General features: G+C 30.1%; 3 protein-coding genes across 4 annotated transcripts; 2 read left to right on the forward strand and 1 right to left on the reverse strand.

The window, feature by feature from the left end:
• The first annotated feature begins 34381 nt into the window (after positions 1–34381).
• On the forward strand, positions 34382–63298 carry eIF3e (eukaryotic translation initiation factor 3 subunit e). Of its 2 annotated transcripts, XR_012756721.1 has the most exons (8): positions 34382–34600; positions 40042–40182; positions 41813–41974; positions 48626–48748; positions 53572–54134; positions 57885–58119; positions 62850–62962; positions 63166–63298. XR_012756721.1 is itself a non-coding variant. In XM_075368466.1 (7 exons), exons 1-7 carry the CDS (start codon positions 34511–34513, stop codon positions 63187–63189), a joined length of 1338 nt encoding a protein of 445 aa, XP_075224581.1. In that variant the 5' UTR covers positions 34382–34510; the 3' UTR covers positions 63190–63298. The 2 variants fall into 2 exon arrangements, 1 of the variants encoding a protein (XP_075224581.1); XM_075368466.1 differs by lacking the exon at positions 62850–62962.
• Positions 63299–64679: 1381 nt separating this feature from the next.
• Positions 64680–92116, reverse strand: LOC142326818 (chymotrypsinogen A-like). Its single transcript, XM_075369531.1, has 7 exons — positions 91983–92116; positions 80372–80475; positions 76552–76702; positions 74585–74679; positions 73279–73547; positions 68869–69020; positions 64680–66581 (listed from the first exon to the last, which is right to left on the reverse strand). Exons 1-7 carry the CDS (start codon positions 91995–91997, stop codon positions 66399–66401), a joined length of 969 nt encoding a protein of 322 aa, XP_075225646.1. The 5' UTR covers positions 91998–92116; the 3' UTR covers positions 64680–66398.
• A 13182-nt stretch (positions 92117–105298) lies between these two features.
• NdufA3 (NADH:ubiquinone oxidoreductase subunit A3) lies at positions 105299–113364 on the forward strand. Its single transcript, XM_075369544.1, has 3 exons — positions 105299–105440; positions 110537–110689; positions 113220–113364. Exons 1-3 carry the CDS (start codon positions 105395–105397, stop codon positions 113261–113263), a joined length of 243 nt encoding a protein of 80 aa, XP_075225659.1. The 5' UTR covers positions 105299–105394; the 3' UTR covers positions 113264–113364.
• The last annotated feature ends 3398 nt before the right edge of the window (positions 113365–116762 follow it).

Below are 116762 nucleotides of genomic sequence, written 5' to 3' on the forward strand. Positions count from 1 at the left end.
ATACATAACCGAATTGACATAGCCTATTAATATAATAAAATCTAATTAGTATGAGAATGTGATGTAAGTCTAAAAAAAAAGGGAAAAATATATTTTGTCGCCTTCCTGTACCGGTGTTTGTGTAAGACTAAATACCGTCAGAAAGTACCGAATCCGTTTAAGAGGCTCTAAATTACGTGGATAAGAGATAAATATCAAAAATTACAACAAAAAAAACTGCCAAAAAAACCGTTGCAGACAAACACATTGCTCTTTAATACAGAATAATTACTAATATAGGATAATTAAAGAGCATGCGGGTGAAAATTTTGTTTGTAGTACTTGAGTTGCTACGTGGAACAAACATACTGTCGCGTGTTTTGAAGGCTCGATCTGGATATTGAGAGGTTGACAATTTAAAATGTTTACATAATTACAGTTTATTGGTTTAAAATGTTCATAATTACAACCAGACAAATTAATAATAATAACAATGGTGATAAATACAATAATAATAATAATAATAATAACAAGTGACAGTGAAAACAGTTAATAAAAAATAGTAAATACACAAATATTGATATAGTAATTACAACCATAATAATATAGTACTAGTAATAGTAGTAAACGATATTAATAGAACATGTCAATAACAACACATCAAATAATTAATACATAATATGGTACATGACATAATAGATAATATAATCAAAGTAAATATGACATAAAAACAGAGCGTAATCAACAAAGAATAACAATCAAGACATTACACATCAAATAGTGATAAATGTCATTAGTAAATAATAAATGAAGATTACACACAAGACAGAGTTAAAAATAAATAATCGTTCAGAATTTATTCCGCGTAGATAAATATTAAACTAGACCCATTAACAAAAAAAAACCGCTAATTTTAACCCTTTCTAACCACTAGTCTTGTATTAACAAAAACGTATGGTGTTCACTTGCAAATACCTTTGCTATCTACCCTAATAGTTTATGAATGAAATCTATTACATTATTTCTTTCACTTTTACACTGATAGTTTTACTGCAATTCACCGATAGTATTTATTTTTACTGAAATTATTAGTGACGTCATCTTACTCGTATCGAACTGGATTCAATACTCTCCTCGCTGGACTGACGTCTCGCACTCTTGTCTCTTAGACTCATACTCGTGACGCTTCTCGCTGGACCTTCGTTGTAACGTCTCGCTGGAGTGGTTCGCAGAACTCCGCCGAACCCACATAACTCGCAGCCTTTCCTCGTAGAACTGCCCTTGCGCGACCGACGCCTATCGTCTCACAGACTGGTTCTAATAGAACTCCGCTGAACCTACACAACTCGCAGCCTCTCCTCGCTGGACTGACGTAGTAACGTCTCACAGAACAGAACTGATTTTTAGCTGGTCTTTCAGAGCGATTTATACTGCTAGCCTCTTCACCTGTCGGACCGGACCCAAGTCGAAGCGTGAGAACAGTTGACCGAGGCTTTTGTTTCCATGAATTCCACCTGGGCTCTTCTCACCGTATAACAGATGTTTATTATTTGTCAGCAGGCAGTATAACAAAAGACGATTGTAAAACGGACCTACTCTTTACAAAGGGTTCTCCTTTTAGTCCCTTTCTGGATTCCTTCAATAGTTATATTAATACTTTCATTACGTTCATATTAATTGATAGGAATCTGTTACTCAGGCCCGGTGTACCGGACTTGTTACAATACATAAAATATATACGTACCCCCTAAATACATTACACTCCTTTTTTGGGAAACAAATATTTCAAGAATACATGGAGTTTTATTAATGTCATTAACAAAATGAAAATATACAGATCACATTAATAAATGAAAATCGGAAGATTGGTTGCGAAAATATAACAACATTCCCGAATAAGTGTACCTGATGCATACAAAAGTTAGCTTTCACCTGCTAACAAATACCCCGTTTGAATTTTGAAAATTGGATAATTATTTGCAAAAATATTATAAAAGCACTCCATTGCTCCTCCCGAAACGGCACCGCAGCGGCAACCCGTTTGTTACGAGTTGATGTGATGATTGGTATCACCTCACACGAGTTGTTTGCATCACCTCACCGCTCTATTCTCACAGTCCCCGCAGGAAGCCCATTATTATTATTAAACAGAACTTTTTTTAAATTTATTTTGTTTCATTTAACGTAAATTTAATACTATTATTATTGTAATATTAGTCATTCGATTGATTCGAATCATTCAGTTCAAACCCAGCTCACACAGTGACATAGGCTCACAGTTCATTAATCCAAAATTTATTAAAGGTTGTGCTTCAACCGGCAAATCTCCACTAATATACATATACATACCTATTTATATAGCCTATGACACTCCTGTTAATGTAAGGATTCCAACGGGTCATACCCGTGGAATTATATCTAAATGGTTCAGTCGTTGAGCTGCTACGGTGGAACATTCATACTCGTACACTCTAAATACATTAACACTTCTTTATGGGCAGTCGTGTAATAAAAAATTAACGCGAGGTACAGGACCCATGAGGGTTATATCTCCATGCTCCCTTAATAAATTTTGACAAAAATTAAATCATATTAATTTATATAAGTAATCGTGCCTATCTCATTGAAATTAGTCCACCCAGAATGGAGATATCAATAAAAAAACAGGCCAGGAATTTTTCAGTACTAAAGTTGTGTTTTCTGGTTATAGGGTTCATGAAACGTCAAGATCTGAAAAAAAATAATTGAATAATTGATTCGATTATGTACTTTCCTTTATATAATTTGTAGCTGTACAATGTAACTACATCTAGCCGGGAAAATAAAGATAAGTCAAATTTATAAAACTTATGTTTTACAGGGCGTACGTATTCGTACCTAACCTAACCCCTTCAGAACGATATTTGTCCCTTGAAAAAAAAATAAATAGGTAAGATGGCAAAACAAAAAATAAATTTGTAGGATATATTTTTTTTAAAGTTGGGATGCAACTTTAAAAACATTTAATTATTCACTGATTCAGTAAAATAAATAACATTCCTTATTTAGTTTATATTTCATAATATTTTATTATAATCTTTAAGTTTCTATTTTATGCATATGACGTTGTTGTATTAATTATACATTGATATTATGAAACATCGTGAGTCTCTGATGGCTGGTACTAGCTGAACAATAGAAAATTAGATGCATTGTTTTATATAAAATATTAGCTGTTATCAGAGCCACCTGAATATAGACAAATTCAATTAATTTATAATGAATTAGAAGACTAGATAGTTGTAGTTCTATTTTATTTTTACAACATAGAAGGAGAAAAGGAAGTATGAATCTTAACATTATCCTTCAAATCTCTGATAAGTCTTTAAATTTCCTCCAACCCCTGATCGATCCGTATGATGTGACTGATTATCTTGTGCAGCTTTGTTGTTGCAAGTCGGGAAAAGACTTGCATCGTAAGTCGGTGCTATTGTTCCAGAACTAAGTATATGCAAATATTTTCATCCCTAAATAATCAGATCTAGATGTATCTTTACTTAGAACCTAATAACATTACAATAACTAAGAGACAGCGTTTAGAAGCCGTTAGCATTCCAACTGTTAATCCTTCGTACGGGAAGTCAAGTGTCGATCTTCAACAATATATTGACACGTTTTGTCATCCGACACGATTTGTTTAGAAGAAAAATAATAAATAATCAACGCCAGCAAATACTACTGAAGATAAATTAGCAAATATTACCGAAGATAAGTTCTTCGGTGAAAGTGCACAGTAATAAAGTATTTTTTTGAAATTCCGAGAATTATGGTTAAAATGGATTTCATAAGAAAGCTACCTATATATATTTACTTTCTTGTGGACACGATAACTGCCGTAATTTTGCGCCAATCACTTTCAAATTGATACATAAAATATAACGACCCAAAATCTAGGTGGCGTTCGTTAATGGGAAAAATAGGACCATGGGGGTGGAAATGGGGTGGCTTTTTCGAAAAAACAAAATATCGCTATAATCTTCTTATTCAGTAAAGTACCGAGTTTGTTTCTTTCAGTAAAGTTCCTACTATTCTATGGATAAGGGCCTAAAACGTAGGTAAATAGTTTTTTGATATCACTATTGACCTAAGGGGTGAAAATATGAGGTTTCGAAGACAAAAAAAAAATCATACCTCCCTTAATAGGTACAATATAGAATCGGTTTAAAGTGTACGTAAAGGAATGACCAAAATGTAAGAAGATGGAATTGTAAGATGGAGCTTGTCGTATGCTAAACATGTGAAACATTTTTTCACATACAATCACTTCGTATTGTGTAAATTTGAAGTTTTTCTTAACTTTACGATGGAAATCTTTTTTATCCACTACTTAGCACCGCTGAAATCTACCTTCCGGGATGCCGAAAAGGGGTTTTTTAAATTCGGCCTTGAAAGGAATGAAGAAAGATGAAAATTTTTTAACAATGATTGCAAATTTTCTCCATTTTCAACTACACTAAACGAGATATTTACTAGATTTAGGCTTGCAAACACTCTTCAAATAAATATCTAAAAACACCATTTTTAGGTTTTTGAATTTCGTTTTTTTAAGGTGTGCGACACTGTATGGCGCGGTAGCTTAACCAATACAGCCACTGCCACAGTAACTGCTTGTGCGACGCGACTGGCTGAACCTGCCTCCGGTTACAAACTAAAAAAAAAAAACATAAAATAAAATATAAAATTGACCGCAATGTATACCATATATATTTATCATGGAATCAATTATAACAGGAATTTTTTTTAATGAAACTGGTTGATCCCTAATTTTGTTATACTATTCGTTTCTTCTTTTCTTTACCATTTAAGAAAAAAATGATGTGAACACCACATGACTTCCATGTCAGCCTACTAAATTACATATACATAGTTTTTGCTGCACTTCATTTAAACTTATTAATGAATCTCTAACAAATTATCTTACATTTAAATTTTAATTGTTTAAACTATAAACGTACGTAGAATTTTAAAATATTTTCCTTAAATCTTTTTAAATACCAGAATTTGATTTAATTTCTTAACGAAATTATTAAACGTTGATATTGAACTAGCGTGAAAACGTATCTTTTTAAAATTATTTCCCGTAATTCCTATAATTGATTCCGGTTGTTGCTAAATGACGGTTTAGCAATGGAAAAAATATACAATCTATTTTAGATGTAGGAGAAAATAATATAGAAATAATTTTGAAGGTTGACACAATATAAAAACACCCCTTCTTAGTCGTAGTAAATTAGTCCTCATTTGTCAACCAATTTATTAGTTACTTCTCTACAAATAAATTTGACATTTGACCTGAGGTCTACTGCCGCCTTACATAACTTATAATAAATAGCTTTACTGAATTTTTTTTTGCTCTTATAACATCTTATTTTTCTAGGTGTTAATTTTCAAACATTTACTTAATTGAAAGTAATATATCACGAACAAAATGTTATTTTCAACAAATATTTTTCTAGATATAACCATTTTTTTTTTTTAATGTAACAGAAATTACGTACACTGAGCTGTCATAACTATAATTTATTTAAATGTTTTTTCGAATGAAAAAAGAAGATGAATTCAAAAATAAAATTCGTCCCATAGATGAAATATGTAATTTTTTTGTGCGTTTTAAATTTTGCTTCTACAGCTGTAGAAGAAAAATCAAAAAAGTCTGAGTATATTTATTAATTGAGTTTATTTGAAATGACATATTTTTATTCCACTTCTATGCGTAATAATTAAGATTTCAAGACATCGACCCTCCTCCCAATTTTACCCCCAAGATTATATCACAATCATACATGCTTGTGTTTATGAATGTGCAATCTCGTCATAAAGAATGGCCAGTTATCGTAAAAAAAATATAAAAAAAAACAATATCCATTTTATCAAACAAGACAACAGGATTCTTTTCGTATAACAACATAGTATTTTACCTTATGCAAAAGGGTCGATTATGCTTCTGTTCCGTATAAATACGAGGGTTTCATCACTTTGAGCCGCAATCCAAACTTCCAGTTGTAAAATTGAAACGTCCGACTAAAGAAAAATTCAAAATCTACGCATCAGCCGATATAATGATGTTTTTGGACCACTACAAAGGTATGGAAATTATTTAGAAGAACAACGTACAACCAACAGCTACTGTTATTGTGATTCTTCTGCATGATAACGCCCGCTCATACAGCTCGACTTCACGGGAAGCTATTCATAAATCGGGTCTGGAGGTGTTGCCGCATCCGCCTTACACGTCCTGGTACTTTTTCGTTTCTCCTCCCTCAAAATAGAAGGATATATTAATAACCAGGTAGGTGAAATAACTGCTAATCCGATATAACTATTTGAATTACCATTTTTATAACCATTTATATTTATTTATTTTATAAATATAATCTAACCAAACTTAACTAACGCTCGCTTCGTTCGTTAACCTTGACCAATTAACCTTTTAAGTATTTAAACAATAAATTCAGTAATTATTGCGATTATTTAAATAATCAAAACAGTACTGTTAGTTGAAGGTAGCGAGCGTACGTTACGTTTGGTTAACTTAATCTATAATTATAAGCAATAATGGTTAGATTTTTAATGTTAAATATGTTACGGAGAATGTTTAAAATTACCGGTATAAAACAGTATGTTGGTGTGTTATTGGGTTAATTTTCCAACCTGGTTATTTTTAATATCAATATTGAGTTATTTCCAGGAGGAAAACTTGCAAACTTTTGGGTTATTGTTAATATCAATATTTCCTGCTATTTGGAGTTTGGTAGCTTGGTAATGGTTATATCGGGTTATTGGGTTATTGCACCGACCTGGTTATTGTTAATATCAGTATTTCCTGCTATTTTGACTTATTTTCAGGTGAAAAACTTGCAAACATTTGGGTGGGGAGAAACGAAAAATTACCCAGGTTTGATCTCGCACCATAGATTTTCTCTTTTTTTGGTCCTTTAAAAAGTTTGTTATGTGGCACCAGCTTTGGCAACAATGAACCGATTAAGAATGCAGAATAAGAATCTATCAGACACTTGACATGAATAGTTCTTTCTTTACTACTGGAATATGAAAGCTCATAAGAAAATGTTTAAATTCAGCTGGGAATTATGTCGAAAAATAATGTTAGTTTTATTGGCATTGAATAAATAATAATTTGCGTAGTCATTAATCACTTGTCCCTTTAATTATCGAATGACCTTGTACAATTAAAAAGATATTCTTTTGAAAAATTGTTTAAATTTAAACTAAGATGATTATATTCAGCCCTAAGGCGACATCATGTATTGTATGTACAATGAGCATTATTAATCTCGGAGAAAACAATTCAGACACTTCTACCTTGGATTATCTATATGCATAACTCAAGAAAAAATGTGATGCATTCAATGGAAGTACTTTTCTATGGAAAAACAATGTATTATAATACTGTTTCCGTTGAGTAAGAGAAATATTGTCTATCAATTCCTTTTTTAAAATTGCTCATTATTCACTTTTCGAGACATCAATTTCATTCATTTCAATTTCAGCATCATTCAGTATTTATTAGTTAAATTATTTACTTATTTATTGCTTATATTTCTCATGTAATATTGTAACAAATATTTATATATTGTCAAATTATTACTGTTCATAAAAAGCAACTACAAATTTTTGTTTGTAATGGTAATACTGATATATGGAAATCATATAATATCCAAACAAAAAAAATTAAATCATCAGAAGTATATAAAAAAATATATGTAATAGTAAAAACAATTAATTGATAAATTAAAGACATAAAACAAAATAAAATAGATCATATTTATTTAGAAAAATTATTCTAAAATAATCAGCAATTTTACTCTATATAAAATAAAAACATAATACAGATAATTATAAGGGATATTCATTAAAATAAAACAGACAGTAAAACGTTTTTTTTTTCAAAAATGAAAGATTAAAGATTATGTACATAATGATGTTTCTGTTTTTATATTGATTTAAAATAATAAATTTCTTGTATAATGAAAAAAAGTTTCAAGTTAATGGCTTAATGAGATCTTGCTTCAGTTTTGGAATTTTAATTGGTTTCAAATCACAACTGAAATCACCTGAATTTTCAATAGTACTGAAAAAAAAAAACTTATTTTCTTTAGTAATGAAAGTTATGCTAAGAAATATGTATAGTTAGTCATTTCAAATTAGGAAGCCTGGAAAATTTGAACTTACAAGGGAAATAACTAAAATATTATACTCGGCTATATAAAAATCTAACCTCACTATAAACTTGTAAGATATTATATATATATATATATATATATATATATATATATATATATATATATATATATATATATATATATATATGTGTGTGTATATTTTTTTTTTAATGAGGAAGAGTAGAAATTTTCAGCCAATCTGATGATACTTGGAATGGTGTATAATTTATGTAAGAATTTGGTGGACCCTAAAATATATTATTGCGCATAATATTATTTATATGTTATTAAGCAAAATATTGTTTATACATTATTATACAGCTCGGTTCCATAACCTAACTGATTTCATGAAACACAAGTTGTTCAAGAATAATGATTCTCAAAAATAACAAGAATCCAGTGCCAGGCATACTGGGGAAAATGAAGTGATTGCCTTTTTCATATTGTTAATTTTGTTATTGTTGCACATCAAAATTGTAAACTCTCTAAAATGACATGATACACCTTACAAGCAGTACACTTATTCTTTTTATGACGAGGACTGATAGTATAATGTATATAATTTTTAATAGAGCAAACAACTAACACTAGTATTCTATTTTAATGATTTACACCCATCACAACCATAAGTAAGACTTTAAATTATATAGTTAAACAAACATACTTATTAACAACAAAGTCAAACTCACTAAAATATATTGGCACAGTTATGTTGATGACACCATATTATTTTACCCAAGTGATGCAGGAAAATATGAAAAGTTATTAAGATCCATATATAAAATAAACTGAAATTAAATTTTACAAATGTAAACAAAGTTGACAGTTAATTTTTTCTTTTTATCAATAAAAAACCCCCAAAATCACATTTTCAAATTATACAAAACCAACAATAATGAATGCACTTGTTTACAAACATTAAATCTCTTAACTTTACATAAAGTATTGCTTTGGAGGTATGATCCATAGACTATTTACACATCCTTATCCTGAAGATCACACCTAACAAATGGATTAGTTGTATTCATTTAATCAGTTTTACACAAAACAAAGAAAATTCATCATACTAACATACACAAATAAAGGCTCAGAGAAAATAGCTCACAAATTTAAACAGCTGGATATAGTGTTGTCAGAAAAAAAAGAAGAAATGAAACAAATCATTACATAGAAAACAGTATGACAAACAAGCATAATGGACCTTGAGTATGTAAACTGAACTATTATAGTTGCATAGAGTTCTACAATGGACAAATAAGATGTAATTTGATCAAAAATATAATGAATGTTTAAAAGTTCTCAAAAGAAATAAAGGTATCATTTGCCAACTGTTTGATAAAAGCTAATTATACATATTTATCCATAACAACCACTTGACACTCAACACATATTCAAACAATCTTTGGCAAAAAGAATAGCCACTTATTTACTTATTGTTATTAATAATTGGTTAATGATACTAAACAATAACTACATACACCTATTTCAAACAAGAGAACAGAACTATTTTACATTAACTCAACATAGGGCAATGCGTCTATTGTCATTTTTAGCAAATTTTTGAACCATTTAAAAAATCTTCCAATCAATTTATTTAAAATACAGTAAAAAATATTTTCTTTTACACAACAATATAAAGTCTGACAATGAATATTTAAATAACACTAATTAAAAAAAAAGAAATCCCTGAAGTTTCTAATCACTGTTCAACATATATATTAAATTGTGTTCAAATAATTTTCATTAATATCAATAATTTTCATTTACATTAGTATTGTAATATTAGTTTCGTAATTATATGTTATATTTAGTATGCTCAAATACTGATATTATTTCATGTATTTTTATTTTAAATACAAATAATTAATGTGGACATTAAATCACATCTATTTTTTATTTTATAATTGTTTATTATTTTATGATACTCCGATCAACATTTTATAACAGCCTCCTTTGATCTATCCAGGCAAATATTGGGGCAGTTCTTTTTTTATGCATATATGAAGATAAATTGATGAAAATTTGTAAAAATGTTCTTCTTATGGTGTAAGTGCACACTAAGAAAGGATTTTTTGAAATTCTGAGTTTAAAGGGTTTAAATGGAGTAACAATGAAATTTACTGGTTTTGAATTTCCTCATTTAAAAATGTAGATACCAATCTGATTTTTCACAAAGATCGGAAGGTATGAAAAAGTACTGGGAGGGCCACAAGGCCCAAACAGTCCCATTGAAGAGACTTGGATAATGGACTACTAAAGTGACCCTATGCAGTCATAAAAGATAATAATAATAATAGTAATAATAGATAAATCAAGAATGAGTAAGTAAATGGAATGCTACTTCATGAATCAGCATCACAAAATATGCAATTAATTATGAAATAGAAAATAGAGTTGGCTTATCTCTTACTCATATTTGCATGAAACCAGCAATGGTAGGAGGTACCTGCTTACATATGATTTTATCACACAAAAAAGGAAATATAATGCAGACATCTCAGTTTGACTGTTATAATGCAACTTATCTTCTTAAACGATGATATGTCATAGATGTCAAATTTCAAAATATTAATAAAAACTGAAATTGTGACTAATTTTTATTTGGTGAACAAATTTAGAGATTTGAATGATGAAATAATGATTGTTTTAGATAAGTAATTAAATCTGTATTTGAAATAAATGTGTTGAAGTTAATTGTATGAATACATGAAAGGATAACAAAACATACCTATTAGCTTTACGTCCTCTCTTTTGTGGTGTAGAATTAAATTTAGTATTCTTTCCATTTGGTTCTAAATATCGTTGACTTTCAAATGTAAAAAGTGAGTTTGGAAATGCTTGATTAAAAAGTGAAGTCGATGATAAACATTGCTGATATGGGTCGTATACAGATGATGCTTCAAAAAGTGTTCCAGAATTTTCTTGTAATTGATAAAGCGAACCATTCATATCTACTATTGGCTCTGATAAATTAATAAATGCTGCTGCTGGATCAATCATTCGATTAAATCTTTCAGTTTCCTTAAGTGATGTTGAATACAAATTAAAATTTTCATTGTTAATAATAAATTTATTATTACAATTATCTTCATATAAATTTTTAATACTTTCAAGTTCATCTTTTAAAAAGAAATTTACTAATTGTTTAACAATTATTTTTTTACTAGGTTTTTGTGTAAAAATATCACTAACAATCGGTGTTATTTCTGAATGGGGTTCTAAAATATAATCATAGCCTAATAATTTTCCAGTTAATAAATTGACAACATTTCTAAAAGCACCCAAATTTTCTTTATCATCATAGTTTTCATCACCAAGAAGTTTTAAAGAAATGCCAGACATTATTTCATCACTGAATAACTTTACACTGTATATTGTTTCTTTATCGATGTATGTTTTTATAAAATCCTTCAGTTTATTCAAAAAAGGTAATGACCTTTTTAAATATTCATATTGTCTAAAGCAAATATCAGCTGTTGATAATCGTACAAATAATTCTCCAGTGATCTGAAATTAAAATGAACTGTTAATTTAATAACAAATAATTTCATTTTAAAAAATACAATTAAAATTTAATCTGCATAGAGTATAACTTTTAAATTTCTGTTTTTATTTCTTTTTATGTATGGGTTTGACTTTAGTTTTCAAGACGGAACATATCCGTCTTGAAAATCTTGAGTGCAGTTCCTTCAAAACTTAGTAACAGAGTCTTTTAGTTTCTTGATACTCACAAATTCATGCATTTTAAAATAAAAAATGTTTAATAGCACACTAGTACAGAATTGCTTTAAACAATATCTTCAGCTTAATGAAAATAAGTTTTTTCTCTAACTGTAGGTTTTTAAAGGGTATTTTATATCCGTACACATTGCAAGACATAACAAGCTACAGATATAAATGGATAATATGCAGATCTGTAATTTGGTATGTTTTTTTCTTTTTTAGTAGTACTGACTGCTTTGTTCATTATGCCACTAATAACAGCAACAGCATGTATAGAGAAACATTTAACTGTGATAAATTTTTAACTTTGGAACTGGTAATATTTAGTTTATTTAGTCAATTTTAACTTTTGTTCACACTTTCAACTTTGAAAATGCTAGTCTCCTAGACTTTATAATATGGTACAGTCACCACATCATTAAGAGATACTGTTTTCTCTGTTATCCAGAATCCTTTGATTATTTTGATATGTTTCAATGAGATTGTTAAAAAATGTTGACTATAGAAAGTTTTTATGGTTATCCTTGTTTAACATTACATCTTATTTTTTTAATGTAGAATTTTATTAAGTCAGAACATTTCAGTTTTAATAAGTCAGAAGATGACAGTATAAATTGAAGATCACAGTTAAAAGTGCTTTGATGATAGTAAAAGTATTGCATTTATAAAGCTTAAATTCTTTTATTTTATACTAAAAGAAATTAATAATTTTATATAATCTTCACCTATGAATGGCAACAAGACAAACTTTTTTTAAAAATATTTTTACAAGTAAGGACGTCCCAGAGATTTGACTGCATACTAGTCAGAAAGGGATTTTTCATATAATGCAAGATATTCATTTTATATTCCCACTTACAAGCTTAAAGCTTAAAAAAATTGAAGTATCATTTAATTTAGTATCTTTACTTTTCATGAACCAATAATGGTTCAAGTTTAAGATCAAATAGCAGCCAACAACAATTGCTTAACTCATGTTTCTGAATGAAAGGGGGGGGAAAGACTACTGGTATTTTGTTGCAATATCATTATATTTTCTATAAATTATTATGAGTTTAATGATATGTTAATTAATAGCAAAATAATAAAAAGAATGAGCGTTTGCGTTATTATAAAAAGTTGATTAAAGTCTATGGTAGAAAATATAGGAGGGGAAAGGTGCCGGCCAATGTAGGTAGATAAGAAAGTCGTAACATCATTTGATATTCCAAAATTGTCATGTTTATAGAACTACACAAGAACATATGAACAGAGTTCTATTTCACTTTCCATAAAGTATTTTTTTTTGTCTTCAGTCATTTGACTGGTTTGATGTAGCTCTCCAACATTCCCTATCTAGTACTAGTCGTTTCATTTCGGTATACCCCCTACATCCTACATCCCTAACAATTTTTTTTACATATTCTAAACGTTGCTTGCCTATACAATGGTTTCCTTCTACCTGTCCCTCCAATATTAAAGCGACTATTCCAGGATGCGTTAATATGTGGCCTATAAGTCTCTCTTCTTTTAGCTATATTTTTCCAAATGCTTCTTTCTTCATCTATTTGCCGCAACACTTCTTCATTTGTCACTTTATCCACCCATCTGATTTTTTACATTCTCCTGTAACACCACATTTCAAAAGCTTCTATCTTTTCTTCTCAGGTACTCCAATCGTCCATATAAAGCGATGCTCCAAACATATACTTTCAAAAATTTTTCCTGACATTTAAATTAATTTTTGATGTAAACAAATTATATTTCTTACTGAAGGCTCGTTTCGCTTGTGCTATTCGGCATTTTATATCGCTCCTGCTTCGTCCATCTTTAGTAATTCTACTTCCCAAATAACAAAATTCTTCTACCTCCATAATCTTTTCTCCTCCTATTTTCACATTCAGTCATCCATCTTTGTTATTTCTACTACATTTCATTACTTTTGTTTTGTTCTTGTTTATTTTCATGCGGTAGTTCTTGCGTAGGATTTCATCCATGTCATTCATTGTTTCTTCTAAATCCTTTTTACTCTCAGCTAGAATTACTATATCATCAGCAAATCGTTACGTCTTTATCTTTTCACCTTGTACTGTTACTCCAAATCTAAATTGTTCTTTAACATCATTAACTGCTAGTTCTATGTAAAGATTAAAAAGTAACAGAGATAGGGAACATCCTTGTTGGACTCCCTTTCTTATTATGGCTTCTTTCTTATGTTCTTCAATTATTACTGTTGCTGTTTGGTTGCAGTAAATGTTAGCAATTGTTCTTCTATCTTTGTATTTGAACCCTAATTCTTTTAAAATGCTGAACATTTTATTCCAGTCTACGTTATCGAATGCCTTTTCTAGGTGTATAAATGCCAAATATGTTGGTTTGTTTTTCTTTAGGGCTCAAATGTGCCCAGCTCCAATATGTCCTTTGATATCCAAGGTACCAGTTCTCTTTGTTCCGCCTAAGTTCGCTTCTGCTGATCTAAGAATTTCCTTTTTAACATTCTCCCATTCTTCTTCTACATTTTCTACTTTATCTTTTTTATTCAGACCTCTTGCGATGTCCTCCTCAAAAATCTTCTTTACCTCCTCTTCATCAAGCTTCTCTAAATTCCACCGATTTCTCTGACACCTTTTCTTCGGGTTTTTAAACACCAATCAACATTTCATTATCATTAAATTATGGTCGCTATCAATATCTGCTCCAGGGTAAGTTTTGCAATCGACGAATTGATTTCTAAATCTTTGCTTAACCATGATATAATCTATCTGATACCTTGCAGTATCGCCTGGCTTTTTCCAAGTGTATATTCTTCTATTATGATTTTTAAATTGGGTGTTGGCAATTACTTAATTGTACTTCGTGCAAAACTCTATAAGTTGGTCCCTTCTTTCATTCCTTTTGCCCAGCACGTATTCACCCATTATATATCTTTTGCCTTTTCCAATGCTTGCATTCCAATCTCCAACTATTATTAAATTTTCATCTCCTATAATGTGTTTAATTACTTCATCAATTTCTTCATATACACACTCTACCTCATCGTCATCATGGGCGCTTGTAGGCATATAGACGTTAACAATCATTGTTGGTTTAGGTTTTGATTTTATCCTTATTACAATGATTCTATCGCTACGCATTTTGAAATGCTCTGCTCTCTTCCCTTCTCTTCTTGTTCATTACGAAACCTACTCCTGCCTGCTCATTATTTGAAGCTGAGTTAATTATTCTAAAATCACCTGACAAAAAGTCATTTTCCTCTTCCCACCGAACCTTGCTAATTCCTACTACATCTACATTTATCCTATCCATTTCCCTCTTTAAATTTTCTAACCTAGCAACCTTTTTTAGACTTCTAACATTCCATGCTCTGACTTGTAGAATGTTATGTTTTAATTTTCTGGTGACCCCTTCCTTAGTAGTCCCTACCTGGAGATCCGAACGGGGGACTAGTTTACCTCTGGAATATTTTACCAAGGAAGGCGCTTCCATCATTGCTATATGAAAATGTAGAGAGCTACATTTCTTGGAAAAAAAGCAGCTGTAGTTTTCCATTACTTTCAGCTGCGCAGTGATGTTGATATGGCCGTTTGTCATCCTGACTTACGCCCTTAACAACTACTGAAAAAGCTGCTGCCTTCTTTCAGGAATCATTCCTTAGTCTGGCTCTCAACAGATACCTCTCCGATATGGTTGCACCTTCAGTCCAGCTACTCTGTATCACTGAGCACTCAAGCCCCTCACCAACGGCAAGGTCTCATGATTCATAGAGGGAGCCATAAAGTATATATCTACCTAAACTAGTATAAAAAAAATCTGATGTGGACACCAGATGACTTCCTTGTATGCCTATTAAATTACATTTACACATTATTTTTAAATGAAAAGTACATAAAATTTTATTTCATTAATAACTTCTGATATTTTTTAATTTTTTTTATTGTTATTATTGAATAATTATTTATTGTAAAAGTTTTTTTACAATTAGAAGTTAATAATTGTTAATAGATCAATATATTTAAATTAAAAAAAAAGTTAAAAAAAAGAGATGAAGTCAAAATTTGAGCCTTCCCCTTATAAGATCTATATTTCATTAATTAACATTTTATTTGGCTCTAACTCTGGAATCAATGAAAATAAGTACCACTTATGATATATCGTTAAAAAACTCTGAACGAGGACTTATTACTGCACTTAAGAAAAGGTCCAAAATCCAAAGTTTTTGTATTTTGGGCTTTTTTGGACACTTTTGGTCCAATCAAGTGTAATCAAAAGGGGAGGTGCACAAGTAGATGTTACAGCAGTCCTAAATGCAAAATTTCAACGTCCTACGGCTAATTGTTTTTGAGTTATGCAAGATACATACGTACATACAGACATCATGCTGAAACTAGTCAAATGGATTCAGGGATGGTCAAAATGGATATTTCTGTTGAAATCTTTTGTGATCATAATACTTTCTTTAATTCATACAAGGTAGTAAAAGTTTATCAAATAAAACAGATCTGTAGTTTCATCAACTAATTCCATTTCACACTCAGTCTATTTTCTTTCTGACCACCTAGTGCTAGCAATTGTGTGAACTGCTAATTCTGTATCCTGCCTTTTGAATTGAAAATCCCTTATTTAAAATGTGTGAAGAATAGCAAATATCTATTACATATATTTAGAGTACATGAAATTTAGGCAATTCAAGTTTAACATAGCTGTAAAACTAGCATAAATCAAAGACGTACAATTCACTAGTTACAGAAAATTTTCTTTTTAAGGCAGTGTGATGAAAAAGTATCAGATTTTTTCAAAGAATCTGACACAAGACTGGTTGAATAAAAAACAATTACACTAATCAATATTAGTACACTAATCAATATCACTACACAATCTAGCTGCATCATAAAACTATCAGTATTTAAGATCTTTTATAATTAGTATCAGTTCACCTTCTGATTTTTGTTAACTATGAAATAAGTTTTGATGACTATTACGTAAGCTGAATGGTCCTAAAGTTCACTGAACATCATATTGATCAGTTTTTCCTTCACTAGTGTTTTTTAAAGGATAATATATAAGTATGCTAACTTTGCTTTAAAACTTGGAAGATTTAAGATATTGAGTATTCAGAACAACTAAAAAAATTAATGTTCAGATGTTTTTCAGAAGAAATTGATTTATTATTTTCATACCTTGCCATGAAATTTGGAAAGAGCATATTTAACTTCTTTAACTGATTGAGTTATCAACATTGTCATTTTTGGTGTTGTGAGATTTTATTTATTATGTAAATAATTTTTTTTTCATTTGCATCTCTTTTTCCTCAAACCTTTGCTACAACTAACATTAATCTACAAAAAATTTATGAGTTTAAATTACCTCATTGTACATGGAATAAAAAAGTGTAGTACAGGATGGATGGCAGATGGTTTGTGCTATTGACATACTCGCTTTTTCAATATTATTTTGTAATAACTGTATATAAACTGATAAAGGTAGTCCTGGAAAATATAATAATCATTATTAGATTAAATAAAATGATCAGTATTTTTATCTGTATTAATAAAATTGAAGTTTCTCTCTGTAAATTATTATTTTAGAGATAAATTTTAAAGGTTTTCTTTCATGATCATATAACAAAAATAATTTTTATCATTTTTAGAATTTTTATTTCTTTTTATATTAGTTACTCCACAACTTAACAAAATTTAGTTTTAATAGAATTTAGAATCATTTGCTTGTTATATATGTATGATGACATTATCTTTCTATACAGTAAAAATTGAGTGTGAACTACTCCTCACATTTACTAACAAAATTGAAAGAAATATAACCTTCACCAATGAAAATTAAAAAAAAAAACAGAACAACCATAAATTCCTTGATTCGATCATAAAAATTATCAAGCCACATATCCAAAATCTATTGAAAACCTTCCAAAACTGATGCTTATATACAACATTTTTAATTATTTCTACAACATAAACTTCCAAACATTTGGAACTATGTAACCCAGGCTACACATCATTGATTTCATTATATGCAAAGACTATCAGAATGAGGTAAACACATTAAATAAATTGCTGAGTTCAATGGTCGTAACAGAACAATTTTTAATTGCTTTACAACTACAGAGAAAAATAACAGAATAAGAAAAATATCAAAAACTCATGATACTTACATTGTCAACCAACTGCAAAATTGCCCAAAATTAAAAAAAAAAAAACATACTAACATTGCATATAAAATACTAAAAAACAAAAATATATAAACTATCAGACAACCCATACAGTCAGCCAGACAATTTATCTGAAGATTAATAAATTTAATTGATCAAACTGTAATCAATTCTATATATAGGATCAAGGAGAGCACAGATTTTCACAACAAAATCACACTATTAAAATTGTTTCATTCCACTACTGAATCCATTTTCATAAATCACTCATTCAATCAAGTCACAAATGAATGGCTACAACAATAACATGAAAAATTTATAAACGCTTAATTCAAAATATACAAATGCACAAAAACAACATACTGAATTTAAATCACCTACAGTCTTTGAATAGATCACAAACAGAAAGATCCTTTATATACCAAAAAAACATAACCCAAACACAAATTTCACATGCAATCCCAAGAAAACATTTAGCACCCTCAGCAGTAATTTTTGAAAAAGCTTCATTTTGAACAAACGCTAGCTCATTCTCTGGTAAAGTTTTATCATTTTCACCTTAAATTAAAGATAACTTTTCCTTTTTCCTGTTTACCCTTTGGGAATTACCATTCAGGTATTACTTCAGAGGATGAACGAGGATGATATGAATAAATATAAATGAACTGTAATCTTGTACAGCCTCAGTTCAACCATTCCTGAGATGTGTGATTAATTGAAACCCAACCACCAAAGAACACCGGTATCCACGATCTAATATTCAAATCCATATAAAAGTAACTGCCTTTACTACAAATAAAAGTAACTCTCGACATCCAAATCAGCTGATTTGGGAAGACGCATTCACCATTAGACCAACCCAGTGAGTTAAATTAAAGAGAACTGCAATCAAATTAAAATCTTTTTCATTTTTTGAATATGATATTCATATACGAGGTGCTACGCAAAAGTTCGGGGAATTTTAATTTCGCGCGCGAACCACTGCTGGTACGACCTGCTTTCACTAGATGTGGCTAACAGTAGTCTTTGTGAATCAGTGTTCCAACAGCTGTGAGGGTGAGAGGCTGCATTGTTGACTTTCGTGCGGTTGCGTAACGCTGTGTTTTACTGCTTCGGTGAAGTTCTAAATGGCAGATTTTAAAGAGCAAAGAACCTGCATCAAATTTTGTTTCATGCTTAAAAAAACGGGTGCAGAAACCCATCGCATGCTTGTAGAAGCATTTGGTGACAACGCTATGAGTAAACTTAAAACTTTTTGTGGTACAAACGATTCAAAGATGGACGAACGACAGTCTATGACGATGAGCGTTCAGGAAGACCATCAACAAACGCAACAGGAAAACATCGTGAAAGTGCGAGAGGCTATTGTTACAGATCGTAGACAAACAATCCATGACGTTTGTGCAATCGTACAAATGTCATATGGGTCTGTGCAACGCATCTTGTCGGACAATTTGAACATGAGACGCATTTCTGCAAAATTCGTACAGAGACTGTACCAGAAACAAAATCGTGTAGCTATCTCTAGTGAATTGAATACTTCAGCAAGAGATGACCCTAATTTCATCTCCAACATCATAACCGGTGACGAGACATGGGTGTACGACCCTGAAACTAAGCAGCAGTCATCGCAGTGGAAGTCGTCAAGTTCACCGCGGTCAAAAAAGACACGCCAAGTTCGCAGCAACGTGAAGTCCATGATGATTGTTTTTTCGACATCAAAGGCATTATACATAAGGAATTTTTTCCTCTTGGTCAAACTGTCAATGGGATGTTCTACTGTGAAGTTTTGAAGCGGTTATGTGAAAGCATTAGGCGCAAACATTCAGATCAGGGAGTAACAACAGCTGGGTTCTGCACCATCACAACGCGCCCGCGCACACATCGATAGCCGTTCGGACTTTCTTGGCTTCTAAAAAGACGGTAGTGATTCCCCACCCACCCTATTCGCCTGACCTTGCCCGTGCGACTTTTTTCTCTTTCCGAAAATAAAATTTCAATTGAAAGGTCGTCGTTTTAACACAATTGAGGAGATTCAGGAAGAAACGCAGAACGTGCTTCAAACACTTACACCTGCAGACTTCCAGGGATGCACGGAATCATGGGAACTGGGATCACTGTATCAATGTCCAAGAGGATTACTTTGAAGGAGACAGTGGAAATTAGGTGTTATGGTAAGCTATTTTATTTTTATGGTAAAATTCCCCGAACTTTTGGGTAGCACCTCGTATATACCAAAATTCAAATTTATAATAATTATTACTCCTAAGTCTACGAATAGTAAACCTCAGATTCAGTTTAATATTTAAAGAAGTAGTTAATCAGTAGAAATATTATTACAAAAAAAATTCTTCTATGCATATTTTATTAGTCCACCAAGCTGGTCTAGTGGTCAAGTGGTCATCACAAATCAGCTGATTTTGAAGTCGAGAGTTCTAAGTTTCAAATCCTAGTAAAGGCAGTTACTTTTATAAGGATTCAAATACTAGATTGTGGGTGCTGGTGTTCTTAGGTGGTTGGGTTTCAATTAACTACATATATCAGGAATGGTCGACCTGAGACTGTACAACACTACACTTCATTTACATCCATACATATCATCCTCTGAAGTAATACCTTGTGGTGGTTCTGGAGGCTAAACAGAAAAAATTATACATATTAATTAAAGGCAAAAAACCACTGGGCGGCTATTACCAATTCCCAAAACCAAAACAAAGACCAGCAACAAAATCTCATTCTTCAGTGAATTATGGAAAAACATTCTAAAAAATTAAAGACAAGTTACAAAAACTTAAGACAAACCAAACCAATTTTTTCAAGTTTTGCTTACTTCCTAGTTAATAAAGTGTAAGTGTTAGCTGGATGCACAAAGAAAGATTTATCGGCCAGTTTGAATGATAATTCAATTGAAGTGATTAATTATAAATGTAAATCTTTCTCTTTGTGTTAATTGAGTGATTACAAATATGATTCATAATTTGTTGATCAATAATTTGGTACAATTGATCAGTCAGACTGTACACACACATGGAGTGACAAATCTTAAAGATTTTATAAAACAATAATTTCACCCACTGTTTTGTGATTCTCAAAAACATTATTTGTTGTTTTATTCTGAATTCACTTTAATTTTACATTTCTTCATTTATAGAAATATTAATAATTATACTTACATATAAGGATAACATTAATTTCTCTTATCTTTATATATTTTTCTTCCGGTACTTAAAATTGCAACTTATTTGTGGAATTAAAAATCCAGTAGTTTGTCAAGCAATTCCTACTGAAAAGCAAAAACAATGTTGTAATATAGACCGGAGATTTAATTTACCAGTGATTTAATGTTGCTGTTACACGCTCTTCAGATGGTATTGTTTTACATAAATGGATATCTTTTTTTTACAGCTTCTCTTTTACCAAAGTTGACAAATATTTAAATTGGTATTGGCTAAATATAAATGGTTTTTAAGATCATCAGGATAATCATTTGTAACTGTCACAGATAAATTGTCATAAAAATCATTCTTAACAATACATTCATCTAAATTGATTGATTTAATAAATTGTCTTAAAATATTTATTATTTTGTTAATATGTAATAAAAAATTTATCTACTGGATTTTTCATTAACATTGCCCAAAAAATCTTTGAGTGTACATCCAGCTAATGGAGGCTGTAAGTAATGTTGTCTAGTTGTTATACATACAACAAAATTTCATTTTATTTTCCACATTTCAGTGAGTGAACACTTTTAAATGTTTAACATCAGTTGCTACTTCTGGTTTATAATGATATTTAAAAAACTACCTTCTACGCTGCTTATGTACTGAATTTTTTTCTGTGCTTGTCCCAATTTATCTGCACCAGACTGCCAGACAGATGTAACATAATCGATAAATTCATCAATAATTGCTTTCTCATTTGTTAAATCATAAATTTCATCACGCAGTACTTTGTCGTATAAATTTGCCAACATAAATTCAAATTCTTGTTTTGAAGCATAGAATTCATCTAATTTTTTATTACACTCTTCTTCTAGTAGACTTAGCTTTTCAACTTCTTGTTGTAATATCGCCGTCTAAAAAAAGATTAAATTTATTTAGCTCTAATTATCTCTTTAGTTATTAGCAAATCTTATTCTACTAAAATCATAATAAAAGATAAAATGAAAACTCATAACTACATGAATCATACCTTTATACAATTCATTTTGGAATGTGTCTGATCCCGCTCTATCTCTCATTGGCAGAAGAACTTGTTTTATGTGAATGGTGTTTGTACTGTATTCCACAATAATTGTTCTTTAAATGTATTCCATGTATTGTATTGTAAATGTATAATGTTCTTTAATTATTTTCATTAAAAGTTTATGGTTGAATGAATAATTCATGTAATCTTTATTAACCCTTTCATAAATAAAATAACATTATCAGTGAAAATATAGATTTTATTTTGTTCATTTATGCTGTTTTAACTATTTTAATTAAATGCAACCAGGATAATTAATTTAAAAATATAAATATCAAAAAGAAATTTTCCCCCTTCATCCAGTAAATATTTATGTAAAAAGTTAGTATATATCCGAATCATTATTATTTCCTGCTACAATTTTTGTTAAAATTAATTTGTTTTTCTCTATTGAGCATTAATTTAATCGATATAAGAGTAATTAGAACGTTACAGTTGTTTATTTATTTTTAATTGAAGAAGGCCTGTAGTGGAGTTGCAAAGGTCTGAATCTGTTTAACACCATTGAGTTTTTTCTATTTTTGTCTGAAGGAAGGATGTGTTTTAAAAAACAATATCTTGAATAGGTATTTCAGTTTTTTAATGAAGGGATTCAGGGGGCCTTGGTATAAGGGTAAAAAAGGATCTTAAATCTCACCTATACATCAAAGTTCTTTACTGATCTCAAGCAGCAGATCAAATGTCCAGCTTGAATATCTCAGTGCTTTATCACAATATTTCAATTTTTATTTATTCAAGGAACCTTTGAGGTTATGTGTTAAAGAGAGCAATGGTGTACAAAAAATTGATTTTTGCTGGCTCCTTGTGGGAGCCAGCAAAAACCAGATAATATCAGGGTTCATAAAAAACCTAATTATGAAATTTAAAACAAATAAAACTACTCAAAAATAATTTATAAACAATTTTTTTTTAATCTAAAGTTATATTCTGGCACAAATTGTAGGTTTTAAGTTATATTCATCTGTGTGAGATATAAAATTAACAAGAACAAATTTTGTCCTAAAATATCAAATATGAAAATCTTAGTTTTTAAGCAAGAAACTTAGGAAATCTAAAAAATAGGATCTCTTAGGTGTAATACCTTTTCACTAGTTTATGAATTGTTTTAAGTGGGTGAGTAGTATCTTCATTGTATCTAATAGTATCTTCATTGTATTTTTTTTATTTACCCTTAATATAAAATGTTTTAAAAGTGAATTTTGTTGAGAGATTGCAACTGGCTAGAGAGTATAAGAAGACGAGGTGGCTTTAACCCCTTTGACTCCATGAACGTTTTTAGTTGTTCTTCAAGACAGAATGTATTGTGAAAAAATTATTGTTAAGGGATAGCCAAATTGTCTAGGGTATATAGAGATTAAGTAAGGAAGCTCAAACTTTATGCAAACATAGGTGTTTTTACTTGTCTCCAAAAACAGAATAGCTTTTATTAAAAAAAGTATGCTTTAAGTATTGCAATATTCAATTTTTATTTGATTGGAGTGGGACTAAGGTCCATGGGGAAAAATCTCTATCATGGGTTGAATCTGTTTGGATTTTTATTTGTTTCTGAAGGCAGAAAGCATTTGTAAATGGTTTCCGCTAATAATCATGGGTTGGAGGATTGTGGGATATCAAATCCTTACCAAACCTGATGATGTTCGCTTTTGTGGGCTTGAAAAATCTTATCAGAATTTAGTGGACCTAAGATAAATTATGATCATCAGCTAGCTATTTGATCTCATCTGTCATGTTATGTGGCACCCAAAGGGTAGAGAATTTTCTAACTTGAAGCTGATCTCACAGAATAGCATGAACAGAAAGAAGTTCATGTACTTTAATGACCAAGGACACCTCTATTTGGTGGTAGGTCACATGCCTGTCTCAAGAATTTTTTTTACTGCAACATGTTTCCCTCACAGACAAAGGCAAACAATCTGACCTTGGGGCATCTCCGATGCCAAAATTCCCTCTTCAAACTTTTGGGACTAAATATTATTGTACAATAAGCACATGTACAATAAGTCCTCTCCAAGACAAGTATAATTTGCTGTAAAAACTGGTCAATGCTTAACCCAAGTGCAAAATTACCCAATATTCAGTTATTGATCATGATGAATCTATCTCTTTTCACCAACACAGCTAAAAACCAGAGACATAGACATTGATTAAGGTGGCTACAGAGCAGGTTAGAACTTGTTTAAAAACACGCGTGCACGTGCAGTCGCACATGCAGACACATACCTTTTATGATATGTTCCATCATATTGCAAAACTTTCTTAGTGCCCTTTGTATATATTATTTACAGTGTTATATTTAATATATATATATATTATATGTATTAAGGCATTTTTTTTTTATATATCTCTGGTTTATTTAATCTTTTATTTTTGTTGTCAGTCATTTGACTGGTTTGATGCAGCTCTCCAAGATTCCCTATCTACTGCTAGTTGTTTCATTTCAGTATACCTCGTATATCCTATATCCCTAACAATTTGTTTTATATATTCCAAATGTTACCTGCCTGCACAATCTTTCCCTTCTACCTGTACCTCCAATATTAAAGTGACTATTCCAGGATGCCTTAATATGTGGCCTATAAGTCTGCCTCTTCTTTTAACTATAATTTTCAAATGCTTCTTTCTTCATCAATTTGCCACCTCTTCATTTGTCACTTTATCTACCATCTGATTTTTAACATTTTCCTATAGCACCACATCTCAAAAGCTTCTAATCTTTTCTTCTAAGGTACTCCGATCATCTAAATTTCACTTCCTTATAAAGCTACGCTCCAAACATACTTTCAAAAATGTTTTCCTGATGTTTAAATTAATTTTTGATGTATACAAATTATAGTTCTGAATGAAGGCTCGTTTTGCCTGTGCTATTCGACATTTTATATCCCTCCTGCTTCATCTATCTTTAGTAATTCTACTTCCCAAAAAACAAAATTCTTCTACCTGCGTAATCTTTTCTGCTCCTATTTTTATATTCAGTAGTTCATCTACATTATTTCTACTACATTTCATTACTTTCGTTTTGTTTTTGTTTATTTTCATGCGATAGTTCTTACGTAGGACTTCATCTATGCCAATCATTGTTTCTTCTAAATCCTTTTTACTTTCGGCTAGAATTACTATGTTTCATGAGCCGAAACTCGCTAACAAACCGTTCTCTGACTTGTTTATGTGAATGTGAATTTTTTTTTTTTTTTTTTGCACTCTATCCAACGAACAATATTTTTTGTAGCTTTCTGTATTTCGGTTTGTTTTGTGTCAGTTACACCGCATTTAGAATCTAACACTTCACTTTTGTTACACTTAAGCTGATACATTGATGAATTCAAGTGGCCCACAATCCAGAGTTGTCCAGAGGGGTGTTAAGTTACATTATCTTAGAGGCCAGTTGATAATTATTAAAATTTGTCAGTTAATGAGTTATTTATAAGTTATTTTACGCCAAACATAAAATAGTATGTTTTTCGATCCCAATTTTTTGACTACCTACATATTTCTAGATAATTACTTAAAATACAGTTCTGGAATATATTTTATTCAATTTCTCACACACACGTACTTTGTGTGTGTGTTGTGTGTTGTGTGGTGTGTGGTGTGTGGTGTGTGGTGTATGGTATGTGTTGTGTGTTGTGTGGTGTGTGGTGTGTTGTTATGTGTTGTGTATGTGTGTGCGAACAAATGAACATTTACATTTTTATTTATATAGATAATTTATATTTATGCATTGTTTAGACAGTTTCTAAGCAACTGTTATTTAATTTTTAATTCAGTTCTATTAGAATTTCTGATACAATTACACGTATTGAATCTCTGCTGCTCGTTTGACATTATATAAAAGCTACATCAAAAGAAATATATAAAAGAAAAAAAAGAAAAAGTTCACTGATAAAGAGAGCATTGAAATAACACCAAAAAATCCACTGCAATTTAAAATAAAGGGGAATACCAACAACAAAAAGAAATCCTAATCGAAATAACATAAACTCAAGAAAAAAAAGAATCATTAAAGATAACAACAAAGAAATAGAATAAGGAATAATAATAAAAGGTATTTATATAAAAGTTAGATAACTTCAAAAAATAATAAGAGTAAACATGGTTGAACCATAACAATAATGGTGGGGTGGGATTAAGTGAGGTGGGGTGGTGGGCCCCCATCTCAATTTTTTGTTAGTTTTGAAGATATTAAGATGAAGGATAAAATAAAGTGCTTCGGTTATTATTAACTGATAATTCGTTAATGATTAACAACGAAAAATTAAACCATGCCATATATCGGCCAATTTCATAAAGTCTGAATAAAAATTTACAAAATGACCTATCTATAAACTATATATAATATACATTATAAGAAGAAAGAAGAAAGGAAATGTTACCTATCTATTTTGGAAAAAGATTGATTCATTATAAATTATGAATATGATTTTAAGAGGTTACGAAGAAAATCATGGTTGGACTATCACTTTTTTGATATAAATATTTATAAACCTATCATTCAAAGTGTATTAAAATAAAAAAAACAATTAATGTTGATTATAAACAACTAACTATTTCTGTAATTTCTTGTACAAAATTATATTAAAACTATGATGATGATATTAGTGTTTTCAAAATCATTAAAATATACCTAATAAATTTTTATTTTTGCAAATTTTAAAATAGTTATTGTATAAATATTTTAATATTAAATGACTAATTAAATACAAAGTTATACTTAACCCTGACGGCTTCAAGCCTATTTTGTAAGTACTAGTTAAAAGCCTCAAGCACGTTTTTCAGAAAAAGTAGATGTTTGGTAGAAATGCCACAGAAATAACAATATACACGATAAAATGATGAAAAAAATTTTAATTACTCAGTAAGTATGTAGATTGTGGTGCTGCGATCCAAAATGGTGCTACACCCTTGATTAATTATTTAAAAAATAAAATTCTACAAAAAAAAATTAGTAATTTGTTTGAAAAATATCCTTGCTATTTATATCTAATCTATTTCTGTTTATAAAAAAAAAAAAAATAATGGGAATGAAGCCGGATTAATTTTACCCAAGACGTAGAATTCACGAAGAAATCATTCGCCAGCCGACACTCGTTAACAAAAGAATTCCGAAACCTATGTTTATATGATATAAAGGTTTCTTTATTTCAGGTATACAACACGTCCTAAAATATTTATTACATTTTTCGTGAATAACTCTTTATAAGTTAAATAAACTAATTATTACCAGGATGTTTATTTATTCTATAAATTGTTTCTAGGTATATAATAAATACTATAGCTATATATTATATATATATATATATATATATATATATATTGCAACTCTCCAAGATTCCCTATCTAGTGCTAGTCGTTTCATTTCGGTATACCTCCTATATCCTACATCACTCACAATTTCTTTTACATATTCCAGACGTGGCCTGCCTACACGATTTTTTCCTTCTACCTGTCCTTCCAATATTAAAGCGACTATTCCAGGATGCCTTAGTATGTGGCCTATAAGTCTGTCTCTTTTTTTAACTATATTTTTCCAAATGTTTCTTTCTTCATCTATTTGCCGCAATACCTCTTTATTTGTCACTTTATCCATACATCTGATTTTTAACATTCTCCTATAGCAGCTTCAAAAGCTTCTGATCTTTTTTTCTCAGATATACCGATTGTCCAAGTTTCACTTCCATATAAAGCGACACTCGAAACATATACTTTCAAAAATCTTTACCTGACATTTAAATTAATTTTTAACGTAATCAAATTATATTTCTGACTGAAGGCTCGTTTCGCTTGTGCTATTCAGTATTTTATATCGCTTTTGCTTTGTCCATCTTTAGTAATTCCTTCCCAAATAACAAAATTCTTCTACCTCCTTAGACTTTTTTCTTCCTATTTTCACATTCAGTGGTTCATCTTTGTTATTTCGAATACATTTCTTTTGTTTTGTGCTTGTTTATTTTCATGCGATAGTACTTGCATAGGACTTCATCTATGACATTCATTGTTTCTTCTAAATCCTTTTTACTCTCGGCTAGAATTACTATATCATCAGCAAATCGTAGCATCTTTATCTTTTCACCTTGTACTGTTACTCCGAATCTAAATTGTTCTTTAACATCATTAACTGCTAGTTCCATGTAAAGATTAAAAAGTAACGGAGATAGGGAACATCCTTGTTGAACTCTCTCTCTTATTACGGCTTCTTTCTTATGTTCTTCAATTATTACTGTTGCTGTTTGGTTCCTGTACATGTTAGCAATTGTTTTTCTATCTCTGTATTTGAACCCTAATTTTTTTAAAATGCTGACCATTTTATTCCAGTCTACGTTATCGAATGCCTTTTCTAGGTCTATAAACGCCAAGTATGTTGGTTTGTTTTCTTTAATCTTCCTTCTACTATTAATCTGAGGCCTAAAATTGCTTCCCTTGTCCCTATACTTTTCCTGAAACCAAATTGGTCTTCTCCTAACACTTCTTCCACTCTCCTCTCAATTCTTCTGTATAGAATTCTAGTTAAGATTTTTGATGCATGACTAGTTTAATTTTTTAATTAGTTTAACTAATTGTTCTGTATTCTTCACATTTATCTGTCCCTGCTTTCTTTGGTATCATGAGTATAACTCTTTTTTTGAAGTCTGACGGGACTTCCCCTTTTTCATAAATATACTCACCAGTTTGTATAATCTATCAATCACTTCCTCACCTGCTCTGCACAATAATTCTACAGGTATACCATCTATTCCAGGAGCCTTTCTGCCATTTAAATCTTTTAATGCTCTCTTAAATTCAGATCTCAGTATTGTTTCTCCCATTTCATCCTCCTCAAGTTCCTCTTCTTCCTCTGTAACACCATTTTCTAATTCATTTCCTCCGTATAACTCTTCAATATATTCCACCCAGCTATCTATATAATAAATATATATTAAATATATTATAATATATTATATAATATTATATTATATTGTATAATATATTAAATCGGTGTACCATCTTTGTTTTACACATTATTTGGTTTTAAGTTGTGTACCCCAAAATTTTCCTTAACTCTTCTCCTCTATGCTCCGTCTATTTTACCAATGTTCATTTCTCTTTCCACTTCTGAACACGTTTCTTTAATCCACTCTTCTTTCAGTAGTTTTCACTTCCTGTTTATAGTATTTCTTAGTTGATATATTGCAATCAGCTGCAATATATCCTCTGATATCCAAGGTTTTCTATGTGTTCTCTTTGTTCCGCCTAAGTTCGCTTCTGCTGATTTAAGAATTTCCTTTTTTACATTCTCCCATTCTTCTTCTACATTTCTACCTTATCTTTTTTACTCAGATCTCTTGCGATGTCCTCTTCAAAAATCTTCTTTACCTCCTCTTCCTCAAGCTTCTCTAAATTCCACTGATTCATCTGACACCTTTTCTTCAGGTTTTTAAATCCCAATCTACATTTCCATTTCATTAATACTAAATTATGGTCACTATCAATGTTTGCTCCAGGATAAGTTTTGCAGTCTACGAGTTGATTTCTAAATCTTTGCTTAACCATGATAAAATCTATCTGATACCTTGCAGTATCACCTGGCTTTTTCCATATGTATATTCTTCTATTATGATTTTTAAATTGGGTGTTGGCAATTACTAAATTATACTTTGTGCAAAACTCTATAAGTCTGTCCCCTCTTTCATTCCTTTTGCCCAGCCCATATTCACCCACAATATTCCCTTTAATTTAATCATGTATATTTATATATATATATATAAATGAATGTTTGTTTTGTTCTGTATGCATTCCTACACCAGTTATTCATCCAATGGTGATGAAACTTTGGTGAGTTGTTGAGCGCACGCCTGTGAAGGTTTTTGAATCAGTTTGGACCAGCTAGCTGCAGTGGGGTAAAGATATTTCAAAAAATTGTATTTATAGTCTGATTTGGTTCATATTCCAAATATATGGGGGACATTCAATAATTAAAGATATAAATTGATGTAGAAATGAAACAGTTTGTAGGAGGAATTTTGTACTTTCATGACTTTAGGTTGGCATCACTGGGATGAGCTGAGAACAGTTGATAGATAAAAATTGTTTTGTTTACAATCTCGATATTGCATTTAACGATGGCGTGTCTACTTGAAGTTTCCATATTAGTTGAACAACATTCAGTGATTGTTTTTTGCTTTCTGAAGGTTAAAAACCGGCTAAAATCTTTACTCGAATGATTTTCAGTATGGTGAAAGTTGCTTGAGTCACAGAAATTTTTATAAGTGGTAGAACAGTTCAAAAATGGTTGAATCTCAATGATTGACAAGCAATGTCCTGGCCAGCCAGTTGAAGTGTCAACTCCTTTGCTTGAAACCCACATAACGACATTATTCGTAAAGACTGACTTATTATAGTTGAACTTATATCAAAAACATTTGCAGTATGTGTTGGCACAGTTCATAACATTATCAGTAACAAGCTCAAGTACAGCAAAACAAATGCAAGGTGGATCCCGAAAGAGTTAACGCAACAAACAAGGAAACACGACTCAAAGTGTGTTCAGAATTGAAAGAACACTATGAAAGGAAAGGTGACCCTTTTCTAAACAAGATTTTAATTTGTAAACCAGAGTCCAAAAGACAAAGCATGCAATGGAAGCACACCAGCTCACCTGTCCAAAAGAAATTCAGAACGCAAGCATCAGCGGGAAAAGTCATGTTGACTATCTTTTGGGATGCCCAAGATCTAGTCTTTTGTGATTATTTGAATAATTAGAGTACAATAAATAGACATGTTGATGAAAATAAATAAAATAAAATAAAAAATATATATAATAAATAATAATGAATAAAGCCTGCACTGGGAGAAACATGTCGCAGATCTCAAAGAAAAGGTGTGATATTATTACATGACAATGCTCGCTCTCAACTGCCCAACTGACCAAAGAAACCATTGGAAAAATGGGTTGGGTGATACCACCACATCCCCCCTACAATCCAGAATTGGTTCCCTCAGATTTTCATTTGTTTGATTCACTCAAGGAGGCATTACATGGAAAAAAAGTTCAGCAACAAGGACAAAGAATTTGTGGGAAAATGGCTCAAACAAGACAAAGACTTCTTTGCATCAGGTATAAAAAAACTAGTTCATCGTTAGGACAAGTGTATTAATATTGGTGGGGGTTATGTTGAAAAGTAGTAAAAGTTTCATTTTGTAAAAATACACAGGTTTTTTCTACATCAATTTGTGTCTTTAATTATTGAATGTCCCTCATGTATTACTAACATGAAAAGAAATATTTTTGCAAAAAAGAGGACCCGCTAGGTGGCACTGGGGTCGAGATATTTAGAAAATTTGCATGAAATGCAAATTTTCATGCAATTTTCGGGTTCTGCATATGAACCCGATTTGGTTCATATACAGAATATGTATTAGTAATGTGAAAAGAAGAATTTTCCAAAACTATAATTTTCCAAAAATCTGAAAATCTCAAAATTATAATTTTCCAAAAACTATACCAGCTAGGTGGTGTTGGTGTCGAGATATTTACGTAAAAAACAAATATACAAACAGACTTTCTTCTTCTATATATATAAAAGGCATTGTTCATATGTATATCTACTATAGACTAAAAAACTACTGGACCAATTTATGCGCGGGGAAAAAAGGAAAATTGGAAAAGGGGAAATAGATAGAAAGGGAAAAGATAAAAGGGATAAAGTGAAATATTAAATTTTGTGACATTTCGTAATGTTCAGTTTTTAATGTTTTATCAAACTTTTAATTATGTTTATATATATATATATATATATATACTCAAATCTAACAATAGCGAAGCATTGCTGGGTCTGCTAGTTATATTATATATAATATAATTTAGTATATACATTAAAAATTTATGTCATAAAATAAGTTTGAAATATTCTGTGAGCCTCTTGACATTTTTTGTTTATTTTGTGTTGACCATCCCTATAATTTTTTACTTTGGGATGAAACCTTTGATGTAATTATGAATACCCAACCCTTACATCTTACTCAATGTTTTAAATTTTGTAAATTATGGTATTTTCTTCATCATGTATTACTGAATAATTGTCCAATAATCTTGTATTATTTTTAAAAATAGCTGGAGGAATTAATATAATACTGAACATCCCTTGATTGGTGAACAGTACTAGGAAAACTGAAAGTTGATATTTTCCTTCTTCCTTCTTCACTGAAAGAAATATTATGTTGAACACCATAATGGTTGTTGTACACCATTACGGTTTGAAGGCAGTGTTTTATAATTAAATATACATTCCTAACAATTTCAGATTTTTATAATGGTTTCTTCATCATTTCTGGTTTCACTTTATTTCTTGAAATTATATTTTAAGTAATTTTTGTGTTCTATTTGACTGAATTAACATCATCTTTAAAAGTCAGATTAGTTGATGGCGTGACAGATATATTCCATTAAATAAAAACAGATTATTTTTTTACAACTTCAGCATTTTTATGTCTAACAAAAAAATTAAAAATTATTACTCATTGATTGCATTTGCAACCATTCATAAAATTTAAATAAGCAGAGTTTAGAAAATCAAAACATTTTATTGTTTGGAAAATTAAAACTATACTATAAGGTCTGCATTATGTTATAAGTAAATGATAAAATGTTTAATTATGATAAAATGTTTAATTGTGACAAAAAATTGGAAGAAATTACTTACTTTATTGAAATACAACTAAAAACAAAAACAAAACAAAAAGAAAGTGTTTATTATTAATTCATGATAAAATGTTTAATTATGACAAAAAAATAGGAAGAAATTACTTACTTCTTTGACTGTCCACACATAATACCAACACTGAACACAGTATGTAAAGAAATACCATATAACCAAAGTAAAAGTATACACACACACACACACATATGTATATATATATATATAGTTACATTCTATTTTTCAAACAGCTGCCTCATAGATAAATAGTTTCCAAATAAATAAAAGATTTACTGAAAAGTTACTATATTAATTTTCTATCTTGTGATTTATTAAGAAAAATGTACCAAGCAAAATGAGAAGAACAGCTATGTTTTTGTTCACAACAGTAGGGAATAGAGATTATTTTAAACTAAGAAACCTTGAAAACAGCAAACTGAAACAAAATTTACAAATAAAATGTTACTTTTAATAATATTAAATAATTTCAAATCATTTTCAGTTACCTGTGTGATGATCAGTAGTAATTGCAGTAATATCTGTCCTTAAATAATATTGTTTTGGTATTTATTGGTATTATATAGCTGTAGCTTATGCATTCAAATGAACATTTCTTTCAGAGGTATGCAGAGTATGTGTTCAAAATATATATGTGCTATAATCTTTTGTTTTGTTATACAACTGGACTAATATTTAAAAATATAACACATTTCAGAATTCCAGTAATTTGTGCATGCATGCATGCATTAGTGTCCAATTATCATTATTAATGAGATTTTGGGGTATTAAAACAAATAAATTATAGGAATAATTGTTTATGTAAAGAATACCTTAAGAGCATCAATGTCATTCAATTTAGCAATGAAGATTGTTCTCTTCTTTTTTATTAACAGTCTTGTTTTTTTAAATACTTTGTGTTAAAAAAATTTAGTTGCAATAGTAAAAAAATCATTCTAAACTAACAACTTCATAAACTGATTAGAAATAAACTTTCTACTTACATCATTTTTCGTTCTTGAAATAATTACACAACAGAAATTAGTTGGTACTATATATTGCATATATTCCATTCTACAGAAAACAGTATCTACTTTTTTATTCTTTTACAAAATATTTATATCATAAACTTTACGAAACATTTAAAAAATACACATCTATTGAACTATACCTTTCCAACATTTATGTAATTTCATATAGAATATCTAATGTAATCACATGTATTTCAAATCTGGCGCACATGATTATTTCATGATGTACTTGGAATTGCAAATAAAATAGAATAAGGCATAAAAAAAATATTTCTCTTAAAAGGATTATATAAAATTTATAATGTAACACACAAAATTTGTTTGGGAAAACTCTTCTCGTATTTTGTTAAACTGCAATAATAATATGTAACAGCCATTTCCGGTTGTGAATGGTGAGTTGTGTTCAGGGTTTCGTTTCGGCGTGTTATGGTTAGGAGGAATCTTATGATAACTTGAAAGTTTTAGTGTTTTTGCTATTTTAGAAAGCACTGATAGACTGTGAAAATGGCCAATTTTGATTTAACGTCGAAAATGGTTCCATATTTGGATAGACATTTAGTTTTAACTCTTCTGGAATATCTTACAGCTAACAAGGTTAGACGAATGATATTTGCATATGCTGGATGATAATTGTGGTAAAAAAAAAAAATTAATCTCATGTCAAATCATGCGACAGTTAATTAAAATTTTACTTGTTAATTTTTTTTTTGCCACTTTCATTTAATATATTCGATTATGCGTGATACTTATAATTCTCACGTTGACAGAGTGGTCAACATGGTTAGTTTAGAATAACATAATTTTTAGGTTTTATTAACTGCTGTGACCATTACTAGTAACAAAGTGCTAGTATACAACATTGTTGATGTTTGTAAAATCTGTAATTTTCACTAGTTCTAAGAACATTGTAGAATCACTTTAGAGACTATTTATAAGAAAATTTAATTTAGATTGTTGCACAACATACGCTTATTTTGAATTACTTAAGTTGATGCTATCTAAAAATGTAAGCAAATGTTCAAATTATCCTACTAATAGGTATCATTTATTGATGTACATTTCAAATTTACAATTATGTTTTATTTCTTTTTTAATTAGCAAGAAGTATTGTTATTTGTTACTTCACGCACTACTGAGTTAGTATTTGATAATGCATTTAATTATTTTATAAATATTTGCCCTTTAGCTTTTTATTATGAAATAATAGGCAGCAGTATGGAAACAAATAGAACTGTTTTGAGTTTCTATAAATGTTACGTTAGTAAGTACTACAGATTTAAATCGGTCAAAAGGTATTTACAGGATCTATAACTTATTTAGGAAATAACTTAGTATCAATCTTAACAGTGTATTATTAATGCTGCTAGGTTTAAACTGCAGATTACTTATAAAATCCACGTAGCCAGTTAGGACTGGTATGAGGAATAATTAAATTAATTTTTGTTACTTTTATAATTTAGATTTTGCCTTTCAGAATTTGCTATTTCTTTTCCTTAGTACTTTACTGTTACTTTCTCACCATTCAGTTTTAATAGAACTTTTTTTTTACCAGGTTCATATTTAAGTAGTAAATAAAAAGAAACTATGTACTTGGTGAGCTTATTTTTATGCAAGGTAATTTTATTTAGGCATGGTAAAATTGGTAAATAATGCTTTTGAGTTTTCATTTGTTTCCAGTTTGAAAGTATAGTCTATATTGGTTATGAACTAAGAGCTGTTGGCAATTTTGAATTATATTTTTAATTTATAAACTAGTTGAGAGCTACATTATATGATATTACAATTTTATTTACCAGTGTAAATGATAGATTACATAAAATTTGCTCTGTCCAAATTAATAAAACTAATATTCAAGTAATCGGATAGAAATTATTCATTGATCAGTATAGTGACTAATAACACTTTTCAAGAGATTTAAAATTACACTTCTAAGTGCTTGCGTTTGGTATTGTCAGAAGATCTTATCAGGTCTGTGTTGTGTGAAGTAACAGATGGCATGCATTAATGGTACCAATCTAGAGACTGATATGTAGCAGTTTTATAGCCATTTGAAAATTCATGTCTTCAAGGATAATAGGAACTATGTAATACTTCAAAAGATCTTCAAGAAGAATAATTATCTTAGAAATAAAATGACAGGTAGTGCTATCATAATAGACAAAAACCCAGTGTTTTTTTCTGTATTTTTGTTTAACCTGTGTATGTGGGCTACTGATAACTCTGAAAAATTCTACTCTGGAAATATCATTGCTGGACTAAGTATAAAATTTTATAAAAAAAAATTATTATTACTTGGATTAGAAGTGAAATTTGGGCATTTACTTCTTTGAATAGATGCTATAATAATTATTTATTATTACTTGTTTAACATTACTGATAATTTCTGGGATTAAATTAATTTTTCATAAAAATTTTGATTGTAGTAGTATTTCATTTGATTTTTCAATTGAATACGTTTTTTCATGTAATTTTTTTTTTGTCTTCAGTCATTTGACTGGTTTGATGCAGCTCTCCAAGATTCCCTATCTAGTGCTAGTCGTTTCATTTCAGTATACCCTCTACATCCTACATCCCTAACAATTTGTTTTACATATTCCAAACGTGGCCTGCCTACACAATTTTTCCCTCCTACCTGTCCTTCCAATATTAAAGCGACTATTCCAGGATGCCTTAGTATGTGGCCTTATAAGTCTGTCTCTTCTTTTAACTATATTTTTCCAAATGCTTCTTTCTTCATCTATTGCCGCAATACCTCTTCATTTGTCACTTTATCCACCCATCTGATTTTTATCATTCTCCTATAGCACCATATTTCAAAAGCTTCTAATCTTTTCTTCTCAGATACTCTGATTGTCCAAGCTTCACTTCCATATAAAGCGACACTCCAAACATATACTTTCAAAAATTGTTCCTGACATTAAATTAAATTTTGATGTAAACAAATTATATTTCTTACTGAAGGCTTGTTTCGCTTGTGCTATTCGGCATTTTATATCGCTCCTTCTTCGTCTATCTTTAGTAATTCTACTTCCCAAATAACAAAATTCTTCTACCTCCATAATCTTTTCTCCTCCTATTTTCACATTCCTCCTATTTTCTCCTATTATGGTCTATCTTTGTTATTTCTACTACATTTCATTACTTTTGTTTTGTTCTTGTTTATTTTCATGCGGTAGTTCTTGCGTAGGACTTCATCCATGCCGTTCATTGTTTCTTCTAAATCCTTTTTACTCTCGGCTAGAATCATCAGCAAATCGTAGCATCTTTATCTTTTCACCTTGTACTGTTACTCCGAATCTAAATTGTTCTTTAACATCATTAACTGCTAGTTCCATGTAAAGATTAAAAAGTAACGGAGATAGGGAACATCTTTGTCGGACTCCCTTTCTTATTAGGGCTTCTTTCTTATGTTCTTCAATTGTTATTGTTGCTGTTTGGTTCCTGTACATGTTAGCAATTGTTCTTCTATCTCTGTATTTGAACCCTAATTTTTTTAAAATGCTGAACATTTTATTCCAGTCTACGTTATCGAATGCCTTTTCTAGGTCTATAAACCGCCAAGTATGCTGGTTTGTTTTCTTTAATCTTCCTTCTACTATTAATCTGAGGCCTAAAATTGCTTCCCTTGTCCCTATACTTTTCCTGAAACCAAATTGGTCTTCTCCTAACACTTCTTCCACTCTCCTCTCAATTCTTCTGTATAGAATTCTAGTTAAGATTTTTGATGCATGACTAGTTTAATTTTTTAATTAGTTTAACTAATTGTTCTGTATTCTTCACATTTATCTGTCCCTGCTTTCTTTGGTATCATGAGTATAACTCTTTTTTTTGAAAGGGACTTCCTCTTTCTCATAAATATACTCACCAGTTTGTATAATCTATCAATCGCTTCCTCACCTGCTCTGCGCAATAATTCTACAGGTATACCATCTATTCCAGGAGCCTTTCTGCCATTTAAATCTTTTAATGCTCTCTTAAATGCAGATCTCAGTATTGTTTCTCCCATTTCATCCTCCTCAACTTCCTCTTCTTCCTCTGTAACACCATTTTCTAATTCATTTCCTCCGTATAACTCTTCGATATATTCCACCCATCTATCGACTTTACCTTTCGTATTATATATTAGTGTACCATCTTTGTTTAACACATCATTAGATTTTAATTTATGTACCCCAAAATTTTCCTTAACTTTCTTGTATGCACCGTCTATTTTACCAATGTTCATTTCTCTTTCCACTTCTGAACACTTTTCTTTAATCCACTCTTCTTTCGCTAGTTTGTACTTCCTGTTTATAGCATTTTTTAATTGTCGATAGTTCCTTTTACTTTCTTCATCACTAGCATTCTTATATTTTCTACATTCATCCATCAGCTGCAATATATCGTCTGAAATCCAAGGTTTTCTACCAGTTCTCTTTGTTCCGCCTAAGTTCGCTTCTGCTGATTTAAGAATTTCCTTTTTAACATTCTCCCATTCTTCTTCTACATTTTCTACCTTATCTTTTTTACTCAGACCTCTTACGATGTCCTCCTCAAATATCTTCTTTACCTCCTCTTCCTCAAGCTTCTCTAAATTCCACAGATTCATCTGACACCTTTTCTTCAGGTTTTTAAACCCCAATCTACATTTCATTATCACCAAATTATGGTCGCTATCAATGTCTGCTCCAGGGTAAGTTTTGCAGTCAAAAAATTGATTTCTAAATCTTTGCTTAACCATGATATAATCTATGTGATACCTTGCAGTATCGCCTGGCTTTTTCCAAGTGTATATTCTTCTATTATGATTTTTAAATTGGGTGTTGGCAATTACTAAATTATACTTCGTGCAAAGCTCTATAAGTCTGTCCCCTCTTTCATTCCTTTTGCCCAGCCCGTATTCACCCTTTATATTTCCTTTTTTACCTTTTCCAATGCTTACATTCTAATCTCCAACTATTATTAAATTTTCATCTCCTTTTACGTGTTTAATTGCTTCACTAATCTCTTCGTATACACACTCTACCTCATCATCATCATGGGTGCTTGTAGGCATATAGACGTTAACAATCATTGTCTGTTTAGGTTTTGATTTTATTGTTATTACAATGATTCTATCGCTATGCGTTTTGAAATACTCTACTCTCTTCCCTATGAGTAGGTTTCATTATGAAACTACTCCTTCCTTCCCATTATTTGAAGCCGAGTTTATTATTATAAAATCACCTGACCAAAAGTCGCCTTCCTCTTCCTACCGAACCTCACTAATTCCTATTACATCTACATTTATCCTATCCATTTCCCTTTTTAAATTTTCTAGCCTACCAACCTTTTTTTAATTTTCTGGTGACCCCTTCCTTAGTAGTCCCCACCCGGAGATCCGAACGGGGGACTAGTTTACCTCCGGAATATTTTACCAAGGAAGGCGCCTCCATCATTGCTATATGAAAATGCAAAGAGACACATTTTCTTGGGAAAAAAAGCAGCTGTAGTTTTCCATTGCTTTCAGCTGTGTAGTACTCAGAGGACTGAGTGATATTGATATGGCCGTTTAAGTCGTCCTGACTCACGCTTCTAACAACTACTGAAAGAGCTGCTGCCCTCTTTCAGGAATCATTCTTTAGTCTGGCTCTCAACAGATACCTCTCCAATATGGTTGCACCTTCGGTCCAGCTACTCTGTATCACTGAGCACTCAAGCCCCCTCACCAACGGCAAGGTCTCATGATTCATAGAGGAGAGTTTTTTCTGCTTAGTTACATGAAATGTAATTAAGGAGAAAAACTTATTTGTTTCAGACACAACAAACATTATATGCTTAAATTTGTGTATTCTTCATTATTTTGTTTCTCTTTCATAAACTAATAGATAAACAATATATTTTATAAAATAGACTGTAGGTTTTTTCATTTTTTCCACTTTTGCTTTCTGTTGTTTCAATGTATTTTTCTTGTTATTTTCTGTGAAGTGTTTGAATGAATAATTTTTTTGTTCATAAGATGATATTAACTTTTTTTATTTCTCATTGTATATGTTATATGCACTTTTATTTTACAGATTTATGATAAAAATGAATTGCTGCATATAAAACTTGAAGTTCTTGATAAGACAAATCTTATTGATTATGCAATAGATATTTATAAGGCATTGCACAATAAAGATAGTGAACCAAGTCCTGAAGCAGTTGCCATGCAGCAGGTAAATGTTGAAAATTGTACATTGTATATTAATTTATGGTAAGTCGGCTTGCTTGTTTCTCTATTAACAGATTTGAAGTATTTTTATTATGTTAATAATTTGTGATTTGCCTGCAAAAGTTGTAATATAATAAGAATATTTTACATTAAAAGAAAGGGGTGCATTAGGATGCATTTTAATTAAATACTTCTCTTAACTTGTGTGGTTTTTAGGGGGTTTTTGCTGGATTATTTTCCTTATACCTTGAGCATAGCATTCCTACCATACTCATGATTGTACTTTTTCATTTATTTTAAAATAATTGTATTTTTTCCTTGAATTGTTTTACTCTTTATCAGTTTTTCTAAAAAAAATTGGTATTGCTTCTTGGATCCGCAATTAAAAAGAAGCAAATTTAAAATGAATAAAAACAAATTGAACAATTTTAGTGATTATTATAATTTTTTTTATAGACCTTAAAAATACAAATTGTCTCCTTGTAATTGCCCCCGCACAGAAAAATGCTGTTTCATATAAGAATAAAAATAACTGTAATAGAAAGTCAATTTATTATTGTGCTTGTAATTTGTATTTTCATCTGAAAGTAGAGTGTAACTTTTTTAATACAATAATTTAATCCATCTCAAGATGACTACTATTCTGTATATCCAAAAAATGAGATTCTTTTGTTTATTGATGATAAACATGATGACCAAAGAACATTTTTAAGTATTTTCAAAAAAATGATGTATACTTTTGTCCAAATTGTAGTTGCTTTTGATGTTTTATTATCCCTTTACTCCCTACTTCTTTATTTATAGTTTGTGTACATTATGTTAATATTTATAAATAATACATGAAATCCTGCAGCAGAATGTAGATAAATATTATATGTAACTCTTTTCCAGTGGGTGAATTTAACCATACATAAATTGACAAACAGCTTCTTTTTAAATATAGTAGAAGAATTACGACATTCTTTCTCGAAGGAATTTAGAACTAATTGGCTGTCTTAAATAATCTTAAATATTAAATAATCTGTTCTAAATAATCTTTTCTTTTCTGAACAACAACAATCATTTTCAAATCTTAATTGTTTATTTATTTTGCTATCATTAATATTTTTTATCACAAGATGAATTTTTTTCATAAGTTTAGGTTTCTAAAGTTGTTTTATTTTTAAAATGATTCTGTACGGTTTGATTTTTGTTCATGGTGTTTATATGCCTCCAGTTTCCTGATATTGTGTTTTAGTGATGAAACAAAATTTATGTTATGTTATCTCCTGAAAATAGCAAAACCATTCTTCAGAATTACCAATATCTTCTGTAAAACTTACTGGAGAAAAGTTGGGTTTCCCCATTGACGTCTTCACTGAGCTCAATATGTTTTATATTAGCGTGACAATTCCAGTTAATTGCTGATGATGAGCCTTATCAGTTAAAATTTTTACTCTGTTCAGCTCGATGATTGATTAATCATTTAACTGATTCCTCTTGTTCCTTAAGAGTTGAATTTTTTTTTACATATGCTGCACTCATTAGAGAAATGGAGGCAATATAAAACATAAAATAATGTGCTCCATTCTTATTGTATTCCCTATTTTTATGAAAGTTACTAATTGAATGTCATTTTGATTTTTCTTTTTTAGTCGTTTCTAGAAAGAAGACAGCAAGTTTTAAACCATTTACAAGTTCTGCAGAGTGAAGTTACTGTTATATTAAACTTATTGAGAGATGAAAATGTTCATAAGTCTATGGAAACTATGCGAGATGCTAAAGCTTTTTCTAATTATTTAATAAAATCCTTTGATGTAAGTACTAGTATCATTTCTGACTGCTGTATTTATATCCAATTAAGTATTTTAAGTAGTGTCATGTATTTATAATATATTTAAAATGGAAAATCTATTATTTTTATTTGAGAGATTTATATTTATGAATGTACACAATGTCCCCAAATTAGAGATATCAACTTTGGTCCAAAATAGTTGCGCAATATTAATATCAAGCAGATGTTTTAGGCGTTTTGTCAAAATCTGGTTATTTTTGACAAGGGTATTAATATCTGACAGTATTTTAGGAACAAGCTGTTATATATATCATACATTTTTATACATTGAAAAGTTTGAGTTGACTGTGTTAAAGAAATTTTTTTTCTAGAGGAACATATTTTTTAAATTTCCTATTTTTTTTGTTTTTAGTTTGTTTATTATGCTATGGCACATAATGTCCCCAGAGTTGTTGTGATCTCAACTTTGGTCCAAATAGTGTGCAATATTAATACAAGCAGATATTTTAGGCGTTCTTGTCAAAATTTTATTGTTTTAGATGAGGGTATTAATATCTGACAGTATTTTAGGAACAAGCTGTTTATATATATTATTTTTTATCCATTGAAAACTTTGAGTTGACCGTGTTCTAGAGAAACATTCTGTTTTAAAATTTCCTATTTCTTTAGTATGTTTATTATGCTATGGCACATAATGTCCCCAGAGTTGTTGTGATCTCAACTTTGGTCCAAAATAGTGTGCAATATTAATACAAGCAGATGTTTTAGGCGTTCTTGTCAAAATTTTATTGTTTTAGATGAGGGTATTAATATCTGACAGTATTTTAGGAACAAGCTGTTTATATATATTATTTTTTATCCATTGAAAACTTTGAGTTGACCGTGTTTCAGAAGTTTTTTTCTAGAGAAACATTCTGGTTTTTAAATTTCTTATTTTTTTTAGTTTGTTTATTATGCTATGGCACATAATGTCCCCAGAGTTGTTGTGATCTCAACTTTGGTCCAAAGTAGTGTGCAATATTAATACAAGCAGATGTTTTAGGCGTTCTTGTCAAAATTTTATTGTTTTAGATGAGGGTATTAATATCTGACAGTATTTTAGGAACAAGCTGTTTATATATATTATTTTTTATCCATTGAAAACTTTGAGTTGACCGTGTTTCAGAAGTTTTTTTCTAGAGAAACATTCTGGTTTTTAAATTTCTTATTTTTTTTAGTTTGTTTATTATGCTATGGCACATAATGTCCCCAGAGTTGTTGTGATCTCAACTTTGGTCCAAAGTAGTGTGCAATATTAATACAAGCAGATGTTTTAGGCGTTCTTGTCAAAATTTTATTGTTTTAGATGAGGGTATTAATATCTGACAGTATTTTAGGAACAAGCTGTTTATATATATTATTTTTTATCCATTGAAAACTTTGAGTTGACCGTGTTTCAGAAGTTTTTTTCTAGAGAAACATTCTGTTTTTAAATTTCCTATTTTTTTAGTATGTTTATTATGCTATGGCACATAATGTCCCCAGAGTTGTTGTGATCTCAACTTTGGTCCAAAATAGTGTGCAATATTAATACAAGCAGATGTTTTAGGCGTTCTTGTCAAAATTTTATTGTTTTAGATGAGGGTATTAATATCTGACAGTATTTTAGGAACAAGCTGTTTATATATATTATTTTTTATCCATTGAAAACTTTGAGTTGACCGTGTTCTAGAGAAACATTCTGTTTTAAAATTTCCTATTTCTTTAGTATGTTTATTATGCTATGGCACATAATGTCCCCAGAGTTGTTGTGATCTCAACTTTGGTCCAAAATAGTGTGCAATATTAATACAAGCAGATGTTTTAGGCGTTCTTGTCAAAATTTTATTGTTTTAGATGAGGGTATTAATATCTGACAGTATTTTAGGAACAAGCTGTTTATATATATTATTTTTTATCCATTGAAAACTTTGAGTTGACCGTGTTTCAGAAGTTTTTTTCTAGAGAAACATTCTGGTTTTTAAATTTCTTATTTTTTTAGTTTGTTTATTATGCTATGGCACATAATGTCCCCAGAGTTGTTGTGATCTCAACTTTGGTCCAAAGTAGTGTGCAATATTAATACAAGCAGATGTTTTTGGCGTTCTTGTCAAAATTTTATTGTTTTTGATGAGGGTATTAATATCTGACAGTATTTTAGGAACAAGCTGATTATATATATTATTTTTTATCCATTGAAAACTTTGAGTTGACCGTGTTTCAGAAGTTTTTTTCTAGAGAAACATTCTGTTTTTAAATTTCCTATTTTTTTAGTATGTTTATTATGCTATGGCACATAATGTCCCCAGAGTTGTTGTGATCTCAACTTTGGTCCAAAATAGTGTGCAATATTAATACAAGCAGATGTTTTAGGCGTTCTTGTCAAAATTTTATTGTTTTAGATGAGGGTATTAATATCTGACAGTATTTTAGAACAAGCTTTTTATATATATTATTTTTTATCCATTGAAAACTTTGAGTGGACCGTGTTTCAGAAGTTTTTTCTAGAGAAACATTTTGGTTTTTAAATTTCTTATTTTTTTAGTTTGTTTATCATGCTATGGCACATAATGTCCCCAGAGTTATTGTGATCTCAACTTTGGTCCAAAGTAGTGTGCAATATTAATACAAGCAGATGTTTTAGGCGTTCTTGTCAAAATTTTATTGTTTTAGATGAGGGTATTAATATCTGACACTATTTTAGTAACATGCTTTGTATGTCATCAAGTGTGATCTATTGAAAATTTTATGTTAAAAATGTTTCATAAGTGTTTTTGCTCTTTGCTATTTATTTATAATACAGCACGTTGTTGTGATATTAACTTTGGTCCAGATAGTTGTGTAATATTGACATCAGATGACTCAAGCATTTTTGTTTTAAATGTCCATGTTTTGGACAAGGGTATTGAAATCTGACAGTATTTCAGTATAATCCTATGTATATATCATTAATTGTTGGCTATTGGAAAATTATGTGTTGAACATGTTTTACGAGTTTTGCTCTATAATTTTAAAGAATTCTGATTTCAAATTTCTTTAGTTATAAAATTTATTTTAATAATGCCCCAAAGGGTACTTACGTATTAATGCCACCGTAGCTACAGCTTTATTTAAAAACAAACTAGTCAATCGGATTTCGGTGGAAAATGGGCGGATATTGAGTTTAACATAAATAAATAAATATTTATTTTATAAATATAATTTAACCAAACTTAACCTACGCTCGCTTTGCTCGCTAACCTTGACTAATTAACACCGTAATTTTTTGAGTATTTATTTAATAAATTCAGTAATTATTGCAATTTGATTATTTAAATAATAAATAAATTAAATTAAATTATAAAATAAATAAATATAAATAACCATTTATATTCTGTTTTGAATCTGTTTCGGCCCATTTACCACCAAAATCCGATTGACTACTTTGTTTTTGAATAAAGCTGTAGCTGCGGTGGCGTTAGTACGTAAGTACCCCCCCAAAGTTTTGTATCATTAACTTTGGTCCAAAATAGTTGTGCTACATTTATATCAAGCAGAAGTTTTAGGTGTTCTTTTTAAAATTTCATTGTTTTAGATAAGGGTATTTACATTTGTTAATTTTATAAATAATATGTATTCTTATCACATAGATGTTTTGTGCATTTCCAAAATATTGTTGTAAACAAATTCAGTTTACTAAGTTTATGCACAGTAGTTGTGCAAGATGCTCATTAGTTTTAATTTGCTAAATCTACTAGTAAATAAAACTTCTGGTTTTTCCTTATCAGGCTTAAAAATATTGCACTGCAATTGCAAATAGGTTTATTGTTGATCAGATTTTATTGTGGATAGTCGCAAAGAAGTTTTCAACTGTAGTTAAAATATTTTATTCAAAAGGGTTAAGAATTGCTTACTCACATCTTATATAGCTGTTGTATTTTTTTACAGCGTTTGAGTAATATCATGTAATTTAAATTAATTTATGTTCTTCTTTTATAAAATACTGTAAGAGTGAAAATATTCCATTTTCACACATCATCACACTTAAAAATGATATAAGTATTATATGTGACAAGTGGTTCATAATGTTTTCAAAGTTATTATAATACCTTTGGTTCAAAATGGCTTTATAATATTAATAGATAACTTTTGAATTATTTTTATTTTTGCATAAGGTCGTAGAGATCTAAAATCTGGTAACAACTTTTGATCATTTTTGTTTTGTAAGTGTATTTAATCTCTAAATCTAATTTGACTGTCCCTGAACAAAATGTTTTTACATAATAATAATAATTTTCTGTTATGATAGCTGAGGAACTAACATTTAATATGTTGGAAGTCCATAAAATAACTTTTAGTGTAGCTGGATGCAGTAAGATTACAGGAGTAGGAGAGATGTTTTATATCTCTTACTACTTGCTTATTATAATCACTTCTAAAAGAATATTACTAATAAGACCTACTCTGAAGGAACAACCTCCCTTCACCACTCCTGTTACTTTTTCAGACTTAATTAATTATGTAAAACAGTCTCTTCAAGCAAAGTGGCAAGGTGAATGGACGGCCAACGTTGATAACAAACTCCGGCACATTAAAGATTCTGTGTTGCCTTTGGACTCCTCATGCAGAAAAATTCGTCGTTAGGAAGTGGTCCTCTGTTGATTGCAATTAGGCCATACTAGAGTCACACGAATACCTGATGTCAGCAGGTCACACACCACTATGCGCACAATGCAATTGTCACATGACTGTGCACCACATTCTTGTGGATTGCATTTGTTATGCAGCTTTGCATAGTAAATTTAAATTGCCCAGAAATATCCGTCAATTGTTTGGCAATGAAAAAAAGTTTTAGACCAGATGTTTCTGTTTTTGCATCGTGCAGGTCTTATATCTAAAATTTGATATTGTGGTGTATAATTTTGTTTTTTAAAAAGTTTATAGTGTTTTTTTTTTAATTCTTATTCGAGAAGGGGCCCTTTACACCTCACCCCTCTTGGATATTGTGAAATTATATATGTACATTAATTTTATATTATGTTTTTGTTTTTACTTTTATTTATTTATTTATTTATTTTTTTAAAATAAATTTTATCCTATTTTAAAATTCTGACTGTGATATTAGTTACAAGTCCTTTGTTATATTAGTTAAGTGTTTAGTGATATTAGTTTTAAGTTTTATTGCATTTTTAATATTTTAGTTTTACATTAGGTATATTTTTTTTAGTTATAGTTTTTGTTTTAGTTATAGGTTTTTAAATTAGTTATAGTTCTTAGTCTTTTTGTTATTCGAGAAGGGCCCTTTACACCCCCTCTTGAAGTTTGTAAAGTTTTATTTTTAGTTGAATTTTATATATGTTTATATTTATATTTTCGTTTTACTATATTATGCTTATTGTAATTGTTTATAAAAGCTTTTATTCCGGGTGATGATAACATGAAAGCGTTTTCGCCTCTGAAAAATACTCTGAAGGAAGCTCATTAATGAGATTCCAGTTGCCAAAACTGATTGAATTTGTCATTAAATTTTTAATGTTAAGGAAATAATTTAATGAGCAAAATTGATATGAAACTCTAGTTCTATTTGAACATAGGCAAACATATTAATATTAAAGAGAGATGGCTGGGTAAAATTCATGTTTATGAACCGATTCAGAATATTTGCAAGAATGGCTAAGAGAATTCTCTAAAGATTTCAGATCGGTCTAACTTGTTTCCATTGATCTGGAAACAGTGTTGTTAAAACTGGATTGTTTTAACAATGGTGTAGTTGTAATCCATTGGCTTAAAATACAGACAATAAAATGTTTGAGTATTAGTAATTAAAAAGCTTGTTAGATACTATTAAGGCATCTTGATTTGCTGCAGATTGTGTGAAAAAAAAATAGGTAAGTGATATTTAACCCACCGGGTTGGTCTAGTAGTGACCGTATCTTCCCAAATCAGCTGATTTGGAAGACGAGAGTTTCAGAATTCAGGTCCTAGTATACAGATGTGAATACTATATCGTGGATACAGTTGTTCTTTGATGGTTGGATTTCAATTAACCACAGATCTCAGGATTGGTCGAACTGAGACTGTACAGGACTACACTTCATTTACACTCATACATATCATCCTCTGAAGTAATGCCTGAACAGTATAATACCTAAAGGGTAGAAAGGAAAAAGAAAGAAAAGAAAAGGTAAATGATAATTAACGTAATAAAAGGTTTTCTTATATATTCTATATATTTTTTAATAAATGGACAAAAGCTATTTATATGTCCCTCCAAAAATAATTTGGACTATAAATCTTACTAAAAAAGCAGAAAAATATGATTTAATGTAAAGCCCAGCTACTCGAACTCCATTGCCACACCTCTGAAACAAATAAAACCAATTTGAGGTGTATGTTAACAGATTAATTGGGATGTGATTTTTAATAATGCAGAAGACTTTTCAAATAAAAGAGATATTGTGATAATCCTGCCCAGATGCTCTGGGTAGGTTTGGCACTGATGTTATAGCTAGAAAATAAGATTTAAAAAAATTTATTTTTATTTTATTATGTAAAAGTACAAAGTAATTTTTTTTTAATTTTAAATTAAATTGAGACTAAGTGGTGCAATGTTCTTTACTTTTATGGTGAAATGAATTTTTTATGTGTTACTTATAATTTTTTTTTTTTAATACAGTTCAAATTTGAGATGATTGAGAGTATGTATAAATTTGCAAAATTCCAGTACGAGTGTGGTAATTATTCCCTTTCAAGTAATTATTTATATTTCTATCTTGTTGTCATGCCACCAACGGATAAGGTAATTAAAATATTTTTGCATGATGTAAATATTTTGTTTTTTACTAGTTATTATTAATATTTATAAAAAAAGGTGTAGCTGTTTGTTTATTTTAAGTAAGTTTAATTCCTTAATCATAGTAGCTTAACGGTTTAGTTTTAAATCTTATTTTGTAATGATAGTTTTGCCTTTATGCATTTATCTACTGTTTTAACTCATATAAAAAGTTTATTGACTATTTTTGGGTCCAAAGTAGCAGTGTTGATCAATATTTAGTAAATTTCTTTTTAACAAATTCCAAAACTTATGTTTCTTAAACAACTGTAGTAGAAATGTAGTAGAAATAACAAAGATGGACCACTGAATGTGAAAATAGGAGGAGAAAAGATTATGGAGGTAGAAGAATTTTGTTATTTGGGAAGTAGAATTACTAAAGATGGACGAAGCAGGAGCGATATAAAATGCCGAATAGCACAAGCTAAACGAGCCTTCAGTAAGAAATATAAGTTGTTTACATCAAAAATTAATTTAAATGTCAGGAAAAGATTTTTGAAAGTGTATGTTTGGAGTGTCGCTTTATATGGAAGTGAAACTTGGACAATCGGAGTATCGGAGAAGAAAAGGTTAGAAGCTTTTGAAATGTGGTGCTATAGGAGAATGTTAAAAATCAGATGGGTGGATAAAGTGACAAATGAGGAGGTATTGCGGCAAATAGATGAAGAAAGAAGCATTTGGAAAAATATAGTTAAAAGAAGAGACAGACTTATAGGCCACATACTAAGGCATCCTGGAATAGTCGCTTTAATTTTGGAAGGACAGGTAGAAGGGAAAAATTGTGTAGGCAGGCCACGTTTGGAATATGTAAAACAAATTGTTGGGGATGTAGGATGTAGAGGGTATACTGAAATGAAACGACTAGCACTAGATAGGGAATCTTGGAGAGCTGCATCAAACCAGTCAAGTGACTGAAGACAAAAAAAAAAAAAAAAAAAACAACTGTTTATAATTAAGTGATTTTCTGAATGGATGTCAATATTTTAAGCACAAAAAAATAAGTGAAAAGATTTGGATGTTATAAATTCTAATTACTTAAATTTTTTTCCAAAATGAGTAAAATTTCTCCCTTTTTTCAAAAAATGTGTTTTTATCTCCAGTTTTCACATCTATGTTTGGAAATAATAATTTGACATATTAAATTGTAACTATGTTTTCAGTTTTGTCTAGTTTTTACAATTTTTAAAGCATCTAATTTTACATGCTTACTTGAACTTTCATATTTTTATTGTGGATAATTCACGAAACAGTATGCCATAAAGAAAGACAACTGAAGACACTCACTTTCTTTGTAATAATATGAACATTGTTTGTTTTTTAAATGAGTTTTAGAATCCTCAATACATTTTTTTCTAGAATCTGCATATATTACTAGATATAAATCTATATTTTTAATTTTTTAAATTTGAAGTACCTTTTGAGAAAAAGATAATCTTGTAATGTAACAGCATTTTTTCTGAAAACTCTTTGAATAATCGGTCCCAAATTCTGAAAATTGAAAACTTTTTTTTTTTTGTCTTCAGTCATTTGACTGGTTTGATGCAGCTCTCCAAGATTCCCTATCTAGTGCTAGTCGTTTCATTTCAGTATACCCTCTACATCCTACATCCCCAACAATTTGTTTTACATACTCCAAACGTGGCCTGCCTACACAATTTTTCCCTTCTACCTGTCCTTCCAATATTAAAGTGACTATTCCAGGATGCCTTAGTATGTGGCCTATAAGTCTGTCTCTTCTTTTAACTATATTTTTCCAAATGCTTCTTTCTTCATCTATTTGCCGCAATACCTCTTCATTTGTCACTTTATCCACCCATCCGATTTTTAACATTCTCCTATAGCACCACATTTCAAAAGCTTCTAATCTTTTCTTCTCAGATACTCCGATTGTCCAAGTTTCACTTCCATATAAAGCGACACTCCAAACATACACTTTCAAAAATCTTTTCCTGACATTTAAATTAATTTTTGATGTAAACAAATTATATTTCTTACTGAAGGCTCGTTTAGCTTGTGCTATTCGGCATTTTATATCGCTCCTGCTTCGTCCATCTTTAGTAATTTTACTTCCCAAATAACAAAATTCTTCTACCTCCATAATCTTTTCTCCTCCTATTTTCACATTCAGCGGTCCATCTTTGTTATTTCTACTACATTTCATTACTTTTGTTTTGTTCTTGTTTATTTTGATGCGATAGTTCTTGCGTAGGACTTCATCTATGCCGTTCATTGTTTCTTCTAAATCCTTTTTACTCTCGGCTAGAATTACTATATCATCAGCAAATCGTAGCATCTTTATCTTTTCACCTTGTACTGTTACTCCGAATCTAAATTGTTCTTTAACATCATTAACTGCTAGTTCCATGTAAAGATTAAAAAGTAACGGAGATAGGGAACATCCTTGTCGGACTCCCTTTCTTATTAGGGCTTCTTTCTTATGTTCTTCAATTGTTATTGTTGCTGTTTGGTTCCTGTACATGTTAGCAATTGTTCTTCTATCTCTGTATTTAAACCCTAATTTTTTTAAAATGCTGAACATTTTATTCCAGTCTATGTTATCGAATGCCTTTTCTAGGTCTATAAACCGCCAAGTATGCTGGTTTGTTTTCTTTAATCTTCCTTCTACTATTAATCTGAGGCCTAAAATTGCTTCCCTTGTCCCTATACTTTTCATGAAACCAAATAGGTCTTCTAACACTTCTTCCACTCTCCTCTCAATTCTTCTGTATAGAATTCTAGTTAAGATTTTTGATGCATGACTAGTTAAACTAATTGTTCTGTATTCTTCATATTTATCTGTCCCTGCTTTCTTTGGTATCATGAGTATAACTCTTTTTTTGAAAGGGACTTCCCCTTTCTCATAAATATACTCACCAGTTTGTATAATCTATCAATCGCTTCCTCACCTGCTCTGCGCAATAATTCTACAGGTATACCATCTATTCCAGGAGCCTTTCTGCCATTTAAATCTTTTAATGCTCTCTTAAATTCAGATCTCAGTATTGTTTCTCCCATTTCATCCTCCTCAACTTCCTCTTCTTCCTCTATAACACCATTTTCTAATTCATTTCCTCCGTATAACTCTTCAATATATTCCACCCATCTATCGACTTTACCTTTTGTATTCTACCCATTTCCCTTTTTAAATTTTCTAGCCTACCAACCTTTTTCAAGCTTCTAACATTCCACGCTCCGACTCGTAGAATGTTATTTTTTAATTTTCTGGTGACCCCTTCCTTAGTAGTCCCCACCCGGAGATCCGAACGGGGGACTATTTTACCTCCGGAATATTTTACCAAGGAAGGCGCCTCCATTATTGCTATGTGAAAATGCAGTTAGCCACATTTTCTTGGAAAAAAAGCAGCTGTAGTAGCTAACATAAGATTATTCATACAAAAAGAAAAATTTTCTTTGATTTATAATTTGTATGATAAATTTATACTTTCATTAATCACATCATTCCCTTTTCAATGCAGATTGCTAATAAAATAATTTTTATGTGAATAAATTTAAAAATTTAATTTTAAGAAAATTAAATTGCAGATATGTTTACATTCTATGTACTTACTACTGATTGGCATGTATACAGGATTTAATCCTGTACACACTAAATGCCATTTTACCAAATTGTAGCTCTATATCTGCTATCGCTGATTTTCTGTGATCTCTTGAAAAAAGGTATTTACTGGTAGTTTATACATAAAAAAAAAATGCATACATTCAAGAAATCTTAACTTTGACTTATAATTTTGAAGACTATAATAAAGCTATAGGTTTGAGTTTTAATGCTTTCACTTAATATTTTATGCTGAATTCAAATGTTATTTACAAGTTTCTTTTAGCATCTGGTTTTGAGATGTAGCAGCTGAAATTCAGCTAAACAGTTGACATTTTGTAAGTCAAAGTTTGAGCTTATTAGTACTTAGTAGTCCTTTAATCGGAATGAGTTTTTATAACCTGAAAAAGGCATGATTGTGTGTAACATTCTAAATTTTCAAAGCAGCTGGAGGCTTATATCAGGAGATATTCATCTCAAATTTGATGAAAATCTTTTAACTCAATTTTTGACCTATCTTTGAAAGCTTATATCTTAGATACACCTTCTTAGATTTTGTTAATTTTATAATAGTTAGAAAGAGCAACCTTTAAAGTATGAAATCCATGCAGTTTGCTTTTTGACCCGTAGTTAATAAGTGGCAGAATAATCAGTTGAAAGATTATGCATCTTTCACACAAGGAACAAGTTTTCCGTAATGTTTATAGATTAAATGAATATTCTCTAGTAGAAAATAATTTTTTACTAAGTAATATCCATTTTGCTGCCTATTAATACAAAGTTGTTAACTATAATTAGTTGTACCTTGCCTCCTATTGAATGCAGAGGAGACAGTTTCAACTAACTATGTTTGTACTCTATTTTTTACTTGTTTTCATGGCAATTTCACGTAAAGCATATAACACACATAGTATTGATCTAAGCTATGTATACAGCTATTTTGCTTTGGAAAGCTGAAGTTATTTGCATTCTTCAACAAACAACAGAATTGCCATAAATTTTAATGAAAGTTCTCCATTCCTTTACAATAGTTCTTTCATTCTGTACCAATTAATTGAATTTAGGAAACCGTTCATGTATCAATAATGCTATTAAAACATCCTAGTTCAGTGTAAAAAAAAAACAAAATTTAAAAAAGTCAAATAGTGTGTAGTATTCTCCATGATGAAGCGATATATTTTTTTTGTTTGTCTAATTAATTAAACAACATTGTTTCATTTTCTCTTTTTTACAGAATTATTTGAATGTCCTATGGGGAAAACTTGCTTCTGAAATACTTTTACAGAATTGGGAAGCTGCATTAGAGGATTTAACCAAGTTGAGGGAATTTATTGACGGTAACACTTTTGGTTCATCTTTGCAATTGTTACAGCAAAGAACTTGGTTAATACATTGGTCGCTGTTTGTATTTTTTAATCATAGTAAAGGGCGTGATCTTATTATTGATATGTTCTTATATAAACCAAATTATTTAAATGCTATTCAAACGATGTGCCCTCACATATTGCGTTATCTTGCTACTGCTGTTATTATTAATCGTTCAAGACGAAGCGCATTAAAAGATTTAGTTAAAGTCATCCAACAAGAATCATACACTTATAAAGATCCAATCACTGAATTTCTAGAACATCTGTATGTCAATTTTGATTTTGAAGGTGCACGTCAAAAGTTACATGAATGTGAAGCTGTTTTGTTGAGTGATTTTTTCCTTGTTGCTTGTTTAGAGGAATTTGTTGAAAATGCACGACTTATGATATTTGAAACATTTTGCCGAATACATCAGTGTATTAGTATTAGGTAAGTCTGTCTATTAAATATATATTCTATACCTAAAAAATAGTGAGAGGTGAAATAGCAACTTGTGTCTGATATGTTTGCATAAGCATTATGTACCATAAGTAATATTTTATTGTGTCATTCATCCAATAGTATCTTGTTAGTTACTTTATTGGTAGTAATACCAACACCCCAGATTTTTAATAATTTAGCTAAACTGTAAATATACAGTTAATAGGTAAACAGAAAGTTACTACATAAATAAATTATAAATGAGATCCACAATAACCCTAATTTCTTTTTTTTTCCTGTTTTCTCTTTAATTTCAGTAAAATCTTACAGACTGCATTAAGGATAAAAGGATAAGGATCAAAAAATGTTTTTTAGTTGAATACATTTTATTTATGTTTAGCTTACACTGCTGTAATGGATAAGCACATCTGTTCCAGGTTGTTGATTTTGTAGAACTACCAGCTAATAAATAGTCATTTGCATTAGTAAACAACCCCTACCATACCACATAAATCCAAGCATGCATTAACTGCTAGTCCTCTATATCTAATTGCTGCCAAATTCTACAGAACACCTTGGGGAAAAAGATATATAGGATAAGGTAAAGGGATTGGTGATGTAAGGATGATCATGTCATGAAGGACTGTGAAACAAAATCCACCTACACGAACACTTGTAGGTCCCCTTTGTGTAATGAATCTATCCTGCCCATACTTCCTCAAGATCAGGGTATTTTTGGCTGAGATGGAATGGAGTTATTCCACATTACTGTTCACTGGTTTTATGTCGGCAAGTTCAAAAAATTGCTATCTAGACGTTAAAAAGGCTTAGGTTTCCTAACAAAAACATTAATTCACATATCACCAGAATTACATTTGTGAAATTATCGTAATGAACTCAAGTTTGGTCATCACCGGAGGGCTATACCATTTATATCAGAAAGTTAATTTTCCATTTATTTTTGTATGTACATGTTTTATTGTATTTTCAGCATATTATCTGGTAATAATTGATATTTTCTCTGAAAGTTTAAAAACGTGGATTGTAAATCATTTTATAATGCAGTAATTTTTAATTAAATTTGTATAGCATATACAAATACTGGTTTTCAGGGTTAGGTTCTGCACTTAACAAACGTGTTAGACAGACTAGACAACTGAATTCTAGTTGGGCTTTACAGCTTTTGTACACAAGTGGGCCAAAAGTCACGTCAATTTTAGACTAATGTAGCATTTTTTATTATTAACATAATAAATTTTTGTTCATTTGATATTCTACATTTCATGAAATTTCTTTTGATCTCTAGACATGAAAAATAATATCTTTAAAAAAAACTATTTTCCTGTTGGAAAATATGGGTTCTTTCAATACTTACTTTTTGGGTGACCAATACTGTGAAATTTAGTGCTCCCTGGAATGGTGGCAGTAGGACAAAGGCATAGTATTTTCAGCAAGAGAATCCATGCAAATGTTGAGAAAATTTTTTGTAGAACTCTGATTTTCTTCTGGTTGCCAGGTTTCCCTGATCTCACAGCAAATTTTTTTTATGGGAGTACTTAAGCAACAAATATTTGCCGACAAGCCTAAAACCATTGTTGAGGTTGAGAACAATATTCATGAAGAAATAAGGAGTTCCAGTCAATTATTGCAAGCTTTTATGGAAAAAGTAAGTATTGAAAGAAGTAAAAGCTTGCAATATTTGACTGAAACGCCTGTGACCTTGGATTTGACCTTATTCCACATTCTTAAGGACCTTGTATCTCAGTAGTGTTATTTTTTCTAACTTTAAGACCCATTATCTCAGGACACAATAGGAATTTAGCCGGGAAATTTTGCACAGCCGTTTTAAGGTCTTTCTTTTAGCTACTGAGTTTTTTCATAATTTTACTATAAACATTTTTTCAATTAGTATTTTTATTTAATTTTCCTATTTTTTGAAGCTAATTTTTTGCACAAAACTTATGTATCTTAGAAAGTATAAATCATATCTTTAAAAAAAACTCAGTAGCTGTTGTGTTTTGCATACACAATCACACTGTAAAAATTTAATTTTCCTGCTTTAAGCGATTCATGAGATAACAGGTGTTTTATTTAAAAAAATCTGATGTGGAACCACATGACTTCCTTGAACGCCTATTAAATTACATATATCAATTTAAAAAAAATGAAAAGTACATAAAATTATTTCATTAATAACTTCTGATATTTTTTTTCATATTTGTTTTTGTTGTTATTGAATTATTATTTATTGTAAAACTCAACCAATGTGCTTCCCCCCCCCCCGCCTCTGTCAAATCAAAATATTTCATTAGTTAAAATTTTATTTGACTAACTCTGAAACCAGTGAAAATAAGTATCACTTATGATATATAGTTGAAAAGTTGTTAATGAGGGGTTAGTACTGCAGTTAAGAAATAGTCCAAAATCCAAATTCTTTTGGATTTTGATCTTTTTTTGGACACTTTTGGTTCAGTCAGTTGCAATCAAAAGGGGAGGTACATAACTAGATGTTACAATAGTCCTAACTGCAAATTTCAACATCCTACACGTAATTCTTTTTGAGTTATGCGAGATACTTGGATACATACAGACATTATGTTGAAACTAGTCAAATTGGATATTTCCATTGAAATCTGAAAACTGAAATTTTTTGCGATCACAATATTTCCAAACATGCAATTTTCTAAAACTATTAAAACATCATTTACTGCAGGTCAATGTATCCCAGTACCAAATTCTGCACTGTCTGGGTCTTCTTCCTCATCATCCTTATGTTCTGGTTGAGTACTTTTCTTTCTTTCTTAGTTCCCTGCTAATAAACTGTTTTTGCTTCCTTATCAGCACTTTTTATTCGATGATAGCCCATCATGTTGATAATCCATGATGTTCAATGGACAAAGCCCATGTGTTTTCATCTGTTGAGATTTTATGAAAATAAATAGCTCATATTGGACGCTTCATGTCTCTTATACTATATGTATTTTTTCTTATAGAAACACCATAGTAGCCCTGAATTTCACATAGTTGACCCTTTTCTGAAATTTTTTTATCATTAACAAAACATTCTTCAAGTCTCCGTGGAGTTTTTGTAATTGTGAGCCCATCCACTTCTGAATATGGACAAAATTTTTAATTTAACAAAAATTCCTTATATTAACACTAAATCTCCCTTTCATAATAACTAGACAGTACCAACAAAAACCTAATAATCTTCAAAAAAACTTCAAACTTTGGATCTTTCAGTGACTAGTGCTTAACAATTTTGCCATTAAATATATTATTTTTGCTTGCTTTATTGTTTAATATACATAAAACAACATTTGAAATAAGCAAAAATGCAAAAAAAATCAAGATTCCAGGTGCCCGTAAGTAATTTTTTTGTAACACATTGAATATTGGCTTGATCGAAATCTTTCAGTTTGCTTGACTAACCCTTGTGCCTGGAAACACTAATATTGGCCTTGGAAGGAGAAATACTTAGGTAAAAATAATGCATGTATGATGTGTGCATAAGAACCACACATATTGATTTTAATAATGCAAGTTGATAGTTTTTAATTCACAATTATATTGTGAACTTCATTATATTTCCCAAACTTTGTTTTATTGGAATCTGAAAAAAAAAATGTTAGGTGTGAAGTGACTTTTGGCCCACCAATATCTACCCATTCTAGAATTGTGGAGTTAACTTTCAGGTTTATTATGTGTGTGATCATTATTGTACTTTGGATGTTCTAATTAATTTTTGATCTGTTACAGTATGTTGGCAGAAAAATTAAATATGAAACCAGATGTTGCTGAATGTTGGATTGTTAACTTGATTAGAAACGCAAGGCTTGATGCAAAAATAGATTCTAAATTAGGACATGTTGTTATGGGTACACCACCACTATCACCTTATGAACAATTGCTTGAAAAAATTGACTCATTATCTGTGCGATCAGAGGCGCTTCAAGCTGTTATTGAAAGAAAAGTGAAAGCTCATAATCAAGATGTAAGCATATTTTGATTTGTTCATTTTTATTTAATTATTATATATAAACATAACATTTATTAAGTATGCACATGTTTTCATATATGTACACTATATCTCTTTGATTACTCAGCAGCCAACGTATAATTAACCAGAATTGTTTTTAAAAAAAATTATTTTAATAATTTCTACTTATGAAACTTTAAATTCCTGAAAAGTAATGTTGCCCAAAGCCTGCAGCGATTTAGCTTTTACTTTCCCAATGGTACAGAAAAGTTAATTTTTAAAAGGTAGGAACAATAATTTTTTTTTAAATTGATGAAGGCAGGGTATAACCAGGATTGCTGTGGTGCAGAAACTAGTTTCCACTTTCCCACATTGTCAGGTTTTTCATCACAGACTCATGTAATCTCATTATATCCAGGTATGATTCACCTCTTATTCAGGTATTCACCTCTTATTCTCTATGAACAATCCCATTGACATCAGAAAAGCAAACTAACATTATCTTTCCATTTGACCTTCTGTCCTCTTATTTGGTTTCTGAACTCCGTGATTTCCACTGCTTGATAGCTGTTTTGTTTCCAGGTTATAACCATAGCACCAACTTATAATCAGCTACCCTAGCTTTAAAAAGAAAATATGCAGTTAAGTTGATCCTTTTAATCACGATATGTTACATTTTTATTTTTACCAAAAATTATTTTAATTATCCTTTTCTGTATATATTATACGTTTTCTATTATGTTAGTATATGTTCCATCCAAAGCTGTAATTCCATATATTATTATCAATTCAAAAAATTTTGATACATTTAGTAACTATTGATACAGAAAAAATTATTGATACATTAACACAACGGGGTTTCTGATCTTTTGTGAGTAACCAGGCACAAATTTTGTATCTGCATTTTGTATTCAAATTGCTTGTTGACAAGAATTCAAAAATCAAACACGTCAACCTAGAAATCTCTTCAATAATTCGACCACGGTGTTCATAAATTGCTTTGCATTTTTTTTTTAATTTTCATCATTCATAATTGTGGAAGCTCTTGGTTGTCTGTTAAGTGACATTTCCCTAATTTAAAACACGAAAACTACTCATAAACGTTTTACTTAAAGTTTTCTCCTTAAAAGCATCACTAATGTTTCAGCAGTCATTTTCCCTTAGAGGAAACAAAAATTAAGACACTGCTCTTTGTGATCGCCCCACCTCAAAACTTGCAGGATACTGTTTAATAACAAGCATCCAGAAAAACTGAATTTGAATGCCTTATGAAAAATACAGAACAGTGCCAAAGAATAATGTAGCTTGCTGCTTCCAGAATTTGAATTCAATACTACATTTAGATTGCGTGCCAGGTAACAGGTTTATTTCTGTTTTTTTTTTGTACCCTCATTTATAAGTGAAGTTTAGATTACAACTTCTACTGAAGCTCTGATCTGTTTTACAGTGTTACTTACAAAAGAAATATTACATTTTCTGCTTTTAATCTCAGTTTTTTGAATGGATATAGAGGGTGTGAAGATTCAATCTTTCTTAATGAAATTATATAATTATTTTGGTAATTTCATTAAGTATGAAATTCATTTTCATAAAAAAAAGATTTTTGATCAGGACTTGATAATTTTTATGTCTAGAGTGGTTTATGATGTATAATTCCATCAAAATTTTATTTATTTAAAATATACTTGAATTATACAATGTTGTAATAGTTTATAATGTTGTTTAACACATTCGCTCCAGTGGTTAAAATAGGGAACTTAACAATCTTGCCGTACGGACAACTATGATGCCATATAGTAATTACCTACTACGCATTATGGTGCATATTGACCTGTTCTGAGGTTTTGTACTGTGCATTTAGTTTTTATATGGATTTACTGTGCTGAAATGTTTAACCTTGGGTTTTTTTTCGGTACACATTTGTGTCGTACCGCATAGCACATTGTTTTTTTAATATCTTTTTGACAATTTTTTTCTTTTTCATATGTTTTTATCACAAGTTGTTCAATAAATTATTCAATAAACATTCATAGTATTATTTAATCTTATAAATGCTTGTTTTTATTTATAAATTAGATTAATTATATTACATTTCCTATTCCATTACTCACTGTTTTAGTTTGTCAACTTATTATTCCTAAATGAAATTAATGTTGAAATATTCTTTAAGAAAAACATCCATTCAAATGTATATTTTATATTTTAAATACTGGATGAAACATAAAATTTATTTCCAGATAATAGGGTCTGAATCACTTCGCATAAAATATTTATATGCTTGCTTATAAACATCATCCTAATTAATTAATATATTGATTTATTTTTGATTTGATTATTTACTCTTTTTTCAACATAATATTATTTTGTGATGATGTCATTATGAAAAAAGCGTTTTTAAATTCATAAATATCGAATGCTATTTTTTCATTTATATAATCTGAAATTTTTAATTTTATTTTTCATCTTTATTAAATTAGTACTATAAATTATTTATATAACATTATAAATTACAATAAACAAATTTTTTGTAGAAAGTTTGTCATATTTTAATAAAAGAAATGATGCTGGCATGGAATAATCCAGCAAAAATTACCCTTAATAATCATTACGAATAGACACTAAATAAGAGTCTGTATAAAATAACTGTTTCAACTAGAGTTAGTTCATATGTTTTCTGAGCATATCGTAGAATATAAAATCATTTAAAAAAAACATTTTTTGTTATAAAGAGAAATAAGATATTTATTACATACGCATATTATATGCTGTAACGCACAGTCATACGCAAGTACAATACAGCAACAGTGAAGCCTGTAGAGCACAAGAGTTAAGTTAAATAACTTACTGTTCAGCACTGTACTGAAGTTATGCAAACAACGACAAGCACACAGCAACTCCCTACTACAACACATATATGCACTGTACTGCAGTGAACAATGTTATCTTGTATGAAATCTGCAAAAAGAATTGGTTCAGTATTTGATGAAGTGGAAGTATCTTTCAAATAATTTATTATAGTCATATTTTATTTCCTTATGTATATATATATTACTGAGAATTTTCACATTTTTGTGATTGTATACATTAGGTAGAAGAAATTTAAATGAGTATAATTCTGAATTATAACACTCTGAAATTGATTAATACCTATAATTCTTAAAGTTTTTTATACTCACATTTGATAATAGATTATTTCTACTACGTAGATTTTACCAGGTATACAAGAAAGAATATCAGGGTTTTTAATTTTTTATATCTCTTTGATGAGATGTACTACGTTGATTTAAAGCTAAAATCAAGAAGAAAAAAGTACAGTTTTAGTGGCACAAATGGGCTGTAGATTGTTTCCCAATATTTTTATTTGACAGTGCCACTAGCAAAGCTGGTTGCTCTTGAAAAAAAAGCATAATGTGTTTTGCAGTTTGCTAAATGTGAACTTGTAATTAAATTTAACATGCGTTTCATAAAAAGTTAAATTATGATCCTCCATGTGACAATAGCATTTGGCGATTGTATAATGAATTCGAAACAACCGGATGTCTGTGTAAAATGAAAAGAGTATGTACAACCAAGAGTATCTGAAGACACTTCAATGTACGAGGGAATCAACCACATAGTCCTAAAAAATCTGTTAGATAGTTCATCTCGATTCCCCCCCGAGGAGAGAAGATCCCACCTCGTAGCGTGTCCAGTCGCTACACCACCTCCGCCGTTCCTAGCCAGTAGTGGCTTTAACGGAGGACGTTCGATAGTTCAATCATGATTTAGTAGTGCTGATGATGACAGTGTGGAATGTTTTAAGAAAAAACTTGTCCATACCCATTCACAGTTATTCATTTGAAGCCTACTAACTATGCTATGTGTGCCAATTTTGCAATTAAATGATGCAGATGAAATTGGTAGCTTTCTTGATCGTATTTTTAGTGATGAGTCAGCATTTCATCGTGGAAAAATTAATATGCATAATGTCTGTACCTGGAGATCAGAAAATCTCAGTGGACTCTTACTCTCCCAAAATTAAATGTTTTCTGCACAGTATCCCAATGGGAAGTTCTTTGGAACATTTGAAGCAAATGTTAACATGAGTTGTTTACTTGAATATGCTGTGTATATGTCTCTTTTCTCAACTGTAAGATTGACAAGAAAATTCTGTTTGGTAACAAAATGGTGCACCTCCTAACTAGCATAACTTTATACGTAGCAGGTTGGTTGAGTTTTTCCTTCAGGATTTTTCAAAGTATCTGCTTGTTTTTCCGCAACCTACTGATCTACCCAATTTTGAAGTATGATACAAACTCTTCATCCATTGATTGTGTATCGCATAACAAAAGGTGTTCACACTGAACACTTATACAGAAAAATGTAAGAGTTATTTTTTCATTTTATTTGTAATTCATTACTGTATATCAATGTTAAGAGATAATAAATAGTTTTAAAACCCTGATATTCTTTTTTTGTTCATCTTGTATTGTTTCAAAGAGAAACTGAAAGTAATGTAAATAACAAGTTTTTTGGTCTGATTTGCTATTGCTTAAAATATTAATTAATTTTTGTTTTGTTTTTTTTTTTTGTAACAAAAGTAAATATTGTTCAGTTAGTCTGGTATTATTCTAGTTTCAGAATACAACCTTAGTTAGGATACAACAAAAAATTAGGATAATTTTTGTTTTACATTTATGAATTAGAATTATTAAAAATATATTTAATGTGTTTGTCTAATGTTTCCTTTCTCATTACATGTGAAGACGTATGTTTTTTAATTCTTTTTTCACTGTAAGGAAATTGAATGTACGGCATACAGTTGTAAAACTTATAAACAGTGAAACGATGACTCTTCTAGAAAACTACTAACTAAGAGGTAATTGTTAAGGTAGAAAAACATATGTTAAACAGTTCATATGTTTCATTCTGTTAATTATTTTAGTACTGTGAATTTTACATGAATTCATGGAACAGTGTTGTTAAATAAATAATATTTGTAATTTATTTCATTAGATTTTTAATTTATTTGTTAGATTTTTATAAATTTAATGATTTTGTTTTTTCTTTTTCTTGTTTTAGGTTCGTTGGACTCCAGATTTTTAAATTCTCCTTAATTGTAATTTTATGTCAATTTGGTTCTTTTTTAAAAACAACAATACAGTATGAATTATTTATCTTGTATTATCTACTTGAATAAATTTATGATTATTAATTTGATGGAGTTAGTTTTATGTGGTTACAATCTTGATTACAGTTTTACATATTTGTAGATATTTTGTGAATGTGTGTTTGTTTGTTTTTGTGTATTGTTACATTATTGGTGGCCTATTGTATCAGGGTCCTTATTCTATTCCACTCAGAATCCATTGCATCAAGTTTATTATTTTAGAAAATACTTTAGCGACACTTTTAATTATAAAATTATGTTGCAAAATTTTGTTGCAGTTAAAATAAAGTTTCTAGAAAAAGTTGCAATCTATTTAGGTTTTTTGTTTCATAATTCCAAGAATAGTAAATAACTTTCTTAATATATTGGCTATCTCATAAAAAGAAAAATTACCTGTTCTATTAATGCAATCTAAATTTACTTCCAAAAAATCATGGGGTTATAACATAAAGCCAGTATTAGTTAAATTAAAGGCAAGACATTATAAGTGTTTACAAATATATTAAACAATCTGCTGAAAGCAGTCAATATTTGTAGATTTGCAGACCTGCTGTGGCGCTTAGGTTAGATCTCTTTTGGTTGAGGGGTCACATAGTTCCAGTCAACTCACTGCATTAGGCAGGACTGCTCCACCAAAGAGCAACCAACTGATAGACCTGATTTGAGGTTAACTGTAGTGCGTTAAAGGAGTCAAGTTTCACCAATAAAGATACCCTTATCCATAAACTCAGATTGAAAGATGACCCAGGCAGAATAGAGTTCATCCTGAATTACAGAATTCGATATTGTAACCTTCCAGATGCCTTCTCAGATAATTTGTGCAAAATTAAACTAGTGTTATGTTATTATTTGTCAGTCGTTGAAAGATTTCTCATTACTCTTCATTTTTAACCAAATACACTGTTCTAAAGGAGTCTTCAGCTTAACAAAAATTCAAGCGCTTCACACTATTATTATAGCATTACTGAACTTTACTGTTCTAATAGTGTGTACTACTGTTATTCATTTGGTAGTTGCTTTCCTTGTTTTAATTTACCAGTTTTTTTTCTTAGCATGTTTTTTGTATAAATAATTAAACATTTATAATTTATTTTTAGGTGTTCATTTTTGTTGAATTAAATATTGTATTGCTGTTATACTTTTAACTTTAACATTCATTACCAGGCACGATATTGAAGATAAGTTGGTTAATTAAATTACAGCTTAAACTGTTTACTGAAGACTTCTAAAAAAAATCACTTCAAAATATTCATTAAATGTAATAAAATAACTACTACTAGGAAGTTATTGTGTGAAAAAATGACTATGTTGAAGGATTAGAAGAATTATAAAATATTACATGAAAACCAATTCATTCAGGGGTAAGACAGGTAAGGAATGTAAAAAAATAATATTAAAAATAAAATGTAAAAAAGTTTATTCCTGATTTCCATTTGTAAAACATGAAAATATTTTTACTAATAGAGTTAAGTATCTAGTCATTTTTTTTTCATGCTTAAGTTCAAAAGTATATTGTATACTTGTATATTAATGGTAACAACTATTTCTTATCCCTGAAGGTTAGTATCTATATTTTATATATGGTAATGCTATTTTCATCTCAAGAATAATTATTATTTTGTAAAAAAGAAGAAAATGTTAAGTAACAAATATATTTATTTCAATAAATCCTACTACAAAAATCTAGATTACTATGCAAGAGGGTTATTGTTGTTTATTAAAATTTTTGGGTCATTAAAACATATATTGTTATATTTCAGTAGACACATGGTTATACATAAAATTATATGTGCACATTTACCAAAATATGATTTTATTTCCTTAAGTCCATATCTATAGTAAACATCAGAGTGTACACACTGATAGATAACAATGCCATTTTTTATTGACTCAAGGGCGGAGAAATAATAATCATCATAGCCCATATAAATAAATACTCATTTCATCGGCATGTCACAGCTGTTATAAGAACATGTACTTAAGCTTTTTTATTCTCTATGATTCATCTTTGTTTTATAAAGAAATAAACCAAAAGATCAAATCAATGTACCTGGATAAAGAAGTGATGTTTCTCTTCTTTTTTGTTTTAATTTCCTTGAAATAAAGTCATGAGATACACTGTAAAAATGTGCCACTAGTTATTGGATTTTTTTGCTTTATAAAAATAGTATTGTTTACTATAGAAGGTAAAAAATAAATTTCAAAAGATATTATTTACAGAAAACAGTTTCTGGTTATCGTATAACTTTATACATTTTTTCAGAACTTTTTTCAGTTTATTTTGATGTAAGTTAATGTAACAAAGAGATATGGAAGTCCCATGTGCAAATGAATAATATCCATTTTAACTTTTAATAATTTTGGGTGACTCAAAAAAGAAAAGACTTAAAAAATACTAGTGATAATTTCTGAACCAAATGTTCAGAAAAGATACGAAGGGATTAAATAAGAAATACAAAATTAAGAGAATATCTCTACAGATTGGACATATGAAAGAAAATTGAGTAAAATGACGAAAGGTTTTTAACTGAAACATAAAAAGACAATCAAGAATGTGGATGAAGCAAATAAGATCCGATTAACAGAATAGATGTGAAGTTTTTTTTTATGAATGGGATGAAAGTCCAAATTTATGTATATTATTGGAACTCATTGCTGTATAATACTGTACCTGATAAAAATTGTTCAATTATGATGGAGAAATATTGAACCTAGGATCAAGGTTCTATTGTATGATATTTCTCTTGTTTCTTTTTTTTTCAGATAAAAGTTATACCCAAAGTGTATTGTACACTTTTCAAGTGCATAAATCTAAGGAATAGAGTGATCACACTCCCTTAAGACTGAAATGACCGAGATTGTTTTTTTTTTTTTTTCATACAAAAAGTGGTTAACCTGATCTTGGCTTTTGTTATCAGAATTGAGGGAGTTAATTGTAATTGAGCTCTGTGCAAAATATCAGACAATACTGATACACTATCTAATATTACATCAGCGAAGCATTTACTTTCTTTAATAAAATTCACACTTGTTTAATGAGTGAAGATTGTTGAAACTGAGAAAATGTTAATAATTATTTTTTAGACAACCTGACTGCTCTTTACAAAACTATTTTGCATTGTCTTATTTTTAATGTTTATATTTTTTAAATACGATTTCTCTTCTGTCTGTATTGTATAACTGTTTTTAAGATCCATGTTTGATATTGTTGTACTCTTGTATATACTCCTGGAATATCAGGTCTTCCGCATCCAACTCCAAAACTTACAATTCCTGCTTGATACCATCTACCCTTATCTTCACATACTAATGGTCCACCACCATCTCCCTGTAACGTAAAATCAAAAGAGATAGTATTATTGTTTTAACACTGGGTGTAATTATCGCCTAGTAACAACAAAGAACTTATTACTATCACTGATTATGTGCTATGCTAAGCTTTAAAACATTTCAACCTTATTCAAAATAGAGGGAAAAGAAGAGTCAGCAGTACTCATAGAGACTATCATAGTATAAAGCGGGGATTTTATATAAATAAAACAGACTTGCAAATGCAAGCCGTCGGCTTACAATGAAGTTTGTCGACATCCTCTTGTAGGGAGGTTCCTACTTTAAATCCAAAATGCTAGCTTTCAGCTTAGTTAAAGTAAACTCTGTATTAGGATTTTCAAGTGGCTTAGTTATAAGTATATCTATATTTTTATCAAAGCAGCAGCAGTAGCTAAATATTCAGGATTCCTGTCTTATAATCAAGAAGTCTCCATTTCCTTTTTTAAAACTTAATTTTTCTTACATTTATACTAATGCGGATACTTTTTTATTTTATAATATTTATAAAAATCTGGAAAATAAACTAAATGAATTTTATGTTTTGCAGAGTTATTATTTTATTTGATAATAACAAAAGATAACAAAGATCTTTATAAACAAGTGGGAATTGGGAGTTCACATGGAGAATGAAGAATTAAAAAGACAGCTTACAGATTTTCCTTTATAAAACTTGAAAAAATTAATATAAATGAATTATTTAAATTTTCTATATCCCTGTTACAGTTTGTAGGACATTAATTATACAACAAAATATACATTTTTCCGCATTGTAACATATAAGCTGAAAATTAAAATAAAATTATTTATTTTAATTTATTAAGTTAATAATTGTGATATTCAAATATAATAATCGGCAAACAAAGATTCATTCTTTGAAGAAAAAAAATTGGGTTGCTCCCCAAAAGAAATGAAGGAAATCTAGAAAAGAAGCAAAAAGGAAATGATATTAGTATGGTTTTTAGTAAACTGCTTCATAATAAAAATAAAAAATCATCTTGCTTTACAAGTAAGAAGAACAGAAGTTAAAAGAAATATATAACAGATTTGAACCTGAGACCTTTTGATTATGAAACTGGAATGTTCATTACTTTGCAGCTGCTGTTATGATTGGATATCATATAAGCTACTTAAACCACTTTTAAATCTTTAAATGGCATTTACTCAAATGGAGCCAAGTTGGAAGCTGCAATTCTGGATTTAAAGTTGGAACCACCCTGCAAAACGGAATTAATAAACACTGTAATCTGACCAGCTGCCCTCATTAGCTAAAAATGATTACATTTTTTATTATTAATAAAATTATATCTTATTGATTCTAATTAATATTAATCTAAACATTATGTAATGCAGAATCTCAAATGACATTAGATATTTCCGAAACGTTTAATATGTTCCTAGGAAAATAGTTAATCTTATAACAAAAACTAAATGTAATGTTAAAAAGCTAAATGTAATGTTTAGTCCAAGAAAATAAAAAAAAACCATGAGAATTTACTGATATACATTTAGCAATTGTTATTTTGTAAAAACTTCCTAAACAGGGTAATTAACATTGTAACTTATAATAATTAAAAAATTGTACTGCACTTTTGACAAATTAATATTTATGATGCATTTATATAATACATATTAATGTTAGTACTATTAAAAAATATTCTAAAAGACATGATATCTTTGTTAATTGTAATTAAAAATATTTTAAATAATACCATACCAAATATTTTTAATTAATAACAAAATACCATATTGTGTTTAAGATTTCTGGTGTTCGTTTTATTTATGAGTGGACTAAATAGGGGATTTTTTTGTTTATTGATGGGAGGCTACATAACAAACCTACTGGCTTAAATGATTAAGCTAGACCTCTTAATTCCCCTTTCTTATTACCAATAAGATTGCAGAGTAAAGAAGAAAGAAAAATTAATTTTTTTTCATTTGCACTATTGCTAAGTTGAGATATTGAAAACATGTACATTATTTAGATACAAAATGTTTTAAAAGCATGTACACTAATTTATGGTAAAGTATATTTTAAGTAGTTAGACTTACTACAATGAAACTTAGATCGTTTATATTCATAGATTTCTTCATGTATCTTACAAGTCTTTAATTTCACAGATTCAAAATGATTTTCTCTAATCTGCATGCAATTTGTTACCAATTTTATAATATTGCTATAAATTTTTGTTTGTTTATTAAAGGAAATCCTCAGACTTTGACAAATATTTAATCTGGATATACTTATTTATATATATAGTAGAGATTAATATTTATTTTTTACTTACATCACAAGCATCTCTTCCTTCTGCTCCGGCACATACAGCTTTACTGGATAATGTAAAACGTGAACCGAAGTGTTTTTGAAGTGCAGTTTGACAATTAGAATTTTCCCATAATGGAACTTGTACTTCTTTTAGTACGACAGAATGTTTTGTTTCTGTAAAATAATATTAGCTAAATATCTCTTCATGGTTTAATTATTTTCTATTTTCATGGCTGTTCCCAGTATGAAACAGATGAAATATTCTTATCGGTAAAAAATAGATGCAGACTTTTGTACACATCAATATTTTGATAAAAATATTAAAATTTTAATTATCAAATTCAGTATATATACTTGTAGTTTACCATTAGGTGATATTTCAGGAATGTATAATTCTCAAAACGAAATTTATCAGAGTTTAAAATTCTTTGTGATAAGTATAGCAAAAGTATTGTTTGAACAAATTTTCTAGTTCCTATGACTCGAAAGAGTTTGAAAAATAAATAAAAAGTCACTCTATCTGCGAATTTTGGACAGATATAGACAATTATTTTTAAACTGGTAGCTTGAAAAAAACTTTCGAGCTATCAATTTTTACATATTATTTCAGATGTAGTCTGCTTTTATGTGCTTACCACACTCTGTTTTTGTAGATGAAAAAAATTGATAAATTTAAATAATCATTGTAATACATTGTAACTCATGAATTTGAGTGCACTCCTTAATTATAATTCTGTTTGTAAACACAGACAAAATACTGTGTGTTGTATGTATGTAATATTTCAACCAATTAATATTACTGTTACATCCGTTCATAAATTTATATATATAAATAAACTATTATATAAGTTCATAAATTTTGCTTTAAAAAAGTACATTAAATTTTAAAAAGTGGTCTTGATCTGTCCAAAATTCACAGAGATAGAGTAATTTTTTGCACTCTGCCGATTTGAAGTTACAATTTCAGCTTTATTCGTGTGTTACTGCCGTGAACTGCTTCCACCTCCACGACTACCACATGAGTATGCTCATATTTTTAAAGTAATATGAACAAGTTTTACATTAATTTTTGGTCTAAAACTTCTCACCATTTGAAAGTACAAGTCTTGAAGAATAAATTGCACTTGAAATGAACACAAAAAAGTTCCTTAAAGCCAAAATAATTACAGTTGCCTAAAGAGTATAAAAAATTACAATATCTCAGTAACAAATAAACCAATTTTCTTGTGTAACCACTCTTTCAATTCAGAATTTCTAACTTTTAAAACAATAAAAATAGTTAAAACATTACTTTCACAGTAAATATTGGCTTTGCAAAAAACCGCCATTTTTAACGGTTTTTGGGCTTTTCACAGTAATGAAATTCAACGTTGAAGGCTTAAATTATAGGTACTCAAAGTCCTACAACTTTTATTCTGAACTTTTTCACTTAGGAAGTTAGCTTGGGCTACAAAATTGAAAGTCTCATTTTCGCTGCTGTTTTTTCCAGTCGCATATAAACAAGTTATACTTACCTTAATTTCCATGTCATTCCCTAAACTCTACTGATTTTTTAGCAAAAAATCCGTATTGTACTATAAGCTGTCAAAGTTGACAGATGTTTCAAACCTTATCAAAAAGTTTGGGATAATAAACATTTAAGAATAAATTCTGTAAGTTATTACAGCAACACATTTTACTTAGAACTGTAAACTTACTTATTTTATGCTGAATATAACAAATTTGAATTTTACAACAAAATTGAAATTATATTGCGTAAATTAAAGTTAAAAACAATTGTTTTATTACAACTAGTGGAATTCAGCCAGTGACAAAAAGAATATTGGCAATAACAAGCATTGTTTCATTAATCGGTTATTGATTACTATCAGTTAGGTACTTCCATTGCACACCCATGTATTTTTTTATTTATTTGTAATTAAATTGCCTGATTGAAAAATTAAAGAAAAGTGGGTTTATACATTGATAAAAAATATCAAGCATATTCTTTTGATACAATATCTGTTGAATGAAGTGTTCATTGTTGATTTAAAGCTAGAATCAAAGACTAAAAAGGACAGCATTAGTTGACTGCATGCGTGGCCAAAAGTTAATTCCCTATTTTTCCGCTTTATTGTGCTAATAGCAAAGATTGCGACTATTGAACAGAAAGCCTAATGTGTTTTGCACGTTGCTAAATGTGAATCTGTAGTTACAGTTAACGTGTGTTGTGTAAAAAATTTAACTGTGATCCTCCAGGTGACAACATTCATCGATGGCATAATCAGTCTGAAACAATCGGATGTCAGTGCAAGCTAAAGAGGTATGGCATGACCAAGGATGTGTTGAAGGAAACTTTAAACATATCAGGGAGTCGTTCCAGCATAGTCCTAAAAATCTATCAAGAAGATCAGCTGCGAACTGGTGATGTCAGTGTGTAATGTTTTAAGTATTACCAAAATGAAATACTGCAATATCCTGATGGAAAGTTTTCTTGCCATCCTTTTAACACGAGTGCTTATTTAGTTATGCTGCATACATTTCTCGTTCCTCAACTGCAAGATGCATAAAAGAATTTTATTTGGCAACAAAATGGTAAACCTCCTCACCAGCATAACTTTGTATGAGGTTGGTTAAATTACATTTTCCTGACTACTGGATCAGTTGGTGTGGAGCCGATGATAGCTTGTTTGCAATAGCCTCCAAGATCACCTGATACAACACCCTATATGATGTTTTCCTTTAGGGTTTACAGAGGATTTTGTGTATGTGCCTACACTACCTATTGATCTATCCATTTGAGGCACAGAATTGAAAAAACTGTAGCTTCTATTACTCAAATATAATGCTTGAAGTATGGGAAGAACTACACTATTGGTTGGATATGTGCTGCATGATGAAAGGTGCCCACACTGATCAAAGATCAAGTAAAATGTGAAAGAATGTTATATTTTACACATAACTGCTGAATTAAAATGAATCTGAAGCAAAAGGAAGACCACGTGTTTAATCTGATAACAGTGGTGGTATAATGATACTAACTCCCATTGTACTTCTCAATCACTTGTGGAAAAAAGATGACAGTCATCATTTTGAAATAAAAAATTTTATGAAAAATTTGAAAATATTCCTTTCTACAAATAATAGTGAGGAAAAAACTGCTAAATTCTATAAAAGTGATTGTTATAAATAGAGGAAGTGTCAAATGATGAAGTTAAAACTAGACCTAACTTCACTTAGTGTCAGTTATTTTGTAAATAAATCATTATGAAGGGAAAATAATTATAAATCTTTTCAAAGTTATAGGGCTAAATTTTGAAGTAATTTTTTTGCTCAACTAATATAAAATATTACAATTGAGACATTTTTAACCTTAAAAAGAAGTACGTAATTCAGAGTTGAATTTGTGGTAATTATGAAAAAATTTAGCAATTGCTACTACCTCAAAACAACTATTTTTCAATATAAGACCATCACATCCCTAACCCCTCATGGGAAAGGAAATCAAAAATTTTAAATGGAAGGTGACATAATGTTAAAGGGATTGACAAACAAAAAACTGTTAATTAAAAAGATTAGAGCTATGGCAACCAAAATGACCCTAGTATATATATATATATATGCACGCACACACACACATGTGTGTGTGTGTGCGTATACATTGATTCAATGTCATGGGGTCTAGAGGTTTTAATAGTAAATGACAAATCACTATATGTACATATTTTTTAAGTGCAATTGTAATTTTAACTGCTGACAATGAAGTATTTACTTCAAAAGTAGTAGTTGGTAATTGTCTCTTATCTTTTAATGTACTCTATTTGGAGGTTTTGATTTTATAATCGACTAGCAGACTTGGCAATGCTTCACTATTGCTAGATTTGAGTGTATATATATATATAGATTAAGTAAACACAACTGAAAGTTTGATAAAACATTAACAAAATGAACATTACAGAACTTCACAAAATTTAACTGTTCCCTTTCCCCCTCTCATTTTTGTCATTATTTTTTTCTCCTTTCCATTTCCCCCTTTTTCAATATTTTCCTTTTTCTCCCTCATGTAAATCAGTCCAGTAGTTTTTTAGTCTATAGCAGACACACATATAAACATTGAAATGGAATCGTAAAATATTTTGTGTTGCTTTTATGTCCAATAGATAGCGCTGTTTGTCAAAGAAAGCAAGTTTTTACCTGTTACAGGTGTGACGTCTTAGGTATATAAAATCGTGCGTGTATTCGAATGCAATGTTGTGTCAAAATTGCAAAGCAATCTGTGAAGAACTTTTGCAGATTAAAGATTTTGAACAAATTAACATTTACATTTTATATATGTAGATTAAAATATATTATTAATCATAATATTTTTAGTACTAAAGATAAGTTCTTGTTGAGCTTAGCTTATTAAAATTAGGTAATGTAAAATATTATTTATTAATATTTTTATATTTACCTTCAGAACGTCTTCCCCATCCAGTGATGTAGCATGTATTATTATTTGTGAATGTTCTGTTACTTTCTGGTATACAAACAATATCAATATTTGTTTTCTTATCTGCTGGAATCTTTAATCTTAGTATGGCTATGTCATTAATTAAAGTTTTATTATCAAATTCTGGATGAACTATTATTTGTGCTACATGACGTTCCTCATGTAATATTGGTTCTTTTATACTGCTCACATCATGTTCACCAAGTCTTACTTTCAAAATCCCTGCATCACTTAAACAATAATAAACAAAATAAAAAGATTTCAATTATTTGTATTGTGTTTGAAATATATTATAATTTAGAAAGATCTGCACACTACCTAAATAATTAAAAAAACATTTGTTTCATTCTTGGATCTGTATAATTTAACTTAGGCCAGTTTAATTGTTTATTACATTTATATAATAATGGAAAATTCATGATTATTATTATTATGAATTTAACTGGTGGAGCCTTTATTGGTTGGGGAAGTGTAGATTGCCGTATCCTTTGTTCATGAAATGATAGTGTGTGTGTTTATAGTTGTGACATGCTAGGTTCACCTAACCAAGGGTTGGTCTAGTGGTGAACTTGTCATTGCAAAAGAGTTGTTTTTGAAGTTGAGAGTTCCAAGGCTCAAATCCTAGTAAATGCTACTTTTATGTGGATTTGAATACTAGATGGATACCAGTGTTTTTTGGTGGTTGGGTTTCAATTAACTACACATCTCAGAAATGGTCAACCTAAGACTGCACAAGACTTATATTTCATTTACATTCATACATATCATCCTGTGAAGTAATACCTTATGGTGGTTCAGGAGGCTAACAGAAAAAGAGTGAGGTTCACCCAACTAGGATGTTATCTTATCAAGAATACAACAGAACCAATCAATTGACAGAACTACTATTTGATTGGTACACAATTAAAAAAAAGGTAAATGTTACTTCTACACTACCCCAATACATGTTATGTTAACTAACACCCATGAAATATATTAACAGATCCATTTTTGTTTTTGCATTTTACTTTATTTATTAACTGAATTAAAAATGTTGATAAGTATGAAATAGCAGAGAGAAATTTGTAACAGAATTTTGTTAAGAGATAAACTATGTTGATGGGCCATGTATGAAGAAATCTGGAGGGTAAAAAGAGGAAGAAAAGGTTTGGTAACTGTTACAGAGGACATGTGATGTATTAATTATATTGTGGTTAAAAGATTTCCACAGAACACAAAGGAATGGAGAACAGCATCAAACAAGTCAAATGAATGTATTTTTACTTACTATTTATCTACACAATGTGCAGCAGTCAGTACCCAGTACTCGTCTATAAGTGAAGCTCCACAAACGTAAACTGCATTCTTTTCTAATATAGCTGCCTGGAATAAATAGTTACACCACTTTAGATTAGATCAGAATTTTAGGTTGTAAAATCCCTAACTTTAACTTTGTTTTTTAGTAATACATCATTCTAACATACTTTAATTTCATAATTTGATAGAATCCTTAATTAATCCTAAGTCCAGATTTATGTCTTGACAGAAGTTTTTAGTAAATCCATACTAGGAATTTAATGGACTAATTTCATTTTCCACTCTTCAAATAAAACTCAAATTATCAGATAGTTTTAAATTAGAATTTTATGCTTTCATTGATGTAATACAAAATAGTAGGTAGATATTTTATTTAGTTGACCATAATAATAATTGTAGAGTTAAATGTTTTCTGAATATTTTGAAGCTGAAACTTGTAATTATGTAGAAATTATAAACACAGTAAAGTATAGTTATATAATTATAAATATTAGCTATAAGGTAATTATAAGATACAGCTACACAATTATAAACAAAGTAATTGCTATATTGCCCATTTGTTAAGAAAAATTATTAAAATATTTATTTTCAGCTGTTGAAATATAATTAAATGCCTCTTCATGCAGTTATTATAAGGATTTACCAAAACTATGAGTACACGAAATAATGTTTCTTTTTTCTACAGTTTTAACTTTAAAAAGGTGAATCATCAGCATTATTGAAAGTGAAATTTGTTAAAGTAGGTCAGCACCTAATGGTAACTGTATTTAACACTAATGAATTTGTATTCAGTTACTTTCACTATACATAGCAAATAACTTTCAATAAAATAATTGATATAGTTCATATGTGTGGTAAAAATGATAAAACTTCAAAGATTGTAGATGACCACACATTTGATATGTCGCAACCAATCTCAAGAATAACTAGTATCATGATAGGTTTATTAGGAAACGTTAATAGAATGAAATAATATAATCTGTTGAATACTGTATAAATAATACCTAGCATAATCTTTTAGTATTATCTAAATATATTGTGTAGTTATTATAAAGGTACAAAAAACAAAACACTGATCCAAAATTGAAATAAATTCATTATTATTCTTAACTCAGTGTACGAGATGTTTATTTTAAGAACAAAATTATGAAAATTCCATGCAGTTCTGAGATATTTTATCTAGTTGATACTTTGTAGTTATATGACTTTATCTGCAAATTTATAAAATTAAAAGTATTGTAGCAGAAGTTTAAAATTAAAAATTTTAATCTCTTACAAGTAATGTAAAAATAAGAAACTGTTTGCTTCAACTGCTTGTAATAATTACTACAATCATAAGTAGAAATAATATTACAAGTTGATCAAACTTTCCTCATGTTTTTTCTTAAGTAAATTCGAGGCTCTGGTTTGATTAACCTCTTCTTCTTCTTATGCTACCTTTATTCCTTAGACAAGTGCCATGGGAATTGGTCAGCCATCCTGATTCTATAACTTTCTATTAGCTAGCAGGGCAACACTTCTATTTTTAAGCTTAATGAGAGCAATTTTTTTATACGTATGGAACTTCCATGCTCTCTATTTCTTATTTGAATCAGGACAGGTAAACAAGTTTCAATAACAGTTGATGGCTCATTTAAGAGGGATACCTGATTATAAGCGTTAGTTTTGTGTAGATGAAAATGTATATCATATTGTATTATAAAAGACGTAAACTCAAGACAATTTGAAAACCTTCACTATTAATGATAGTATGAAAAAATATGCGTGTTGATGAGTTGAACAAGTGAAAAAGAATTCTTTTAAACTTTTTCTTCTTAACAACTAAAGGTGATACTGATCACTAGAAAGATGTGTTAAGGAAAAATTGCAAAGTAGATGAATATCAGAAGAGGTCTTTTAAGAAGAATTAATTCTTACTAGTGATACGTTTTTACTTACATGCCATGGCCATTCTCCTGGACCTGCCTCTCCCTTTGAACTTTGTATTAGATCCGGTCCTTTTATACCACATTCACCTCGCCACTTTTGTTTTGGAAAACAACATACATTCGAATCTTGAAGTCCACAAAATGTTGTTGGTTCTCCGCCTCTAAAAACAGAATTATTCTTCCGTTTGGTAATATCAAAATTACATGAAGTTGATAATAATTCTTTAACTATGCCAACAATGTGGTTGGGAGTCTTAGCTACCTTAAATTCTACAGAAATGTTGGTTTTAAAAATATTTGTTTAAGAAAATTCCCATGATGTTCTTGGATTTTTTTTACATTGATATTATTAGGGTTCTTATGATGTGAAATTTCAAAACATAACAAAGGGATCTCATATTTTTTAAATAAAAATAAAGATGTCAGAAGATAATTTTGAGAAAGTGAATAATATTATAAGACAAATAGCTGTAAATAATGTTTACCTAATGAATCAGGTGGACCAGTTGCTTCAAAATAAATTATAGAAAATTGCAAAATTATCAAAGTTTTTCCTTCTTCATGTAATTTTCTCCAACAAAAGAAATTTCACACACTTACTAATATAATCTAGGAAACTTACAGAGAAAATTACTGTCATATTTCAGAAACAGAGATTTTGATATTGCTTTCAAATCTAATAGTTTTCAAGGTAAATTCATTAAGAATAACAAAAATAAAACTGATAAATTTAAAAAAAAGTATGACATGTTCAGAACAAAGGTTTGAAACTAAAGCTTTTGGAGCCATTGAAAATTAAATGAACCTAATCATTCTAATTTAAATTAATTATTTTGAATTAGGATTGTATTGTACTACCTGTTTGAGAAGTCTTGAATCTTGCATCTTCATGATATGTGCAAAGAAACCTAGTCTCCTCTTACGCATGGTATCGGTGATGGGTTCTAATTCTTTGTACACGATTTTGTTGGGTATAGTCCACCATTGCCCGTCTTTCTGGTACTATTTATTGATGCATGTTCTTCCAACTCTTTCGATTTTCTGGAATCTGTCTTTGATTGTTAGTTCAGCTGGAGGAGTGTTTCCGCTGCATAATTGGCTTCTGGTTTTATAACTGTGTTACAGTGTTATTTTTGCATTTATTGATAGCCATTTTTTATTGTAAGTGTACTAGGTTAATTTTTGAACTGTAGCTAGTTTGTTTCTTCTTATTTGAATCGTTATGCTGTTTGTTATTATTTCTCCAAGGTATTTAAATTGGGTTACTATTTTGATTTTATACCGTTTTATTTTTTTAATCGTGTTGGTTTTTGGGGCTTATTTTCTGTCTTTTCGAGTGATATATTGAGGCCAATTTTATTTGCAATGTTTTTATGTTCTAATGTCTGTGATTTAGCTTTGTTGATGTCATTTGCTAGCATTGCCAAATTGTCAGCAAAACCAACACAGTTTGTTTTGACTTTTTGGCCTATTTTTACTTTTGGTTGGAATTTTCTGAGCCATTTCCATTTCTAGAGCACAGTTTAATAATAGTGGTGAGAGTTGTCATTTTGGTGCAATCCTGTTTTGATCTCAAATGGTTTCAAGAGCTTACCTCTGAATTTTACTTTCAACTTGATGTTTGTGAGGGTCAGTTTTATCACGTTTATTAATTTGGTATGTAGTCCAAGGTGTCTTAGAATTTTTAGTAAGGATTCTGTGTGGATTCAGTCATAAGCTTTCTTGAAATCTACAAATGTTATCACCATTCCCTATTACTTTTCCTGTTGTAATCCATTATTAGTTTGAGACTCATGATCTGGACTGGACAGCTCCTTCAGACTCAAACCTCCCTGATATTCTCCTAGTTCTTTCTTGAGTTGTAAACTGATCCTGTTAAGGATGATTCTTGAAAGAATTTTGTATGTTGTACCAAACTAAGGTTTTGTACCAAAATAAATTTTCATTATAAATTCAAAAATATATTATTAAATTATTATAAGTATTGAAATGTTCTTGACATTTGCAAATGCTTTAAAAGCAAGTTTATTTCTCTTAACCTATAATTCTAAGATGCCCTAGTGATTTCCTATCTAAACTATTTCCATAGTGGTTACCTTGCTTTTTTGAAACTCTTTCATTTTTACTTTCCTAGCTACAGTTATTCAGTATAACTGAATAGTATACTGTAAAAGGAAAAGTATGTTGATCGGATCTAATTTTGCATGTATGTTTTTTAAAAATTTTATATTACTTCTAACAAAATAAATAAAATTTTAGCTTTGTAAAACTGGTAGTCATTCTTGAGTTATGCTCAATTAAACATAAAAAAAATTCTGAGGTTATGTTGACTGTGTAGTGGAGTATTTTTCATACATGCCTATACAGTGAGTTACAATAGTGAGCGAGTTGAAACTCACTTGATGCTTGTGTGTAGGATCTACTGGTTAATTGAACATATGTAGTGTGTTGTATTCTGAAAATCAGTGTGTGTCTGACTCTGAAATAGTGAGGGCTTCCAAAATGAAAAGTCAGTCTTCAGAACTGTGTAATTTATTTTTACTTTGCTTAAAATGGGCGAGACAATTTGGCACAATTATTTCTCCTTGTGAAACATTGATGCCATTTAATTTTTGTCCCAATTTATCAAAGGAGCAGGTAGATATGGATAACATATCTCAAAATGTTACATATAAATTTTTTCATATAACTTAATATTACTAAATTAACTTATATTATTAACTTAATGTAATACTTAGGTAGTTAAGATATTTTCTGATGGTGTTTGGTCTTATTCTAAACCCTACAAAAAGGTAGGGGCAATAAACCTTTTTTGTCATTTCTGGTCAAAAGTCATACTCTTGTACTAATTCCATTAAATAAATATGTCACCTTGGTTATGTATTTGGACAGTTTCATTCAGGGAGTAATAGTAAGCTTAATTTTTTTACTTACTTAATTTCATTACTTTTTTGTGAGTTATTTTTTTCTTAATATCTTTAGAAGGATAAACTGATTTTATGAAATTCTATTCTACTGAGGCCAGGAAGTAATGCAGCTATTTGCCAGCTTTTTATATTTTCTTCATTCAGCCATCAGTCGTAAGATATACTTGTGTTATATTATAAAATAATATTAAATAATAAAACGGTTCACAATAGTTATTAATAAGAATGATGTATTAAACATGTATTGGATAACAGTTCATCAGGAAATTTTAAATATTCAGTTATGCTATCAGAAAATATTCAGATTTATTTAAAAAAATGAAACATTTGAATATCTCACCATAACTTAACAAAACTGATGAAAAGCCAAAATCTAGGATTGTCCTGGGAAAACCAGGATGATTGGAATCATTACCTTAAAATATGTGTGGTCCTGCTCCTTAAATTTTCCTTCTATTATATTGTTTGGTTTAATTAAAGAAATTATTTTATTGTCAAATCAAAAGTTAAACATTTACTCCCAACTCATCTTTCTTTGAAATCAATGGTTTATTTTTCTTAGCTTACATCAGTGTAAAATTTCAGTTAGATTAAAATATCCTGTTAAAAAAAAAAAAATTGACTATATATAATATTACAAGATCTCAAGGTTCATCTCCAGTCATAGTTTTCTTAATTCCTTCATTTAAATGACATACTAAAAATTAATATAGCTGATCTCCGTGTGGAGTGGTAGCGTCTTGCCTTTCATTTGGAAGTCCTTGGTTCGAATACCAGTCAGGCATAGCATTTTTCATTCGCTACAAATTTCCATTCTCATAGGGCAGAATGACCAAAACAGTCAATGCAAGTCATCTCAAAAATAAAATTATATATATTCATAGTTTTATTTTTTCAACTTACCCTAATACACATGACCAATATTCTTTACATTCACATATTTTTGCATGCCTTGCTGATACATGTAACAATGAATTTATTACGAAAAATATTACAAGTTGACTCATCTAAAACAAATAAAACAAATCAATTTTCCTTTAAATAAATCTTACAGAATTACTTTATTGTGTATATCTTATATAAACAAAAATGTATGTACACCTTCAGTTGTTTTTTTATTGAATTTTGTGTGAAAAATCATTTTATATGAAGGTCATGTTATATAAATTATAAAAAAAAAGATAAAATAATGAAAAATACATCTGAATCAATTGTTTATTATTTTTTTCTCTTCATTTCCTGTGTTCTGGTTACATAATATTATCTTGGAATAATATACTTTTTTTTCTATTTTACATTATGAGATTTTACACTTAATGATAGTCTTACAGTTTTTCTTTTTGTATTATTTTTATCATAATTTTTATGATTATACAACAATTGCGTTTTATTTATTTCTTAATCAATTTTTTATTTTATTATTATTGTTTACCTCCATCACTTTTGTATTTTTAGTCCATCACTTTATATTTTCAGTGTGTTATATGATAATGATATAAAATTGTTCAATCCAGTCAAACAATTTTATCCTCCTACTATTGTGCACACACACATACACACACACACACTTTTTCTCTCTCTCTCTCTCTCTCTCTCTCTTTCTTTCTCCTTTGCATTATTTGTTACTGATTGTTACTTTAAATTCTTTTTTTCACACAAATTTTAAAAGTTTAAAAATATTCATTCATATTTTATAATAAAATTAATAAGAAAAATCTGACGTGGACATCACATGACTTCCTTGTATGCCTATTAAAACAGATATACACATTTTTTTTTAATGAAAAGTTCATAAAATTTTATTTCATTAATAACTACTTTTATTTTTTTTAATTGTTATTATTATTTATCGTAATTTTTTTTATCATCAGAGGTTAATAATTTATTAATAAATCAGTATATTTAAATTAAAAAAAAAAAAAAAAAAAATTAACAAAAAGGTGATGAAGTCAGATTTGGACATATGTCCATTAACTGTCCAATTTTTCTTTAATTTTATCATCTAATACAGAATTGTACAATATTTTCCCTGTTTAAATGTCTTTTTAAAAATTTAAAAATTAACTACATAACATCATTTATTTGAAAAAGACTGTTTATTTAAAATTATTATAAAGTCATTTTCTATAATGTTACTTTGTTTGCGTTGTGGTGAATTATATCACAACAACAATTTTTCATGTTTTTAGTTAATGTTATATAATTAATTGACTTTAAATTATTTAACCTACTTTTATATTTTATTCTAATTAAATTAGGATAATGCTATCATGAAATAGATTAAAGAATTAAAAGTTAAGTAAATTAAGTACTGAAGGTACTTAATACCTTGTACTTAATAGCCTGGTATTATTATACCAGGCTTTATTTTTTGTGAAAGTAAATTATTACTATAATTATTTTGAATAGTAATTTGGCTTAGTATAATTTTAATTTTTATTACTTTAATAATAATGTAGCATATAATAAATTATTCCATAAAAGTCCTCCTCCATTCTTATTTATCTACCTTAAACTTATTAATTAATTTTGGTATTTTAAAAGGTCATGTAGTTAAATGTTATTAATCCTAATCTTTTGGTCAAATATTATAAATTAAATTGTGGTTTTACTGGGAAAATAATAATTTTAATATATAAGTAAGAATTTATTATCTAATCATTCTGTCATGGTTGAGATCCATCCATGAGATGCTAAAAGTATTTTTATGCCTACAATAAATAAAATAGTTATAAAAAATTAGAAATATAAAGATTGTATTTAGGTTTCTTAATGTCAACAGTAATGTATGGAGTCTGACATAAACTGTAACTGAATGCACTTCCTCATTATGAAATTATATTATTTATATACAGTACAGTATACTGTATAAGATTAAGTATATTATTTTGTCAAATTTTGCACACAATGGCTTTTTCAGATCTTGACTTTTCATGACCTCCTCTGATTAAAAAAACATAATTTTAGTATTAAAAAATTCTGAAAGAGTGTATGGACACTTGTTCGCCAGTGTACAGGCCAAAGATGTATAGATGAAAGGTTGTATGTATGTGTATATTAGTCTGTTTGATATCTACAGACAGTATGGATTAGTTTGGATAAAATTGGATACAACAATTTCTGTATGTAGGACATTTATATAATTTTTAATCTTGGTTACTATTAGTCAAAGGAACAGAGGTAATAGACCTTATGGGTTTAAAACCTTAAAATTATGTTGTTTTAATTTCCCTTAGGTAGTAATACACCTAAGGCAAATACTAGGCCTTAATTTTTTATTCAAACGTCCCTCCCACAAAGGAGTGGGAACAAAAAAAAACTTTTTTTTTTTCATTTCTGAATTCACCATCACATTCTTGTACCAATTACATGATTTCATTACATTAGTGTGTCACTTTGGTTATGTATTTAGGCAATTTTCATTTATGATTGAGGAAGGTTGGGACATGATCACCATGGGTCACATACCTAAACCTTTAGTCAGAGTAAAATAATTTATTATATAATTCTTTATTTATGTACGTCAATGGTTCCCTTATGGAACACTACTATCACAGCAGTCTTTATACTTCCATAGAAATTTGCTAGTCAGTAATTGGAGGTGTTTTATTTATCTTGCCTACTGAAAAACCCGTTTCAAATATTATCCTACAACACTTATCAGTATTAGAACTATAGTTTTGAAAATGGTGTATCAAAATCAATAATTAAAACATTTTCAGATAACATCTACAACAGAAATAATAAAATAGATTGGCTAGTTAAAAATTACAAAACTTCTATTGCCAAAAGTAAAAAAAGACTGTAAACATGAGATTAAGAAAAATAACACTGTCCTCACTAATTTATTGCCAAATTTCTGCTGTTGTTAAATTCTCAAATCTGTGATCACTTGGTTATATCATAAATATATATAATCTTTTAGTTAGTGTTTTCAAAATAAATCTTACATCACTATGTACAAAAATTAAAATCTTTCAAAACCATGGAGGTTAATCTTCACATAGTCATCTTATGGGCAAGATATTTTTTTCTTCTGTATATTGATATATTTTATATCATGTTGTACTTACCTAACCTCCTGTGTTTCTTTTTAATCAGACTTTACTAAATATACTTTAACATCATGTAGAACTTAAACAAAAAATATGATTAACCATTTAAATAGTTACATAGCCATCTGTGTAGGAGTTTAAAACTGTTTGCTGATTTCAAAATTTGCAATATAAAGCCATACTAAAACAAGTTTGGGTGAACAGAAATTGTGTTATATACAGTGTAGCAAACTCGTCAGTGACAATGCAATTCAAACTTTTAAATCAAAATTCATATGACTTATAACAGAAGGTCTTATATGTAAGTTTTTAACAAAATGCTACACAGCATCATGCGAGTTTTGTAGATTAACTGCACATAAATGATTTAAAGATTAAAGATACTTAATATTAACAAAATCCTGTTAGACATAGAAGCAATCTGATTAATTTACAGAAATTTTTAGACAACCCCAATTTAATAGGAATCTCTAGACGTCGGCTGAAATGCCATTGTAGCAAAGACAAATACCAGCTATAACTATTAAAACAATTTAATCTGCATCAAAACTTATCTTCTTTTTCTTCATTATGAAGCATCATTACTAGGAGGTGTCACCATCTATAATCACTTAGGTGAAGTTACATAAAGAGAAATTTATTTTCTTAATGTGTATGATGCAATCTGTTCAACTATTGAACAATAAGCAACACTCTCCCTACAGACCAATGAGATGAGGATGATCTGTATGACATGTAAATGAGGTGTAATCTTGTACAGATTCAGGTCGACGATTCCTGAGATGTGTGTTTAATTGAAGCCCAACCACCCTAAAGTACGCTGGTATGTTTAATTTTATCCCATTTTTAATAAATTAATAAAAAATGTGTCCAATTAGATTTAGATGTGAAAAATCATGTTCGAAAAAAACCGCGGTTTACCAATCACTGGATGCTTGGTTGACCTGGTTTTTCTGAATTGCATAAAACACTTTTAAAACGTAATAATGAACAAACCTTACTGTGAAGAGTAAACTATGATTATATTTAATTTAATTTTAAAAATATATAATATAATTAAATGAAATTTAACATGTAATTAGTTAACTAAAATAGAAATATGTTTTATATTTGAGAGAAACTTTTTTAGTTTCACTTAATACTTTGATGTAACTCTGTTAACAATAATAAAATTAAATAAATACTTAATAAATAATTTTAACTACAAAGAGAAGATTCTCAAATGACCCTCCATGTATTTATTTTTATGTTAAACAAAAATTGAGACAAAGTGCACATGTAGATTAAATGATTCTTTTTTAATTGTAGTTAAATCTCATCTCATAAATGCTTTTGGTAAGTTTCTAAATAGGTGGGAGAACTTCTAGGTGTGATAAGTTTCCAGATAACTTAAATGGAAGAATTTTTAACTAAAATTTTACAGAAACATTGACTTTTTTCATTTTTAAATTGTTATATGCTTAATATTGAATTTTTATAATTAATTCAGTCAACAAAAAAAAAAAATAATTTGGATCTGAGATAAAAGTAGGTGAATTAGATTGTATTTTTATGCAGAATCTTAAAATTAAATCAGTTTTTCTTAGTTACTCTCAGAATTTTAGTTATGACCCTTTAAAATATTGAGAAAAAATAATAATAATTACAATAAAAATTCATACCGTTATTTTGCAGACATTTATGTTATCTTAATTTATTTTTTCTTTTGTGTTCAGTTAGGTCTTCTCTTTGTATCATCCAGCGGTAGTCACTCATCACAGATTCATCCCATCTGTCTTGATAAAGCTGTTCCATCTGCAGTGTATCTTGGTGGAACCTTTCTTCTTGTTCATCACTGATGTCACCCAAGTTTAAAGGGAAAAAGTCCAAATGAAGATGTAAAAAAATGAATTTTCAGTGACATTCTGCAGCCTAAATTTTTGTAGTTCACTGAAAGTTCTTTTATAAGCTGATCACGGTTTTCAGCTTTTTTGTTTCCAAGAAAACCAGTATTATCTTTGAATGACTTCTATGCTGCTCGTTCTTTAGGATTCAGTTTGCTGTCAAATATATTTTCACAATTTAATTTTCTTATTTGTAGCCTGATGAACATTCCCTCTTTTAAGCTGGCTTCACTTAATTGTGAAAAAGTCTCAGCTAAATATTTAAAGCCGTCTTCATCTTTACTTAGTGCTTTTACAAAATTCTTCATCAGGCCTATTTTATGTGTAGAGGTGGTAAAATAATACTACCTGCTTTGACAAGGGGAATATTGACAACATTTTCCTTTCCTGGGATAAATTGATTTTTTTTTTTGGCCAGTCTTTAACTGTGTAGTTTTTATCTGCAGCCTGACTATCCCACAAATACAAGAAATATATGTATTTTATAAAGTCACTCTGGAGACTGAGAAGAAGCCCATCACTTACAGGTTAGCAATAATTCACCATGAATGTTCATCATACTTAATAGCTTTTAAAATTTTTGACATATTTTCATACACTTCTTTCATTCCTACAGCAAGTGTTACCAGTATAGAAAAAACTTTATTCAAGTTATGCAACAAAACTGCCTTTAGCTTGATATAAAGAAGCGCCAATCATGAATAACATTCATTGTCCAATTCAGACATTAGCCCCCTAACATCATGGCAGCCACAAATTAAACTATCTCTTCTAAAGTATTTCACTAAATTTTCATTTCGATTTCTGTATACTAAAATTTTAGTATCCTTGTTTAATAAATTCCATTCTTTAAGATGTGAACCTAGGAGTTCTGCATGTTATTCTGACAAATACAAGTCACAAATTAGATCACTTAGTTCTGCGCTTACGTGATGAGGGGAGGTTCAGTATTTGATTCTTCTGGAATGTAATTAATATCTATTGAAGTTGAGGATTCATTTGTTGAACCTTCTGGGGAATCAGAAATTTCTTTCCAAGAAGTTGGAGCAATCAGAATCAGTAAATCAACACCATGAAGTACCAGTTTCATAGCTAAATGAACATTTAGGTATGCTATACTGCTTTTATTGAATTGAAACCAGTAACATTTGTTAAGCAAAAATAGCAGTTGTCATAATGGTTGGTAGGCTATCGCCAAATCATAGGTATGCCAAAAGGCAAATGCTCTTTTTTTCCTTTTAATCATTGGGTTAGTTTAATGTAGCACTTGATTCATGCTAAATGTTTAGCCCAGGATTTATCTCGGTCTCCCAAAAGACAGTCAAAATAATGTTTGTAAGCAGATTCAATACTGGTTTTTATTGTCATTTCGTGGTGAATTCTCTGCAAATGTAACAAAAAATATTTGGAGAATTTTTACAAGCCCCCATTTTTATTCATTGTAAAATTAAAAATGTTTTAATGAATGAAAGTGAACTGAAAAGTTACAGAAATACTTAATTATAAAAATAATTAAGTTTTAATTTATAAATACTAAATTGCTTAACATACTTCATAAAATTGTTTCACCATGGAGTGCAATAAAACACAGCACGAAACACATACAGAAGTAACTTACCGATTTTATAAAATAGTTTAAAAATTAAAAAAAAAATCAATTCTTTTTTAAATTTTGATTTTTTAAAAATTCGGCTCTAAATTAAAAATTAGAAATATTGATAATTGTTTTAATTTGGCGCTGACTTCAAAAAAAAAACTTTAAAGTATTGAAAAAATATTACTTTCTTACTGTTTAATACATTTTTGAAATAAATTTTTTTTAAGGTCGTTAATTCTTTTCTATAAGATTGCGTCACTTTTGTTTGAACACCTGTATATTATGTTTTTTATATTATTAGCAATAATAGAACAGCAAAAATTGTCTGACTGCATTATTTTTGCGGACCGGTTTAACAATTTCAGCCATATCTCGGCTACTTATCAACTGATTTGAACAAATATGATATAGTTTTATTTATAATAAAAGGATTAACATTTTATCTTATGGAACATAATTCCATAAAACTAATATATACGGAGCTATTAATTATTAAAATATTTAAATGGCTGTTATTTTGAATTTTTTAAAGTAAAATATTCATTATTCAAATTTTTTTGTAAATGTTGTAAATTTCTTTTGAGTACGTGTACACTTAATTTCATTAAAATATCTTAATCCGTTCGTAATATATAAACTTTTATTGAAAAACACAAAGTAGATGAAAAATGAAGCGACATACGTTCACATGAACATTTTCGTTTGAGATTTTTTTGTCGTGAATCAGTCCCTTAAGTTTTGCCAACACTTTCCGGGATATTCTATATATATAAATGTATACATACATATATACATTTTATATATAAAATTTATATATATATATATATATATAAATTTTTTGATTAATGATACAATACGGAAGTTAACAAAGTAGTTGGATAGTTATTTCACGCATTAAAAAATTAATTTTAGGTTTTCTTGCGTCATCATAACTAATTTATAATTTATTGCCGGAGGAAATAGAACGAAAGTAAATGTAAAATTATCATCAAAATTTTGAATGTAGTACTAATCATCATCGTCATTTTATTTAATGAATCTCTACTTTTTGTGAAGTTTTTTCAATGAACAACATTACTTCTGTTTCGTTGATCGTACAACTTTCACTACACTACATAAATCAGTTGCTGTTTTTAATAATGTTGTTTGTGGTAAAAACACGAAATTAAAATATAATGAAAGTAAAATAATGTAAAAGTAAGTGACAACTTGATCGATACAATTAAAATGATTATATAAATATTTAAAAATAACAAATACTTAAAATAAATCTACTACAAGTATTTTTTAAAATCCGCATTAATTCGCCGAATAATAATCAAAATTCAGACGCAGAAATATTTTGGTTTCTCATCATTACTTACTGAAGTCCGAACACATTTTTTTTTTGTTTTTCATTCTTTGTCAAGCGACGTTACGACCGTATAATTTTTATAGATTAATCGGAATATTACTACAATTCAATGAAACAACCTGTATCCGTATCATGTATTACGAAGATACAAATACAAGTGTATGCGTAGTTTTGTATAACAAAAGTCTTTTCAAAACACGAATTTCGTTTATATATTTTTCATTTAAAACAATCCATTATGTTCATCTACACCTCTTTATTCTTACGTCGCATTTAAATCTTTATTTTCCAGATTTCAAATCTGAAAAATAAATATAATTTTATCACAACTGAATTTTTTTACATCCTAACAAAAATTATTATTAAAGTGCTTTACATTGAAGTTTAGCGAAAAATATTTTCTTTCACTTCGCTTATTTTATCAAGATATATTTTAAAGATAAGATTAAGATCGAAACTCAAAGGCTATTTTTTTCTTTGGTTTTGATGAAATACTTCACCACAGAAGCTCGAATCTTGTGCGTGGGAATATGGAAATAGAAATTTTGTACGTATGAAAAATGCCATTGACTACGTATTAACCATTCCCATGCCACGGATATTTACATTTGAAAAACGTTTTGTTGAAAATGTTTTCCAAAAATTTGAACGGGAACCAACCCTTCTGAATAAAATAGTATTGTGTGAATTATACGCTCAGAACAATTTTAAGCAAAATATTTCAAGGAAGGAAATATTTAAAATAAATAATAATAAAATTTTAAATACTTTCGATAACAATAACTGTTTTTTTTTTAAGTTATCGGAATAATACATCTTTCTTGTAATGGATAAGAGGTTTTATATTATTATTTTTTTAAAAGTGTATTCAAATCACAAGTGACATTATTTACACACCAATAAGAGCTAACAATTGTCCGTGGTACAAAAAAGTAATAGATTTCCGGAAATGGATTGGTCATTTGAATTTTTCTCGGGTATAAATCGCTGGCAATAAAGAGTAAACTCTATTCTACATAAATAAATTTCTCATGTAAATAACGTTTTAGAACGGAATAAAGAATGTTTTAAACCCCATTTTTCTGGGTTTGAGGAAAAATATGCGGCAAGAATTTTTACGGCCGGATTCTTCTCTTGATGCCAACTAATATATTGTGAAAGTTTTCAGCATATGAAAAGTGTCATTTCGGATCAGGATTTGAGGGTATCCCCGTATAAAATAAATTTATCATCAAGGAGTTCGAGAGAATAACTGCTTCTGCTCAAAATTTATTTCTTAACAATTTTACTTTCATGATATCATAGTTCTAAACCTATGCTGAGAGAAGGAAAGTTTGGTATCAGTCAAAACCTGGAGTATAGTTTCTTTTTCATCTCCCGATGTTTCATGACCTAACAACAGAAAAAGTGGAGGTTATTGTTCGTACGTACATAGATAAATGTGTTAGCGTGTTTGAGCTTAATAACATTTGACTGGATATACCGATTTTTATGAATTTGGCACAGAGACTCATATATACGGGACAATTTGTAGGTTTGGGGTCAATATTTCCAGGGGGTGGAATAAAGTTACTTTGGGGTCAATTTTCTCAAAATTTTACAAACATAATCCCATTTTATATTAATCTCAGTACATCAGTATATCTTACCACTTAAAAAAAATTCCCCCTTACCGAAAATTCGAAAAAGCTATCTTTTTCTTTATTGCATATTTTTTAACATAATTTTGTTATATCTTCCTAAGCGTAGTAGTAATGCAAGTGACCAAAAAAAAAATAATATTTTGGGCCAATATTGGGGGGGGGGGTGAGGGAGTCGATATAAAAGTTTAAAAATATCGATTTTTTTTAATTTTTAAAACTTTTTCGTGTATTTCATTATTTTTCCACTATATAAGAATAAATAACCAGTGCCATGAAAGTATAACAACTTTGTTGTCAGATTTTTTCTTAATATATTTTATAATTAGTGTTTTTTCTATTATTTTTACATTTTATGCAATACCCTGTAATACAATTGTTTTACATTGTAAGTTTGCCAGACCAAGATGTGTTGTTAATTAGAGCTTAACATTGTGGAATTCGGGAAAGAGTATTATGTTATGCACATGAAAAAATACTAAAATTGTGTAATGAATGTGTAATTCATTAATTCATGTGTAATTCATTGTGTAATGAATGTGTAATGTGTAATTGTGTAATCTAACAAAAAATATGTAAACTTGTAAGATAGGCTAATTATCAATCTGCTTATGCTGCCGAATGAGTATACCGTCATAAGAACTTACGAACAACATTTTTAAAGAAATCCTAAATCTATATGATTCTAACCACAATAAGCAAGCGGTATGGTTTACCCGATTTATTAGTAGGCTATTGTTAAGTTATACATGCACTTACATGTTACAAACCATTTTTGCCAATGAATCTATATATATATATATATATATATATATATATATATATATATATATATAAAGCAATGTTCGTATGTGTGTCCGCTATAGACTAAAAAAATACTGGGCCGATTTACGCGCGATTTTTTGCAAAATGGTCCGCGTTGTTCGGAGAAGGTTTAAAGTTATTGAAATCTTCGATCTAACCAGTAGAAAGAAAGTTAGGGGTATTTTGAACCGACTACTGTGTTTAGAGAGTAGTTTGGATTAAATCCGATAGGTAGAGCTGTTGTTTCGACAATTAGATTTATTTACATTCTGACTTTTGTAAAGTAAAAGGTTAAATTTTTTGAAGTTCCGTAATGTTCAGTTTTTTAATGTTTTATCAAATTTTCAATTGTGTTCATTTAATCTATATAGATATACTCAAATCTAGCAATAGTGAAGAATTGCCGGGTCAGCTAGTATATTTATAAGGAACATCAATACTGTGAATTGAAAAACAGGCCCCCTCCAATTTTTAATCAAATATGAATGGTATAGAAATTTTCCCCTCCAAATCATGCGTTATGAATTGGATATAAATTTATAAATTGTGTGTTAAAAAGAACGTAACAGTGGCAAATAAATGAAAAAGAGTCTTTCACAATTTTACTGAGATTTATGATATGAATAACCGAAGTACAAAAGGGGGATCTGGTTGAACGGTTTATAGTTAGTTGTACACTCCCTTTTACCATGCATTTACAATGATGACCGTCCAAAAACAGATCATGTGTTTATTTTCTAGTGATATTTTAATTTTTAGCAAAAAAAAGATTAGTTTAGCAGTGTATGCTAAGCTGATAAAAATAAAACCGTTAATTAGTAATATTGTGCTATAATCTTGGATAAAACTATTCCAGTCCCGAGGAACTGTCATGGAAATTGGTCAATGATGCTTGGAGGGAACCTTAAAGCTATAAGGTATCTTCTAATTTAAAATAAATTTAATATAACGGTCATATCGGTCGGATAAATGGTTCTTCGTTTTAAACGAATATCAGTGCAAACATGTAGACGCAAATTCAAATTCTGTTCTAAATATATATATATATAAAGTGGTGTTTATTGACTGAAAATAATTATTTAAAACTAATGCACTATAAAATTAATTTAATCTAAATTCAGATTAAAATGAGTTTACTATTTTAAAAATAATAATTAAACGGATTATTATATTTTACTTACTGTGACGTAACTCATATTTGTAGTGCAGTTTGGCTTATAAATATATATATATATAGATAGATAGATATGTGTACGTATAACGAATCACCGTACTTGTATAACAACTCTTGTGTAACATATAAGGAAGATTATAATGTGTATCTTTTGGCCGCATCGCTGATCAAGAAGAGAAAGGACTTGCTTTCCCCCTCTTTCAATTTTGATTCCCTCTCACCTGAATTAAGCAGATGGAGGGAGATTTGTTGTTAAAAAGGTCATCAAAGTTCACGGTCTGAAAATATTATCTAGCAGAAGAATTAGTGTTAACACTGGGGCTATATTGTAATTATAATACGGTTTTTTTCTTTTTCAATCAGCATTTTTGTATAAATTCTATTATTTGTGTATTAAATAAATTGAATTAATGTAACTTATTTATTACAAATAATTATTTATTATAAATTTATTTATTTAAATGAATAAATAAATTTAATTAAATTACTAAATTTTGTTTGTATTTAATTTATTTTTTAACATTAAAATTATAAAATAAATAAAATTAAAGTTTTAAAATTTGACGAGTTACTTGCGTGAGTTATAATTATGTGAACATTTTGTATTTATTTTTAACTAATAATTTTAAAAATAATACTAGCCGACCTCCGTTATTATTATTAATAATAAAAGCCGACCTCCGTGGCTGAGTAGGTAGCGTCTCGGCATTTCTTGGAGAGGTCTCGGGTTCGAATCCCGGTCATAAATAGTAAGTAACTGCCATAATTACTGAATTTATTATTTAAATAATCAAAACATTACTGCTGATTAGTCAAAGTTAGCGAGCGTATGTTAATTTGGTTAAATTATATTTATAATTTCTCTACAAATACCTCAAAATATCCACTGATTTGGAAAAATTCTGCCTCTATTGTACTTTCTTTTGAAAATGAGAACTCGTTTATTTCTACCGTCATTCCTGGACTACCTACCTTTTTTTGAATTTTTTAATAAATGATCAGCACACACATCTCTCTCAGGTACATTTTCTAATCCGTTATTGTTTCATTTTGACATTAACCTACCCTCACTTCGCTAACCTTGACTACTATGTTTAAAATGACCGGTATAATGCAGCATGTTGTAGTGTGTTTTCTCTAATTTTTTACTCATCAATTATTATAAAACATGCTATATTAAGTAATTTTTACGTGAAAAAATGCGAAAAAAGTTGGGGGGCGTAAAACGAAAAAGTGCCTTTAATTTAGTTAAGTAATTAGCAGCATTCGCTCCCTCAAACTATGACGATATCTTTGAGCTGCCAAGTGTACATTATACTTGACGTAAAGCAACCAAATTTCAAGGATTTAAAAAAAATACCACATTGTAGCATAAAAATTCCTTGCCTAATCATTAATCCAAACTTGAATACCGATAAACATTACCCAACTCTTTCATAACATTATGTTTTATCAGCAGATTCCTGTCGTATGGAATGTTCCGAAGGCTATCTAATACACGTGTTACAGAAACAAAAAACTACTTGCCATTTTCACAGAAACACAAATCATATGATATATTATTTATATTCTACAATAATGTGTATTTTTTTTGCAGATGTGCAATATCCCAGAAGTTGTGAAATTTTATTATTATTTAAATAGTAAAATTATAAAGAATGAACAAAGTAAGGAACATAAAAAAGAATGGTAAGGATAAAAAAGGCAAGGAGAGTTTCTAAAAACTCTCTTTGTTTTTCAACCTAAGTTGAAAGCAGTTTGTTAATATTAAATATAGATAAAAAAAGCCGACAAAACATTATGTGCTTTCCCGAATTTATTCTAACGGATTTTTATTTCAAATATGTTATTTCGTTTGTAAATATTTCTAAACTGATTATGCAGTATTTAGAATGCAATAGTGAAAAAGTTCAAAATATTCAGTAAACAGATTTGCGTCCAATTTGACCCACGTTAATCAAATGGTTCTTTTACCTTAAAAATTATTCATACCAAAGTATAATTAAGAAAAATATTTAAATTCTTACTAAAATCTTAAAAAATTACTATAATAATTCTTACCAAAATTCTTAAAATCTTTTGGGTCTCGTTGACCCACCTTGATCAAATTAAGTTTTTATCACCATAATTATTTGTAGTATAATTGCTAAATAATAATAATAAATAAAGACTTATAGTAATTTGAATCCCATTTGAGAACTTTGCTTGACAAGTCTTCGTACAACATTTTTAATAACGGACGAAACTTGACCGTTATATATATATATATATATATATAGAGAGAGAGAGAGAGAGAGAGAGAGAGAGGGAGAGATTCATACTGCCTCGCGCGAGGCAGTATGATACACAAAAAATTGCGCGCCTGATTTAGTTTCTATAGTAGTGATAATAATTTTTTTTTTTTTTTTTTTTTGGAGGGAGGTGGAAATGCATTTACTACGGAGTGTCGGACTCCCGCCGATGGTAATATCTAATCACTATCAGCAGACTACCGACTAAAACCACCCCCCTTTCTACCAGGACTCAACCCGGAACCGTTCTGGTCGATTCCTCCTATACTAGCCTGATTAGGTGCTACCTAATTTTCAGGACTATCCAGGTCAACCTTTTTGGCCGTTAGAATGTTGCCGGCGAATCGGGCTACACTTTCCCAGCTGCTCAGCATAATCGCAACCACGTTGTGGGGGCTCAGTGCTCCGAGATCCGCCTATAGTGTCCCTCGATCTGCCGCCCACCAAGCTCATTTAAAAAAGGTGTGCTCAGCGTCGTCCCGTACATCGGGGCAATAGTGGCAGTCAGGGGACGGCGCTTTCCCTATGACATAGAAGTAAGTGCGGAAGTACCCGTGACCCGTTAAAAATTGGGTCATGTAGTACTCCACCTCTCCGTCTACGGTCTGACCAGAGGGATAAGCCTTGCGGTCCATCGTCCTCTGGTCTCGTGGTCTCAGGTTTCTTGCCTTGCGAGGAACGTGTGAGTGCGTTCCTCGTTGGAACGCACGATGTCACACGTTCTTCGCCTGCCCGTCGCCTCCTGTAGATCACCTGCCGCTCCCTTGCCAAAATAGCAAGGATATGACGCCGGCGACCACAAGTACTGCAGGCTCGGTGACCGTCCGTTACGCGGAAACGATTCGCAAGCCTGCGGTGCGTTGCACCTGCGCGAGCCGCTTCCGGTTTCTTGCAACTCTTAATGCCTGGGCTCACACTTCCGACCCGTATAACAGGGTGAAATGCACCGTTGACATCAGCAATCGCCGTCTGGTGGCCTTCGGTCCGCTAACATTCGCCATGAGCCGGCTGAGAGCAATTACGGAGCTCGCAGCTTTGTCGGCGGCTCTACGAAGCTGCTCAGCAAAGCTGAGTTTCCGGTCAATCATCATACCGAGGTACTTTGCGGCCGGCTTGGTTTCGACAACCTCTACCCCGACCCGCAGGGAGAGAAGGGTGTCGATATGCTTCTTCGTTAGAACCACGATCTCCGTTTTGATGAGGGCTAGAGACAATCCATGGTCGTCCAGCCAGACACCGATTCTGTGCATGGCTCGGCTGAGCCTCAGTTGGGTACGCTCCATGTCGCGGTCTGCGACAAGCAGCGCAACGTCGTCAGCGTACCCAACCAAGACAGATTCTTCGGCATCTCCAGCCTCAGCAAGCCATCATAAACGGCGTTCCAAAGGTCGGGGCCGAGAATCTAGAGCACAAAAAAATAAGCACAACCCACAAAAATATATTTCGATTCCTTAAATCTAGAAAATAATAATACTATTTACTCCTTATTAGTACAATAATAATATTATTGTACTAGCTTTGTTTATTGTTTTAAAAATATATTTAAATTATCTCTGAAAATAGTAGGTACTAATTTTAGTTTGTAAGTTCGTTAGAGTTAGCTCATTAATAGTGTAAATGTTGTTTTTCAATAAAACAATTTTTCATAAATCTGTATTAGTATTACTGCATTAATTCAATTATGTGTCATTTTTCTGGTTAATATGGTTCTTTTATGATTCTATTTTTTTTAAAAGAATTTTAAAGTTTTTTGAAGCTTGGAGCGGCATTTTTTGGGTTGCTCACGGCGGCAAAAACGCTAGGGCTGGCCCTGCTCACATCATAAGAAATATCATTTCCTAAATACTTAAAACGACTCACTTGTTCTATTACGTGGCTTCTATTTTGAACACGTTGGTTATATACCTATACGAGGTGTGTGAGAAAAGTAATGAGATTGGTGACACTGCGAGCGATCTGGCAACGCTGTGTCTATCGGTCTGTGCTAGACCGGGTTGTTCATCCCTTCCACATGCTCAGTACGAGTTTCAACTCCGTTCAGCCAACACATTATTTTTGACAGCGCCATTAGTGAAGTTGTGTTTTTGTTGTGTGTTACGAAAATGGAGCATCGGAATTTAGAGCAACGTTGTGCAATAAAATTTTGTGTTAAACTTGGGGAATCCGCGAGTGTGACTTTTGAAAAGTTGAAACAGGCCTATGAGGAACATTGCTTATCAAAAGCACAATTTTTCCGCTGGCACAAATCATTTTTGGAAAGGCCGAGAACACGTTAAAGATCAACCTCGCTCAGGGAGACCTTCAACTTCAAAATCTGACGAAAACGCTGAGCTTGTGAGGGTTCTTGTGAGATCAGACCGTCGTTTAACAGTAAGGATGATGAGTGAACAGTTAAATTTAAACACTTTCACCGTACATCAAATTTTGACAGACGATTTGGACATGCGAATGGTTTGTGCGAAATTGGTGCCGAAAAACCTCACAACGGAACAGAAGGACAATCGAAGAAACGTGTGAGTTGATCTTCTTGAAAGGATTGACAATGACCAAGAATTCTTCAATCGTGTGATCACAGGTAATGAATTCTAGATATTTGAGTACGATCCTGAAACAAAGCGGCAAAGCAAAGAGTAGCACACTCCGTCATCTCCTCGACCGAAAAAATGTCGAATGAGCAAATAAAAGATCAAAACCAAGCTGATTTGCTTTTTTGACAGCAGGGGTATCGTGCATAAAGAATTTGTTCCTCCAAGACAAACTGTCAACCAAGTGTTTTACAAAGGTGTCTTTGAAAGGCTCAGGAAAGAGCGATTCGCGTGAGACCAGACACTGCAGACAAGTGGATGCTCAATCATGACAATGCTTCGTATCACATGGCCATTTCCATCAGGGAATTTTCGACCTAAAAATGCATTCCTACGGTTCCTCAACCCCCCTATTCACCTGATTTGAGTCCTTGTGACTTTTCCTTTTCCCGAAATTGAAACATGTCTTAAAAGGACGTCATTTTGGAACTCTGGAGAACGTTCAAAAGATAGCGACCAACTAGTTAAAAGCCCTACCAGTTGAAGCCTTCCAGCGCTGCTACCAGGAGTGGGAACAACGATTCCGCCGGTGCATAGCTGCCCAAGGGAACTACTTTGAAGGGGATAATATTGTTGTTTGAAAAAAATAAAAACTTTGGTAAGTAAAAAGTCAGTCTCATTACTTTTCTTACACACCTCGTAAAAGCCATCACTTTTGTTTTTGTGGTGGGAAGTTCTCATGTCAAAACTTTCACTTATTTTATCTAATTTAAAAATAGCATACTGTAATTTATCTTCGCTATCTTGAGTGATACTTGCATGATCAGCATATAAAATAGAGTTACAAAAGGTCTCCTGCCAGAGTTGTATTTTATGAACTTTAAAATAAAAAAAGTAGAAGTAAAGACAAATGTATTCCAGAATTTTTTGAAAAAAAATAATGAACCTTGTTCTTCACTTTTTGAAAAGTGAAGAACAAGGTTCATTATTAAGTGGATCATTATTAATGCATTCAATGCTGGTGAATGCAATTGATTCTAGGAATCAATGCAGAAGTATTAGTAAAGTACATAATGGAATGGAGGTCAGCATCTATCTATCGATTAAACTACTGATGATTCCCTCACCAAAGAACTGTAAGGTAGCCAAGGGTTTGATATAAAAAATAATTACAAACATTAATTGAATCTATCTATTACTTACGACATCGCTCTTAAATTATCGTTATTAATACATTTCTTCAATAACATACCTAATCATTTCTATATGTCTATATGATTAAGGATTTATTATTCCATTCCTCATTTCTAATTCGATACACTCTGGAACAGTTTTTCACCAATTGTAAAGATCTCATTTCAGCTGAATAGTATATGAAGATACTAAGTATATAAAATAATTAAAAATCTCAATGCAGAAGGTGTTAATAAAAATTATTTGAGCATATATTTTTGCACACGTTAAAACAGGAGGTAGAAAATTCAGGGATTTTTAAATTTGTTAATTATCATTACTTACAAATTTATCAATAGTGTAATATTGTTTCTGTAAAAGAGAATTTTTTAATTATATCTTAAACCAATTTAAGAACTATATTACAAACTCTTCTAAGTAATTTTTTTAAATTGTTGGTATACTAAAAATAACACTAATAATTTGTGCAGTAGTGAAAAGTTTCAGCTGAAAATTTGTAAATATTATCTATCCTAATAGAGAAAGATTACCTAGTTTTTTCTAAGTCTAGAGTTAACATGTAGCTAGATTTTCCTAAATTAGAATGAGAGTCACTTCCAAAGCATCCTAAGTCTTCGACTTAGGATAGTTTGGAATTAACTAAGTAATATTGTTTAGCTAGACCCCGGGTTGGTCTAGTGGTGAATGTGTCTTCCCAAATCAGCTTATTTGGAAGTCGAGAGTTCCAGCATTCAAGTCCTAGTAAAGGCAGTTACTTTTATATGGATCTGAATACTAGATCGTGGATACCAGTGTTCTTTGATGGTTGGGTTTCAATTAACCACACATCTCAGTAATGGTCGAACTGAGACTGTACATGACTACACTTCATTTACACACACATATCATCCTCTGAAGTAATACCTGAATGGTAATTCCCAGAGGGTAAACAGCAAAAAGAAAAAAAATATTGTTTAGCTGATTATAATTACTTAAGACTAATGACAAGGAGAAAATAATGAGAGTTTTAAACTTTCCATTATTAAATTTATTAAAAGAATTTACACAAAAAATATCTGTAGATGTAAAGATTCCGGCAAAAAGGGAAAACAATAAAAGTAAATATCACAAATAAACATTAAAAAAGTATATAAAAATTATCTATTTTCTTCACTGATAACTCCATAAACGATTGTATTATTTCTGTTACATTCTGTTCCCAAATTATTATCATAAAAATATTTTTCTTCGTCATATTGCAAAAGTTTAAGAACATCATTCTTTTTTCTTTGCTTATGTGGCTGACAGGCTAAATATTTGAAGTGAGATCATATGCTTCATTTAGCCGCACTTTTTCATCAACACTTCATATGTAGTTGGACTGTTAAAGTAAATTTGTTTAGTTTGTTATTTTTTGACAATCCTTACTGAAATAAGTAGTCGCCGATCAAGAAGTTTGAATGGTAGTTTTTGTTTAATTACACTTAATTATTTGTCTATTTTAATTACACTTTGATATTTGTCTGTAGTCATACACTTGCCAGTCTTGACGTAGTCCAACAATTCAGTAAAACTAATAGTATAAATGTGTATATAGATACAAGCACATGTTATTGTGGTTATTACGTGGTGCATTCTGGTTAATATTGCAGCCCCCCAGTCAGCTGATTTGTTGACTTCGGCTTCTTTGGAAAACACCATATGACTTGGTCAGTTTGGAAAAATTTTAATATTTTATTGAAACATTATATGAGAAATAGTGCGGTTTGAAACAAATAAAACAATGCAGTATATTCCCATATAACTTGACTTCAAGATAAACACTAACCTATTTTTGACAAAAAATGACTTAGGATAGTTTGGAATGTAGTTCTTCATTCTACAACATTTTCTTGGATAAAAGGTTTACAAAACATTTCGGTAATTTATTAAAAACGGCCACAAAATCAAAATACGGCCCTTCCTTGTAAGTCAAAGTCAAAGTAATTAACTTTAAGTTATACAGGGTCATTCACGGGAACCGGATGTTTTTAAAATAATCATAAAAAATTGAATATTTACTTTAAAAAAGTTTTATTGGTACTGAAACACTTGTTAAATCAAAGCATTTGTTACTTACTCATGAACGAAAAATTATGTCCGGCAAGTGATGTCCAGTTTGGGCAATACATTGTTGTAGCCTTTCACGGTAACCGGCCTCAATTCTTTGCAGCATGTCTACATCAATCTGGGTGACGTGATGACGAATTGCGATCTTTAGGTCCTCCAGTGTATGCGGTTTATTGCCGTACACACGTGATTTCAGAAACCCCCACAGAAGTAAAAATCACAAATACTCAAGTCGGGGGACCGAGGGGGCCAAGGAATGTCGCCCCGAATCTGGAAACGATCCGTCCCGGAAACAAGTTACGGAGAACAGCCATCGTTGCCCTCGCTGTGTGCGCTGTAGCTCCATCCTGCTGGAATAACACATTTTGAAAATCGATTCCCCGGTTTCGTAACTCAGGGATGAAAAACGTATTCAACATCGCAATGTAACGATCAGTTGTTACAGTTACGGCAGCGTCATTTTCTTAAAAAAAAATACGGTCCAATAACACCGACTTTTCCTATTGTACACCAGACAGTCACCTTTGGGCTATGAAGAGGTCTCTCGTGAAGCTGATGTGGGTTTCTTTCTGCCCAATACCGGCAATTCTGTTTGTTGACGAAGCCATTGAGATGAAAACGGGCTTCGTCACTCATTAACGATAACAAATTTTCATTTTCTTCAAAAATGGTATGCATTTGTCAACAAAATTGTAATCGCTGCGTGAAATCTTGCTCGTTTAACTGCTGCACGACGGCTATCTTGTAAGGATGGAAATGCAGATCTGTATGCAGAATTCGTCTTACCGTACTTGTGCTCATTTGAAGCGCTGCTGAATGCCTCTGAATAGAGCGGCGTGGGCTTCTGACAATGGCTTCCCTTACTCGTTCGATGTTCTCCGGAGTGCTAGCAGTTCGTCGGGGACCCGGTGGTTTTTTCTTCAATATTGAACCGCTTGTTCGAAGGTTGTTTACCCGTCGCAATATTGTGTTACGAGAAGGGACACTTGCATTACGATGGATATTAAACTGACGGCGGAAATCTCGCTGAACAGCAGTTACGGATTCGTCATTTCGCAAAAAACTGTCATACGCGTACAGGCGTTGGTCTAGCGTCCACGGCTCCATCTCAACGACTAAAATGTAAATGCTATGAACAAAGGAAACGTTAGACACCAGCCACGTGCCCCTCCCACCACGAACGCCCGAGTACAACCCACTTCAAAAACATCCGGGCTCCCGTGAATGACCTTGTACAAAAACAGTTCTGTTATGTGATTTGGTAGAGATGGATATTTTTATTTTTTTAGGAATAAGTGATTGTAGAGAAGATTGATGTATTTATAACAAATATAACCACAAAGATAAAGTAAAATTTTTATTTTTTTAAATATCGGCAGCTTACTTCATATTTATGGGAGCCAAACAATGATCTGATAGGCCGTTGTTGTATCTTAAAAACCCGTTTTGATTTTTTAAGGGAGCCCTAAAAGTCTACATTATATTTCAGGTGGGAATATATATAGGCAAAATAAATATTTAACAATGAGACATGCTCAGTTCATTAAGGAACTTCAATACAAAACATTATGGTTTGATTTTTTTTTAAAAAGGCATCAAACTTGTTTGCCTTAATCATAAATTACTCGAGTAAAAATTGCAACTAAAAACAATTACTGAAGTGGTCAGTAGACCTCACTTTTTATTTTCCTGGTATCATAGTATTAGTGCTATGCTGCAAGAAGAAAAGTATGGTAATAAGTCGAAAGATGGGGTATGGGTTTTTTTTTCATTTCTCGATGTTTCAAGACCCAGAGACCCCAAAAACAAAAAAAAGTAATGTTTGTATTATGTGTGTTGGCATGTTTGAAGCTTAATAATTTTTTACTGATAAACCAATATTGATAAAATTATGTTTAGAATTCATGTATGTGAGGCAGTTTGTTGGTAAATGTTTAGAGTTAATATCTCCAGGGGGTGGGGTAGATAGTTTCTTTGGGATTAATTTTCTCAAAATTTTGCAAACATAACCCCACTTTATATTAAGCTCAGCACATGCATGCATGCTTATCTTACCATTTTTAAAAAAACGTTGTTCCAAAATTCCCCCTCTCCAAAATCAAAAAAGCTGTTTTTATTCATCGCATATTTTTTAATAGATTTTTTTTTACGTATTCCTAGAACTAGTAATAGTGCAAGTGAACAAAAAAAAAATAAAAAATAATTTGGGGAAATAATGGGGGTGGGAAAACCAAAGTTTAAAATAGCAATTTTTTTAATTAAAAAAATTTTTTTTTTGTTTATTAAACTTTTATTAATAATATTACAATCAAATTTCTTCATAATTTGTCCTTTCTCCTAAAAAAAATAAAATCTTAGGTAACTTTTTATTGGTTGTACATTTTTTAGTGGAATTTTTTTAGTTTATTTGTAACATAATAAATGAAGGAAAATCAATAACTTTTCTTCAAAAGTTATTTTGAAGATGGAGGAGCAGAAAAAAATCAATTTTTTAAGTTTTTTAATTTTTTTGGATTTATTTAAATATATAATGATAATTTTACAATAAAACATAAATTACCCAAAAAAGAAATCTTAGGTAACTTATTTCATGTTTCATAACCTTTACACTACATAAGAATAAATGAGCAATGCCAGGAAAGGCAACTTTCCAACTTTGTTGTCAGATTTTTTTCAAAACTAAGAAACCCTGTAATTATATGAAACAGATATAAGATATTAATTAAAAATATTTGAAAAGATAATTTCTAAAAAGAGTAAATATTAAGGTAATGTAACATTGCTTTACTCATTAAAATAACTACAGAACAAACAAATAAATAATTTTGTGAAATAAAAAAGAAATATAAGCAAAATCAATATAAATGTTAAATAATATAAATAACAATATAAATAATCAATTAATAAATTTTAAAGTTAATGAGAAGAAGTAATTTGAATAAAGTAGTTAATTAAACTGAATAGTTGATCACTGAAAATTTTATAAAAATATCACAAAATTATTACTGAAAGCACTATGATTTACTAAAACATTTATACTTCTTGAATGACATGTTTCTTTTAAAAAATTTCCACCATCTAGTCTAATTTTCAGCATTCGCCTGTACATCATTTTTTCTGGCTTTGTTGTTATCAATGTTTTGCTGTTCTAAAGCATGATTCTAAACAAATATATTTAAACCCAATTCTTAAATTTATGTTTCACACCAACAAATATTTTTTAAACATAAAGGTCTCTTGTCTTTTACTATTATTTTTTCGATGCCTTTCTTACTTTGACTACCTTTGTTACTTTACTATTCCTCGTCAAAGTTTAAAAAGAGTAAACACACAGATGCGAAGTAATTTTATTTAGAGTGTCTAAGGTAAAGTTGGCATTAATAATAATAATAATACAGAGAAGGGAACACTGTATTGCGATAGGATGTCTTAGGTAAAAAGAAGCCAATCGCTAGTCCAGTACTCCATCCCTACCGTGCGCATTAATTGAACTTCATAAACTTTGAGTAGAAATAACTTAAATAACAAATTTCTACAACTTTTAATATATTAATATATTGTGTTCATGTATTTTAATTACTCATGAATTAATAACCAACATCCAATTCTGTTGGTTATACATTATCACAGTTGCTGATATTATTTATTGTACTACCAGCCTATTACAAATCAGTCAACTAAGAAACTCTTTTTTTTTGGTTTTGATGAATAGTAAGCAGAGATAGTGGCAATAATTGTTATTTTGAAGATTACTGTATTCCAACCAAGCCAATCCCCAATCATTAGTCTGCTGTCACTGCCACTTTGACAGCTATACAAAGAGCATGCCTGCACAGCTAGGGCAGAATGCCTTAGTGGAGAGAATCAGAAGGTACTTTGGAAAAAACCAAAAGGCAGAGAAATTTGGTCGCCCCACCTCATCATATTAGTTGGGTGAAGCAACTATGTGTAGTCTGGAATAGTCCAGCCACCAAATAGTGAAAGAATCCCTCAAAGTTTAGTCAAACCTGTACTGGGCCAGCTGTCGCTGAAACTATCTCCGAGCTCAGATCAAATGACTTTTTAAGGGAACTGTTTAAGTGGATCAGGATAATGTCTAATACATTAAACATTACTTTTTTGGTCCAACAGTATTCAACTTCCCTCTTGTTTCTCTCCAGTGACACAGTAATTCCTAACTAGAATTCCTATTAATTTTTCATATTACATATCAATTCCTACTATATCTAACAGTAATCAATTTATTTTTTGTTTTAAATTACACAACATTATCTCTTGAATAAAATTCTGATACTCCATGACTTGAAGAATATCAAATAATAATTTCAACTCACATTTCATTAATATTTAGTTTTGATCATAATTAATTCTGGATGGATTGTGGATTTACATTGTCTGAAATAACATACTACTTGACTTAATTATACATATTTATCCCTGTATATATATATATATATATATATATATATATATATATATATAGTTGATATATATAAATATTATCAACTATAAATATATAGAACCAGGATGCTGCCCACTGTACCAACTGGCTGGCTAGCTTATTTGTACAGATTGTAAGCAACAATATTGGGATTTGACCTAGTCTTATTTTCATACAAAAAAAAACTTTAATATCAAATTTTCGTTTTTATTTTATCTACCATCTGATTTTACTGTTAATTATTAATGATTTCTATATTAATAATAAATGTACATAGGAAGTAAAGTAATATTGTACAAAACAAGATTGGTCTTTCTTTAACTATGCCAGCCTAAAGATTTCGCGTAAGACCTTTGCTGTTACAGTTATATCTTACGTTTTACACCCCGAGATTAATAATACATTTTACAAATTTTAATTTCTTGATTTAGTCAGTGAAATAACATCTTGGTAGTAAGTTTAAAATTTCACCAAAAATTAGTACAATGGAAAAAATGTATGTAATAAAATTTTCTTCCATCTACTACATGTTATTGTCAATACCATTAGCATTAGAACTACAAATATATTATCGATAAAACTCAGAAATTTAATTATTTATTGCTCTTAAAATTAGCCACTTGTTTATCCAATTTATGAAAAACAGTGACTTATAAAATGTCTAATTAAATAAATTTGAAAGAAGGTTAATCATTAATTTTAAGTTATTAATGTTAATTTAATTATTACAAATAGTTCCATTTCCTCCATTATAATTTTTTTCTTTAAAATAATATTTTTTTACGATTTATTACAAGTTTACGAAAGTTGACAGTTGGCCTGACTGCTTGAGTTAATTGTCTGTGGTCTTAATATCGTTACTCAAAGTTTATTTAAAAATATGTCTGGAGCATTAAAACATGGTGCTTCGAAATATGGTACAGGCAGTAAGTAAAATTCATGTTAAATCTTTTTAGAAATATACTAAGCGGTATTGTTTGGTGTTAGTTCTAGGTATAATTACAGTACTACTTTAGGTTACTACTTTTAGTGCTACTTTAGGGGTTAGTCGACTTTCTGACCTTTAATAAGTACATTATAACTATTAAACCGTAAAGTACTTATTAGAATGTGATATTTCTCATCTTTCTGACTAATGCATTTTGAATATTACTGTATTAATTGCAAACTATAAAAATTTGAAAAAAGCTTGCTGTACGAAAACTATTTCTATGTTATATCCTAACTATTTTTCAAACAGAAGTTAAGTAATCGACAGATATTTCGACCGTTTTTTTTTATTGGTAAATATTACAAAGCAAAATATTTTTTTTTGTTTTGTAGCCATATCATTCTAAATGGAAATTAAAAAACCATGAAAATTTAGCAGTCGCGACTTATCTCAAAAATGATAAGGTTTGAGATAAGTCGCGACTGCTATTCTTCTGTCAGTTAGTCGTATTTACTTATTGCAAAAAACCCATTTTATAAGACATTTTTTTTTCTTTTCAATAAAACCATTGTTGCCAGCTGCAGTGTAGCTTTGGTTGGTAAGTAGTTTGTACCAGTCAGTCCATGATGTCCATTTCTTATCACTTATAATAAAAGGGTTGGTAATTTTTCATATGGCATATTAGTATGAAAAATATTTTAAGTTTTTATACTAACAAATTTTAAATTTAAAAAATTTTTCATACTAATATGCCATAATAGATTTGTTTAGGGTCAGGAAAACACAAGATCTAAATGTCGAAAAGCAGGTTTGGTCAGTGGGTGATGTGTGCAAGGTGTAATTCTGTGCCATGTTATCAGTATTCTAGTCAATTAGCTATCAGTTTTGTGAGTTATTGGGACCTGTTCAGATGCTAATCTATTTTTTGAAGGTTAGGGTTAAGGTTACACTTTTAGGAGAGGTTAGGGATAAATTACCAAGGTATGGCAATAATTAACACCATCTAGTAGGACATTCAGCTGAATTTATATTTAGACAGAAATGTAATTGCTGTAGGGAGACTATACCACATGTTCCATGCTATTAATCAAGTGTATATGATGGATAATTACTTACAAAGAGTGCTGTCAGTCTTATTCAGGAGTCTGACTATGATGACTGTTTTGGTTAGTCAAGCAAAAGCAAAAACTTTTAGACATTTAAATCTTGTTGTTACTTGTTTGTTATCCAAAAATAACGTATTAAATGTATTATTACAATGTACTAACAAAAAATGTTTTGTTAGTGAGCATATGTCTATGGTCCATAGCGAACATAGGTTATGTTTTGTTTAGATTATGTTGACTCCATGTACTGACGAATCTTATGTGTCAACATAACCTAACCAAACATAACCTATGCTTGTTTTGCTCACCAACCTCATCTAATTAACCTTTATTCTATCCTCAGTAGTATTCACTAGTTTTCTCCTCTGAAGTGTGATGCATTGTGTTTATATTATGGTGTTTATGAATTTATACTGTACCTATAAGATGTTAATTGGTGTTTTGTACATTTTATTTTTCATTAAAAAATACACACTTTTTCCTTAAATAAATGTATTTATTCATTTTCTCATGAAATCTGAAAAAGTTGCATAAAAAAAAGTGGCGGTATGAACAAACAGGCATCATTTTGTCATTTCCTGATCCGAAGCATATTTATTATGGTACATTAAAGTAAGACCAAAATAAGTAGATCAAGTAATTGGTCAGAATTACTAAATGGGTAAAGTGTAAATCAATTACAAAAATAGTGATTGAAACATTACAGACTATAAAGTAATTATCAACCTCTATTTATTTCAGTGTGAAACCTGAGGAGCATTATTGTATCTTGAACAATAAGGTGATTAAATATTAAGCAATCCTTTCCCAACATTATTATGATTCATGCTGTAAGTGACAGAACATGCATCTTGAAATATGATTAAAAGAATCACATTTTCATCTGTACAAATGTAGATATTGACCAAGGAAGTTTTGTATATGATTGTTAATTTGTTATATATAAATAATCATCTGTAAAAGAAAGAAAGAAAGAAAACTTTAATATGAGGTGTTATTTAGTCTACTACTATTTACTATATAGTAAATATTTATATTCACATTTATAAATATAAATTTGTTATACTTTTTTATACTTTCAAATACATTTTCTTTTTTAAATGATCAATAGTACCTATTTTAATAACAGCAACAAACAATGTCTTGATTAATAACAGCTACAATGATGAGATAAAATTAGTATCTTATGAGAAGATAGTGCATTTAAATATCTAAGGTTAATACGCAAGTTATTTATAAATTTAAAATCTGCTGACAAAAAACTCACAATTGTGTCTACTTTTAGTTCTGTATTACCATTTTGTTTATTATTACTTGTCAAAATTTAGAAGGTGTAAACACATAGCTACACAGAAATTATACTTAGGGTGTTTAATTAAAATAGCATTTGCACTGTAATACAGTGAAGAAGATATTGTGCTGTAGTATTGTATGTAGCAAGAAGCCAGTTGTCAATATCCAGCAGTCTATCTCATACCTATGCATCAGCTATACTTTCTAGACTTGTTTTGATAATGTTTCAGAAAATTTAAAAATATTAATTTATTATTAATATTGAATTAAAACAAATCTGGTAATCTGATTATTTTGCGCTATACTTATTCAGTTTTAAATAATATAATTGTAATTTTAGAATTTAAACTTTTTCAAAAACAAATTCAACTGTATTAATATTTTAACTTATTGTTTTTTCTATTTTAAAAATATTTAAAAAAGTAATATGTAGGAATTCATGTGTGGGATTTGAATTATGTTCATTTAATATGTTTAATTTTCATTGCTTGTTTTTGTATGCTATTTCATAATGTTCAACTAAGTTTAGGTTTTTTTTTATGTGTGAATTTCAAGGTACAAAACAAACAGCTTACTTTCAGTGTTTCTGAATTTGTAATTGATGTCTATGAAGTAGATGGCGAATGTTGACTTTGTGGCTGTGGATGACTTTTAAGAGTCACAATATAAATCACAATATAAAATATTGTGATCTCTAAACAGTTCAATTTATTTACTCCAGAACCATTGTGTTTGGTGATTTTGTTACATGCATAATGATTTGTATGGTTGGTTTGTTATTCTGAAGACTACATTGTAACCAGCTTTTTTTATTATTTGTGAGCCATCTTCTCTAAGTCATTGTTTTTGTTAATACAGCACATTTTTCATTTTGTTAATCTTTGTTTTTATTTTTATTTATTGTTAACCGAACAATAAAGCTGGTTTTGTTTGTTTTTCAAGATTCATTTATCCCTTTTTTCTTTATGATGAAATTGCATGTAGTTGTGCATGTTAGATGCCACATATTAAGAATATGTGTATTGCCTAGGGTGTTGGTTATATATGTGTGTTATGTTGTATCCATTTCTGTGTACTACGTATTTTATAATGTTAAGTTCTATTTTGTTTAAAAATGACTGGATGTGTTGAGTAGTCTATGGAACATTCTTCTCATAGTTATTTGAGGTTGGGTGGTTGGAGGCATTAATGAGAGTATCATTTTCTGTATATTTTGTATGTAGTTTTGTTAGTTGTTTTTTCTCTGAGCATGTTTGACATTAGTTCATAATACACAGTTCATGAAAATTCAAAGACAATTTATTTGTACACCAAATTAAGTTTACAGCCCTTCAGTATATCTGTAATAATGCACACTCACTAAGGTCTGGCCGCTTTATTTTTCTTTTCAGTAGATGATATTTGTTGAGGTGTCAAATTTTGTGGACCATGGCTGCTTTTAACTCTTTCAAACTGCCAAAACATTTTCCTCAGAGTTGTTTTTTCAGCTTTTGAAAGAATTTGAAATCCAGCGGACTCAAATCAGGGCTGTTTGGTGGATGACAAAGTGTTTCCCAAGCATAATCTATTAAAATATTAATCACTGAACTTGTAATATGTTAGCATACATTGTCGTGAAAATTGACCCAGTTTTGCTCATTTTTTTCTGGATTCAGTTTTTAAATTTTCAGTCGCATAACTCTTTCAATGAAGTTGTAAGTAGCTGTCATATTTACACAGTTTGGTACTATGTCTGTTGCAATAATACCCTCTTTATTGTAAACGAAAATCATCATTTGCTTCATTTGTTTTCCATGTTCATCAATAGGAATTATTCAGTTCAAGAGTTCCTTGCCATCCCTTTGATGATGTGTAGATATTGTGCAATTTCGACTCATCACGTTTTGCTCCTCATTCAGTTGGTTCTGTTTTTGTGCAAACGTTCTGTTAAATGTGGTGTACTGTAGGTTTTGTTGTTGTGGTTTCATTTTCGATTTCTCTCATTATCATGTGACTGTCTTTGTTAATCATTATAGCAACAATAGTGATACTTGTGTTATCTATAGCAGTGGACATTCGGCCACAACAAGGCTCATATGCTGTTCTTGTGCCCACCCTAAAATATTTATGCTAACACTGTATGTTGCTGCAATTTACACTATTACCACACACTTCCTGTAGCAATTGATAAATTATTGGGATTGAATCACCTCTTAAAGTTTCAATTTTAAGTTTATTTCTGTCTTGTCTTTGGATTGCACTGACATCTTTATGCATCTAATAAAGCCCAAACAACTTACTTTATGCTTCATGACACTTCGGGCTACACGTGCTGGTTGCTGTGAGTTGTTCTCTGTCTTTGTTTTTTCAGATATGTGCACAGTAACTTATTACTTTTGGGACAACCTATATTTTTATATTGTAAAAAAATTTCAGCTAAGTTGCTAGAAAGAGAAGAGTCTAGGTAGGTCATAAGAAATATCTTTTGTTTTTGAATGTAAAGAAATTTTCTTTCGTAATAAAAAAACTAAAAAATATTGTTTTTGTTTAATATGCTTATGATTTTTGAAATGTGCTTGACTTTGTTGATTGTTTTTAAGGATAGAAGGTATTTGTTTTAATTTATAATGTGTGTATATATATATATATATATATATTTTTTTTTTTAATATTTTTTTTATTTGTCTAAATTAGTAATATGTTTTTGGTTTAGTCAGTGGTTTATGGAAGCAAGGATGGTGTGAAATACCAGAAGTAATGGCTACATCCCTGCTGGCGTTCGGATCATTTTTTCTTGCTTTACATGGTCTTAATCGAATTAAGAGGGATAAGCTTGAAGATAAAAGATATCGTTTTGATTATGTTGGTGAGTCATAGTTCTATTCTGGTTTTTTAGATGCATTTGTTGAAGAACATAAGTGTTGATATCATTTCTTTGTTAGAAATTAGTCATGATTTTTTGTTATTGTCAATCATGATTGTTGATAATTTAAAAATATACTTTGCAAAATATAAGCCACACTTTATTGCCCAAAAATTAGTAATTCCCTTAATTTAATCTGCTGATTACAACATGCTAACTGATGATGATTCCACCACCTTGGATTATAAAACCTATGATATAATACAATGTTTTTTACTTGTGCTTGATTGTTAATAAAATGTCATGATGTTTAATTAATTAGGATTGTACATATTCTATGTGTTTTGAGGCAACTGCCTTAAATTATGTGGTTATAAAGATAATATGTAGGTCAGTTGAATATGAAACATGCTTTTGTTTTTTAACATTTATTAGTACAAAGTAGAAATACAGAACATATTTATTGCTTTATTTTTTTCCGTAAGTCTACATGTTTTTACCAAAGTGTAGGGAGCTTGTGGATCTCTTCTTCATAAAAAGTTTAAAGATGGGCTACCAGTCAATTGCGCTCCTCTACTTCAATATTGCTCTGAAATCATGTCCTTCCAGTGCCTTATTCAATCTACCAAAGAAAAAGAAATCTAAAGAAGTTTAAATCTGGACTGAACAGGGATGTTTGTGGCTTTTCTAATACATTTTATACAGTTTATCCTGATTGCTAATGGCTGAATAAGGCTAGGCATTATCATGAAGAGAGTCGCATCTCAGATTTGTTGATTGGCCCTTTTGTTCTTGCAGGTGGCTTTCACTTTCCCAAAGAGCTGGCAGTGGTACATATCATGGTGCCATATTTGTAAAGAAAATTTGTCAAGCAATATCCTTTTCCAGTTCCTGGAAGAGAACTTTTTCAGCTGATGCACTTGTTTTTTCATTTACAGGCAAGACTATTCACTCCATACTTGTTGATTTTAATTTGAGATTGGAGTGATAGATCCATGTCTCCTCATATAGGATTATTCAATTAAAAAAATTATTTCCCCCTTGAATTTCAATTCAAAAACCTTGGGTTTCAATTCAAATTTCCTCATTCATCTGTTTCTGATTTTGTGTCAAAAGTCTTGGAACCCATCTCGCAGGACTTTGTAGAATCTAAGATGTTTTGTGATAATGGAATGGGTGCTTCTGTCTATGACTGGTAAACATTTCCAAAGGAATTTCATCAACCGTAAGGTGTCTATCGTCTTCAATGAGGCCATGGATTGATCAAATTTTGTCACAAGTATTTTGACTTTATATACTGAAAGTGTGGACAATTCTGCGAGTTAAAGTGAAAGGTGTAAAAATACTAGAAACTTTTATAGATTTATCTGTGTTGGAAGCTTAATAGATGAACAGTTGTAAATATGATCACAGCTTATTTCAGAACAAAAAGGAAACGCCCAGATTGTAAATGGTGTTAACATCATTGATGTCATTCTATAAATTTTGCCATTACAGCATTTTGTGACAAAATACATTCTCAGTTTTTTTTTTTGGTGATAAATTCTTAAGATTTAATTTTGAGGTAAGTTTCTTTCGTTAAAAAATGATTAATAATCGGGCATATGTAAGGTAAAATTTAAAATTAACTGCACAACAATTTGTTTTTTTGTTGATTTATTCTCGTGATATGGCAAATATTTGATGCAATAGGTAAGTTTTATGGTTTATGGTTTTACTAACTATAGTTAGTGAAAATGTAATCAAAAAATATTCATTTAACACTTTCATGTAACAGAAAGAAAAAATGTTATATGGAAATTATCTTCTTTTAAACCAAGCTTACATGTCTTAGACAATGCTAAAAATCTGAGTATTTGTGTGGTTATAGTGTTGTATAAATGAATGGTGGACATGTAGAATAAATAATTAGCGTAAAGTTCGTAGCAGGAATTATGTTCCTGTGTACAGCCATTTTTCTTAGTTAATATATTATGAATTTACAAATATTTCAGGTTTTTGATAATCTTTTGCCATTAAAAATTTTTTTGAGCTCCATGCTCAAACAAGAATTTTGTGGATGAGTTTAGAGGATTAACTTTTTGTATAGGCAAACTTATTAATTTCATAACAGTTTTACTGATATTGGGATGAGCAATAACATATAAAATAAATAACTATTCTCTAAAATTTTATTAACTTAAATGTCCTCTTATATCATAGAATGTCTTTATTATACTTTAATATTAAAAATATAAAGTAATAATAAAAAATTATGCTACATGTATTTAGTTAATATCAATTTTTTGATTTATTATATCAAATCAATTATAATAAATTTTGATTGTATTATATCAATTTTTTATTTATTTTTCACTAAGAGCAGTAGTCATAAGTTCCAGAGGGTCCATTCTGATATGGCTGAAGATTTACTATGCAGTTTTGCAGGTTATAATACACTATTCTTATATAAGTTTGTTAGTATTTTTGACATGTAAATTGTAGTTTTAAAATTTTATTAATTTTACATTTAATGTGTGTTCTTGTGTTTCAGTGTATAGAGATGATGATCCAAGAGTTAAACGTATTAAAGAATAGGATTTATTAATATTTGTGAAAAGGTTTCTATATGTATTGAAGTCACTGATTTAGCTGTTTAAAATGTTATGTAAATAAATTGTTAGTTTCTTTAAACTGAACTCTGTATTGCAATATTCCTTATTTACTAATTACTCCGAGATGAAAATCTAACTTTAGATCTCAGATGGACTCATCAACATGCCACACAATTCTAGAGATGAACAAGGGTTTTTCTTAGCCTGAGCCTGTTCTTTATATTATATGGAAGCAATTAGTTGTTACATGTATTTTAGTTGCTCTATAAAGTAATAAGCAGCACACCATGTCAGACTCACTTGAGAAAGTTGAGTTAAGTGGTTTCCTCTTAACCTTCTTCACGTGGCTTTACGTACAGTTGAAAATCAGCATGCCAAGCCCACCAAAATGTAGATATGTTTAGGCATGTTAGTGACACCTTCAATCTGGTGAATGAATGAAGTGGCCCTATATTGAACAAAATTACTCTGGAACAAATGAACTCTTGACTAGTATACTGTCCCATATTCCTCAAGTATTTTATAAGTATCACAACTATAAGAAAGACTGACTTTATTTACATAAACCAAGGAATAAAAGAATTTCTTCTGCCAACAGGTGCTTCAACAGCAAAGCAAACTGAATATTCTATTTTCAGACTAATATGAGGGCAAGTCAATTATTATCCGCAATTTAGTTATATTTTTGTTTATGTTGGTAGTACTACCGTGTTGTGTAGATGACACATGCGTGGTTTAATTGTTGTTATGTCTGTGCAGGTTTGATGCTGCTAGGTTAGTTCCATTATTGCTGCCTTGCTGTTAACCATGGCTACTCCGCTTTCTGTTTGCGCCAAAGAAGAGCAATGTGCAGTGATCTGTTTTTTGTGGTCAGAAGGTGTATCAAGGGCCGAAATTCATCGAAGACTTTTAGTACCGTTCAGGAACAGTGTGTTGCCACAACGGAGTGTCTACAAATGGATTGAAAAATTCCAAAATGGTTGCACACGCTGTTACGCATGACGAAGGAGCCGGTCGACCATTTACCGCCACAAATGAGGAAAACATTGAGCATGCACATGACATGGTTTTCTTAGACAGACGAGTAACTATCGATGAAGTGGCACATCATCTGTGAATTAGTCACGGTTCTGCCTACAAAATCATCCACAACAGACTTAGGTTTCATAAAGTCGCTGCAAGATGGGTCCCAAAACAAATCACACACAGTTGCATAAACAAACGCGGTTGGACATCTGCCAAAAACAATTGGATCGCTATGGTAATGAACGGGACATCTTAGACAGAATCATCACTGGTGATGAAACATGGATCCATCACTACGAGCCGGAGAGTAAACGGCAGAGTATGGAATGGAAACATCCAAATTCGCCCTGCAAAAAAAGTTCAAGACCCAACCATCTGCAGGAAAACTGATGCTTACGGTTTTTTAGGACACAAGGCCCAGTACTGTAACATTATGAGGAAAGCGGCACGACAATTAACAGAGCGCGCTTACAGTGAGATGCTTACTGCCAAGCTGAAGCCTGCAATTTGAAACAAACACCGAGGACTGCTGTCGAAAGGTGTTGTGTTGTTGCACGACAATGCCCGTCTACATACTGCTGCCCACTGAAACGCTCCAGATACTCAACTTTGAAGTACTGGCTCATCCCCTGTATAGTTCTGATCTTGCCTACCACTTGTTTGGTCCACTCAAAGAGGCATTAAGATGCATTGATTTACCTCTGATGAAACAGTGAAAGAAGCGGTGCATTCCTGGCTTGCAGCTCAACCGAAAACTGTTTATGAGGGCATCAGGAAGCTTGTGCAACAATGGACCAAAGTGCATTGAAATGCAAGGGGACTATGTTGAAATATTATGCACATGTAAGTTTCCTATTTGTATTGCAATAAAATTTAAACTGCATTGCGGATAATACTGACTGACCCTCGTAAAACTGGATGAACATACAATACAATAAAATATTTAATTGAAGCAGTAGATGCAACAGAACATTAATTGATAACTCACACAAATTTCAGAAAATAATTCATAAATATCCAGACATATTTATCTGGGGATATACAAGTTTGACTACTCCCAACAGTAATAAGTTCTATTTAAAATAAACAAAATAGCTTTTCTAAATAATGTAAATAACACAAAAACACTTCATTCACAACACCAAATCCACTTCTGGAAATCACCTTACTCAGTAAAGTTTTTAAAACATTAGCACTTCATCCAACAGTGCCTACCCAAGAAGTTAACGTCAAGCAAATGAAAAATCTGCTAAGTTTTTAAAAAATGTTCACCTTTAAATAAAGTGTACTATAGTATATTTTGATAAATGGTTAGATGAATATCAGATTCAGACTTAATTGTATTAAATTTGATAAAAGTGTCACATATTAGCTGTAATTAATTTTACAGAAAATTATTTTAATTTACAGATGTACTTACTAAAGTAAAGAAAGGCTTTTTAAGAATGTATTTGCTTCCAACCAAATTGCACTAAATACAATGGTGCAAAGAACTCTGAAAATTGCCAGTGCTGATTAAAAGGGAAGCTTCTAACATAGCCTTATTCTGCTGTGGTTATTGTGTATGCATTTTACATCACAGTTTCAGGCAAATCTGTTTCCTTTATTAAATTAAAGATCAGGAAATTTAAACTTTGTTATAAACAAAATCGCACATTATGTTCATTAATGATTAAGCTGAACAACAAATAGATGGTAAAATGAAGTGATAAAACTTTACAAATATAAAGAAAGATATACATGTGGGGAAACCATTCTTTGCCTATCTTCATATCATCCAGATTTGACATATTAAAAGAAAAATGTGGGAATAAATGCCACAATGGATAGCACACCATAATATCTGTTTAAATTTAGTGTAGGAACTTTGTAAACAAAGCTTTTCAGTTTGTGAGAAAGAATAGAGTACTGTTTATCATCAAGTTAAAGAAAATGTACAGATGGATAGTGAAATGAAAAATGGTTAAAAAATAACACGAACACACTCAGTCAGTACATTAAATAAAAATTATTGAATACTACACAGTTATATAGACAATGAATGGAATGCAAAAAAAAATTAAAAAATAGCATTATTAAAGATTCATCAACATATAAAATTTCTGTTTTTAAAATAAATTTATAGGAAAATCTTTTAAGTGGTTTGGTAATTTATTGCAATGAAATAATATTATGAACCTTAATTGTAATTGTAATCCATATATCATGCTAAGTTACACAACAGTAACAATAAGTAAGTTACACAACAGTTCTGTTGTGATTTGATAGTGAAAGATGATATTGTTATTGTGTAAAACTTTTTAGCGAGGATTGTTCATTCATAAATATTTATGGAAGATAAAGCCAATATTTTTAATTTACAAATATCGATTCATACGAGTGCCAAAAAGTGATCTAACATTAAATCACTGATCTCTGTATCAAACTGGATAGGGGATCCCATGTATTGGAATTTG

Source organism: Lycorma delicatula, chromosome 6, assembly GCF_047948215.1.
Source record: "Lycorma delicatula isolate Av1 chromosome 6, ASM4794821v1, whole genome shotgun sequence".
In the NCBI taxonomy this organism is placed as follows: Eukaryota; Metazoa; Arthropoda; class Insecta; order Hemiptera; family Fulgoridae; genus Lycorma; species Lycorma delicatula.

Bases quoted from the DNA above. Each gene is read 5' to 3' on its own strand.
- NdufA3 (XM_075369544.1), top strand. From the start codon at position 105,395: ATGTCTGGAGCATTAAAACATGGTGCTTCGAAATATGGTACAGGCA. The intron at 105,441-110,536 runs GTAAGTAAAATT...TTTTTGGTTTAG, and splicing joins TTCGAAATATGGTACAGGCA to TCAGTGGTTTATGGAAGCAA. The intron at 110,690-113,219 runs GTGAGTCATAGT...CTTGTGTTTCAG, and splicing joins ATATCGTTTTGATTATGTTG to TGTATAGAGATGATGATCCA.
- LOC142326818 (XM_075369531.1), bottom strand. The intron at 76,703-80,371 runs GTAAGTTGAAAA...TTCTGTTTTTAG, and splicing joins TATTGGTCATGTGTATTAGG to AGGCGGAGAACCAACAACAT. The intron at 66,582-68,868 runs GTAAGTAAAAAA...TTTACGTTACAG, and splicing joins AAGGAAGAGATGCTTGTGAT to GGAGATGGTGGTGGACCATT.
- eIF3e (XM_075368466.1), top strand. From the start codon at position 34,511: ATGGCCAATTTTGATTTAACGTCGAAAATGGTTCCATATTTGGATAGA. The intron at 34,601-40,041 runs GTTAGACGAATG...TTTATTTTACAG, and splicing joins AATATCTTACAGCTAACAAG to ATTTATGATAAAAATGAATT. The intron at 48,749-53,571 runs GTAATTAAAATA...TCTTTTTTACAG, and splicing joins TCATGCCACCAACGGATAAG to AATTATTTGAATGTCCTATG.